Here is a 144,179-nt window from a genome sequence, read left to right on the forward strand (position 1 = left end):
ATGTTATGAAACAATCAACAACTGTACGTTTCTGTATATTCAAATTTAATCCAATTGTTTCGTTATTACACATTGATTGTATAGATATTGTTAATACATCATTGACAGATATTAGTTTATTATGCTTTTTGCTATTGAGAAAATTAGGTACCTCCGAGTAGGGGACTTTGTATAGCATGACAATACTTCATTCACTTGTTAAGAATAAAGACTGCAGCTTATTAATATATTTTGAATAATTCAAGATGCTTGCACCTTTGAATGAAAGTACAGTTTTACTGCCACTGTCTGTACAGTATATGAGTCTGTCTGCTCAGCCTACATCTATAAAATAGGGATTCAGAGTTCCTGTGGTGAGACGGTATCCTTGACGATTTTATAAAAGAAATTGTGTATGAAAGTATTTTTCCTCCACCTTTGATTTACGTGGTGAAGTTTGCAGTTACTTGCAGAGAACAGGTTTGTACTGGTACAGAATCCATTTCTTATGCCCTTCCCTCCATCCCCCACCCCCACTTTGAAGAAGGAAGGGTATATTGTTTTGGAGATGTTGGTCAGTCTGTCGGACGGTTGGTATGTAGACCAATTAGTTTCCGGATGATAACTCAAGAACGCTTGAGCCTAGGATCAAGAAAGTTAAGAGGGAGGTTGGGCATGACCAACAGATGACACCTACTGATTTTCAGGTCAATCACACCATTAAGGTCAAGGTCACACTGGCCTTGAACAGTTAAGCGCTTCCAGATGATAAGTAATGACCGCTTTGGCATACGGTCATGAAAGTTTAAAGGGACCTTGATCATGACCAGCAAATAACCCTTCTGATTTTGAGGCTAGTAGGTCAAAGGTCACAGTGACCCAGAACAGTTAAATGGTTTCCGTATATTAACTCAAGAACGCTTGCGTTAAGGTAAATGAAAGGTGATAGGGAGGATGGTAATGACCAGTAGAAGACCCCTATTGATTTTGAGGTAAGTTCGGCAAAGGTTAAGGCCACAGTGACCTGGAACAGTTAAGACGGTTTCCGGATTATGATCATGACCCATTGATTTTGAGGCCAGTACGTCAAAGGTCAAGGTCACAGTAACCCAGAACAGTTAAATGGTTTCCATATGATAACTCAAGAACTCTTGTGCCTTGGATCTTGAAATTTGATAGGGAGGTTGGTCAGAACTAGCAGATGACTATTGATTTTGATGAAAAGGAAATAGGGGCTATAAAAGTTCCTAGTGAAATGCCAGTAAGTTGTGGTGTGCTACCCAAAACTTGGGTATATTTGGTCTTGTCGGCACAATCAATTTTGGTCTACAAAACTTACCACTTGGGGTATATAAGAATGAATACCCTGTTATTCCATTCAGAATATATTCTAGCATTGAAAAAGTATGTTACCAGCCTTTGTTCTATGTACACAAAATTCTGAAAATGAGCATATATTTTATTTACTTTGGACTTATTTTGGCTATACCACAGAAGCATATTTTTGACCGAATTACTGATGCCTTCACTGCCCACTGTTACATAACTGAATTACTGTTGAAAAATGGCCTGAAACCCAGAACAAAGTTCAGTATATTGACAGTTCCTCCATCTCCCAGTCACTGAAATCATATTCTGGATCAGAATATTCATATGAAATTGTACTGCTATTGTCAGTTAAGTTTTCATCTTCTGTGTCATTGTTATTTGACATGAACAATTTTTCCAGTGAAGTTGATGAGCATTTACCACATGTGCACGATTTCTCACAGAAATCACAGCACAGATGGTTGCCTGTTTTATTTCGTAAAATCTTTCGTTCCTTCTTTGTTAGAAATTCAGATATTGCAGACATGCGTCTGCAGCTTTTTGTTTTGAAAATCATTTTGACATCTTCATCAGCTGATCTTAAATGATATGAATTATAGGCAAGGATGGCAGTTGAATTGGAACCGTCACGACCAATGCGTCCAACTTGTTGCCAGAAATCGGTGACTGTATAGGGAGCCCCATAAATAATCACATTGTTACAGTTTACTATGTCAATGCCCATGCCCAAAGCATTTGTAGCAATTATTACAAAGTTGCTGTTGTGTTCCTTTAATCTGTCCAGTATTTCTTCTTTGTTTTTACTTGGTGTTTCAGAATGATACATGCCAATAAATGTTAAGGTGTTTATTGCTTCACTGGTAAGGTAGTTATAAATAAGTGAAACATCTTTAATTGAGGAACAGTAGATTAATGTTCTAGGCATCATGTTTTCCTGGAGAGCATCAACAACTTTTAAGAAATCATTTTCAATGCTAATGACTTTATGTACTATGATTTTAATATTTGATCTGTTAGGAGACACTTTCACAATAACTGTATCTCCTTTCATGTTTAGTGTTTTCATAACTTTTTTGTAATGTTTGTTTGTTTTGGGTTTAACGCCGTTTTTCAACAGTATTTCAGTCATGTAACGGCGGGCAGTTAACCTAACCAGTGTTCCTGGATTCTGTACCAGTACAAACCTGTTCTCCGCAAGTAACTGCCAACTTCCCCACATGAATCAGAGGTGGAGGACTAATGATATCAGACACAATGTCGTTTATCAAATAGTCACGGAGAACATACGCCCCGCCCGAGGATCGAACTCGCGACCCCGAGATCCGTAGACCAACGCTCTTACCTATTGAGCTTTTTGTAATGAGACTTTTTACATGTTGCACTAAGTGCCAATATAGAAGCTGAAGGGAAGAAAGATCTGAGCTCCCCTAAGTGACTGAACCACTTCCTGAATACTTTACCTGTGTCATCTTCACCCCTGAAAGAAACAAATAGTATTTCAAATAACAAAAATGTTTACTATATTTAACCTGAAAATGTACAGATCTGGTTAGTTATGATGATTTGTGTTGTTTATTTTTCTCTGGGGTGTATGAGGGAGTGGTTGAATTATATTTGTGTCATTATTTATTGCAGTAACTTCATGCGTATTATGTTTATGTAAAATATGGGTAACCTGCAAAGAAAACTTTAAATTATCAGTGCATTGTACTTTTTAACTGTTTGTTTACCTTAAAGATTTGCAATATTTTTTTATTGAATTGTCATTGACGTTGTATACACTGAACGAAACAGGTTACTGGAGATTTGATATTTTGCCAATATCCTAAGTATTTCTGAAAGTCTAGGTTTTATGAAATTTAGAACCGTATTGATTTTGAGGCCAGTTGGTCAAACCTGTATGTCACAGTGACCTGGAAAATTTAAACGGTTTCCAGAGGATAACTTTAGAAAGTGTATGATCACAAAAATTTATAGGAAGCATGGTCAGCAGATGTCCCTATTGATTTTGAGGTCTGTAGGCCAAAGGTCAAGGTCACAGTGACCCAAAACAGTGGAACATTTGTTCAAAATAACTAGTAAATACTTTGGTATAACATCACATTTGATATGGATGTAACATAAGACAAGTAAATGACTTGTGAGGTCTGTATAATACAATTCAATGCACAGTAACCAAATAACTTCTGTTCCATGTGCAATTAACGGATGCATTAAGGTTGGGCATTTTGTGTTTTATAAGCTTTTGTACTTGTTATTATATTGATTTGCTTTATATTTAATGTAGTTACTTCTTATTATCACCCACATCATAATACAGAAGGATATTGCACCAAGTTTCCTGAATATTCCCCCATTTTTAATTAGAATTTGGTGCACCACTTTACTTAACTAAATCTTAGTTAAATTGATTACTAAATGGATTTTATTTCAACTTAATAACAGTTTATCCATATCATTACCCAGTCTTATGATATAACAGCCATAAATCTGTCATAAAAGTTTAATTAATTAAGCCCCCATGGTACTCAGAATATAAGGTTTATTTTGAAGCATTGTAAGTTAGCTCTGTTTTTGCCTAAAAAAATTTCTTAAACATTTCAGTATTTTAAGTAATTGCTGTGCTATATCCACATCATTGCGCGTAAGTGCAATAAGTCTGTACTGAATAGTTAATGAATGAGCCCTTCCTTTTTTTAAATTTCAAATTAAAGCTTTCATGCACTTTCACTTATTCTAAGTTATTTCATTTTCATCCTCATCATAATACCAAAATGCATATATTTCATGAATTATGTATTTTGTTTTTAAATATTGATGTTCCTGAAACGTTTTTATATAAACTAATTGGCGTCATTTTTAACATATTGGCAAAAAAAGCATTTGAGATGGTTGGAGTAGTTCTTTTATTCAGTGAGTGTACAATACTAGTGCATATAAAAATACTTTGCTTACTTTACTGAATAATTGTGTTATTCATTTGTGTAAATCACTTTTTGAGCATTGTATGTTGATTATGTTGTTTCTGTTAGTAAATGCAATGTTTTGTAACAATGTATGCATGTCATGATATAATAATAAATATGTAACTGTGCCACTAGTTTGTTTCTATAGCAATGACACTTGAGGATTGGGCTTTATTTTGCTATATTTGGAAAATGGACTAGTCCATCAAATACTTTGAGCATTACAACTTACAATTTAAAGCATTAATCACTGAAAATGTACTGACTGAATACCAAAGACTGCAAACCATGAATGTGCAGGCTGATCTAGGTCTGTACTGGTTGCAAGTCAGCAAAATCTGTTTCCGCCAGAAAGATTTGCATAAAAACAAAATTTTACAAAAAATGTATTTTTATTAAAAATTACACACATTAATCATTGATATAATGTTATCCTGTATCTATAAAACATACCATGATGTGATTGTGTGAAATTCATCTACAACAATTGTAGATACGTTGAAGGTCTTTATAACATTTCTCCATGAATCATCACCAACCAGATGCTCTGGTGAACCAAACAGATAGTCAAACTTCTCCTCCTTTATCAGCAAATCACTTTCTTCACTTTCACCTTAAATAAATAAGTTTAATATTTACAGGTACATTGAAATAGTCATATACTATACAGCGTCCAAATGTATACCTCCATTCACACAAACCTACCATATTGAATTAAATTTGAGGCAATCCATGGTATTGGTTTAAACAATCCTGTTTAGCCGTTTGTGTAATTTTGTTACAAATTAAATTAATCATTTTTAAAAAATAAAAGCAATGCTTTCGTCAGGCCAGGAATCGAACCTGGGACCTCCCCATAACAAGTAGTTTAAAAACATGTCTGGGTTGCTCTACCAACTGAGCTACCTGACGGCGTTAGCATTGCCTTCATTTAAATACTTCTATATTTTTAGCAATACTTCAATTGCAATGTTCCATACTTTGAGAATGCCTCAGTGTGTACTTGTCAAAGAAAGAAAGGCTGTGTGTTACAGGGTTGTCGACTGTTTTTATAGCCGTTATTGGGCTATATTCCCAATGCCAAAAAGTATGTATTTTTTTCCCAAAATGAGTACAAAAATTCCCAATCTACATCCTGAAAAATTTTTTATCGAAATTGCACAAATTCTTACCAAATTATGGACCATATTGTAATGGAAGTATGTTAAGTATGTTAAAAAGGTTGTACAATGTGAAACAAATGTTACAGTATGAGAAAATGCTTTTAACACATCTTTTCTATATCCAATTATTTCCAAATTTGGAACATTTACACGTCAAAATTCCCAATTTTGGGGGTATAGGCTATGTTTCCAAATTAACTAGAAAAAAACCCTGGTGTAGCATTGTGAAAGTTCCTTTAGTGTAATTTTAGGCAAACCATAGTTAATGAATAAAGTACTTACATTATTGTATAAAAGCCTTATTCTTCACCCACGCTGATGTAATTTTCTGGGAGACTGAACTGTTTCACTAGCTGTATATATATATTTTTTCACCCAAAGGGCATCATGTTTTTGTGTACCATTGGCGTGAGTTTTCCACAATTTACCTCAGTAATATTTAAAATTGTGTAAGATTTATTTTGTTTGATTAATGGCACCAACAGTTGTAAATGACTATTCTGAATGAATACTAGCCAATATCCAGCACCTGAAGAACTTGCCACATTGAAACAATAACTTTACATGACTGTGTACTGTGATTTATTCTCATTATTCTGGTCCTTTAAGTTTATATGTTAACATTGCCTGGTATAAAACATCTGAACATCAAATTATTTTGATTGATGGAAGTGGCTATTCTTACGGTCACGTAGGAATAGCCTCACAGGCTATTCTTACGGCTCTCCCGTAAGAATAGTGAAAAGCCCGTCTGTGGCTATTCCTACGGCTCTTTGTAATATTTTTGTCGTTAGTGTAAAATACCTATTTAAGTGAAAATTGACAGTGTTGGTTGTATAGATGTAGATGTTAATACGTGTACATATTTTTAATATTGAAACACTAAAAATATTGACCAAGCGTTTTCAACTAAAACAGTTAGAGAATTATTCATCTATGTTTCGTTTGTATGCATGCAAATTTTTCAAAACAGCACGAATCTCTCACCACTCTAAACATGTTAATTGACCTTTATTTTATTTTTATACTTAGTTTAAACATATTTTATTTCAGTTAAACATGAAAAATTTACAGAACATTAGTTAGGATTTGGACGTTTGTCACAGATCAGCTTGACATGTTTGCAGCAATTCAAACCTGACAAAATTATTTGTAACACAATGACCAAGTGTGTTTACACGTAATTTCCGAAATCGGTTGAAAATATATCAGTTGAATGACTTCAGTACAGTACTATGTATTACAATAAAAACTGCCGTAGGAATAACAACCTGCAGGCTTTTCACTGTTCTTATGGGAGAGCCTGCGAAGCTATTCCTACGTGACCGTACGAATAGCCACTGCCTTAATTGATAAGCCACATGTATACACATTTTCATAAAACAAAAGAGAAAAAACATATATCTATTAAATAAAGGAAACAAAAGATAAAAACTAACCTAAATAAAATGCTGATACGTCAGGTATTTCTCTTAGTCGCCCGACCTGGTCCATCATTAATGAAATAAGAGGACAGCATACAATTATCTTTGGTGACGGTACTGTCCGGCTGCCATTCCACTTTCGCTCTACCAAAGATAACACTTGGTATGGCAGAGATTTCCCAAAACCTGTCGGGAGAACTCCAACACAGTCTTTACCTGACCATATCGCATCAAATATTATTCTTTGCTCTGGTTTAAACTTGTCAATTTTAAATTTTTTCAAAGTATCGTGTAACAATTCATCGATCGTCGCCATTTTGATAGTTCTGCCTAATGCTTGTTGAATGAGTCCTATGATTGGTTCAAATAAAAATAGATTTGCGAAAATAAAACTAGCAATACTGGAAATCCAAAATCTACAGAAGACGAATGTGAATGGGTCGTTCTCAGATCTTCGTTTAGAAGATCAAGTACTTTAGTCAGATTGCAACAACAACTTGACACATATTTCAAAACAAACACGAACGAGACATCTAACAAAAACCAAACAGGATCGGTAACTAGGTCACCTCCTACACCACTGGAGGATCCTCATGACAACACGAAAAAGGCGTGCAAATAACTGGTCAGTGCTAATTTACCAGTCAATCACCCAGCAGGCAATCGAATACGGACACACAAGGAACAATGATTTCATACGGATCTTTACGAAACGCTTATTTCTTGAATAAGTTATTCCAGCGTATATTAATTAAAAAAAATCAAACACATGTGTTTGTGAATAAAATGATATATACAATTACATATATTGTTAAACTGAACATGTGATATGATTTTATATATCAAGCTCAGCATTATGTATAAACCCAAAGTTACCTATACTGCATATCTATATACAAATGTGTTTATAATGAATTGTCAAGATAATAACTTGTTTAAAGGCAAAATGAAACGAAATAATTTTATACATACCGGCTTCTTTAAAATTGTGTCAATATTCATCCACCCATGTAACGAATACATAAATACTTGAGATTTGTATATTGAATACAAAATTCATAAGTTTTGATTTACATAGACATTTTCAACATTTTTGTTTCAAGCTGAAACGAATGAAATTGTGCCTATTGTACACACGTATTTTTTAGAAAGATATATAACGTGTGTATCTATACATTGGTATTTTTTAAATTCAGTGTGATGAATCTAGTAACGGTAACGAACTGCTGATCTCAGGTAAATGTAAGCATGCTAGCACGATAAATTCAATTTTGAAGCGGTTGAATACAATCTATATTTTATGTATAAATATGTACTTGTTCAAAGCGGCTTTTTTTTCGTGCCAGTTTATAGTAAAATGACGCGAACAAGCCGCAAGACAGGTGACCACGTGGTTTTAGTGTTTTTATTATCCAAGCAAGGAATTGTTAAATGTAATATACTTTGCCTTATGTATTTGCCCACTTTGAAAATTTATTTGTTCGAGTTTCCCTGTTATAAGCATTAAGTCTATGCATATTTTGGTCGCTTTATTGGAAGTTATCTAAGAACATATGCATGAAGATTGTCTTTTGTACCAGATTAATACATAAGTTCTTGTTTCCTTATGGTTTTTTTCCGGTAAGGGTCAGTTCTTTGTATTTCACACAGGAGTTGTCGAACACTTAGTTTTTGAAACATCTAGTAGCAAAATGTTTTTATTTTTTCAAATCTTGTCCACGATCCTTATGATTAACATTACATTATGAGTAAGTTTATTCATTTCTTATCCTTGAATGTTCAAGGCGTTCGGGATAAAAACAAGCGTAGTAGGCTGCTGGAATATGTTATATCGCAAAAAGTGCAAATTTTATTGTTGCAGGAAACACATTTCACAAATGACATAACAGATTTGATCTTACAAGAATTTAAAGACTGGGCCTTGTTCCATTCATTCGGTACTTCAACAAGCAGAGGATGTTCTATTCTAATAAAAAATCAGTGAGCTATGAACTAAAAAACTATTTCGTTGATGTAAACGGTCGCTATATAGAATCTACTTATTAACATTTTCATAGACAACGACACCTATACAATTCTAAACATTTACGCAAACAATGCCAAAGCTAATGTCCTAGGATATATCATAACAGGTGGTGATATGAATGATACATTGCAACTCTCTGATAGATATAACAAAAATGAAAATTCTAAATCAAAACCTGGAAAAGGTCTTACGAATTTCGTTAAATCAAACAATCTTAAAGATGTATGGAAACTTTTTAATAATAATAAAATCCAGTACACCTAGAGAAGACGAAATGGCTCTGAAAAATTAGAATCGATTATTGGCTGATTGAAGAAAATGTAATGCCTCTGATTTTAGGTGCAGATATAAGACCTGCGTGTATTAAATTTACAGATCACCAGGCTATTTCATTAAAAGTAACAAAAGCTACAAAACGTGGTAAAGGATATTGGAAACTTAATACAATGTATTTAAATGATAATAATTTCAAAACTTTAATAGAATAAACAATAAAACAAAAGTGAAACCACTTACAAAAACACTGTATCTAAAACTGATCTCTGGGAGTTTTTGCAAAACTGAAATTAAAAATACATCAATAAACTACTCGAAAATGAAAGAAAAGGAAAGAAGAGACAAAATTGATGAATTAGAGGCCAAGCTGAAATTACTACTCGAAAAAGAAGAAACGGTTGTTACAAAAATAGAAATAGAAAGTTTAGAATCTAAAATACAAGAATTATATGACATTAAAGCTAAAGGCGCACAGATTAGATCAAGAATAAAATACATTGAAGAAGGTGAAAAGAATACAAAATATTTTTTAAACCTCGAAAAATCAAAGCAAACAAAGAAATCTATACACTCGTTGAAAATCAATGGTGAAATAGTTACAGAAGAAACGTCAATTTTAAAACTGACTGTTAATTATTATAAAACATTATATTCATCAGATACAATTGACCAAGATACAATAATATCATACCTAGACAATACGCTATATGGACAAAAACACTATGAAACAGATACAGATATTTGCGAAGGTTTATTTACAACAGATGAAATTAAAAAATCAGTTTTTGAAATGAAGTCTAATAAAAGTCCCGGAATTGATGGTCTCCCAGCCGAATTTTATAAAGTGTTCTGGTATTGCATCGGAAATATTCTTACAGATTATTTTAATGACAGAATGTAAACAATTAATAGAAGCATGGAGTAAACGTAAGATGATCATTTATGGCAAAGTTCAGGTCATAAAATCTCTACTAATACCAAAATTCACGTATTTATTTCATTCTCTAGTTGTACCAAAAGAAATAATAAAAGATATAAATACATTGATATTCAAGTTTATGTGGGATAATAAAAGAGAAAAAATAAAACGAACCACACTTATTGGTGCTAAAGAATGTGGTGGAATAGATATGATAGACACTGAAACCTATATTACTGCCATAAAACTAAAATGGGTAAAAGCGCTGACAGATGATAATAATGCAAGTTGGAAAATCATTCCAAATTACTACTTAGAAGATTTTGGAAAAGACTTTCTAATTTTTCAATGTAATCTGAACAGTGTGAAAAGTATTCAACTAAACAATATTTCAGATTTTTATAAAAAACTTAATAGAACTCTGGATGAAGGTTAAAAACTTAGAAAAACATCATAAAATAAAGACATTCGTTTGGGTAAGAAGACAAATGTTATGGGGTAACAGTTTCATACACATAAATAATCAATGTTTATTTTTTTGAAAGTTGGATTAACTCAAATATTTTATTCGTGAATGATATAATTAACATAAAAGGAGAAATTGATCAAAATATTATACTGAATAAGCTGACAGACAAAAGAAACTGTTTAGCTGAATTGAATCAGATTTTCCAGGCTATACCAAAATCATGGAAGCAAAAGCTCAAATCTGAAAATTTGACTAAAACAAAAGTAAAAACTGATAGAATTTTAAAAGTTAAAGGAAAATCTTTAGAAACGCCTGATACCAAAGAAATTTACCAAATATTAGTCAAAACAATATCTACAAAACCGATTACTCATAAGTATTGGTCAACTAAAGTAAACGAAGAAATAGAATGGGACTTGTTGTTGTTGATGTTGGATTTAACGTCGCACCGACACATGATAGGTCATATGGCGACTTTCCAGCTTTAATGGTGGAGGAAGACCCCAGGTGCCCCCTCCGTGCATTATTTCATCACGAGCGGGCACCTGGATAGAACCACCGACCTTCCGTAAGCCAGCCGGATGGCTTCCTCACATGAAGAATTCAACGCCCCGAGTGAGGCTCGAACCCACATCGATGAGGGGCAAGTGATTTTAAGTTAGCGACCTTAACCACTCGGCCACGGCGGCCCCTATAAAATGGGACAGTGTATATCAGTTTATAAAAAGAATTCCAGATAACCGACATAAACAATTTAAATTTAGAGTTATAAATAAAATACTTATAAGCGGAGACGTACGATGCTCCTGGAAAATTTCTGAAACTCCTCTCTGCGTTAAATGTAGAGTCCTAGAAGATTACGAACATCTTTTCATTAAATGTTCAACAGTAGATATATTCTGGACCAAAATACAAAATCTGCTTTATAAGTGTGGAATTGAAAGAAATATGTGCAACATAAAAAGTTTAATTTTCGGATACAAACATTCTGAACCTAATTATTTTTATATTAACATATTTTAACCATAGTTGGGTTTAGCATTTATAAATCGTATTTTGCTAGGGAAAACTGGACGACGATAGAATATGATATATATAAAGTTTTTAGATCAGAATTCTAAATCATGCATCATTATTATAAGTTCAAAAATATTAATATAACTTTTTTCAGTAAGATTTGTGACACCATCTAAGTTGATATCTAGAAAATACATATTTATTTTCATTTATGTCAATGAAACTGTATTTGACTTGTGTATCATTGTTGTATGTATGTATGTATAAATAACTTATATGAATAAATAAAGCTCTGCTTCACAAAAAAATGATATAGGCAAACAAAATAGTAAATTTGCATTTTTATAATAATTTTAACATTCAGTGAGTTTGAAATTGATAACATTTGACATCATTGTCTGTTGTTAGTTTTTTCTTACTTAGTGATGTCACTTCCTGTAGTGATGATGTCAACTGAAATGTTTGATCTTGTAAGACTTTGTGATAGAAATATAATTTCACCACCATTTCATGCATTCTACTGAAGTTTGCTAGTGTCAAAGTAAATATACCGATAGCTCCAGAGTTGGCTGCCATTATTTTGTCCTTGAAATTTAGTGGCTAACCAAAGAAATTTCCTTGCAATCAAGCCCGCAATCATGTTCGCAGTTCTTTTTTTTCTTGGTGATTGAAACAACTCAGTTAGTTCTGTTATATTGAGTACTGTCAAATTTAACTATTTAAAGCCGGTACTACAGCAATTATGATCTTTCCAATTTGGCAAACAAAAAGGCTAAATGAGCAGATTTAACTATTTTATATCATTAATACTGCAATTTAATAATTGTTATACTTTAATTTAGTTCAGTTTAGTGTTTTTGGGCAATTTATATCCAAATCAATGCAGTCAATAAATGTGTGCAGTTCCTGCATAATGGCTCAAGCAGTTTTATAGTTATATTAAATTATATAGCAAACTTTGTCACCTGTACACGTCTAAAAATGTGACGTTTACACGGAGGCTAGTTTTCAACAATCTTTTCTTTTTTTAAAACCAAGCTTTAGTGTTATAGCGTTGATTATTTTATGTAATTTAAACTCTGCACATTTAAAACAAAATACCTTTTTTCATAAACTACATCTTTCACATCTTCTGATGGAACCCCCTTCGTACACACACAAAAATACTAAATTTAGATGTTGAACACTGCAATTTTACAACCCCATTACTTTTCTAAAGTCCTAATGATTTTCTAAGACCTTACCCTGTCAGCTTTGAAGACACAATATTTTTTTTGTTCAACAAATCAACTTTCTCAGAAATTTGATGAATGTCTATACACCCAGAAAATGTCCCCATGTGCACATATTCAGTAGTTAAGTGTCAGAATTTTTTTTTATTCTTTAAACAAAATGAATTTTTACTTTACTTTCTTGGAAAGGAGTTAAATTGGATACAAAAGCAGCTTACAACTTCACATAATGGACTGTTAAACATTCACAAATCCAAAAGTGATGTTCTCTGTACACCTTTTTGACATTTATCAGGTGTTACTTTGGCATTGATGTAAATTAATATAATGGTGGCAGTTCTATATTCTTAGCAATGTGTACACAAATTTTAGGCATTATGCGATAACTTAGCATTATGTTAGAAACACTGGACAATTTAAAATTCATTGGTTCCGAAGTTGCCAATTTTCAAGTTAAAAAGTGGAAACATCAATTTTATTGCTTCTTAAGCCCTAAAGTTTACCTACATCACTAGTGAATATTGTGTAGTTATACACCCCACAAACGAAGGTTGGGGAGGTATACAGGAGTGAGGCCGGTTTGTCAGTCTGTTGGTTCCTGGTTTGTAGACAATAACTCGTGAAAGGCTTGACAGACTTAAATAATTTTCAGTACACAGGTGTAACATCAAAAATACAGGTCAAGTTCGACTTTTAGGTCAAAGGTCAAGGTCACAATGACCCTGAACAGTTAAATGGTTTCCAGATGGTAAGAATGCTTGAGCCTAGGAACGTGAAGTTTGGTACACAGGTGTAGCATGGTAAAATACAGGTCAAAATTGACATTGAGTTTAGTAAATCATAGGCCAAGGTCACAATGACACGGAACAGTTAAACGGTTTCCGGATGGTAACTTGTGAATGCTTGGGCTTAGGATCATGCAAATCGATAGGGAGGTTGGACATTACCAGTAGATGACCCCTATTGATTTTGAGGTCTAAATGGTACATATTGTTTATAGATTTTGTTGCAACATTTCATGTTTGTTAATATGTTGTTCCACCTGCATTCTTCTAAAAAGACTTTTACAGCTACTTTACAATTTACTTAAATTTCAAACTGCCATATCGTTTTCAACAGTGATCCGATTTTAAAACTTCTTTCAGCGTTATGAAAGACTTGATGATGGCTTTCATATAAAATTAACTTATTGTCGGGCATTTCTTGCCCTTTTAGAACAGAAAACTAAACTAAATTATGAATGAATATTACACTAATTTTCAATATGTGTCCCCTGTGCACCAGTAAAATAACTCAATATTCAGTGGACAATTTTAGTAATTAAAAAATTACTGGTCATTCTTGAAATTTGGTATGTAATTTAAAAGCATGCAAAATGATTCTGAGAAAAAGTTGGTTTTATAATAATTTGTTATTTTTCATTCAGCAGCAATTTTTTTCAGGTAAAATTTTATTTACATGTCAGTTTTGTACAGAAAGGGTGATTTTAAACAACAATGTCCACAAACATTTGATAAAAATAAGTTTCAAACCATACACATAATTAATATACACCTATTACATATCATTATGTAGAAAAACTTACTGTTATACATAATAAATAAAAAAATATTTCCTTTTCATAAAACACTATAGCATTTATCACCCATCTTACTAGAAAATCAATCACTGAACTTCCGATTTAAACGATGAAATCTTCTGATCGGTATTTCTTAACACTTGTACAAAGTTATTTCCTTGAAACTTGAAGTATTTACTATCACATAAATAGGTGATCACCATAAGACATAGCCTATACATGTCGCACTTTTGCTTCATTATTTTGAAAACCATCCAGAAGTGTTTTTTTTTTTGTTTTTTAAATAGTGTCTTAAAAATTCTAGGTCAAAGGTTATAAAACATTTTGACATGAGTTTCTGCCTCAAGCTCAGAGTGTAGCCTATGTCATTTTTTACAGAGATTTTCACTTGCTCATCTGGTCAAAATCTCAGCTCAGGCCATCATAAGAGTAGACAAGAGCTGATTTTTATAGAGTCCAGTAGTTTATATGTTATGTCATTAAGGTCATACTAGATGCGCAATTATTAATGCTGAATGTTATGTTTGCTCAGTTATCATTTTATTTGTTTCGGTCAGCCTCAGTGAGACGATATTATGATATGAATTTTATATGAATATCTACGATAAAGTCCGAAAATCCCGCTTGTGGAGAAAAGAAACTTGATTAAAAGGTTCATGCCAAGGAATGAAATCTTTGAATCGGACCAGCAACTGTGCTTAATTATAATATGAAGACACTTTCTCAACAATAAATTCTCTGTGTCGGACCAGCTGCAATGCTTTATAGTCATCTGAAGATCTACCTTTCAGGAATAAAGTCTCTTCGCTGGACGGACTAGCTACTCCAACTAACTGTGACCTCTCTGTCTCTGTCTCTTAATCCGGTGGGTATCAAACTCTGGAGCTCTTGATCAAAAGGCGAATGCTCTACCACTGAGCTATCATGGCACACGATTCCACATTCTGTGAAGTAATTTTGTGTAATGGTAGAGCATCCACCTCTAGTGCAGAAGGTCGTAGATTCCATACCCGGTCACGTATCAAGAAATTGAAAAAATAATACTAGTTGCTCCCTTAATATGCTCAGCATAATGCGGAAAGAACAGGCTCTCCACTAAAACTCTTAATCTCGCATGAAGGATGTGGAGACTGATGTCTAAATTTGTAGAATTTGTTTCGGGATCCACCTTAAATTAATTAGTGTAAAAATAGTAATTTTGTATCAGATAGGATCCGATACACAATAAACTATTTATGTGCTGATTATACATGTGATGGGGAGAAATCGTCTGTCATTTTGTAATCGATGAGCATCGATAAATATAAGCTAAGCTTATATTTTACAATAAACTTGATTCAATGAAGCATTGTTTTATTGTAATTATTAAACAAGTTCTGTCCATTCTAGTTAACAACTTTTCTGTTGGACAGTGTATTTGTGCTATACTTATTATTGGAGGAATAAAGTATCTGTCTATCTATATTATGTTGCATTTATTTAGACTGATTGGTATTATTAGTTAGTTAACAATTTTAGTCACTGGCTTGCACTGGGTTTTTACATTTTCATGTCTTGAACATGAATAACTATAATAATTAACACCATTTGTAACTGAATGTAGTAAAGTGAAACACATTCTGCTATACAACACAGTACAGTGCAACCTCTGTAGAGCAACATCCTTTGGGAGACGCAGATATTGACCTCTGTTGAGAGGGCCGCTCTGTAGAGGTTGCACTGTATCTTTAATGATGAGATGCTCTCTGATCATACTGGTCAGGAATGTGAGTCAACTTTGAAATCTATTCATCTTATTATCTTTGCATATACAAAGCTTTATTTGGATTTTGGCTGTGCAAAAATGCATTAAGTGCACATAGCTACTTTTTGCACCCAAAATAATGATGCAAAATCCAGTTATGAGCATTTAACCTGTTTTTGCACGAAACAATTTCGGAACAAAATCCAGCTAGTATGTGCATATTTAACAAAAAACTCTTTTACAGTAATGATTTTATAAAAAATACATCTAAGGTATAAATTCATGTATTTTCAACTGTTTGAAAATTATATACATATAAAATGAACTCAAATTAAAATAGGAGAGATCAGTTTTTTGGGTCTCCTGAAAAATTATGAAAATGTCAGTTATTTAGTTTTTGCGCTCACATGACGACTTATTTTTTATTAACAAATCACGGTGAAGTTTGTTATCCATTGGACTAGTATACTCATCAATTAGCCTTTTAAGCTTTATCAGTGGCCGTAAGGGTGTTACATTATTGGTCAGCCTTCTGAATCTTTGTAAGTAAGTGTACAAAAAATTTTCAACGATTTTACCCTCATATGCACCATAAACCGTTTAAAGCTCTCCAGTGGTGTTTTTACCACTGACCGGTGCCCCGCTGTGTTCCTTTGTTTGTTCGTTTTGTCCTCATGTGTTGGCTTTGTGTACTGTTTTACAGTAATTTATGTTTTAAGTGTTTAGTTCATGCAGTTTGAAATCAGAACCTTAAGTGACAGCTACACAGATGTTGAAAGGGATCAGTTACAGGACTTTCATTAGGCTTTGCAGCAGACTGACATTTCACATCTTTTAAGTAACAGACAGGTGTGCACAGTTCACGAGAAGATGCATGTCACAGAAAGTTGTCTGGTTTTCATTTCCAAATTTGATTACTGCAGGCAAAAATAGCTTTCAAAATCCTGTTTGCAAAGAGAAATGCATTTTAAACCAGACAATGTGGGAAAATATACTGCCCAAAGAATATGTAATGTTCATATCAGATTAACAGTTTCTGAAAAAGTATCCTATATAAGGCAATATTTAAGTGAAAGGAAGACATTCGCAAACATTCATACATATTTGATAATAAATTTTGACGGAATTGTAGAAATAGGCCTGTTATAGTGAAAGAATTAAATTTGTCTTTAAATCAGCTTTTTACCGATGAATTTTGCTAAATTCCACGACCGAAAAGAAAAATTTTGAGAAAACATTTAGTTTTTTATAACCAAAACACTGAAAATCTAAATGGGAAACATTTAGTTTCCTTATAGGATTAACTATAGTAAAGCAAGCAGCTCGGGTACCATCTGGTCTAGTCGCATTTTTTAAGGTTCATTGTGGATGTATTGCTGACGTTCTAGTAGAAAACTCAAGAGTGGAGGCTGTATTAAGCGAAGTAAAGCCCAATGACAGCGATAGTAGTAATATGGATTCATGACCGGGTTTACGCTTGTGTGACCTATCTAGACGTCTGCGTTGCAAGTTTTGCTCGCCCCCGTGGAACTTGAAGTTCTCATTTGTCTGTACATGCCTTCGTTTCACAGCGCAGACCTATTTTCAGGACCTTAGTTAAATAAATGGTCAGTGATATGAGTAAAGTGTACCAATATTACCTGTATGTCCCCTGCACCTTTCTTATATATTATGCATTTGTTTTCTTTTGAATTAAAATCATAAGCACTGTTGTATTAAGTTTATATATAAAATGCATTTACATGTATTTTGGTGTTCTTCTGCTCCCACATTTTGCAGAGTTAGGCATGGCAATCATATGAAATAGCTAAAGAAAAATGATGGTCATAGAATATTGTTATACATGTAATTATATATCCTTAGGACGGCCAGCACATATTCATGCAACCTCGCCAGGTATATGTATGTTTTTGACAACACAGAAAATGACGTCACTCGACCTTCAGCTATTTCCGGAAGTAAATAACATGAAAGTAGAAATGCTAAACTTGAAAACGAAAGCCGCATTTTGATTCGTAGATAGTCAGGGGTCACGCGCAGGGGTCTACCCCGTCTAAATGTATGCGCGTGGACTTCTTTTTATTTATTTATTTTTTTTTGCTATTTGGGAGCCAATTTTCAGCACTTTATTATGAATTGAAATTACCTGGGCTTTAGTACAGCATGTCAGCTTTTAATCTATGAAAAATTATTTGAGCTCTAGATAAACACAAATCCCACAGGGGTCCGTAACGGACCAAGGGTACATTGATAATTTCGGAACTTCATCAAATCGCTCAAAATGTCATTTTTGATGTTGTCTGAGAGTGTCAGTATATGCCTCAGATGTAAGATATAATCGTATTTGAGAGCTGCAGACCTAGACATTTCAGAAATATTTTCAAAATAAGTTTCGTATAATAAATGTTGTTTCTACGGAAGCGTGAAAGGGCCATCAGACGCTAATACGTTTTAGTACGTTAAGGCTGCGGAAAGGATATTAGCATGCTTGAATTCGTTCCGTTTCTTTCCAGTAATTCAAGGAAGAGTCCTGGTATTTCAATGTGTAATATATTGACTACGGAAACACATTTCTTCCTGTCCTGGTTAAAATTGGGCAGGGGTGGGGGTTTCGTGGGCGTATTCCGTTTTAGAAATATACAATTAAACTTGTTCTTCGTAGAGGCTTGAACTGTATTGGTTAATATACATATTCGATTGTGGCATGCATCTTAATTGATATGACGGCATGTGATATAATATTTGTACATATTTGAACAAGATTTACATTGCCATTGCATTTCATGATGCCGTATTTTTTCTTTTCTATTTTCAGAATGTTAATTTGGTGATTACTGTTTTATCAGTAAGGTACTTTTGTACTCCCTAATAATTTAAGTGTATCGTTAACATTTTTCCCCTTTGCAGCCATTGTTGGTGGTAATTGTTCTTTCGCTGAATTCAAATTTTATCTTATTTATTTATCTATTTTGTTTGTTCCTTTACATATTTCGCAAGGGGGGAATGAAATTAGGTTAGTTTTAATATACATGTTTTGCTGTTTGTATAGCATGTGTATTTTAAACATTATCTCGCCAGGCCAATTGCCATGAAAAATCTTTAAATAAAGTCGCGGTCTTTTCCCACTGAACTGTGTTGTAGTTTTCATTTATACTAATAAATAAGTTGTAGTGGGTACGACAGACGTATATGGTTGAACGTAAACTCATGTGCCAACGAAATGATAATATTGTCAATAATTAATAACTTTAACTATTGTTTTCTCTAAATAATGACTAACGATTTTGCGTCTGGCTTATGACTGCTGGCATTCCCTGCAGTATGCGATAAATTAATAAAATAAATCAACACGGTTTGGTTTGGAGGAGTAAAATTTAATTAAACATTTTGAGCGTAACACTACGTTTTAAGTAATATAACTGTACTTTGCTTATCTTGTGTCGCTTTCAGATCAACATTATATGGTGGCATTTTTTTGCCAACCACATATCCACTTATTTATGTAGACAGTTTTCTCTAAAAATGTCACATATCCAGTTATTATCTGGCAAGTCGCAAAATTGCGTGTTATCCAGATAATTATGTTAACAGGACAAAGCTGCCTGTTAGTGCCCACTTCTGTCATCCATATATTCACTTAAATAAGTGGTTATTGTGAAAGTTTTCTTGACATCTAGTTAAGTTTTGTATCCAAATTGGTGAATAACGTTTAGACTGTTCGTCCCCTATACGGACTTGTCACGATATAGAACTTAAATATTGGAACGTGGAGAAAACGTATAGGCGGCCGCGTAGCTCAGTCTGTACAGCATTGGAACGGTATTCCGAGGCCCCAGGTTCGAATCCCGGTCTGGCTGCACATTTTTCTCATCCTGTGACATTTGGCGCCCAACGTGGGGCCTTGACAGCATTACACTGGTAGCATTACACTGGTTAGTCTCCGACGCCTGGAATTGCTTAATTTATGAAGTACCTGCTGAAATTCGAGGACGAATTTAAAAATGGTGCGGAAATATGTCATGGTATAGAAATTGAATATTAAAACGGGGAGAAAATGTGTAGACGGTCGGGTAACCCAGTCCGTAGACATTCGTAACGGTATTCCGAGGTCCCGGGTTCGAGTCTCGGTCTGACTTCACATTTTCTCATCCTGTGACAATGAATGAGTGTTTATCCACCTCTTCCCCTACCACCACCCCTTAATGGTTTGTGCCTATAGATGGGATTTTGGATGATAAATGCATAATTGTTATGCCCCTTTATATATTTTCATTTATTCCGTAATGATAGGGAACGATTACGGGATATTGCCAATCATAACTGACTAACTGACAAAAGTCAAAGTTAACGTAAGTGAATATGTGGATGGCAGTAGTGGGCACTATCAAACAGTTTTGTCCTGTTATGATACTTAAGTGGATAACAAGCAGTTTTGTTACTTGCCAGATAATAACTGAATAAGAGACATTTTTACGAACAATTTTGAGATAAATAAGTGGATATGTGGTTGGCAGAAATATGCCAACATAACATTATTTAGAAAATAGATTTTTCTATTTGCGTTTGGTCTCCATAGATTGCTAGCTACAGCAATGTTCAAATAACATGTTTATGTACAGGCGTTCATGCATTATCAACCTGGTTAAAACAAAATATGTGGAAATCCACAGAAACGTACTAGCTAGATCTAGAAGTATTATAAACCACACTCCTTAAAATAACATATTTTTAAGAATTCGTCAAAGTAATCGTCTTTTCGTTCTATTTAGCATTTATTTCATTGAAACGCGGAAATTTCTAATTCTGTATAGTCTTTCAACTTAATACAAATTTAATAAATATTCATTTGAGTGAATTATCGAAAATGTCAAAAGCCTTTATACTTGAATTTTGCGGACGTTGGTGAAATACATACATCTGTGTGTTTTGCTGAATTTATTAAACAATGTAATTAAAACAATTATTGGGGGCTCGTGACGTGCATTTTTATTTGAGTTTAATAGAAGTTAGAATGGACCCTCATAGCTTCTTTATAAAATAAAAGTTTATAAGTTCACAAGTTAGTCGATAAATATTGCACGACTCATAAATCATCAGTTAAAAGTATTTTACCGATCTATGGCTTGGTTGTCTATCCATAGTCGTTTGGCTAGGCAAACAGTGGCAAAATATATCTGATAAAAATATTTATGAATTACATATACTGATAATGGTATTATTTTCTTAGTTACATCATTATCTTTCCGAACAAATGAGTTTGGAAACGGAATTCGAAAACACCTCCGATCCTAAACTATCCTGGTTTGATGTTAAAAAATAAAAATTTCTGATATCATGTAAAGATTTGTTTTACTGAATTGCTTCTAGTCAATAGTCAGAACTATGCTTTGCAGCTTAAATATTTTATCATTGCATATTGATTTAAGTCTAGGAAATCTCAAGAAAAGTATTCAATTTGGCTAGATATCAAATGCTTTTATATTTAAAGCCATAAAGTTTCACACAAGTCTGACCGAGCCAAAACAGATACCCTCGAAAAATGACTTCTGATTTTATTAACATTATATATTCATTCTGTGTTCACTTATATATTTATTACACTTAACGCGTAATGCTGCAACACAAACATTTTTGCTTTAAGATTACATATTTACTGTATGGCTATTGGTCATTTTTTTACAAATTTATTTATTATATTTTTAAGTAGCAAAAGTTTATAAGCTGAGTTAGCTCTGCAATTAGTATAAAACAAAATGATACATTCATAATCAAAACTAATTTCATAAACAATCTGCTCACTTTGCTATCACTGTTTATTTTTTAATCAGATCGTTTGCATGTTCGTAAATACAGTGGTAAATTCCATGTTCCATGCTTTTCCTCAAAATAGCGTGTATCGGATACAGCAAAGCCCCAGCAACTTTTATCATCTGTGCTATACATCACTGCTTTACACTGCATTACCTGTAGGTTGATGCACGCTTGTTTACATCCTCTCAGTGACATTCTTCGACGACTGCTAATATCATACCTGTCTTCTCTTCTTATTGAACTCCATCTTGGCCACAACGTATGACCACTATCAAATGTATCGATGCACGTTGTTTGATCAATTCCTGAAGTATACATGTAAGAAATAAAAAGATTTTCAGATTGTAGAATCCATTGAAAAATCTCAATGGTTAATGAATAAATGAACATTGTCTATATTTATCAGGCACTTGCATCTGTTAAATCCTCGTGATAGGTTCAGTGTATACAAATACACAGTTTTGATGTATCACTAACGTCCCCGTCTAGGGGCATAGTTCACAAAACATATTGCCAGGCAATACAACATCTTCTTTAAGTAAAGGCAACAAATTGGCTACAAAGCATTTCTATTTAAGAAATGAAATGATTTTTTCCGGTGTTCATGCGGAATGAACGAGAAAATAGGATCGGCAAATCCATGAATCGCGTTAGCGATTCATGTTTAATTTGCCGATCCTATTCTGTCGTTCATTTCGCATGAACACCGAAAAAGATAGTTTCATTTCTTATATTTACATTATATTTCCTTTCCATTTGTAAACAAGATACTATTATAAATTGCACATATTTTGTGGCATTTAACATTAAATTCAGCTTCCCGGCCATTCTGTTCACCAAACGGAACAACTGCGCCGTCTAGGAACGTTTTCCCTGACTATACGCGGACGTCGTCAAAACAGCATTGGTTATCACTAAGCAGCGATGACGTAACTTTCGCGCCTGTCCTTTTGCTGTTCATACGAAATGAACGTCATAATTTTCAATGGAAAAGAATAGGGCGAATGTAAATATATACCATATAATTTATGAGGAGTTCTGTGTTTGAAAATGTGTGGAAATCTACCATTGGTGAATGCTTTTAATGATAATACTTGATACAGTTAAGTTTTAAATCGGTAAGAAATAAAGAAATACAACTACTGAATCATTTTATCATATCGAAGGGAAGTAATTAATAAACAATTGAAACGCACGACATTCATATAATACTAATGAAACTTGTTTTAAAATTACACACCAATGAAAGTAAATACGATTGAGAGTCACTGCGAAACTGTACTGCATAACAACCCACTGTATTGCAATTATAACAAGCAAATTCGATGAACTGGTATCCCCCGCCGAAAGGGTTTGTGGTGAGGAATGGCAAAAAATATATCCAGCAAAAAGTTGAGGATGTTACTAAGAAGCAAATAATTTCATTAGTCAAATCAATTTAAGAGAAAATGAATGTTTTAATTTTTAAGTGTACATAATAAATGTATGTTATGTTGATCCTGACCAAAAATGATTTTGAATGAAACAATTTTGTTCACTGTAATAAGTTAAGCTTTTAGAATTTAATGGAGTTATTTGAAATGTGAGCTTGAAGTGTAACTAGAATGAAATATTGTTTTGTGTAGTTTGGCACCAAGTGTTGCTATTTGACATGTACATTTGAACTTAAAAGAACAGATGTCCTTAAGAGAGCACGATCAAGTAAGATCTCTTGAACATGGATGGCGGCGGGGTGAGTGTGGATGTTGAAGGTTTAGATATTTTTTTTAAAAAGGATTGGAAAAAAATATTTGGGGTGGGGGTGGTAGAGGGGGGTGGGGCAAGGCAAGTTTAATGAAATTCTACCAATATGGCTCCGGACGTGGAATTTTCATTAAACCAAGGGCAATAACTCTAAGGAAAATTGACCAATTAAAAAGAAAAAATGACGGGCATCGAAGTATGTAGGTTCATATTTATTTCAAGTTTAATGAAATTCCACCTGCTAGTTTCTGAAAAATGACTGCGACGGACGGACGGAGCACGGACGGACAACGCCATTTCAATAACGCCCTCCCGATTTCATCGGCCGGGATAATAATACCGTATCTACCTTTATATGCAATAAAATAATAACTTATTACTGAGTTTGCATTCTAGAAAATTACAGTTTTAGTAGCTCTTTTATCTATAGATACCACTCATCTTACTTGAAACATAAGTTCATCTTTAAATTTGTGGATGAAAATGATGAAAATCACATGTGTTGCAATTTATCATCTAAAAGGGACGTAATTTCATTTAACCCCCCCCCCCCCCCCCCCACACACACACACTTTCCATCCCCTCAAAAAGAGGTTACTTCGGTGTCTTTGATCTTGATCTTTGAGAGAGGGTTTTGGTATTGCACATTACACATTGCCTTGTAATTGTGAACATTTTTGACTAGTTATTTGAATATACATCAAAGCGTAAAAAAGTTACAGACCTGTCAAAAAGACCAGGACCCGGTTGTTCAAAATGTTAACAGGAGATTAAGCTACCGGCCCATAAACTTTTAGGATTGTATTTCGACATTTTAGAAAACTTAGAAAAATAAATGTATGAGCTAATGATAATGAACACTAAAATGTCTTTACAGTAAAATAATAACATCGTACTAGTGTTTCCCACCAAGACTATTATTTTGAATAAAATATTAACAGGTGGTTAGAGTAACAGCCCGTTAAAGTTTTGAACAACTGGGCCCAGAATGTTTATAGCCAAGTTTGACATTAACCTTGATTTAGAGGTCTTGGTCTTACATGCGACAAATATGTTTAATGGCTACTGTTTGTTCATTTGGTCATTGACCAGACCATCACTACTGGATGCACATACCATTAAACATGGTTTAAAACCCTGTAAAATATCCATTGAAATAGGAAAAACCGTTAATTAACCCCATTAATTCTTGCATCACTTTATTTAACAGGTTTCACAATATTAATGGGTTACATGTTAAAATACCATTAAAACACCCATTTTTAACCATTAAAAATTTAGTTTGGTAGCTAAAATAGTTATAGGCTTTGAAAAAATAGTGAAATTCTGTATTTTCTGAATTTAACAGGATTATTCATGGCCCTTAAATTTGATTTAATACCCATTAAATGTTCAGGTTATGTACGATGTCATCAAAGAATAAACTTAATGGCCCTTAACAGCAATGTAATGCCCATTAAATCCTAAATTCTGTAAAATGTGATTCGTATATATTTTCTTGTTGGGTTTTGGCTTGCTCTCCTATTGAATGCTTATAATTCTAGTCTCATATTGTTCTAAAATGGACTTTAATCACAATAAATACATACTACGCACACATCGTCTATAATATATCATGATGTTATATTTAGTTGCATTGGAGTTATTTCCCCTTGATGCAGTTATGCCATTTTTTTTCAAATGTTTGGCAAATTGTGTTCCTACAAAAATCGGATTTATTTCAATGAAAGTCGGATGGGAACATATTAATTTATTTGATAATATCAATCTACAATATTTTGGTAAGGGTAAATACGTATTGATGCATGCCACTTTTTCTGTTCTTTGTTTTTCTTGTCCAAATAATCAGCATTTGTATAAAAACATGGGTGGGGTAAGGAATTTACATTATAAAATGTGTTCAGACTAGTTTAGATTTTCAAATTCTTGAGAAGAAACTAAGGTTTATAGAGAAGTGAACAGTACACATAATTGTGAAGATTTACAGTCTGATTTAAATTCATTTGGGGCATGGGCAGATCAATCGCTTCTTTGTTTCAATGAATCAAAGAGTGTGGTACGCTTAATTGGAGATGGGAGAAGCTACTTGTGATGCAATCCCTCAAACATTTGCTCTTAGCTGTACAGTGCATGCATGTGAGCACAAAATACTGAAGTAGAGCTAAATTGTGATTGCCCATTGTGCGCTGACATTGTCATCAACAGTTGCTTTTTTAATACACCTGATGCCTAATGTCTGTACCAATAAAAACTTGGTCAGAATATTATAATGTTGAATAGTTAAAACTACCCACATGGTCACTTAATCTATTAAACCGGTACCTGTAAACCCTTCTCAGTACAACTCAATACAATACAATATCCATTTTTTTTTTCTCATTTCATGTGAACATATGACAGAATAAGGATACAGTATAACAAATGTTTGTACGGGGCTGTTACATCATGTAACAGCCTCGTACAAACATTTGTTATATTGTATCCTTATTCTTACATGTGTTTACATAACAATATAATAAGAGAAAAAAGAAGAAACAAATATACTTCTAGCATTTTACGAAACAGTACATATGTATAGATACTATTACAGGTGTAGTAATACGTAGTTTAAATCAATACGGCAAATATTAATATGAAGTTGATTATCTCAAGATGTCTAATTCTGAAGGCAAATTTTCATGGCCCTTAATCTGATATACAATTAAAATATTATAAACCCATTAAAATTGAATCTGACATATTTAATGCGACCATTCATCGATTATTTAATAATTAACGGCCATTAATAGAGTATTAAAAATATTAATGGCCCCATTAGTTCTTACTAATTAATGGGGAATAAAGGGGTAATTTTTCAATGGCACATTAATTTCATGCCAATTAAAAATTTTCATGGAGTTTTAAGGAGCCTGTTAACTTATTTTAATGGTTTATTTTAAACAGCTTTTCATGCTCATCAAAGTCATTTTTAATGTATGGCATTAAAACTATGGTCATGAAAATCCCATTAAATAGTAAGAAGTAATGGGTGAATTTTAATGGTGACCTGTTAAAACTCTGTTAAAAACCTTTGAAAAAATTAAGGCCAATTTCATAACCCGTTTAATGGCATGTGCATCCAGTAGTGCATAAACTGATCTATCGTCTTTTGACTTCTATGTGTGACACTGACCTTTGAAACAAGGGTCTCGGACTTGCGCACGACACCTTATGGCGAACATTTCTACCAGGTGATTTTGAAATCTCTCGGGGAATGGTTGTGTTAAGGACGCAAAATCCCTGATAGGCGATATAGATATTGACTGGACACGAAATAGACCCTGTTAACATTTAACCACAGAAGTGTCTTGGATTCTTTTTAAAAAATAAGCATGTCTTTTTGTTTTGCTTGAACAAATATTCTGGCTTCAGCATATTGAAAATAAATCCGACTCCCAAAATCACTGTAAAAAATCAGGCTCAAATCTTAAAATATTTCCACTACTCTGAAAGCCACAGTGTTTGTTTCGAATCTGCTTTTATATTCAATATTTTATAATTACATACATTTTGTAATAAGGTAAGTATTTATAATCATAATAATACTTCAGCATTTCTATCAACGTGTAAATATTTGACACTGCTGATGAAGTGTGCCAGATTGATTCTATGTAGTGTATTCTGATTGTAATATGTTACACCAATTATTTTAGTTTGTCACATATCCGTTTCTTCTCCCCGCTAAGTTACAATAGAACCGGAAACGTCAATATTTTTTCCATACATTTACGCTTGAATTTCATATAAGATGCGTGACGTGATTAAATGTGCATTAAACCTTTGTATTTAATTCAGTATGTTCAGTTTTATTCAGGCTATTGAACAAATTCATGATATTTACATTATATTTATACAAACGTATCTAATAACAAGTTTTTATCTTTGCATCTGGAAAAAAGCACTCGTTTTTTAGCGAAAGAATATTTCGTCCTAAAGTCGCGCAATATATCCCCTGCAGAACTCGTGCATATTTCCCGATACAAACATGAATAGCAATCTATACCGTATACATATGTTTAAGAGCAGAGAGGTGGGGGAGGAGAGCACCATCATTTGAGTATTATATATATACTTCCTTTCTATTCATAAGACTTTACAGATAATTGTAACCTATAAGCTCACACTAGAGTTCAGTATTTGTGTGTTGGCAGTAATTGTTAAAACCCTAAGAATTCAGATTTTCAAAATTTTATGTGGAATGACACCCTCCCCCAACCAAACCTCATACAAAAGTTAAACAACACTTTCTCAAAATAAGATAACCAATTTTCTTTAAGTAGAAGCGAGAAAAGCGAAACTAAGTGATCCGAATTCCGGCAGCGCGGCGACGACGATGGTGTCAACAAATGGAAAAAACACAAAAACAGTTAAATGTATATCTTCTTAACCTTGTAGGATGATTAAAAACTATTTTTGCACCCCGATGTCGAGTCCTGGCTCCCTAGTGACATTGACCTTGAAGAAATTAGCATTTGTTAAATTTCTTCTTTGAACATCCACAAAAGTGACAATTTCTAAACAATTGTTATGCAATGTGTATATATTGCTTTGAAACTTCGTGAGGCGGCTAAAAACTCATTTTACATCTCTATTTTAAGTCCTGGTGCCCTATTGACATTGACTTTGAAGAAATTAGCTTTTTTTTAGATGTTTTTTTTTGACGTCTTTTAAAAAAATCCCCAAAATGGCAATTTCTCAAAAACATTTACACAATGTTATACTGCTTTGTATCCTTGTAGGTTGGTTTACAAAAACACTTTAAATCCCTAAAGCGAGTCCTGCCCCACCCCGACTCCCGCCCCCTTACTGGCATTGACCTCGAAGAAATCAGCATTTGCAAATTAACACAATTGACAATTTTTCAAAGAATTGTTACAGGTATAACTATGAAACTTTCAAAGTTTGCTTTAAAATTCATTTTGCTCCTATTTCATGAGTCAAAGTTCCTCGGTCGAGACACTTTCAGGCTGTGGTCTTGTTTTAAGAATAGCTATCAAACACACAGACCAAAAAAATGTAATTTTTACACTTTATAATAAATACTTCATTTCAACTTTTTTTACAGCGAAACACTAATTTTGTAAAACTTCAGTTAATCAATTTCCGAATGCACGAGTTGCTGTTTAAAATACGAAATATTCTGACTTCTATAGAAGTAAAAAAAAAAAGAAAAAAAGATTTTGCTCAAAATATCTCTCCCCCTCCCATCCCCCACACACGTCTCTTAAGAAGTTCAAATGGTTAGCCCCTTAGTTGATTAAACATTTTAAAAAGAACACTGACTTATGAAATGCAAAGTAGTAATCGAACCTTGTCTAGGCAAAAGAACATCTCTTTCCGCCTCCACCCAGTCATTATGCCTAAAGACGTAATATTCCTCCATATTCTCTACATATATTGAAACGTATTCAAGGTACCAATCAGGAACCTGCCACTACCGTCATGCCCTATCACAACACTGGTAATCTGAAAATAATCCTAAAATATAAACTGAGAATACTATGTGATATCTAAGATAAAAAATATGAAAAATCTGTTCCTTTCAACCGGCGGACTGAAAAAAAAAACAACAACAACGTCATTAATAACATAATAGACCTTTTATTGGCGGATTTATTTTTTACTCAAGGCACGCGCGGGATGGTTTTAAATCACCATTAATCATTTTGAAGCACTTAAAAGCATTGATTAAGTATACATTTTGTATGGTGATAACGACACAACACAGTGACTGTCATTTCCGACGCGGATGTCTTCACACGCGTGATTATGCTTTTGTTTTTTATGTATGTTAAACAAGTTAAAGTGACTTAAAACTGCTTGTTAAAAGCTTAAATTATTTCAGGGTTATGTCATTGAATAATGAATAATATACGATTAAATGATATGATATCCAAAATGTATTGTTGCTAAACATTTTCAAATACACTCCTTTTTCTACCAGAAGAGCAGGCTATGGTATGTTCAGAAAACACAAAATGATGGCTTTATAAAATTAGAGCGCGTTTGATTAGCTATCTGAAAGTTTTCCAGAGGTAGCAGTAGGAGATATTTTGTAAAAAGAATAACGTGATTATAAGGATCTTACATGCCTGTCTGGTTAAGACGGGGTTTTCCCTACCCGAGGGACAGTGTGGAATGGAAAACCGAGCGTTAGCGAGGTTATTTATCCATGCTGTCCCGAGAGTAGGGAAAACAGCTGTCTTACACAGGCAGACATGTTAGATATTTTTTCTTGCCTATCATGTTCAAAATAGAGCGTGGAGACAAATATGTTTGGGTATTGTCTGACATTATTTATAATGTTTATGACGTCACAATGGTACCAGTACTACCATACGCTATTTTAGACAAGGTTTTTCCCTAGGGAAAGACAGGAATATCTATCCCCGGCGCGTGCTCGAATAAATGTATACTTTCCCCGCTAGGTAGGCAAGAAAATATATTATAACTGTTGTTACAGAATAGACAATGCTTGATTGCCTTAACTGACGTGTCAAGATCTACATCCAAACTGAAACACATTGAGCTGTCGGAGAATGTATAAGTTAGATATCATTTGTTTACTTGTTTAAAAAAATGCCGGTTCTCATTTGATATACTGATTGACAAATGAAAGTTTAAAGAAGAAGTTTATTATGGCCAGAAAACTGTCGGATTTGTTTAACTATATTGTATTTATCATAGTTTCTTTATTATTATTTTTTTAAAGTTAGTATTATAATATCAGTAGCACTAAACTCTAATACGGTTGGTGTAGCGTTTTGAAAATAGTTTTATCTATTATGGATATATACCATATCACCTTCGAAAAAAGGGAGCAAAACGAATGTAACTCAATTAAAGGATAAGGCATACTTTGTAAAATATCAAAAACGCCGATATAAAAATAACACATGACAGATTAAAAGGAAATAAATAAATATATTTGTCCGTTATGTTATTAATGTCTTTTGTGTACAAGTTGGGTGAAAAGATAAAAGGAACTTTATTAATGACAGGAATATAATAACCGCATTTCAAACACAGAGTAAGCAAACCGGAAATATAAGAAGTCCGAGTAAACCAATAATGATCGTGCGTAACATATTGTCAGCCGTCATGTGCGGTTTAGTAGTATTATATATTATCCGAGCTTATTCAGAAAAGTTTTACTATATTTATATGACCGACCGATTTTCTTTGATTTAATATTAATGAAGTAGATTTACGTATTGATTTGATATAAAGAACGTACATACTAACGTACATTAAGTTGTATTGCTTTCTCTTAAAATAAAATTTAAACTTGAATAATTATTAAACATGTAAAAAGAGAAAAAAGAACTTTATTATTGTTCAGAGCAGAAAAAAAAATGGTTCTTGTGCTTTGGGGGAAAAATAAACACAATTAAATAGAAAGACGTTTTTGTATTAAAAGGCAGTCATATTAAGGGGAATTATTATCTGAACTTCCTCATCAGAAGCCGACAGGTTTATGTACAATTCTTTTGAAATATCTCTATTAGTTTAAAAGCTATTTAAGGAAAAGAATAATTTGCCAATAACATATTGAACGTACGAAAGGGGCACTAACTTTCTCAAAATAAAACACAAAGTTCATATAAAACTGACCTGAAGTGTGTGTGCTTGCATTATGATCCAACATGGTAAGAAGGTAAGAAGTTCCTTAAGTAGTTATAAAGCAAATATCACGTTACGGCTATTTTTTTTTTTTTTTTTTTTTGTTTTTTTTTGTTTTTTGGTGTAAGGAAAACAATAATTTTGCCAATACCCACCTTGAAAATTAAAATGGGGACGGGGACAAAAATTGTCATGACAAAATATAAAACAAAGTCCATAGGTAACTTGACTTGGAGTATATATTATTGCATTATGATTACATTTTGTGCGAGGATAAATAGGTTTTATTAATTGAAATAGCTCTTGTAGGACATTTTTAAACTGAAAAATAATAAGATGAAATCAATTTGATAAAATAAAATTGAAGATTGTAGAACCTTGCAAAGGAACTTGCCTTATGATCTTTACAACATGCTTTGAATTCCAATGACATACAAACATTATTTAAAGAAATCAAATAATTTCCTATAATTTAGTGTTAAAATAGAGGTAATCATTTAATTTAAAAGATAATTAAATGTTTTAGAAGTCAGTGTGTTAACAAAATATGAGAAAGCTGTTAGAAAGCTTGTCATCTTAAGCTTTCTATTTTCACAATTTTTGTCTCTTTTTTGAACGTCCACAAAATGATCATCAAACTATGTTAAAATAAGTATATAAGAAAGTATGTTTAGTTTTTATGTATTAAAATGAACTCGAAAGCAATAACGACAATAATCACTTTTACTAATATCAGATTAAATAGAAAAGGTCATAAAAATATTCATTCTGTTTAGCTATAACTGATAATTTAAATGTAAACAGGATATGTTTAATGAATCTGTTCTACAAATGAGTGAGATCAATGCAAGAACAGTTCTTCAATAAACTCCCTTTATATGGTTTTAAGAAAAGCCTAGGAGTTCTTCCGAGAACATTTAAATTTTGAATCATGAGTGAAGACACACGCATAAGGAAAGAGAATGGTGGCACTAATGTTGTATACTAGGACTGTTTCTCATTGTTAATGTTTCTATTAAGTTTCAGTAACTTTCAACTGAAAAAGTTACCAGATCTTGTAAAATGTGACGTATTTAAATGTTGAAATTTAACATAAGAAATGCTCTACAAATTGGGCTACAAAAAAATGTTATATTATTTTATAACTTGTACAAAATTGTCACAAACATTATGTTAGACAAACAAACCAACAGTTTTCGAAACGTATGAATAGCCATCGTAATGACAACAGAAATTATGATGAATGGTTTTCAAGTTACTTGTCTAATGTCGCTTTTCACTTTAATGAACATGATCATTCTCTTGGGGATTTTTCATTTATGCCGGTTCGCGTTATCCTTAATGATAAATAGAGACTGTGCAAAGAAACAGTCTGGATATACAAACTTAAAACAATTTATCCAGACGGTATGAAGCCAAAGCGAGTTACCATGCTTAACGACTATTATATAAGTTTGTAATAATAACAATGTTCTCGTTCTTAATAGTGGGGGAAAGCTAAATGTCACATATTGCTAGGTCTAGAGAATACGGGGGATGTGATAAAGTTTAAGTATATCTAGCCCAGCTAGTGTTGTCTTGGTAACGACAGACGTATGGGGTGTTGCGTTGTTATGGTGAAGATATAATTTGCTGACAAGCTCCACTATCAAGAACGACGTCGAAGACCTGCCAATGGTTGTTCCTGAGTGTATCAGGAGAATACCGACAAATTACTTCAACTGCGGTTTCAAATTTTGGGTTCACAGACACGAGAAGTGTGTGAAATATTCTGGGGGGTATTTTGAGAAAATCTGACATGTGTATTGTGTCCAACATTACGGCGTAAACTTTCTGCAATTATTTTAACATTTAGTTGCCGCGCACACGTTTACATAAAATTGTTATGGTAATTATAATTAGCGTTGTAAATTTGCCTCTAATAATGAGTAAAGGTATATGGAGTTATGTATGTTTAAAGAATTGTGTAAAAATATTTTTTTTAAAAAATAGGAATGTTCCGGCACTTGTCCCGAAATTTTCTGAACACATCTCGTATCCGTCAGTTATATACATATATATTACAGAAACTTTTCGTATCTTATTGATTTGATGTGACCGCGCTAATATTTTGAATGTCATATAAGGGCAAATAGCTGCTTCAAGATTTTCGGCTGAACACCACTAAAGCCGGCTGTTCTTTATTTCATATAAAATGATCTTTATTTTTAACGGTTTTTCGACATTTTCTAGCATATCAGATTTTCATAGACTTCCCATAAAGAACTAGATCGCTACTTTACAAAAACAAAAAGAAAAGGGTTTTTTAACTTTTTCATAAGAAAACAACATTTCGTTAGATACAACCCGCTAAATTTACTCATTTTTGCTTCTTTCAATTTCTCTTTTCGATACAATAAATTCTTACGCCGCCATTTTCATCTAGCATGCTATAGCAATTCGATAGAATGCAAAGTGATACTTGTTGAAACGCGATAGAGTAATAGTAAATACGTTGCTATTGAGATAAGGCTCTAGGAAAGGAAAAAAAAGATTAACACTATTTATATTTGGACTACTTGTGATAGACCTGTGGAAGCTTACATTTGATTTGATAGTGATCTGCCTGCAATTAGCCAAATCATGAAATGATTGCCTCCCTTGTACACGTATAGAAGTGACGTCACTATTCAATGTGTACACAGGCGATTCAGACGACAGTATGCGATAAGTGTCAGAAAGAAAAACAACATTTTTATGCACATGTACTTAATTTTGTTCGGTATAATAAAATTAATATCACATGGCATCATATTGATACCGTCAACCCACGAAATAGAATGTCACCGCTCGCCTTTCGCCTGGGTGAGATTCTGCACGCTGCCATATTATATTATTTTATATTTACTTGGTTGACCGACGATGTAAATGACACTAAAGATGTTATCTAATTATATTAACTGGATAACTGTGATTTGTTTTGTTACTAATGTATATCTTTTGTTGAAATCATCGTATTGTGGATAAAGTAAGATAGATAATACATTACAACCTCTCCAGAACGGCCCCCTTTTAAGCAAAAAAAACTCTCTATAACAACATCATCAACATTTCCCTAAGCCGAATTTACCTCTCCAGAGCAACAATCCCTACATAATGGTCAATATTTGTATCTCCCAAAGGTTGTAGCTCTACAGAGGTTGCACTGTACATACACCTTATTCCTTATTTCAAAGTTATATTTTGGCTAGGCTGCGTATTGGCTTACCACTACATACATTCACTGTTGTAAAGTTTTCTTTAGGCTTGGCTGTTGAGCGTAGCTCTTTCTATGTCATTGATTTTGAAATATCTAATAAAGAAACTTGCAATAGTTGAGTGTTTTTAATGGCATTTTGTTACATAAGTGCTATAGATATGTGTTTACAGAAAGAACCCTGCTTCCCTTTGTATTGGTTAAGTGCATTCATATGCAAGCAAGTGTATCTTATATGTCGATGTTTGTTATTAGAAAACAGAGGAGCTGGTAAAATACATAATTAAATTGCTTTCGTGTTTGTATAAACAGCAATATTGTGAGAAAAATGAAGTGATTCGGGCTCAACTTCCATTCATACTAACAATGTTACTTTGAATTACATGTAAATTACATTTTATTGATTCAAAACAATTAATTATATGTACCGGTCGGACATCTTTAGCTTTCAGTCTTGTCTCGTCCAGATTACCAGCTTCAAACGATCCTGCAAGATATATTTTCTCTGTTTTCCCACTCAATCCCTGCAGAGTAATATACACCTTAGCATCTGTCCCTTCGCCAATATTTTTCCATGCAGCAACAGTTTTCACACTTATCAGGTATACGACGGCTGTAAGAAAAGAACCTTTTGTACACTTCCAGTTATCAAAGATGTGAAAGTGTATACACTGATTAAAGTTTGAAAATAAAAGTCAATCCATCTCAGACTTCAAAATAAAAAGACTTAGTATTCAAGAAAAATGTTTAACATTTTTTGAACTCCTCAAAAGAACAAGTCAAAAAATTGAAAGAATACTCGAAAGCACAAACAGATAATATTTTTTACATGCAGAAATTTCATTTGCTATAAATAATAATGTTGCAAAATAGGAAGCGAATGTTTTCGTTGTTGGGAGCATATGATCTATTATGAATCTGACCACAAAAATAATGTATCGGTGTCTTGATTATATGGGAATCTGCTAAGCTTGTAATTTTTTATTTCAGAAAAAAAGTTTCAAGGGCGTCCAAATGTCAAATAGTCAAAAAGCAAGACACCAGCCGGTGGTTCTATCATTCAAACTGTTTCTTTAAGTAATGACAAACACATGGGATACTTTTTATACCGATTTTTGCGTCTGTATCATATTTAAACATACGTTACGATTTCCACTTCAGGAATGCATACGTATGTATTGTCAAACGTTGAAAAATATTGAAAAAATCATATTTTTTTATTGTGTGATATAATTTAATCGTCCTAAATTAGTATTTGGGATGTATACTTCAAATGTATGTGGTTTGTCGTAATAATAATGATTTTAATCGTGTACAATATTTCTTTTATATTTTTAAAAAATATCTCAATAATCTGAATATTTGAATATTTCTTTTTATTCTGCAATTTTCTATCTATGTCCTACAAATGTGTTACATAAGGAAATATATATTTGCGGTATGCCGTTTATTATTTATTCCATCCTGTAAAGTACTGTGAAATCATTTAAATTCGCTGGCATGAAATTTCGCGCAAACATGTAAAAGGACTGTTATGCGCGGGCTTTAATTCGCGCATTTTCAATTTCTAAATGAAAAAATAAAATAAAAAAATAGTAATAGCGCGGTCTTAATTTCGCGCATCGGTTCTAGCGCGAAATACGCGAAAATTCGTCCTACGCGAATAAAAATGATTTCACAGTATTCATTGTCTTATATTAATTAGATAGTTTGAATCATAGGATACTACTTAGTTCTCTTGCAGCAAAACCAACATGACTGCTTCCTTTCCGAGACTATACACGACAACCGTGACTATAACATGTCAGTAGCTTACTACGAAACTAGAGGATGTGAGTTCGAGCGCCCGCTCCTCCAACTCAACTCTGAGATAAAGTCATGTTTTACATCTGGCACGCTAAACCAAGGGAAGGTTCTCATATTGCAGCCTCCTATGTATTTATGCAATCCTCCAACTACAATTACCAACATTCTTCTAGAGGAACCGCCCGTATGGTTTAGCGGTCGCGACTATAAAGAAGATTAGATATAAAAATACACACACGTAACAAGATATTAGAGTTGACGCCCGTATCCAGTGAACTACAAACTAAGGAACACTGTTTCTACCCTTCGCTCATTAATCTATTATTATTTACACAATAATTCGGATGTGACAGTCAATCGAGTTCCCGTGTAGGGCGCTTATACACGAAAGAAAAAGGCTTAGCTTCTTGCATTCAAGCATCCTTTGAATTTTGCACTGTCCTCCGAAAACCTAAAATAATTAACCCTGAAAGTGTCTGCGATATGGGCATCCAGTGTGGACTATGAATAACCTCACATGCAAACTTAAGTAACACGGTAGAAAAGCCTTTTATATGTTGTCTTCGGTTTTGTGTTGCGAGGTGCTATGCTCAGGACAAGCATTTCCTTTTTTAAGATTAAATCATCTCAAGCGCACGACATTTTATCTCGAGCGCACGACATCTTATCTCGTGAGCACGACATCTGATCTCGAGCGATAGACATTTTATTTCGAGCGATCGACATCTTTTCGTACACACGATATCTTAGGTCGGGCGCACGACATCTTATCTTGTGTGCAAAATATGTTTTCTCAAGTGCACGACATTTTATCTCGAGTGCACGAAATCTTATCTAATGCGCATGACATCTGATTTATAATATATTGAGACTCTTTGTGTGTTTCCAGGTCATCAGTTAAAACACATGCCTCCCACCGTTTTTGTTTTTATTTCATTTATAATTATAACCGTTTTTCGTTTAAATCATAAGATAAATACACTGTATACAAGTGGTGACGCAAAAAATATATATGACAAAATAAAGATTAAGTATGAAGGCTTCGCCATCGAAGAATTTCATTGTTTCCCCTATACTCATGCATGCAATTTAATAAACTTTCTACCCTTTCTAACAGTGTGCAAATAAATATTATCAGTCGAACTGCGATTCTTTGCTGTTATAACATGAAATAAGCATCATTAATTATGTTCGTTCAATTTTAAAGATAGGATGTCCAATTATGTGCACTGCTCTCCCAAACGATGTGATAAACTTGTACTTGTGGGAAGTTTAAATAACACCTGATAAGACGGACCCTAATTAACTACTCGTCGGTATGTTTTACTGGTAATCTAAATACACACGAAGGGTCCCAAAATATATAGATAAGATGTCGTGGGCTCGAGAGTCGAGCGCACGAGAAATATTTCGAGCGCACGAGATAAGATGTCATGTGCTTGAGATAAGATGTCGTGCGCTCGAGATAAGGTATCGTGTGCACAGATAAGATTTCATGCGCACTAGAGACAATATGAGACAATATGACAAGCGCACAAGATAGGTTGTCGAGCGCACGAGATGAAATGTCGAACGCACGAGATAACATGTCAAGTGCACTAAATAAGTTGCCGAGCGCAAGAGATAAGATGTAATGCGCACGAGATGAAATGTCGAACGCACGAGATAACATGTCAAGTGCACTAAATAAGTTGCCGAGCGCAAGAGATAAGATGTAATGCGCACGAGATAAGATGTCGAGCACACAAGATAAAATAAACGGCGATTTTGAAGGCAAATGACGTTGGATTTTTCGCGAATTGAACGCAATACTGTCGTAAGTCTTTCTTCTTTTATTTAATAGGAGTTACTACAGTATTGCGTTCAGCCCTCGTTTTGTCCATGATACACCATTCCAAAGAGAAAAAACATTGTGTACGTACTTATATGTTTACGACTCATTTCATGTATAGAAGTCACATTTAATATATGATTTTGCATATAAATTACATAAAATGTTCTGGTATTCGGCCATTCCGTATCCAACTTCCGGTCAGTCGGAGAGAATGTATCGCTTAGCAATAAATTAAGAATCATTGCATCCCACAATATGTACGAACAAGGACGAGCTATTGTTCAACTCGTAAAAATGGACAGAGCGTCATTTATACTGGTCATTGTGGAACAGGAAGAACATTTTTGCTACCCGCTCCCCTGGTTTAAAACATACAGGAATTTAAAAGTATAAACTGTACTGTACTCAGTACCTGAGATATTTTAGAAGCTGAATGTCTGATTGCCGAAGTTAGCACGAATGTGTTTTTTTCACGAAATCGCCAACGACATAATCATTTCTAAAGTCCATTTATCACATTTTATCGCAACTGTCATTATAAACATGACTGCAACTATTTCCATGTACTATATATATGACGTCATTTGTTATCTACGTCAGTAATGGAATGAAACCATTGAGGCTCATCAAGTGTTTATTATTCAGTTTTGTGTATCCCATGAAAGAAAGTTGATGTTCTGGAAATTATCGTTACACAGACAGCCGGAATGCATGGAACTGAATTAGTTCTAGGATGATTTAACAAGAAAATTAAAAAAAAAACATTTAATAATTGGAGAGCATAATTATGTTAATGCCATGGTGAATAACTGCGACTCGGGCGCGTAGCTGGAACCTTTTTCATAGTACGCAGGTGTGGTTAAGTGGGTATGAGGGTATTGTCCCCCGCTATATTTTTAAAGTTAGGATGGCAAATAATGCATTTTGTCGTATATTTGAAGTAAAAGCATTGTTGAAAATATTTATTTATGTCATGAATAATTTTCATTCAAAATGTATAGTTTTACTAAATCTGCATGCGCCTGTGAAATATGCTCCACATCTGCAATTTGCGATTTTTTTATTATAGTTTTATTTTCATTTCATACAATGTCATGCTTTTCACAGAAGGTGCACACTTCGCCCCTTTTTATGCACGGAATTTCTTGCACAGTCACTAATATGATCGAGCATATACATGTACACTCTATAACACGGAGCGAATCTTTTATCCTTTAGCTATGCAAACTGATCGATCACTTGAACAAAGTCGGTGGTCTTTTTCTAAATACATTTGTTATTAAAATAATGAAGACATTTGTCATAAGTTCTAAAAGTTAACCATCAAAGATTTTCGCGAGGTATATGCTTTTAAAATTGAACAAGCATATTCAGATTAAACTGGTGTGTAAATATTATTTCAAGAGATTCTTTTGTTTATGAATGATTTTATTGATGTTTTGATGCACTTTATTGAATGATATTCGTATAATAAATGGTTTATTTAATTATTATTAGTAATGTTACCTTAAGTACTTCAAGTAAGCTTCTTCTATTACGTTTAAAGATAACGGTATAAGTATCTATATATTTATACATGTAGGAAATTCGCTCGCAAATTCCCTTACATTAACCTTTATTGCCGGAAGCGAGACTGTTTTAGAAGCAATAATGCAATTTTCCTGCAGGCAAAGCACTCCACTCTGAAAACGTATTGCTTAGACAAATGTTTCTAGCTTCAGTGGTTTCATTGAAATTCCTGTCTGTAATTATTTCATACCAGTATTGTTAATCGTTTGTCATACATTCCGCAAGTTGAAAGTAATTTCATTCCGCAATAAAAGTGAAACGAATTTTACGTAAAGTCAGTGCGGAAAGAACATGAGTTCTACAAAGAATTGAACAGGCTTTAGATTCATTGTTGTCGTATTTTCCGGTCTTTTTGGATCATGGAGGCTATTCATTGTGTGTCTGTAATATAGAGTGCTGGGGGTCGTGAGCGTTATTACATAATCATATCACCTCTCAAGTACTCACTCTGTTTGTTTCGTTATTTTCCATGCACCAGAAGGATCTTAAATGTCTATGTAAAGCAAACAGTACGAAATCTTAACAGGAACATTTTTATTTTCAGTTTACAATAACTCGGAAGAAACTAAATCTAAGTCAATGACAGAACTGGGAAAAAAGCTAACAAAAGACGAAATGGGTGTCCTTCAAATACGTCGGTGATGTATAGCTACAACTAATAGTAGTAATGAATTCGAGCGTCTTAGTGATGTACAGCATAATGGTATCTATGGCAACAAAGCAGAATTAATACAGATTGTCCTAGACTAGCTATTAGACTGATAATAGATATATTTCTACATTTTCATTTTTTTGTCGAATTCAATTCCATAGAGACAAATCCAGTCTATTGTTGAGATTTTCACAGAGGAATGATGTTGATATTGGACATAGGATATAGACTGGCTCAGTTCACTACATTCGGTCATAAAATGTAAAAAGATATATCATAGTCTTGGAGCCAGTCTAAGCTTGTCTCTAATGTTTTCAATCCTTTAAAGGAAATTTCTTTTCTACTGTGGTCAGAAGTGGTTTGACTGTTTGACTGTGCAGAAGTTATAAACATGAGGTACTTCAATGAAACTTAAATGTTCTGGAAGCTTAAATATCGATTATTTGGTGGACGTTTTTCTTATACTTTATGGGAGGAAAGAAGGCACATGACTAAAGCCATATAAGCGGTATTACTTCCTTCTGTGATTAATTTTGCCATGCACGATCAGGTTTTGCGTGATTTTAATCCGCACGCCGTACAAGGAGAAAAAAGACGAGAATTTATACGGATAATAAATGGTCAATTTTCCTTGTTAATGATTTAATATAACATTTGATATATCGCACATAAGTAGTTAGCTGTCTATCATCATTAATAGAATTTTTTATCATCAGTATTATAAAAACACTGAAACACTGACATAGGCAACATCAGCAAACTTTACATGGAAATCATATTACGGAGCAAAAAACATTATCAACATCATCATCATCATCACCAATATCAATAGCTGCGCCATTTCCAACAAATCCACTTGTCTTCTTTATGACCTTCATTATGTAATCAATATATTTGATTTTAAATCTAAAACCTCACCCCAACCTTTCACCCCAAAGTCACTCCAAAATCTCACTCCAGACTCCACTCCATGACTTTATCTCAAACCTCCACTAAATATTTTGTCGTAAGCCATAACGTTATTAGTACACTGAAAATTGAAAATTAATACTGACAGACCGGCTGAACAAGAATATCTGAATTATTCAAAAAGTATTCTAAAATAATGTGTAAGTACTATAGATACTGATAATTTTTCTCGATTTAATGCCACTCGTCATCTAAACACACTTCACCTGTCAAGACTAGAATATAAAGAGACCTGATCAAATGTCACAAACAGACATTCGCCACAGAAAATTCATAATTCATTGTTTAAAAGCAAAGGTGAGCTTATAAAAACTGTTTAAATGCCTCTAAATTATTGCCGATACAAATTTGCAATTCATCCCTCCACGATACTTCGGAAGTTGCACAGTGTTCGTTATAAACAAAATGCTTAAAAGGCTGATCAGGTTTTTTATATATATATTACACCGGTACAAAGAAGAACTTAATCACTGTTTGTTGTTTACGACACTGTAACCATTATCACGGAAGTATTACACTGAGCATACACTGCACATTCACAATTATAAACAATTATTCAGCACATAACTTTCTAAGATATCCTGATAAAAATCAAATGTCATTTGCTTGATTATTAATAGTCGAAAGACGCTGATCTGAGTAACTTTACCACCGTGCTCTTGCGGTCGTACTGACAAAACTGTAAATAAATCGAATTCAGTCGTGGCTGATGCAAACAAAAATGCTGTTTTTGTTTGTTAATTTGTTCTTCAAGGACAAATGCGTTGTCAGGCCAAAAGTGTGCTGAAAATAATTATACGATTTGACTGTCTTTTTATATCGTTTAAATCACGACTGCTTTTTAAATACATTTTAGTTTTATAGGTATTGTAGACAATTGCAACATAACCAGATCGGTGGTTCTATTCAGGTGCCCGCTCGCGACGAAATAATACACGGAGGGGCACCTGGTAACATCCTCCGCCATCAAAGCTGGAAAGTCGCCATATGGCCTATGATTGTGTCGGTGCGACTTTAAACCCAACAAAATAAATAAATAAACTGTTCATTTCATTACCTCTCATGAACAGACTCAATCAAACCGAGTCTGCTATTATTCTTCTTGGTTGCATTATTTGCTTCCAACGGATCTTTTTACAGACTTTATTGATTCTCTTTTGACTACCAAGTAATATTTCATCCATATTCCTATGAAGCCGAAAATAAACATTTAGAGGAGAAGAGTTTCAAAGAATTCCATAAAGTAATAAAGGAAGACTACCTTAGCCTACTGGTATACTCTTTTGACGGCTTGGGAACAAGAAAGTACAACAAAATCAAAATTAAGTCGAACATTTTATATTTGTTTTAACTTTGGGAGTGTTCTCAACTCCTTCACATCATTTTTTAATTCTTTTGTCACAAAAACTTTCGAATTGAGTGTGAAAATAAGGAATAAAAAGGGATTTTAACAACGCTGTTATTTATTTGGCTAGTTGGTTTGGATAGCCGGCTTATGTCAACGCTCTGGTTTCGATATCTCGCTCGGGATATTATACAATTATTGCCTTTTGGTGTGGCCGATATGTGGATCTATCGACCTGATAAAAGTGATATCGACCGAGGGCGTATCTCGAGATTGATATCACTTTTATCAGGTCGATAAATCCACTTATCGACCGGATCTAAAAGGCAACAATTGTTTTATATTAAATCTAGCCTATTTTAATAAGTTTTAAAATTGAATACAAATAGCTGCAGCCTTTGGTCAATTTTCGTACTATATTGTGTACGACCTCGCATTGTTTTGACGTTAAACCGTCACAGTTTTTGGATATATATATAAAGACTAATCTCATGACAGAAAACAATCTAGCTGATTTACGAAAAGAAAGTGGTCCTTTCAAGGTACCTTAAAACATTTATACCAGATAACATTAGTGGTGTTTTGCTTAAGTTTCCAGTTTTTTAAGATCATTGTTTTTTTTTTCATTATGGCAGTTTTTAAGCCATTAAAGAACCAAGTTTAATGACAGCTTCTCGGTTTTTACACGATGCATTTTTTAACCTGACTTCTCTAGAACTAGGTGTTATGTATAAATTGAAACTGTAATATTTAATAATTCAAATTTGAACGGACATATACTAATTTTATTTATTAAGTGTAATTTTATACCTGTGATATTGTACATGAATAAGACGTAAATATTGTACATGAATAAGACGTAAATAAAGATTCAACATATATTACCAATTTATTACATTTGTCATGTAAGTTTAGATAATAAGTGATAATAAGTGATTGTTCCAGAACATGAAACGAGTGAATAATTTTATGAGGTCTGTTATGTATACAAACGCTTATCCCTATAGTATGATTGACGTCGTTCTCAATTTCAAGGAGCAAAAAATTAACTACGTATTTTATAAATCTAATTAAGATTTTAAATTCTTTTGTTCATTTGTTTTTAATACATCAAAACTAACAACGAAATGTATTTATTTTTTTATTTGGGTTTTACTGCGCACCAACACAGTATAGGTTATATGGCGCCAAACAGGACTACAAATTTTGGTTCCACATCTCATTTACATCGAAATAAAAACATGAGGTATGGAATCAAATTTGCATACCTGCTGGAATCACAGAGTCACTGCTAAACCAAGTGTTAAGAGCCTATTAGTCGCCTCTTAAGATCATGCAAGGGTAAGGCAGTGGTTCCAATTCTTTTTATACACATATCGTCCCAGAACCACATTGGACAGAAACAACGAAATGTATGACCGTTACCAAATTATTCTACCAAATAATTTGCTAGTCAATAAACAGGAAATATCTAAAAAAAAACTACTGATGAAATAATGCACGGAGGGGCACCTGTTATCTTCCTCCACCATTAAAACGGGAAAGTCGCCATCTGACCTATAAGTGTGTCGATGCGATGTTAAACCCAACCAAAAATGTATTCAAAAGCTTAGTTATTAATAAATATATATTTTGTACAGTTGCCAGTAGCATGAAGCGACGCTCTGCACTGGTAACACATGGGCAAAGTATAATCCCTTTAAGTGTATTTGGTTCATGATTTTAATCTTTAAGCCATTTTCTATTAGCTTTTTTATTCCTTTGTCGTTCAATTGAAAACATTAAATACAGGTTCAAATGCTCCGACTTATCGTAAACGTTATGTATCAACACGTATGTTCAAGTGCTGATACCTTTGGGCAAATACTATATTTTGCGAATTCTGACATTGGTTGTTATCTCATTTGTTTGGCTATGTTTCAAATACAGAAACTGTTTAGTGTATTTAAATAAGAATTCAAGATCCAAAATTTCTTTTACGACGCATAGAGTTTAAGATATTCGTAAAATATCTAAGTCTCGTTAAGTGTGTATTGTGGATTTATTAGAACACACCAGTCGAGAACTGATCATTTTGATCAGATATTTTCTTATTCTACTAATATTTTGACAGATCTTTATGTAAAGAAGAAAAACAACTTAATCATAACCTGTTTTCTCTCATAATAATTTTAATAAGAAGTTATATAACTTTTACATTTATGATATACACACGTTAATTATCATTCTGTAATTATTGTAAATAATCACTGTTCGTTCAGCTTCTTATTATTATTGATATCCATGTGCGAGTGTTACGAGATAAAATAAACAAGAGTTCGTAGAACACGAAATGCTCCCCTTGATGCATTCAGTAATTGCACAAGGAACAGAAATTATTTGGTCATCGTATACAAAAGTTCTACTGTTCTTAATAAATGTGACATTGACCTTTGACCTATTGATCTAAAAATAAATAGATTTCATCTGCTGGTCATGATCCTATTAAGTTTCATGATGGTAGGCCAAAGCGTTCTAGAGTTATCATCCAGAAACCGTCTAACTGTTCTGGGTCACTGTGACCTTGACCTTAGACCTACTGAACTCAACATCAATAGGGGTCATCTGCCGATCATGATCAACCTCTCTATCAATTTTCATTATCCTAGGCCCAAGCATTCTCATGTTATCGTCCGGAAACCATAATTGCTCTGGGTCACTGTGACCTTGACCTTTGACCTACTGACCTTAAAATCAATAGAGGTCATCTGCTGATCATGATCAACCTCCCCATCCCATCAATTTTCATTATCCTAGGCTCAAGCATTCTCAAGATATCGTCCGGAAACCATAACTGTTCTGGGTCACTGTGACAATGACCTCTGACCTACTGACCTAAAAATCAATAAGGGTCATCTGCTGGACATGACCCTAGAAATTTTGCTAAGTTTATTTGTTCTCGACGTATTATGTTTCCATTTAAACTTTAATTATTTTGTTGATAAAATATTTCATTCTGATTTATTAAAACCATTAGACATTACAGACCAAACTCTACTGAACAAAGACGTTTACGAACTCACATTTACATAGTTCATTAATCTCATTTTTTAAGAAAGTATTATTGCATATTTACTTAACCAATTGAACAGGCTTCTGACTGAAACTACCAGTTTAATTTTTCGGCCGCGCACACAGAAAATATCGTCCTGAAAATACGCATATCGCCTAGTGTTGTACGTTTCCACTCTTTCCCCTGGGCGTCAAAGCACAAGACTGCACATGCAACTTTTTACAATAATACTTTTTCCTGTTAACTTCAAATATTTGCATAGTTCTATTACGCTCCTCTCTGCCAAAGACAAGAAACTGTACTTATGTTATGTAAAATGTGATGTTTAATTATTTATTTAAGAAAATGTCTTCTTTATTCTTCAGCATTTCTAATAAAACTACCTTTAATGCATGTAACAATTTCAGACCATGTTCCGCCATCCAGACACGTCATTCCCTTTTGCGATGAAAGAACATAACCACGGTCACATGCAAAGTTGTTTAACGTCGTTCCAGGGCTAACAATTTTTTGGTCTCCGTATTTTGCAGTATGTTTTGTCAGTATGCAACCTTCTGTTGGAATAAATAATAACAAGAATACACATTATTTTTATCTTGTTGTTTAAGAAGCAAAACAACACAATCAAAATGCTACTGTTTCACAGTCCTGTTCTTTGTAGACTGCTGTACGTTTAATTGTAAAATTTAGAACAGGAGATTAAATCACTCTGCTGGGCTAAGACATCATCTCTCAAAAAAGAATCATATCATTTTGATATAAAATAACATAATATTTAGGTATTTCACATTTTTATACGTTAATGATAAACAGCTTTGCCCGACAAAAATTCTGATCTGTATAATTCTAAACACTAATTTATTGTTGTAATATATGTTTCTTATACATATAGACGCAAGAGAGCTATAAATAACAAAATATAATAGGTAAACAGACTAGAGAAAAAAACAAGTAGTTTCGGCAGCGTATATAATAGAATGTGATAAACATGTAGCAATTAAGAACCATTTCATTACAAAGTGAAAAACATGAAGTGTTAGCCACTAATATCTTTATTATGAATACTCTTTATGCAAGCTTCGCTGGATAATGGAGACGGTGCTTTACTTAATTTCTAATTAATTCATCAAGCTGACACTATTTGTATTATGCTGTAATGATAAAACATGATGGATTGTGTGCAGCTTCATTCACCAGAAGATGAAGTCGCCTGAGCGCGACATTTTTTTTTGTATTTCCATTATAAACATTTACCAATGATCAAACATTTGCGTTGTTTACCGTCTGAGTTACCACGGTTTAAAGTTCAAATTGCCAGAACTTGAATTACGTTGGCTTTCGCACGGATGGTTAAATACCGAAGCATGTGCACGATGATTGTGCTTATGACGATAAACACTTATTAAGTCTTTCTTATTATTATTTTAAATTGATCAGGAAAGCATGATGACAACAGACAACTAATGAAAGTTGTAATACTAGTAGAAACTGTTAAAAAGTGGCTATGTCCGACCGCTTTGTGACATGTTTTAAAACACATATTACCAGTTTATGCAACATTTTCTTCAAAGCCAATATAATACACTATAATTGATGAAAACTTAAAAACATTAATATATGTGCTTAAACGATCTAAAGTGATTTTCCTTTTTAATTCGTAATAAAAAATAAATGAAAAATGTAGTAATGTATTTTATCAGATAAAAGGGAAGTAATTTATAGATACATGACATGCATGACTTTGGGGGAAAACATTAATATGACACTAATAAAACTTTTTCTTTTTTTTAAACTACACGGCTGTGAAAGTTAATATCAGAGCATGTCAATGCATCTTTGCAAAAGGGAGGGGAAGTAACATATATTTAATTGTTTTATGTTGACTTATTTTGCAGATACTTGTAAGGAAATAGCACCGTTTTGTTTTTCATTAAAAGCAATGTTTTTAAGATCTTTTTTTCTCGGTGTGTTGAATAACTTACTTTGTTCACAGTTTAAACCAAAACGTTCTGCAGGACAAGAACATCTACCAGGCCCGACACATTTCCCTCCATTCTCAAAGCAAGTGTCGTGACAAATAACTAGAAATATGGAAATATTTGTATTAAATTAAGCGTACATACATGTATTAACATATTATAGCTAACTCCTACAAGAACCTACGTCTTAAAACTCATACGTAGAACGTACTAACTCCGAGGTAAGACATAATAACTCCCAGATAGGACTCACTCACTCCTGTGTAAGGTACAATAAATCCTACGCAAAACTCCTGCGTGTAACATTGAACATACTTACTCCTATGCACGACATAGTAAATCCTACATAGTATATACTTACTCTTACGTTCGATAAAAATAATGCTACATAGTACTTACTTACTCCTACGTACGGCAAAATCACTCCTATGCAAGGCACAATAATTCCTACGTACGATATAGAATATGTTTTACCATGATTACAAAATTGTAACACAGTCTAGTTAGTTATTATTTTCGTACCATTAAGCGACTGCATATAATCTTATTTTCTAGATTGTTTTATTCTTAGGCAGGCTGTTTTACTTTTAGATTATGCACGTTTCATAAGAGAGCTGGCATTATACCAAATCACCTTGGCATTATACCAGGCTAATTACATTTTAGAAATGTTTCTTTCGTAAAAGCGTTGGATTAATTCCAGGTCATTGACGTAAACAGTGTTTATTATTATATATAGTTTTCATGCTCCAACGCAGTTGATTTATATTCACAAGTTACGTAAGATGTGCGTCAATGTGACGTTAATCGGATTACGAAATCTATTCGAAAATATGGATTGCAGTGTATCAAGTGGTTACCGTGATAGTTATCAATGAATTTACGTCATGATCAGAGTATTTCTTAATTGCCTAATAAACTTGTTCTTGCTTATGCTATTAGGTTACTCTCACTTACGTGTGTAGGGTTGTGTCTACGTCAATGTTATGAACGTGCTTACGTAAATATGACTCATCGGTATTGCACAATATCTTATAGATATTTCATGAGACAGAGCTAAGTACAGTTTGTATGAATAAAGCCTCCTCTTTGTGTGTTCGGGTAACTGATAGAGTAAGCGGCAGAGAGCTGTAAAGCTGTATGAAATAGGGTACCTAGCGGTATCCTGTACCCTTTGGTACGAAGCGTGAAATAACGTATTTTAAACATTTGGATTTATTTTTTATTTTACGTTTATTTCGGGTGGGATTGAAAACAAACTGGAAAATATTTGTAATGAAAATAAATAGCAATACGACATTCTTGCTTAGGCAGCTATGCTACAAAAGTTCGTTTATTGCCAGGAAACCACTTACAAGTTTGACTTCACTGAGAAAGATTAATACCTTAAATAGATATAAAGCAAAATATTTCATCAATCTTCTTTTATAGGTTGTCAATCATATTTTATCAATATTTTATGGATTTTTGCTCTTTCGAACTTATCAAGGAATAAAACATAGAAATGTACGTTTTGTTCTTTTTTATGATAGAAATATGTCAATACCGCCCCCTCTCCTTTAACATCTATATACCTTACGAGTATTCCGATTTAATGTAATTTCAAGGTTTACATTTGGATTTGATACATTTGGAATATTTCAACAATCTGAACCAGAAAACAACTTTTAAAACCACTTGATATCGCAACAGAGGTACAATGTTATAATGCTATTACAAACTTGCATCTCTAATATTCGGCTAAATTCACTATTGTCAATAAAAATGTTTTTACAAATGTAGTACAAGAGTTGTTTTATTTATATCTTTTATTAGACTTGATATATTGAACAAATTTACAATTACACTAAAATAACTCGCAATTCAAATTAGCTCCAGTGAAAATGTAACATAAACGTAGCACTTAGGGAACATAATTAAGTGTAAATGATTAATTGTTAATGTTTCAAACATATCAATTACTAGACCAAAAGCTGATTAAACACAGTGGTTTGCACACTGGCCTTCCAATCCTGAGGTCGGGGGTTCGATCCCCGGCAGCTACTCGGGAATTTTCAGAAACGCTTTTCAGTGTTTCCCACCTAACTAGAGGTGTACTGGTCAGGAACCCAGGCAATCCTTGCGTGTATCAGTGCTATACACTGGGCACGTTAAAGAACCAGGCTGTCTATTCGCAACGAGCTAGGCTAAGTTAGCCGGACAAGCCTGTATCTGATTTCTGATCTCTCTGTCGTGGGGGCTTTGTCTCACTCTGTCCCTCTAGTCAGATCGCTCTGTGTCTGTACTAGTAAAGGATGAATTATGCGCCCTGTGTGGCTGCATTTGAACTATGTAAAGCGCCTTTGAACGTGAAATTGATCATGAAAAGGGCGCTATATAAATCTGGTATAATAATAACACCTGTAAGGAAAGTAATTTTTCCATAACTGTTCCCCCTAAAACTGAAGTTCGGATGCACTTGACTTGACCTGAAATCATGTAAGTTGTTGAAAGAATTCAAAAAGATGATTTAAGATTAATGATATTTACTACAAGATATTTTGTAGTAAAATATATCTTTCAACGAACCTATTTTATAATGTGGTTAAGTACAATTTTACCAAAGGTCTTTTAAAGCTAATAGGAGAAACATCTTTGATACTCACACTTTCACATCGTTTTCCCTCTGTTAGATGTTTACATCGACAGTTGTCGTCCTTGAAACAAACACCGCCATTTGTACAGTTTGGTTCGCATACGGCTAGAACACAGACACATTCTTTGAAAAGGGATCTATCATGCACAACAACTCTGCTTATCTCAACTACAACAAAATGATCGGAGTACCACTCTGAATGGAAAATATCTGTGGTATAATTGCTATTTATGTGCATATCGCAATAGAAAATATCATGATATTATCAGTTACATGGACTAAATACCATTTAGTTATATATTTAGCAATACATTGTGCGGCGTTGACAGAACTATTACCACACAAATATGCTTGATTCTATATAAAAGAAACTATGCAGAAGGCAGAAATATTGTGATAAAATACTTCTTCAAAGTTAGAATGAAATCCACTTCAGAATACTGGTTACAAACATATGACGCAAACATGAAAATACAATAGTTCAACCAGTTTATATCTAGTAACCTTGATTTTTGTAAATATATGCAAAAACCCTTTATAGATTATAAATCTACCGCGTCTTTAAATTTTGTTCAAAGCAATATGTTTCAGTTTAAACTAAAGTAAAGTGCACCCTTCTACCCACCTTTCACCTCAACGATATCAGATAGAAGGAAAATGCATATCCCTTTTATCGCAATGTTACTAATCATGAATTTTATTAGATTAAGGTGAAAGTGAGGATTAGATCCTTCCGAAATGTCATGTTAATTTCGCGGCAGTACCCGTACGTTGTTCCTTATATGTTTGGTTTTTCCGTATTTTCTAATTTCTATACTTTGTCTATTTTTATGTAAATATAAATTATTTACACACCCTTACATATACTGCTATAAGGATTAAATGTGAATAAAATATAGCGAATGTATATAATGTAATAATACAATTATCCTAGAACATTTCACAATTACCGACATTACAGACCGACTGCCCTCATCCTATTAAAATATTCACTGCAATAGAGCGAATATACCATAAATAGTATAGATAAAATCTTTGAATGATTTAAAGCGATCTTTGTGTTAAAGTAATTCATACCTTTACAGTGACACCATATAAAAAGCCTTAAAGTTTACAAACTCTTCCTGCAAGCTGATTTTATCACGTTATCAAATGCTTAGTACAGCTAACAGAACTGATGCAAAACGTGATTAAAATTGGAAATAGACCACCACAGATTTACCTCTTCTGCAAGCCGGAAATTCACCATCATATCCTAACTTCCAGTTGCGATCTGTTTCAGCTTCTTTCCAGAGGCCGTTCACACATTGGAATCGTCTGTTCAAAGGTTCATATTTCAATATACCGGGTTTTGAACAATTAAAATAAACAAAGTCTCCAACCTCAACAACGGAACCTCCAGAAAGACTGACACGCCTTGTGTCTGTCACAGATAAACGTACGTCAAATACATAGGGCACCACACATTTCTCTGTTGATAAAAGACTTAAATGAGTTATCATACAACATATATTATAATGTCAATAAAACGTGTTTCATAATGGTCCAGTGTTAGGTCTATTCTGGTATTGGTTTGAGTATTGAATGTCAGAATTTCCATTTTAATCTTGTAAAGAACACCGGAGGCAAGTAACGCTTTTCAAGCTTAATTGAAGATTGTTCATTTATCCGTCTTGAACATTTGTGCACTGATACATTTTGAAAATAGTACTAAACAGCGGAATGCAGATAGCCGGTTTGACATCTTGTATAGGTTAATATAGATTAATATCTTTTCACCGCAAACGCCGTGCCGTGTAAAGGAATGCTTTTAATTTCTACATCCAAAGCATATATATCCCCGTCTTACAATATACCTGAGATATACATATATGATGTTAAGAATGTCGAAAAAGAAAGGTATAAACGAAGGAAGGCATATATACCTGGTATACAAGCCGGTGTTTGGCCTCCAAATACACTTTTAAGCTGGTTATTTTCACATGTACACTGAGGTCTTTCTGGTACTATCAAATCTAACGAATACCCTTTATCACACGAAACAATGAAGTATCCATTCTGTACGTTGACACTGCCATGCTGCAATTCCATGCATGTGTTTGGTATCACTTAAATACAATAGGTTATGCCAGTAAATTACATTTGGACATTTCCGAAAGAAACTTTAACATAGTAGTGTACTGTAACTATTGTATCAGTATCACTGACGTGTTTAACAAATGGATATCATGTATTGAAAAAAAAAGATTTTATACTGCGAACAGTACACATGTCAACTTTTCCCATTAACGATATCTTTACTATATTCTTTGGGCATGGGTATTTATGTTTAATTCATGACAACATATCTGCCCTAATAAAACAGTGCTTACCTTCAGGACAATCTAGTTCAAGTTGAGATAAAGTATTGTTCATGCAGGTTATTGTTGATGTTGAATTGTTATCATAATCGGAATCATAACTCGCGTAAAACTCATATAGATCCAGTGTTGTACATGCCACTGTCAATATAGTTCCATCAGAAATCTGTGGGATTAACAAATAATTGTACATGTGTCATGCTAATGTCAAAAGTAGTTTCAATGTAGTTCCATAAAAAATATGTTAGGTCGGATGTGGCATAAAACTAAAACCAGATAAAAACCTCCAGTATCATTCATATTTCATTTGAACAAGTAAAAATTGTAGGATGATTTCGGAAGTTAAAACACGTAAAATATAGGTTCGAAATCACGTTGAAAACGTTCGATCAACAACATCATATATTATGCATAATCCGATTACATCAAATTGAGTAGATCATTTTGCAATAATTCGTTATTCAGAATTCATCAATACTCTTGCCAATGACGATATAGATAAACATGTAAACAATTTGGGATTGAAAGCTTTAAGAGATTCATCTTGGAAAATTTTGAAAATCATGAAAACAATTGGTGCTAGTAGGTTTTGAACCTTGTATGCCACATATATGTATTCCACAATTGTTTGTAATGCATTAACTTAGAGTGCATATTGGAGGTGACGCATGTGTAATTGTGACGAAAAACGGTTCTTGAGAAATGAAATTGATTTAATCATGCAACCAGCTAATTTTTGTAGTCACTAAACACATGCACGAGCACGAAGGTAACATGTATAATGAATAGTTATATGTAATGAACCAAAAGATCTGTATACATATCACAAACCTAATAAATGAGTCAATTTTTTAAATTTACATTTGCTATGTGACACGACAGTTAAGAACAGAAACAAGACAGATTTTTATCCACTGCATGCAACTTGTTTATTTGTTTCCCAAGGCGAAAGGCAACCAGCCGGTGGACAATCAGTGCGCTCAAATGAGAATTATATGAGCAAAGTTTCAGGATTTTATGATAGATAGCTGATCAAACTGCATTTAGATTATACCTTAGTAGATGTTGCTGACATTCCACACTTACGTAAATAGCATTCTACATTTTGCGTTATGAAAGTAAAATAATATTCCTGAAACAGATACAAATGTAAGACTAAATGAAATTAAATCATACAGCAACTTTAGAGTACTAAAAGTACAAAGTACATACTAATGAACCTGGATCTTTGTAAAAGCCATAAAAGTCCATGTAAGTATATCGTGGATCACCAGGAAGTGTACAACCTGTAGATATCAATGAATGACGTTAGATAATGCCAAAAGTCTTCTTTTTCATAAATGCTTGGCACACTAGACGACAATATACTGAACAAGAGCACCGCCTAGCTAGCGTAGACGCTCATCTGATTTTGTTGTCTCTGTATAATAGGTTTTCTAAGTCCAAAAGGGGCCATCATTCTTGCAAAGAGCAAGCAAAGTAGTTGTGATTCTTGCTGTACAGAGTCAGGTTTTGATAGTGAACAAGCGCTGCAAGTTTTAAAGCAACAGCTTTTATAGTATATGAGAAACGCTGACCTAAACACATAACTTAATCAAGAAATTTGATTTTCTAAGTCCAAAAGGGGCCATAATTCTTGCAAAAAGCATTGTAGAGTTACGGTACTTGCTCTGCAGGTTCAGCTTTTAATGGCAAATAAATTTAATAATAGGCATTTGTCATTATCACTCGTTAATTGAATTCAGTTCCGCTTCATTTTTTGTTCTTGTCTGTCGAACTGTTTTATCAACAGGTTAATGTATTCTGAAAGAAGCATCACCTTCATTCCGTGTATTTTGGATCTGGTTCTTGTCAGGAAGGACATCTTTACTACGACGTTTGTCTGCTTCACTAATTGTTGTAGGATCTGAATGAATCGATATATCGAGAGAAAACATATGAAATTCTATTCGTATTTTAAAGACAGTCAAGACTGGTCCTAACTTGTGGAACCATTGGAAAAGACGTGGGAAATGTCAGTGCAAGAAGGATAAAAAAACTTAAGAAATCGGCCAAAGCTTGAATCAGAATAACATTCAGTTATTTAAAGAATATTTACATTATTGAATGAACATACAATTTCTACATGTTCCGCCAGTGTGAACCAACCGAGCTCGCGCAAGATAAAAAGCGTTCTCACATGGCTGTTAACTAACTTCATATGACTAAATGTTTCTAGTTGAAATCCATCCGTTTATAAATATATTTCCACTGGTAGTGTGGTTGAAATGGTACCAATGTAATAAGACAGAGGTGGGAGCCGGGTGACGGAATACAGACTCGAGAGGGTTGTGCAATTGCGCTAAATAGCTTCTTTTCCAGGGAGTTGAACAATATCATGTAGTTTAAATTCATTTTGGCTTATTTCAATATCCTTCAATCTTAAAACCAATACATATGAACTTCATTTTCATTAATATATGCAAAGTGATTTTAAAACTGGCAAAATTTAAGACACATTAGAGATGTAAAATAGTACAATTTGCAAATTTCTTAAATTACATATTTGTTTAATCATATCAAATTATTTCCAATTCAAATACTAATTCAAGGAATGGCAACCTTATTTCAACAAGTTCTTGAATTCATGATTTATTCAACAAGTGTTAAAGAAATAAAGAAAAGGGTCACAAGATTTATATTTATAAAAATATGTTTGAAATTATAATTGCAAAAGCTGCCTGTAAAATTTGATGTTTTCTATAAAATCTATACATTTGCTAAACAAAGTTTATTAAGCAATATCAAATGTTAATCATGATCAAATCTTGAAACATTTACACTTTCTGAATTAACCCTAGTATTTAACACTGAGTGTGAGATTTTCAGGCTCTTTAATACGATACATCAGCATGTTGCATACAAATAGTGTAAACATATAATTAGATCCACTTAAACATCATAAGTTTTTGCAGTTTTTCGGTTGTGGGTCGGCTTTCTTCTAAATCTGTCATTTTTTATTTAAATTAAGAGGGACATTCTAAAAATAATGACAATCGCGCGGCGCTTCCATGTTTGATAAGCAAAAATCTTGGGTTTCAGAAGGATGATACATGAGCGAGCCTTTTGTAATAACTTATACACCTATCCGAGCGGCTCGGAAGTAGACGGATTATGCTTCATACTGAGATTTCAGCTATATTGTTTTATCTTTGTTGCATCGTACTAATATATTTTCCTTGAAAGTTTGGAAACAACGCACGTTTAACTTTTTTGTTGTGTATATGTACTTAATTTACATAGAAAAGTAAACTAATATGTCTTATACATATTGCCCATCACCATTAAGTTTACTATTGAAGTGTTCCATTTCCTGGTGATAAGCAATTAATGTTACTGTTATATTCACATAGGAACATAAATTAAATAATCCCGAATGACGTCACAATTTGTGTTTGCGTGCTCTGGAGTTAAAGAGCTCGTCAAGACAATCAAAGTGAAATAAAGAAAACATTTAGAGCACTATACAAATCAGACGTCCCTATGTGTATTCTGTTTATCTACCGTAGTATGAGGATTAAATTCGATGAAATTCCAGGCGTTGAAACCATTTGATTCATTGTCTCAGAATTAATGAATTCTATTTAATGCACGTTTGCTTAGAATAAAACAGTTTCTGCTATTCTTACCGTCACACGTTGGTTGTTTGCCACTCCATGTTCTATCTGCTTGACACTGTCTGTTATATACTTTGATGCTCCTGTTGCCATTCAAAGAGTAACCTTAAAACGGTGTACATTGTTTAGTACTTCAGAGTAATAGAGACATGCAGTTTCTTGTATTAAAGTTATATTTTAAACTCTTAGATTTCAGATATCTCTTCATTACGTCTATATTCGTAGCCTTATTAAGGATAATAAACTATACTTATGGTCTGCGAGACCAATCGTCTAAAACGACTTACATGTAGCAAACCAGCGCCATTTATTGTTACGGGGAGGTCTAATAAGCCGTCCAGGCGGACATGTACACTTGTACTAATATGTCGGCGGGTCTACTCAACGGTCGATTCAACAATGCTACTACCTTCCAAAAATATTAAACCAGTCACAGCCTTAGCTTCTGGCGTGACATAAAATCTATCACATGGTCTTATCATTTAAGGGTCAAAATTAGAATTAGTTTATTTGTCCAGACAATGTTGTTGGTAATAAATGTCACCTCAAACTTTAGAAAGTATCAGTTTAAAAAAATTAGTATCAGTTTGTTATATCACAAGGTATAAAATCATTTAATTCATATTAAAGCCTGTATTGTATATGATAGAATCGGCATGGAAATAAAAATAAACAAAGCAATGAAAAAGATCTGAAGTATGTACTGCAAAGTCTACATTTTTTAAGTATTTATGAACATGCATTTTAAACGTTCAATACAAAATAGAGTTATATTATTTTTGTAACTAAATACGTCTTATTTTCAAAATACCGTTGTTTACTATATAATGTTAATTAATACTATTCTTCATTTGGGTCTTCCTTAACCTAAAATTACTTAAAAACAAAGTCTGTAACAATAATAGTTGATAAACAATTATAGCTTGGGGTTACATAAAATATATTCTGAAAGAAAATTTGTAAAGTTAGCAATATAAAGTTAACAAAGATATTTGGTTATTACATATTAACGGTTTGAAGAAATGTTGCTGCGTAACATATATTTGAACTGAAAATATATCAATAGTTTATTGTCTTCCTAAATATTGAGATCAATATGAACACGTCAAAAATGTGATCTTTCTTTGGACATTCATGATGAAAAACTCTTTGAGCTCTATATTTTCTCAAGTTTAGACAAACAGATTATAAGACATTACGTAGAAATATTCAGATAGATTGTTGCCAACTTACCAATATTACATGTGTATTCGGCCACACTTCCATAAATATTTCGAACTCCTTCATTTGTATTCTGGAATATTTCTCCATTCCTAATACTTGGCAACTCTGGACATTTGTTTGCTGTTGAAAGACAAAAATGATATTGACATTGATTTCAAAAATGAAAATAGGTATCACATTAAGACAAATTCTTACATAACTTAAAAGAAGTCATAAATGATAAAATTTATGAACGCTAGGTTTTCTTTTCATGCAACTTTACACAAAATATACCAACCAATAATTTAAAATACAATATTTTGTGCATTTTTCTTATGTGCAATTGACATGTCTAAATTTTCTATATTTCGACAATCGTCATACAGCTAGATAAAACACCTCTTAATGAAAAACGGAGATTATAAGGATCTCAATGTCTGCCTGTGTAAGACGGGGAATTCCTTACCCGAGGGACATTGTGAAATGGAAAACCGAGCGCTAGCGAGGTTTTTTTTTTTTAATCCAAGCTGTCCCGAGGGTTGGGAAAACAGCCATTCTACATAGGCAGACATATTGCATCATTTTTATTTCTTATCACGTTTACGTTTTGGGTATTTGTTGACATTATTTTTATGTTTGTGACGTCATAATAGAGTCAGTTCTATGTAACGTCACCTAAGTGCACACTATTTTAGACAAGGTTTTTTCCTAGAGAAAAACATGAATATCTCTTTATGGCGCGTGCTTGGAAAAATATATACTTTCCCCGATAGGTAGGCTTTTTGAGATAGCAAGTTTATGTTTCGCTTTTTAAGAATTTTATTGTCAACGGTCATTCGTATAGCGGTCATCATAAATTTCAAAGTGACTGCCATATTCAAATAGGTTATATATTCGATATGATCTTCAAATAAAATTATGTTCTTGGTACGACACATTAGTAGACTTGTCTAAATGGTGAAGACTTCTATTCATAATGTTTTATAGTCTTAGTTACGTCTTGAAATTAACACCTACAAAATATAACTTTCAAATACAATTTCGGTTGGAAATCTTCTTGGTATAGATTAAGGTAGCTCTGCACTTTTGATAAACCGGAAGTGATGGTGTAACGACAATTATCCGGAAAGCGTAGAATAAAGCCTGGACTCGGCGTAAGGAAATGAAAATAATTTTATGATTTAATCCAAACCTATGAGTAAATTTATTACAATGGCACTATTTCTGTATTTCAAAATATGATATTAAAACATATGGCACGTAAAAAAGTCAAACAGATGTCTTAAAATTAGCATGAAATGTCCGGTTCGCTTTAATCTTGGTCAAATATCTCAAAAATAAGCACACGGACCTATACAGTTTATTTCACCAAATTATAGAACATGTGTTTATTTAAAACTGTGAGAAGTTTCATGAAAATCTACATTGTAGAAAAGTTTCTATTCTCGAAAATGTTATGAAAGTTATGATTTTCCCATAGACGACTCCCATTATGAAATATTGCGTGAGGTTCAAATTTTTCAAACCAGTATAGCAAAAAATCAAGCGCACGACCCTATTTTTTTTATTTGCTGAATTTTCTATGTATATTCTTAAGTTTTGAAAAATCAGAGTTTAATCAAATTCTTCATTGTAGAAAAAATTCGATCCAAACGTGCAGAACTACCCTAATTTAATAAATGGTAAAATCGGGTCATTCTTTTGATATAATGCGAAATAGTAATTACTACTTATATAGATATTTGCAGAATCTACCCTTACGGAATTTATGCATTATTTCATATTTTATATACTTTTCAACGTCATTAACGTTATCCTGAAGATTTAATTAATGGTGAAACCGTTAGAGATTTTTAACTTGTAATTTTAAAAAGTTAAACAACAATATATATTTATGATAACATGACTGTTTGTTTAAAATACTTATCTTAAACAAAATATCGTTTATTTAATAAATTATGAATAACAGTGTGTGGCAAAAGTCCCGGATGTAAAGAAATGTCGATTTCGATTACAATTGGGTGTAATAGGTACATGGAACGTTATCAGTTTGTTGCCCTCCTTCTACTCATCATCACTTAAAGAAGAAAACTTTTTATGAGGCCAGATTTTGTTTCCATGATATAACTTACACAGAAAAGCAGGTACATACATGATTAAAATATCACAGCTGTAACAACAATATGAGAAATGGCGATACTATTGGATAAAATGATAGATTTGTCCCAAATAAGGGCAGCATTGATTTACATTTATTTGATTTGGATGGTTATTTCTTGATAAATAAAGGAGAAAGGAATTCAATAAACTCCATGTAGGATTACACATTGTCAAGCTGTCACTGTTAAAAGCCAAACTGTAATGTAAATGTTTCTGCAGAAGCATCTAATACCGCCATGCAAACCTGTGTTCTTCCCAGTCATGAATTTTGTTTTGAACTAAATTCAATATGCACGAGGGAAGTCTGCAATACAAAAATCAGAAAATATACTTTGGTGTCATCGCTATGTTGACCACTTGTGGTGCCAAGAAATGGTAAGCGGAAGGACTAGGTGAAACATTAGCACTGATGAAAACATTTTGAAAAATAGGACTACAAACAAAAATACCTAACAATTTGAATAACATCTGCGTCATTTTGGGCACAGTGATGTCATAATTCTTACTTTACATGGCCATTACCGTGAATTGTATGTCAGAGAGCAACGACTAAGCGAATTGTATTCACAGGATATAATATAATATGACTCTTAGTTTAACTGAAAAAGTTTTTATCTGATATTTTAGTTCCATTTCGTAGTCCTGCTTCGGAGGTTCCTTTAATTTATACTCATGGAAAGCGCCTTTATAGAACCCCATTGTTAGAGACACAAAGTGGGAACATCTTGTTCTAGTTAAAGTTCCACTCAGCATTAATTTTACAGTTCAAAAGGATTCAAGTATCCTACAGACTTGAATCCAAGGTTATATTAATTTCGCACAATCATATATGTTCTACAAGCCGGGAACCATATAACAAGAATAGAAAGGGAAATATAATAGCAAACAGTTCTTCTCTGACAGAACTCTTTCGACGGTGTCGATCGAAAATCCCGAGAAATGAAAAGGTGGTTTTCAGGAGAGGCAAAAACTGAAAATATTTTTTAGTGTTTTTCCCGCCTTTTCTAAATCAAAAATAAAATACCGAATAATTAATTTTTCAGATAAATTTCTGAAAAGAGTAAACAACACAGAACATCCATACTTGCAATGCTAATTGGTATATGGATGAGCTACATGCTTGAGTATTGAAAAGTATTGAAAAGACACTTGTAACTTCAGAAAATGTTGAAATTCACTATTCGGCTTTTTTTCAAATAAGCGAAATCAATCGGCATTTTCTATTTTTCTTATTATTCGGTATTTTATTTATTCACGTTTCACCCCTTTTCCATTGGCTAATTGACCCCAGATTTGAAGAAAATGTGCGCGGGAAAATGCTGAACATTATTCGGCAAAGAAAAAAATAGGCATTTTCGTTTTCGGGATTTTCGATCGTCACCGTCGTCTTATTTCTAAATAATGACTTGCGTTAAGCTTGTTCAATATAACATTATATGGCATAGAAATGTAAAGAAATGTAAATTGCATGCCCCTAGTTAATGTTGGTCCAACCCCTATTCAGAAAGGCAATGGTTAAACCCAGATATCCAGATGCCCTTTATTGAATAATATCCGCCCGGAGTATCACTTTAGGTTTTCCTTCACATTTTAAACCGGAATGTCCCTATTAGTATACGATTTGTACAGTGTCAGTATGAATTATTATGCTTAGCATACAGAAATAAAGTATATAAGTCTTCAAGAACTATTTTAATGGTTTTAATTCACACCGACACAATTTACGAATATGGAAATAATCAAGTTTTAAATGGATAACCATAAAAGTACAACACGCCAAAATGTATGATGATAGAGATTAATATAGCTGTAGCTACACTTTTACTTGTAACACCAGTTTATATATACAATGTACATTACTTCGTAGTATTTTCTATTAATTTCAGTCAATTAAAATATTTTTGCCTATTAATTTCAGTCAATTTGAATATTTTTTAAATAAAACAATGTATGATCCACAGCAGCATTTGATTTATTAGCTTCACAATAGAGTAAGAATGTCTTAAATGTCAGGATATTACTACCGCTTTTATTATTTATCAACAACCAAATAGGTTATAACTATCGATAATTTCACATAAATACGATATTGCTTTTTTCGAAAAAAAAAAAGTAGTAGTATACAATAATTAGAAACTCACTATTTACGAAATTTATATATCGAAAAGTGAAAAATTCAAATGTTACGTTTTTCCTTACTTTATATTTTATTTATCATTTATAAAAATTGGTGATAAAGATATATTATTTGAAAATAATGGTGGCTTTAGATTAAGTTTCTTTAAAATAATCTTTTTTGTCTAGAAGTAGCAAGAGATACATTTCTCTTTTATCATATATATATCTTTGTCTAAAATTCAGAGGATACTACGTTTTATTTGAACTTGTTTAACATGAGCATTAATGTAACCAAACAAATTACATACGCTACATTTTAGCAAGAAATAGGAGAATACTATAATTTACGACGGCCAGGTTCAAGTCAAGGTCTCCGCCAAAATAATGGTGATAAAACATGTTGCCAATGGATTTTGGTTACTGGATTAATAGACTTTAAAAACACAACTTAGTAAACTATAGCAAAACAAAATTCTAACAAATTCATTTTTGGAATATTCGCCACAGACTGTAATCTGTTCGCGTTATGCACACATATCGCCTCCTTAAATGTCACTGATGCATCTCTCTCGAAGATACACCTTTATCGTTGATTTTGTAATCATAAATGGAAATTAAAAGGCTCACCTTTTAAGGAAATAAGTGATAGTTTCTCCAATCTCTTTATATCAGCTTTCATCGTCATGACATCCTGATCAATCGTAGAAAGGCCTGTCTCAAACGCTGTAACATTCTTACCAATTAATACATTTACTTGGTACTGTTTCTTCACCTTTGTTTGCATTGTCTTGATCTTGTTTTTAACATTTAAGAAGCCATCAGACATCCGCTGTTCAATTTCCGCTATGTCCGTTGCAACGCTTTTGTTCATTGCAACAAGGTCGAGCCCTAGTTCTGATATATCTTTGTCACTTAATGCATTACTTTGACTTTGCAGTTCTGAAATATTTGATTGAAGATATCTGATGTCGTTTTTAACTTGATCAAGACCATCGTACATCTTTTGTTCCACCTTTTCTATGCCATTAACAATGTACGTTAGGTTGGAGTTCAGCACGAAATCAACTTTAATCTTCAAGTCACTAATACTTTGATTGAAGAATTCCATGTGCTTCCTCGTATTTGATTCTGCTTGAATCCTTTTTTCTTTCTCTGATCGAAGAGCTTTAGCAATAAAGCTGTGCAGTTTTAATGTATTAGTAGGGACCTTAATGGTATGTTGTCTGTTTGATTCAATCGAAGACAGTCTGTTTTCAAACCCTTCAAACCGTGCTGTGTCTGAAAATTTAGAGAGCCGCATTTATCATTACAGTAACCTTTTTCTTTTTGTGACAGCTATGTTATAGAACGTCAGTGAACATAGACTTGAAAGATGCACCTAGCGACGTTTAATACGAGTACTTTAACAAAAGCGTTTCAGCCGCATTGTGGACACCGCGTTCAACAAATGACAATGTCAAACGGTATAGGGCGAAACATGTAATACCGATCTGCATTTATTTCAATGGCAGATTTCCATGCTTGGTAAATTATCAATTAATTATTCATTAAAAGATATAGATATGAATACAAATTGCGCAGATACGTATCTATGTCGTTAATATAAACTATTGAATACTTATGAGAGCAATCGACATACGCCCATATTTTCAAAGTAAAATAATTTGATTGGTAATCTAATCAAAATGATTATCTTTCCTTAATCCAACCACAGAGTATCATATTTTGCCAAAATTTGTATAGCTTTATGTGTATTAAGAAGAAGTGCTACATGACATGATTATATCAAAGTGTTGCCATTATAAATATGACTCATTAAGTATAAATTTCCGGCTGTTTGTTTGTTTGACACTAAAACATATTATTTGTTGATACTTACGGACGCGTAATTCCGTATTGAAAAGATTGGCGTGTTTAAAAGAATATGTGAACTGTGTATATTATTCGCAACCATATATCTCATAACCATTTCAATATTACTTAAAATAAGAAAAGTGGAAACTTCACAGGTCGCTCAACACGACAAAAACGAAAATGTTGCAGGCTCGGTTTGATTGAGCCTGTTCATGGACGGTAATGGAAATGCATGCTACCGTCCACGCCCTCTAGCCCGGGTTGAGTAGAACTCAACATTTACACATGCTAAAAGTACAAAAAGCAATTTAGAGACATCCGCAGATGTATTCAAACGGCGGTGAACATGGAACCTTCAATGATACACGTGTTTGAGGCGTGTAATTCCACGATGAGCGGCGTTTGGTCCCCAGATAAAATAATGGGTTTGCCCCAAACGAAAAAACAATGGGCAGAACTAAACAAACTGGAATTTAGGAAGGGGATCTGAGGTTATGGAGCCTGCGTATCACAGGAACTAACAAAAGACAAAATTAAAAAGCAGGCACCATATCCAAGCGGTGATTATACAATACCCAAGGCTATGAGAGCGGGAGTATTGGAACCACCCAGGCCGAAATGGTCATGTTGAGAAACTAAACAGTACCAATAACACGACATAAAAGTCGTGCTGAATGATCTGAGAAGATCGAAATATAACAGCCCTGATTAAACCACTATTATCATCTTATGTTTGCATCTCTCTCTCTCTCTCTCTCTCTCTCTCTCTCTCTCTCTCTCTCCTTCTCTCTCTCTATTGTTTTATAATAAGCTAAAGTTCTAGAACGTTAGCTACGTACAGTCAACAATCTAGAGAGAGAGCGCGCACGAGAGAGAGGACGGATGCAAGATTTGAACCATCAAAATTATCATTCCAAAATAATTACTTGTCCATCCACACAACCTACTGCGCCATTAAGCAAAATGTTGATCTTACTTCCAATATGGTTTGTATAAAAGGTGGTCAATCGCATATGAGCAACATATTATGGCATTTTTTAGTCTACATATATTCTGTTACATATTTATTTGAGGAACAAAAACGTAGATTACGCAGATTTAGATCCCTATTGGAAATGTGTTTTTATTACTTTATATGAAATTATGTAATTGTCTCCATTTAATAGAAAAGTTTTCAAAAAGTGAAGTATTTCTTTAGATTCCGATACTTTGTTAACTTTTACATTTGTATTGATGAATATTTGAATATTTCAATAACCTGGTAAGTTTTAAAATTCATCTATTTTAATATACCTTTGTTGCACAACCAAGATAGACAAGGGTAGGTAATAATAATTCAATGAACTAGCATTTCTTATTTATTTTTGCAAAATATGTTCTTGTCAATACAACTTTTTATCAACTGAAGTACAAGAGTGCTTATATTCATATCATTTATCAGGCCAAACATGTTTATCTAAATTATACTGCAGTGACTTTTTTTTAATTTTTCATGAAAATGCTCCATTGGTAAAACATACATATCATCTAAAAATACATCATTCCAAATAATTTTAGCCAGAAATCATGGATTTGCAATTTTTTAGTTTTAAAACTGGATAGTTTTCAAACACATTCAACACATATTAGACCGAAGGGATACCATTTTACATGGAAAATACACCACGGAATTCCGGATACATATTTAACCAATCAGAGGATCTGTAAGATGCTTGACTTTGACCTTATGTCCCATCCTTCACTACTGGATGCACATACCATTAAACATGGTTTAAAAAATCCTGTAAAATACCCATTAAAATAGGAAAAACCGTTAATTAACCCCATTAATATTTGCATCACTTTATTTAACAGATTTTACAATATTAATGGGTTACATGTTAAAATACCATGAAAACACCCTTTTTTGACCATGAATCAAGCCATTAAAAATAGAGTTAAGTAGCTAAAAAATTTAATGGCTTTGAAAAAATAGTGAAATTCTGTATATTTTGAATTTAACAGGATTATTCATGGCCCTTAAATTTGATTTAATGCCCATTAAATGTTCAGGTTCTGTACGATTTCATTTAAGAGTAAACTTAATGGCCCTTAACAGCAATGTGATGCCCATTAAATCCTTTGTAAAATGCGATTCGTATATTTTCTTTTTTGGGGTTGTTTACTTGCATTCCCATTGAATGCTTATAATTCCAGTACCATATTGTTCTAAAATGGACTTTAATCACAATAAATACATACTACGCACACACCGTCTATAATATATCATGATGTTATATTTAGTTTCATTAAAGTTATTTCCCCTTGATGCAGTTACGCCATTTTTTTCAAATGCTTGCCAAACTGTGTTCCTAGAAAAAATCGGATTTATTTCAATGAAAGTCGGATGAAAACGTATTGATTTATTTGATAACACCAATCTACATTATTTTGGTAAGGGTAAATACGTATTGATGCATTCCGCTTTTCTGTTTTTTGTTTTGTTTTTTTTCCTGTCCAAATAATCAGCATTTGTATAAGAAAATGGGTGTACCAATAAAAACTTGGTCAGAAGGTTTGTCAATATTATAATGTTGAACAGTTAAAACTACCCACATGGTCACTTGATCCGTTAAACCGGTACCTGTAAACCCTTCTCAGTACAACACAATATAATACAATATCCATTTATTTTCTCATTTCATATGAACATATGACAAAATAAGACAAATGTTTGTACGAGTCTGTTACATGTGTTTACATTACAAAATAATGAGAGAAAAAAGAAGAAACAAATATTCTTCTAGCATTTTACAAAACAGTACATATGTATATATACTATTACATGTGTAGTAATACGTAGTTTAAATCAATACGGAAAATATAAATATGAAGTTGATTATCTTAAGATGTCTAATTCTGATGGCAAATTTTCATGGCCCTTAATTTGATATACCCTTAAAATATTACGAACCCATTAAAATTGAATCTGACATATTTAATGAGACCATTAATCATTTTTTTAAATAATTAACGGCCATTAACAGAGTATTAAAACAATTAATGGCCCCATTAGTTCTTACTAATTAATGTAATATTAAGGGGTACTTTTTAATGGTACATTAATTTCATGCCAATTAAAAATTTTCATGGAGTTTTAAGGGGCCTGTTAATTTATTTTAATGGTTTATTTTAAGCAGCTTTTCATGGCCATCAAAGTCATTTTAACAAGGTATATTTTACCAGTGTTTCAATATACTTATTTCATGGCTTTTTAATGCATGGCATTAAAACTATGGTCATGAACATCTCATTAAATAGTAAGAAGTATTGGATGAATTTTAATGGTGACCTGTTAAAACTCTGTTAAAAACCTTTGAAAAAATTAAGCCCAATTTCATGGCCCTTTTAATGGCATGTGCATCCAGTAGTGCTTTCGAAAATCATCAGATTTCATAACATAAGAAATGTCTTGAAACTTTCATCCCGTTTTCTATTCATAAATACCTTAAATCCTTTGCTTTACGATGGCTTTATTCGAAATAAGATTTTAACTATGGTGACTGTGGTCGTGTCTCCCATACAGAATTATTGTTCTTCTATTTCCTCTTTCTAGGACTAACTTCACGAACCTTAACTATGTAGGAGAATGTAAACGGCAATAAAACACTAAACTTACGCTCGGAAACGATATTAATAGCTAGGGGTAATAATCTTGTTTGATTCAATTCCGCCTGCAATGTGGCAGCAAGCCATTATTCATATCAGAAAATTCTTAGCATGATATCGAATAAATCGTGTCTGCACGTGAAGTCGATTGACCAAGGCGAGCCCAACTCATATCCACTGCGTTATTTATTCATGGCACCAAAACTGATATGTTCAAAACAATGTAAAAAATATTTTAAGGATGCACATGTGTTCTATCATTTTAGTTTTTATATCCATTACGTAATGAACTATTGGGAACCATTTATAGATATAATTCCTACACGAATGTTTGTTTATGTTAAATTCAATTATATATGTAGGTTTGAATGCATAGCATAAAACTATTTACCCAAACCCCGAGCCGATGTTGACGAAGACTTTTCTTGAAGCATCGACTCCATTTTATCCATCCTCGCTTGAAGCATAGTGTTCTCCATCTTCAAATCAAATAATTCCCTCGACATTGTACTCTTAAAAACATTGACTAATCCCTCACACTTGCAGTCCTCCCCAAAAACAAACGGCTGTTTTAGAAACAACATTACCGCTATGAAACAATACTGGCTTTTATTATCCATATTTTACGTCGGATTAATAACACAGCTCATTCAAAACTGTAACTTGTGTATAAAGGACCGATACGTGCATGTTAATCAAGTGGGCGGATGAAACAGTTAAACACTTATACATAATGATTAACTTTTATTTCAGTTTATAAGGAAAACTAGATTATAAAAAAATAATGTAATGAGTGCCTTATCTTTAAAGATGTTTTAGATTTACTGTGGTGACAACATACTTAGCCGTATGTGTGTGCGTGTGCGTGTGCGTGTGTGTGTGTGTGTGCATGTTTGCGTACGTATGTGCATGTGTGCAAGAGCAAGTGTGTGCGTTTGTGTGTGCGTGTGTGCGTTGTGTGTGTTTAGCGTCTTTTCAACATTTTGAAGTCATATAAACGACGGTGTTTATTTGTGACATTGAGTACAATACCCAACTTTATAGTGCTGCCTCACTGGAATCTCACGCGAGACACGTGACTGATACTCAACAGTACATTTACTGCCAGATGCTCCTCTAAAGCAGGGCCCTTATACAAAGGGCAAGTACTGAGTCCTCTTTAATAGACAGAGGCTGTCGAAATCCCACAAACCTCCGCAATCCATTTTCACCCCACCCCCGCACCGAAACGGGCTCTCTACCACTAGTATGGAACGGTACTGAGGCAAAAATTGCATAATGATTTATGATAAATGCAAGTCTCTATCAGACAAACTGACAGCAACATTTAGAAAATTAAAAATGCATCTTACATTTTAGCATGCCCATGTCTATATATGATATCAATATGGTTACATAGTTCTTTGTTGATTTACTTACGATATGTATGTTGCTTCTCATATGTTTATTTCACACCGTCTTCATTAGTCATATTTGTCTTGCGTTAGTCCATGCTGCAATGTGACATGCTATATTTGGTATTGGCGTGTTGTGAACTTACATCGTTCCTTCTCAATATGTTTATGTTGTACTTTAAACAATATCTATTTTTGAAATAAAAAACCTTTTCTTTAGAACACTTTTCACAAGACTGACTTTATTTCAATATGGAAATTACCTTGCCGTCGCTATGAATTTGAATCAAACATTAACCTGTATGCTTTTTTGTATCATTTAGCTATACAGGTTTATACAGGTAAATCGTTTAGTTTTGCGATTGCAATAATATATTGTGTATATGTACATTATTTAACTGCAACATAAAGTGTGTATTTTTCCTATTCAACATCTAACATTTCGATAAACAAATGCCATACAGTTGAACCATTTTTCTTATTGTATATGACAAGAGTCATACATTGATTTGGAGATTTACAAATATTCAAAATGACATTTGTGTCAGGTATGTATTGTCAAGTATACACCGAATACATGTATACACAAGACTATGAGATTTAAGGTGTACCTGGCAAACAAGGCGAGGGCATCCCCTCCTACCTTTTAAAATTGCACCACAAAAATTCTTGGTTTCTCCCCTGGCAGTTCAATTCTACGGTTCCGCCCGCTTACCTCAGTCTAAACAGCGCTGATGGATCCCCTGGCTAGCCGTACGATGCATACAGTATATATCATTAACATAAAATCATCCAAACATTTATTCATGGTGAAAATATGAGAGACTGTTATTTAAATGTTCCATGTTTAAAACTCCTTATATATCCTTTATAACATAAAAGCAGGTATGGCAGACGTATTATAAACATCTTAATTGACATATTTAAAGTTATTAAAGATTTTATAACTTTATCAAACAGGTACAACCTTTTACGATCAATAGTTTCCACTTATAAATGCACTCAATGCAGATGACTATTGTTGATATAATTGTAAATGAGAGTCCCCTACGTTTTTTTAAGTTGTTTATTACTAAACAGTTTAAGTTGTAAATCGACGTAAATATTTTAAGTTATCCGCTTACATTGTTTGCAACAATAAATAAAACGTGTTTTTATTTGTTTTGTTTTAAAGTGAAAAACGGCATATTACGTATTTTCCATAAGCTTTTCACGGAAAGCAATGTTCATGTAAACCTATCAGCGGTGGCGCAGGGCGCAGGGAAAAATGTTCTTGTAGCCAAGCTAAACTATAAATATCACACTGAAATTGCAGAGTATCATTACGTATCTACTACCATAAAATGCTAAAATTACATATGACGACAAGGACCCTTTGTGAAACATTATTTGCAGCAAAGTTCTACTGAACAGTCAGAGAAATGCTTCTTAATAAGTAAATCATGTGAATTTGAGATACGCTTTCAAAATGATTAACTAAAATGATGTAACTTCTTTTATTTCTCATTGTGGGATATTCATTTTACATTTCAATCAATATGTGTGTAAACAAAGTTGTCGTCATTGAGTACAAAACATATCTTAAGCTAAAAGCCAAAACTTAACGCGGCATGCCTCCAGATCGTTTCGACAACAAAAAAGAAAAACACTATTTTTTTAGATATCTTGAAATAAATGCTACATTTCTTAAGAAGACTTGAAATCTTAATTACTGACAAACTTTATGTTACGGAAACACATGAGAATTTGCTGTTTTTACTACTTTTTACGATGAAAAACGAAAAGCGATTGTCACGCTTTTACTTCAGGTAAACTGTCTCGCGTATAAATATCTATATTTCGAAGTCATTATTTACCACATCAGCTATAACGCTATTGGTTACGACGACGAAAAATGTCTTTATTGACGCGGCAGTCCGGGGTTCGATTCCCGACGCGGTCATATTTTCTTCTTGATTTGGAATTTTTAATTAGTTTAGAAACAAAAATTCATCTTCTAATGTTCATAATATGACCAAAACATCAATTTGAAAGAAAAAATGTTCTTTAGTCAAATCTGAAGGCATGCTGATTTAAAAATCTGACGTAACGTATTTCAAGTCGTAAAATTTTCTTGAATTATTTATTTTTATTTTGATGCACTACTAAAGGTTCAAACAGGGCCTCAGCACAAATATCTCCATTTCTTAAACTGCAACTAACATTTTTCTCGCCTAAAAGCAGCAAATGACAAAATACGTCCACCCTCTACACCCCTCCCTGCATAGTTGGTAGAAGCATTTTGAGCCTGCCCGCTTAGCTCAGTAGGTAAGAGCGTTGGTCTACGGATCGCGTGGTCGTGAGTTCGATCCTCGGGCGGGGCGTATGTTCTCCGTGACTATTTGATAAACGACATTGTGTCTGAAATCATTAGTCCTACACCTCTGATTCATGTGGGGAAGTTGGCAGTTACTTGCGGAGAACAGGTTTGTATTGGTACAGAATCCAGGAACACTGGTTAGATTAAATGCTCGCCGTTACATGACTGAAATACTGTTGAAAAACGGCGTTAAACCCGAAAAACAAAAGAAGCATTTTGATAAGCCGCGGACAACTTACTGATAAGAAGAGTGATAGCTTAAGGTACAAAGGAAATCTGAATGTTACATACGAAAAGTACATGTAGCTGTGAGGTAACGTGCATAGATATAAAAACTTGTTGTTTTATTCAAGCGCAGGCTCGAGTCCCGCATCAGCAATGCCTTTTTTTCCATTAAACTGAATTCAATTAAGTACTATTTCTATCAAAACTATTGACTTACACAGAAAAGTTGCCATTGACAAATACCAACTTAGCATTAAATTTTAATGACAAATGTTATCCAACGGACTCGTACTATCTAAATGGAAGGTCTGGTAACTGTGCCCTGTTTGTTACTTATTCACATGTATATACGAATCAGACCGTCTTGAAGTTTAATCAATATACTTTCAAATTGATAATATCATTACTTTGACATAAAAATCTATGACTCTTTTACAAGATATATAAAACAAAGATAAAGATTTTCTCGAAAGTCTGTTCTGTTAAATAACAATAAAATCTGTAATAAGATATTTTGGAAGCAAAGAATGCAACCAAGAATAATAATACCAGAACTTGAGGAATCGATTTGCAACTGCAGAGACAACGTAAAAGAAATTTTGCGAAATGTCGAGGTATGTCATAAGAAATTACTTTACAATTGATCTAAAAGAAACATATGGCCGATGTGTGACTGGAACCCATACTTTATAAAATGATCACCGTAGCATCATTTTATTTTTCTACGTCACCACTGCGTTTTTTTTCTCATTCAGAATTTAAGTGGTATTTGTATATCTGTTTATTTCATTTCAACAACTTGTCTAAGGATATCTAAAACCCTTCTCATCCTCATATATCGACTTAGCTGATATTTGATCAGGCAGACTGGTTTGTTACTATCATCTTTTTTCATGAGTCACCTAGATACATTTCTTTGTAACAAAGTCGTATAAGAAAGAAGTCATAAATTGTGGTTTGCATTTCACAAATATATTTCTGTTATATAAGAAGTGATGTTAAAAGTATTGTTGTGGCTGTTGAATGTGATATTTGGATTTTTTGTTGGGTAATTTTGATGTTATTCTATATCTTTTACTTTTCAGTATTCCAAAACAAGTATGTATTTATCTTTTTGATACAATGAAGATGTTCTCATTTCGTTATCTTACCATTTTAATAATTTAATTATGCCCCTTATTAGTAATAACAACGCAGTAGTGTAACATTGTTACTATTTCAAAGATTTTTAAGCATTCAGAGCTACTCGTTTACCGATGAAAAGGATACTTTTTAACAAAGTCTTAATTAGATTCTATAAGAGATCCTTTGGAAGAATGAAAAACTAATTCTTGCAAGCTAAAATCTGTTCACGAGAAATAATTATATGTGTGACACCTCTAATGCCTTGCAGCACTGTAATAAGCAGATCTCCATCATAAAGTATCATTGAATCTCAATGGGTAGAAAACAACAATAGCCACCTAGTCTAGAGCACACTTGACACACTGGAGTCCAAGTTTGGATCGACTTTACGGCCGCAACAAGGTACTTTAAGACTGCTTTTGCAACGTTTTCCCAAATCTATAAAGCTGAGCACATACTCTACCAAACATACAGCAGACTCTGTTTAATTAAATCTTCTTATGAAAGATTGTGTGATGTGGAACATCCCTCAATCCCCATTATGCTGGCTCAGGCTGAAATCTTTTAAAAACTTGGTTGAATGGATTCTGTTATCCAAAAAGGACCAGCAGTAACATCAACGTAGACCAAAGTACGGGGCTAGATTTTATGGCAACAACAGGGCACTTTGCTCTATATAACTGTTATACTTTGTCGAAATATGTTTTTGTAAATGTCACGTTTTTACACACCCGCAGATTCACTACAATAGGGTTTTCGCTTTGGGAGCGGTGTTGTTTTCTTTTTTCTTGCCTTTATTACACATTTGTTACATTATATAACATAATGCATGTATGCACTGTCGCCGTAAGAGGCAGACGTGTTTTGTTTTTCGCTCTTGAATATTATCATAATAACTCTGTTATTTGTGTTGAGGTTGTGCTCAAAATTGGATATAATGGATACGAATGTTCGTTGTATCTGTGTGTGCTTCTATGTTGCTGTATCTTCAGTGATTGTGTGGCCTGCATCCAGTGAAAGTTAAGATAATTTTCTTTATAAATTTACATCAGACAATACCTGTCATTCACCTGTAAACTATACCTACACAAGAGATCAATTATTGGATATCGGATCTACGGTATCGAACAATAGCGGATTAGGAAAATTAGACCCTGCGGCATATAGGATTCTAAGCTTACACAATAAAGCCTGTAAAAAGAAAACGCATAGACGTAAACGAGGTGGTACAATTAAAGCAATTCCTACACAAAATGGTGTGAACTTTAAACTTGATATACCCTAAGAAATGCAATCAGTACAAAAACATACGCGAACATGTATCATGCATTACCCTGAACAGTAGATCTGTTGTGAACAAAGATGATTTTGTAGGCAAATACCTCAGAGATTAGAGAATTGATTTCGCTCTTTTGACTGAAACTTGGTACTCGGACTAGAAACAACATCAGTTTGAAACTTCTGATTTGAACCAGAATGGTATTTTGAAACTCGTGTTCAAAAATTTGACAATATACGTAGTGGGTGTATATAGGCTCCCGCCTCTATTGACTGATAACCAGTTCGTTGTTGAATTCTTTGATTTCACCGAAAACATTTAACAACATTATGACAATTTTTCTTAAAATGGGTGATTTCAATTTGCATATTAACGGTGACAACGGTTCTATTACAAACTTCAAGGACTCCCTAGTAGCAATATGCCTGGAACAACATGTTGATTTCAGTACTCATACAGGAGGATATAGCTTGGATTTAGTCATAACGGAGTCACTTTATGGTGTTTGTTCAAGTAGAAAACTGTGAGCATGGACCATTTTTTATTTGATCACTGTGTTGTTAAGATGCTCTTAGATGTTAAAAAGAGACTATTACTAGTAAGAGCGTATCATTTAAAAACTTCCAAAATTGGAATGAATCGGAATTTTCCAGCGACCTAAGTGCAATAAACGTTGATTCGCAGAATAACAACAAGTATGAGTTTGAATCGGAAATAGAGGGTGTCCTGAATAAGCACACTCCCATAAAAGAGACAATTATAATTCAGAAAGCACCCAAACCATGGTTCATTAAAACTTTGCAACATCTAAAACAACAAGTAAGAAAGTCCGAGCGTACATAGAGGTGTTACGTTAAAACAGCATTATTATTATGCATTATTACTCTTCTTTCTTTATGAGAAACATTTATAAAGAGGAAAACTTTATGGTACCCCTACGTTCTTCTCGACCAGTAGCACGATTAAATCCTTGGACTTTGATTCAAACATACTATAATTATGACTTCAATAGTCGGGTCGTTAAAATGTAAAGAGTAACAAAGAAAAAGAGGTTATACAAGTCCTAAATCTGACTTTTTAAATAACATTTTAGCTTGACAAAATGCATTTGTACGACGCACGGAAAAAATAGCAACTAGCTACTGTTTAGACAATAAGTGTCGATTGCCTTGTTTGTGTTTTCCATTGAGCTGCCTTCAAAGTTAATAAGACTTTTTGATGATCATATACTACCAAATAACTGTATGTGATACTTACTTAAATAGCGGATAAAGAAACGAATATGCGTCACATTTCCCTGTATAAGTAACTAAAACCCTAACATTAAACGTATGCATGCCTTGTGTTCAGGTGTATTTTGTTATAATATATCAACGTTTGCCTTATTCTTTTCAATGTGAAATCGTTCATTTTGTACGAACTGCAAATGAAAAGGCGCCAAAGTTACCACACTGCTGCTTAGTAAAGGGCCGCTGTTTTAACGACGTCTACATATAGTCAGGGACAGTGTTTTTAGATAACATTGTTAACAAATGGAAAGGAAATATAGATCTAATGTAAATACAAGAATATAAGGATATTACATGCCTGTCTGTGTAAGACGGAGTATTCCATACCCGAGCGACATTGTGGAATGAAAAACCGAGGTGACAAATAGATTTTGATATTTCCGGATATTATTTTTTTATAGTTTATGACGTCATAATAGAGCCTGTATTCACGATTTTTTTTGTATTTATTTATTTTTTTTATTTATTTATTTATTTTGTTGCTGTTGTTTTATTCTATTTTTGCTAAACATCTGTAGAATATATGTCAGAAAGGTAAACTGTGGTATGATTGTGTTATATTTATCTTTTGATAAGAAATGATATATCCCGAACCATGATCTGTCGTTGAATGGAATCATTGTTTGGAATTCAGATGCAAAATAATAGTATCGTGAGGACTCAGCCAAAGTGACACAATAGAGCCGTATACGTATCTAAACCACAAACAACGATAACAGATTTAAGAGCAATTTACTACAATACAGTTTTGTATTGTATATGAACTAACCACCTAAAGAATCTACAATGTTAATTTTGAATTATAATTGCTCTCATTTAAAATTGAACAGATTTCCTTTAACTACACGACATTTTCAACTTTTAGTTTTAAGTATAAATTTAAAACGTTTTCCTGTAAGACCAGTAGGCTGAATAGCATAACTCGATCACACCAATGTTTTCATTACATCTGCTCCAGTCTGTCGCTAAATGTGTATGTGTTCTGAAGTATTTGAAATAAAAAGAGTTCATTCCTGTATTTTCTAAAGTTATACAACAAGACATTTTGTTTCTTAGATGATTGTCCTTCAATATCCAAAGTTTGAAGGAATTCTGTTACTGGAAAAAAATTCGTCCATCTCATATACAGAAACTCAAGCGTACGTCTTTAAGTTTCAAAACATTCTTACAAAATAAACCAATAATTTCCAGATATTCAAAATAAAATCTTCTTGTTTAACTGGAGGCCAGTGCCTTTAACAAAGTATGAACATATTAAACATTTATCTTCTATACAAGAACCGTTTGACCTTAGTTGATAACGCACACTTTGTAGTGTAAATGACATACCAATGAGAAGTATAGCTGGTTAATTAGATATGCATCTGTACATATTCTAGTACATATATAATGTACATGACATACTATGTTAATTATGAGGAACAATAGTGACAATTATAAACAAGTTTATAAAATACGTCTGTTAATCTGAAAGCCAGATAGCAGACTTCCTTAGTTGATACCTCCAACTACATACTTTCTAAAAATTATAGTGTAGGAAAAATCTTATGGTTTGAATATTCAAATGTAATAATAATTTGATAGCAATATGTCGCCTACGTACACCTGGTAGTGTAAATTTCAAACTAGCACGTTCTTTTGTGACTGAATATGCATTTGTATATTTTCCCTGTATACATGACATATTGTGTTATTTGTGTTAATGAAGAACATAAGTGACAGTATTTTTCGTGGACCTAATAAAGGTAACGTATTTATAAATTGTAACGGACAAAGAACCTGACCGCTAGATGGTTGAATTCCTGGGGTGAATCCTATAGCTACGTACTTACAGCAAATAAAAGCGTTTAAAAATTTCCTAAGAGGAGGGAGGAGGGTTAATTGACAGCTCAATGTATACTAGCTACTTCTGTAGCTTTGTTTTATCAAACTTCAAATACATCGATCTTTTACAAAGATCCGTTGCCATAATATTAGTTTTGGCACATTTATAACGTGTTTGACATGTGCTTTACATTCAGTGAACGTTCCCTATATCGCAGTTTTACACTATCTTAATTAATTTCTTACAGGGGGCTGTATGCTGGTTTCTGCACACAAACATATACATGTACAGGGACATGTTACAAAAGCCAAGTCTACTACAGAAGCTGTGGGTTTTTTGGGTGGTCAAGATGCGCTAGTTACAGGTAACAAGTTATTTCAACAATATAAATTCAGGTATGTATGAATAGTTACAGCACTAGGTGAGGTATCATTATTTCAACAATATGAACTTAGGTATGTGTAAACAGTTATGTAGCAAGTCGTGTCATTTCAACAATCTGAACCTAAGGTATGTATAAACAGTTAAAGCATTAGATAAGGTAGCAAGTCATTTCAGCAATATGAGCTGCAGGTATGTATAAACAATAGCTCATGTTTTAAGTTGACATATCCTATGTACAAAAGTTGTATATAAAGCCAATTTTAACGAAAATATAAATTATTTATGATGTTTGTGAAAATAAACGTTTAAAGGTGCAAAATAAAGACAAATGAATAGAAATAAACAAGACTACACATTTTGAAATATACCACTAAACATTACGATAGTCGTGCAATATTCTCTTGAAATCAACACATGTACAGAGAAACAAATGATTGTTTTTGTAAATTCTTAGACTGAAATGGATGGTCATTTTGTCCTACTTTCGTGTTTATCGCTTTTCCGTAATCGATCGGAAACTCTTCGGGATCACGTGATTTTAAAATTAATTCAAACGAATATCCGATTAAAGACAAAATAACTGTATTTCCATGATGGTAGTTATACACGATTTACATGAAAAATATGAGATGTCTAAAATTTTATTGAATTAATGTAGCCACAAGTACATAAATCAGTGTATTTAGGTAAATTTCACATTTTGTTCCCATCTACAGTATAAGATAGTTATTCATTTATTTTCTTAAAACTATGCTGAATAGAGAGTAACTGAAAAAGTTTGCAGACGAAGTTGTGAAAATACTTTTATTCGGGAAGGGCCTAAATTGTCCTCCCGAAAACTTGTAGTATAGCTGTATATTACCTGTATCATATGAATGTTAGTGAAACTGTTCTTCTGTACCTTATAAGTCAACAGCTGAATTGGTGTCTGATTTTATGTTGGTTTCACCTGTTTAGTGTTGCATTCGCGCAAAGCAATGTACCAGTGCGTGTTCATAAATATCAAAGAAGCTCTATAATATGAAATAAGGCAAATCAGGTTTAACTTTAAAAAATATTACAAAGAAACTATTCACTCCTCAAATGTGAAAATCTTCGAGAAGAAAGTGTAAATTCTCGTGAAAACAAATTTATATTTATTGTCATCATACCTATCGTAGTGAATATCATACTTGGCTAATTTTCCGGTGGCCGGTGTGATGTCATTTCCCCGCTTTCTTGTATTGGCTTTAAGATTATTTGTGACAATAATTTACAATTTCTTTCTAAAGGAAAATAATCATTTTTCAACAAACTAGAAATCTTTCTTGCATGATTTATTGGTGAAAAATAATTTTCATCAACCGAATGAAGTTCTGTAATCTCTGCGGAGAGAAGTGCTTACTGTCTGCTAGGTGCGCCTTGTTAACTTCCGGCGAAACCTCCTAAATACACCACCAAATGTGAATGTATACTTGCGCTTTCGTAAAGCTCGGTTCCCAAGCAGGCCCTTCACCTTTGGACCATAATATATGTTAACCCATAGATATTAAAAGAATTTAGGTCGTCAGATAAATGACATTACATCACTGAAGCATTTGAAAGTTTAGCTAACAACATATTTTTTCTAAACGTCTAAGACATTTCACATTTCAATAATGTACTATTAACAATATGGCTATTAAAGAGGACATTAGAATTTCGATAAACGAGCGAAACAAGACGCACACTACTACGTTGCAGAATTACTGTAACATGATATTGTTTTATAAATTTATTGAATATTTATGCAGATCATTCGTTGATGAAAGAATACTTATTTATGTCTTCTTGACGTTATGATAAATGTATCTAATGTACCATTTTATTTTAATGGACAAGTGGAAAAAATATATGCTTGAAAATTTTAGTCTTATAACTTGTAACTTAACAGAGGTCTTAATTTTAACAGATTAAAACAAAATATATCTTTACTTCAATATTCAAATGAAATTGTACACCGAGATCAGACTATAAAGTATTAAAGATATCATATAATAGATAGCCTTGAACTACATGGAGAAATCAGAGAAGATTTAAGATATAAACAAGGATTGTGTTGCAACTGTTATTATTTAAATGGACTCTCAAATTTACTTGCAACACCGAGACATTGTTATTCGTGTTTTTCTTTTATATCTTACACCGGCGATATTTATATCTATTTGTTAACATTTGTAATTGAAATGACTAAACTTTTAAATCAAGTATTTAATTACTTTTACTTAAAGCTGTAATAAAAACGATTTTTGTCAAATCCATTCATTATCTAAATTCTAGAAAGATAAGTCGTTGCTGATTCGGTTTAACTTTTCTACTACCCCAATATTCACGTGCTGACTAAGTCGTTGTAAATATATACAAGAAATTTTAACTCAGAGGTTCAGTCACAACTGAACAGTTGAAAAACACTGGCTATATGATTTTGTCCATTTACATGATTTAATTCAAGCCCAGCCTTCACATGATATCTTAAACACTGTATAGACCGTTTTAGAAGCAGGATTGTACTTTAATGAAGAGATGTTTTTGTAAAAATGAACGAGTGACAAGTTATGAGGATAAAACTGTCAAACATACAAACTTGATTGAAGATAAAATGGTACGTTAGAAATCATCACCGCACCAAGAGATAAATATGTATCTCTCTTTCAACAACGAATGATCTGTGTAAATATTTAAAAGATATGAAAACAATAACAAGTTACAGTAAATTTCAGCATTTTCAGTATAAGCCGTGTTTCAATTGAGTTAAACTATACATTTATCGAAATTCTAACGCCTTTTTAAATATTTACGGCCATTTATATAGTTAAAAGTACATATATGAAATTTGTTAGACGTTAAGAAAATCATGTTGTGCATGGCATATTTAAATTGTAACAAAGTCAAATCATGCTTTAATGTTATTTAATTCATTTGACGGCCAAAACACTTCAAATGGGTTTTGAGTTTTATGGTTTGAATGCTTATACAGATTCATTGATATTCATGAACACATATACTGGTAATGCATTACAGACCAAGCTCTTATTCCTGCAACCAGACGTGTTATAGGCAATCGTGTTGTACTGGGTATACAGGAAGTAGTTGTAATACACGTAAGTAGTTCATTGTTATTTTTAGACTGGAACGTTTATTGGATAGAATATTTCTGTTGAGTTTAACGACGCACCAAAACAAGTATAGGTCATATTGCGCCTTTTCAGCATTGATGGTGGAGGAAGACCGCAGGAGCCCCTCCGTGCATTATTTGCGAGCGGGCACTTTGTTAGAACTACCGACCTTCAGTAAGCCAGGTGGGTGACTTCCTTACATGACGAATTCACCGCCATGAGTTAGGCTCGAACCAACATTCGTGAGGGGCAAGTGATTTTCAGTGAGAGAGAAAACACTTGGCCACGGAGGCCCTTGGAAAGTATATGTTTTATTCTGTATTAATATTTCGAACTTCTAAGGTGTAATGATTCAGAATTCCAGTCATACAGGTTAAAACTCGTATCGTCCAACAACCTGGATCCTGTCGATTATATTTCAAGAGGGAATTGCGTATTCACCGCACCGTATCATTTATCGCATTTTTAATACATTACATTTTCTTTGTAACACCAAAAAAACAAAGACAAATATCAAACAGGGAATGCCACGTACCAAAATCGCAGCCTCCCCAAAACGAAACCTACAGCACGCAGACGTGCACACCACAAACACACACACATACACGTGTACACACACAAAGCTAACACACGAGGACAAAACGAACAAACAAAGAAACACACACACATTCACGCGCACACACACAAAGCCTACACAAGAGGACAAAACGAACAAACATAGGAACACAGTGGGGCACCGCCTTGGAACGGTCAGTGGCAAAAACACCACTGGGGAGCTTAAACCGGTTTATGGTGCGCACCCAACCTCACTCTTACCCCCACCATGTTCCAAAGACACGGGACAGTGTAAATAAAAGTAATCCCCTCCAGGTGAATACACTTTTTGCAATATCACAGCTCGGCTAATCCGCAAACGGGAATATATGAGCATGTCGGCTTTTTCTCATGTATGCAGCCCGTGGTGTGGTAGCCCGTTATTGTACAAAAAGAATGGGAAAATGATTTTTTCTTATACATGCACCATTATTGGTATATAATATGACAGGATAAAATTAAATTATTGTGTTTTCAATTTCACTAATATGTTGCATAACATGTACCTTTTTCATGCTTTATTTTATAAGGATGAAATGCACATTGGGTCAAAAGACTTTTACATCGAATATTCAGAAAGCAGTAAAATAAACTTAAGATGAGTGAATGTCACATTTTACCTAAACTATCAAATTTGAATGTGTGCACATCTCCAGACAGAACTTAAAAAAGTAAAAGCAAAACTTCTTTTTCTTTCTAAAGGCATGGTAAAATTTGTAATATATTCCAGAATAAGTTTCTTATTATTGAACAACGATCATTTGTCCTTTAAGAAAGAAATGCCAAAAAGAAGATATATTTTTGTAAAGTTATCACATGATATTAAATGAAAGTTTGATAATAAAATCTCACTTATTGAAAACTGACTTTCCAGTAAAATATGACCCCTGTTTATTGGAATCACACCGTGAAAGTCATTAGCCCCCAACTGTGCTGATAAAGACGAAAATTCCTTAGCCAACTGCCACGATCTAGGCCTTTTAAGCCGGTGCTAGTGGGCGTGAGAGGTGTTGCTTCATAAAAACGACTTTCATTTTGTTCCCAAAGCATATTCTTATAGAGTTTACGGACGCCTCCGTGGCCTGGTGGTTAAGGTCGGTGGGGGTCCTCCGTGGCAGAGCGATTACGGTTGCTGAGGGGCCTCCGCGGCCGGTTAAGGTCACTTAGGGGCCTACGTTGCAGAGTGGTTAAGGTCGCAGAGGGGCTTCAGTTGACGAGTGGTTAAGGTCACTTAGGGGCCTATGTGGTCGATTGGTTAAGGTCGCTGCCCTTAACTGAGGGACCTCCGTGGCCGAGTGGTTGAGGTCGCTGACTTCCAATCACATGCCCTTCATTGATATGGATTCGAGCCTCACTCGGGGCGTTAAATTCGTCAATGTGAGGAAGGCATCAAGGTGGCTTACTGAAGGTCGAAGGTTCTATCCAGGGGTCCGCCCGTGATAAAATAATGCACGGCGGGCGGGGCACCTGAGATCTTCCTCCATCATCAAACCTGAAAATTCGCTATATTACCTACAATAGTGTCGGTGCAGCTTTTAACACAAACACAATAAATAAATGAATACAAATTTTACTGTTATTGTTATGGAAAGGAAACTATACAGCAGCGGTTTTGTAATCTAGTATTGTATATGAGAAAACGAATGTGAAACTCTTTGTGATCAATTATCCTAACGTCTAGATTAAAACCATGTTTATAAGACAGAAAGCAATAAAAGACAAACTTTCGTACATTGAGTGTCGGGCAAGGTCTGCCCTTTATGATAAATGCTTGAATACACGAGCTTGTTTGCTGTTTTTTGTGTATACAGGTGACCTTCAATTCTTTCCAAAGTGCCGAAATCTCTCATATTTGGAAGCATACTTTATTGGCAATTTGGCGTATTTGACAATGTCAGCTACAAGGTTCATCAGTACCACGCATAAACGACACACTGCTTGTTTATGGTGCCGATACAAAACAAAATTGAGAAGTACTTGTGCCAAATTGTCAAGCGAAGTTGAACTATTTACACTGTACGAAGCATTCATATCATGAAAGCATTTTCACTAGTGAGAAAAGCGAAAAATAAAAACAACCTCATTTTCAACGGCACAACTGCATTCATCATAAAATTTAATATACTTTTTAAATAGATTTTCTCAATTCTTTGTGATACGTTTCAGTTCTTTAGGTGCCCAGCAAGTTTTAACTGCTGAATGAAATATTATGTATCTTCCCTGTAATATTCCATACTTTGTAATTTAAAAGATTGATAGATTTCTCCTAATATAGCTCTCTGTAACGGTATGACGTACTGTCCGAACGGCGGCACCTGTCAATCTCCAGATGAATGTTCATGTCCAACTGGATTTTCTGCTCCCCTTTGTAATGGTTAGTATAAGTTATATAATAATTGTATTATCAGAACATAAACAGTCATATTATGGACGCTGTGATCTCTTATATATAACTGACATCAAAAAAGATCATTTTGCTTTAACGTACTGTTGTTTCCTTTAAAAAAATTCCTGCGTGTGTTCTTTACGTGTACTGTCAGAAGATTCGTCTCCCTCATATAGCAAGTACGTGCCGACGCGAAAAAAATGTATATTATTTTAATTTTAAATGAAGAATCAGTTACGTTTATATTGATTTAGATTGAACAATAAAAACGGTTAACATGTATTTCAATGATATTTCAAAGCCATGTGTCATTATTCTCTTTAAACAATACTTGTTCCATACATATCAAAGGCTGGGGTGTTACTGCAAATACATCTGGATTGTTTTATTTCTCCCCTCATTATATAGCACGTACATTTACTGGACTGTAATTGTTCCAAATGCAATTTTTATTTATTGACATATAACTCTAAATTACATGCGCCAGTAAGTTAGAGTTAAACAGTAAACCGGCATAAAAGATATGAAACCATACTTTGTGGAAGTACCTGTCGTGTGGCAAGCGTTACACAGCACATAACCTTAGCTAATACTTTAACGTCAATACAATTAGTCATTTACACTTTACTAGACACAGACGAGTGTTCAAAAGCTTCACACGGGTGTCAACATGACTGCAGAAACACAGCTGGATCTTACCATTGTACATGTCGGGCTGGATATGGACTGAGCAATGACCTCATGACATGCCTTGGTATGTGCATTGTATAATCCTTGTACACATATCAAACAATCAAACATGATAAAATGTTTCTGGTGTTCGATGTAAACGTGAGAAGTGAAATTTTCAATAGTTAAAAATCATTTTCTTAATTGTATTTTATTCTTTAAAGAAATACGTAGGAAGGACTTTTAAGCTTAATTAATAAAATTAAGTTAAAATGATAGTTTATAAAATAACAGGGGACTACTTATACTGAATATAAATCTTTGGCATTCATATCATTTAATTTATTAGAAGGTTACAATTATCAAAATAAAAGCAAATGTTTTAATCAGTGGACTGTGGTCATCCTGGCGATATCGATAACGGCACAGTGTCCGTTTCGTCAACATTATCCGGCGCTATGGTTACTTATACATGTAACACTGACTACAATATGACGAGTGGAGACAGAGTACGACAGTGCCAGAACGACTTCACGTGGAGCGGCACTAAACCAGCTTGCATCTGTAAGTTATCCAATATTTTTATTTGATCCGACAGAAAACCTTTCGAAAGCATGAATTGTAGTCCTGTTGATCTGTACAAACATCTGGCAATTACACAGACTGCTGACTTTGATACACTTTGGCATGACTAAGGCCAATTTGAATGGCAACGTAGTTCCATTTAGTACTACGTCATGTTGAATACTAAAGATGGTTACAAACCCTTATATTTCTATTCAGTTTCCAACCACTGTAAAAGTTCCCCATGTAAAAATGGAGCAACATGTGTTAATGCTATTGGTGGCTTCCTGTGTACCTGTAGTCAATGGTGGAGCGGACAGATTTGCGAAACTGGTAAATGATGTTATAACAGATATATCAACAAAACATTAGAACACAGTACGAATAACCGTATGTCGTATATCTACAGTAACAACAACCATTTATCTTATATCAACTGTAACAACACCAGTTATCATATATCAATAGTAACAACAGCCATATGTCATGTATCAACAGTAACATCAACTATTATTCATATATCAACTGTAACAAAACCATTTATCATATATCAACAGTTTTAATATCACATGTCAAACGTAACAACCACCATTTATCAGACATCAGCAGTACCCCGTACGTTTGTGACCCTCGAAATTCGGTCCATTTTGAAATTCTCTAGGTCACCACAAAACTACCGAAAAACATGTGCTTTCCGTAGGAAACAAAAGTACAGAAGTAGGTCACACCTGTCAAATCTTGTTGTTTTTCTTTTCGCAAAATGCGTTTAATGTAATCGCATGCATAACGAATGTCAAAAGTATATCGCATGCATAACATTTACATAGCTGAGTTATTCCTAAAATTACCAAATTTTAAAATCAACCCAATATTTTTCAAAATCAACACAGTATTTATCATATCCCCACGTCGTCCGCGATGTCCATTTTGTGTTGCTTGAGGTCAAAATCATTTTGTGCTTTGAAGGCTAAACACATTTTTTTCAAGTTAGTACTACCCTTTATAAATTGCATTTTATGTTTTAGTTTGTAATAGAGTTTGATTAACCATAATTATTTTCCCAGAACGTCAAACATATAATGGAAAACTTGAACGTAAATTGGTTTATACGAATTTTATGATTAATTATCCTTCACACCCTTACGTCTGAGTTTCAGTTGCTTTGACGTTTTAACGGTTAGACTGAATCATCACTAGGCCCATACCTCTTGTACCAATAGTATTCTTTCTCGCTTTTTACTTTTGATTCCAGGTTAAACTCTTGATGCACTTTTAGTCCATCTCGTCATTACCGAATGGCTTTAAGTAGTTGTTCCGCATCATCACCTATTATATGAACAAGAGCGCCAACATTTCTTGAGTGCTGTTAAAGTTTGCTGCACTTTCACTCTGTCTCAGCTATAACTTTAATATACTAAACAAGTTGTTCCACATCATCACCTATTATATGAACAAGAGCGCCAACATTTCTTGAGTGCTGTTAAAGTTTGCTGCACTTTCACTCTGTCTCAGCTATAACTTTAATATACTAAACAAGTTGTTCCACATCATCACCTATTATATGAACAAGAGCGCCAACATTTCTTGAGTGCTGTTAAAGTTTGCTGCACTTTCACTCTGTCTCAGCTATAACTTTAATATACTAAACAAGTTGTTCCACATCATCACCTATTATATGAACACGAGCACCAATATTTCGTGAGTGCTGTTAAAGTTTGCTGCACTTTCACTCTGTCTCAGCTATAACTTTAATATACTAAACAAGTTGTTCCACATCATCACCCACATCATATAACACGAGGTCGATTAACTCTGGTACCAGTAATACATGTATTATGTTGTTTTTGTTTTTTGTTGTTTTTTTACTTAGAAATTAATTTTTGATATCCTGATGTATTTTGTTTCAGTCGAAGAGTTGCCATTTTTTTATATTTGCATATATAATATTTTACCATTTAACGATAACAGGGGGAATACGTCAATAGCTTGCTAGCCTATACAATGATTTATATTACTTAAGAAGACAGAGTGCTATTTAAAATGAGTTCATGATATAAGTTTGCATGTTGCGAGTTGGTCAAATCAAAATATCTTTTGCAGATATTCAGCCACCATTGCTGACAGGATGCAGCGATGATGTCTATTTAAATGCTACAGACCACACTGTACAATACAGTTGGATAAAGCCAACATTTACAGACCCTAGGGGCTCTGACTTAGAAATTGTCTCTAACTACCCAAGTCCAGAATTTACCTTTCCTTGGGGAGATTACACAATACAATATGTAGCAACAAAGACGTCTAATGGATTACAAACTGAATGCTCATTCCAGATCAAAGTGAGGCGTAAGTACATGTAAGGTTACTTAATAAGTAAAATGTTCAAAAAACTGAAAAGTTCAAACAACTAAAGTACGTGTGCAGCTTAATATTTCTTTGTCAATAAAATGCCTTACTGTATATTCTGTTAAGGCATGTTTTTAAGAAACAACCCTTATGTGCATATTTTGTCAATATTTTACAGCAACACCATGTGAGGAGCTCAATGTCCCTGTTAATGGAGCACGGTTATGTAACGGCTGGAGGACGGATTATGGCAGGTTCTGTTTAATTATGTGTCAGCAAAACTACACAATTGGGCCTACTCATAATTATTACACATGGCACGTGTGTGGCGCGTCTGGCAATTGGATCGCCGCAAGTCCAGTTCCTGATTGTGAAGGTAATTTATCAATTATAAAAGGAAACAACAGATATTATATACATGTAAGTGTCCAATTTGTACATTTTCATTGATTTCTTTTAAACATAGAGATACGAAGGTTGATCAAGAATTAGTGCCAATGGTGTCGTCAGCTTTTATAATAAAAAGAAAATAGCAAAGGTTCCTACCCAGTTACCATGATATTATCGATATTAAAAAAAAATATCGTAAAAATATAGTGCATATTTCTTGAGATATTGACATTCACGGAAAGCATGGTAACGACGACTGCCGTACGTCACTGACGTCATTAACGCCAGAAATAGGCAGCTTTTCACTGAGTGGTAACAAGTGATAGCATTACAAAGTGAACTTACCCTGGGAAGTTAATGCGCTATAGACTTTGTGACAGTACTTCTGGATCAACAACCCTCGTGATACTCGTTTTGTGCATGAAGACTGAAATTTCCGCTTTTTATACTGACCATCAAACTTCGTCTTAAGCGAGTTAGCAAGTCCATGAAATATTGCAAGAATGAGCTTTATAAAGAAAGAAATTGCATGGTTTATTTTACTTTGCTTATCAATAAGAAAGAAAGTATGTGTCTGTAATAACCTTCTTTTTACCGTTTTTAGTATAATTTAGAAACTTGTATCTGTTACAGGCATTTTCTAAATTTAGGCATTTTGTATAATGTCCGAAAATTAAGGCATTTTACAAAATGACTAAAGTAGTTGGTCATTATGTAAATTGCCTAAAAAATGTAAGGTATTTTGTATAATGCCTAGACAAACACTGACCATTTTAAGATATTGCCTGATAATACTCCGGCAATTTCTTAAATTGTTAGATTGACTGTCATTATAGTAAGGCCTTAATGGCCTTTGTATACCTGCTGGTCATTGAGCGAGATGCTTTCAGGGCAGATTTCCCCTTACATGTGCATAATGAAAAATCACATTTACTGTTAAATAATAAATTATACTGTAGTTTCTCATTCTCCTATTCACAAAATGGCACAGGCACAGATTGGCATGTCTAATGAACAAAGGTTTACAATTTATTTAAAAACAGAGCAAAACAACAACAAGAGTCTTGTATGGCCTAGGCCGAAATATGAGAAAATCAAAGTAAGTCCTGGACTATTGGATTGAAGTTTGTTCAGTTTATGAAAAACAACAGTTATCATTCCGGAATTAAACGCAGTCCATACAACGCTATGTTTAGTTGTGATGCTAAAATGGGTTTAACCACGTCGTTCCTTCTGAATGATATTATATTCTGTCTTCACTGGAAAGCAAAGACGATCTTCAGGCACAGCTTGACGAATCTCAGACAGAGTCTTGCACTAGCTGCTCTCAGACAGAATCGGAGTGTGAAGGAGAAACTGAGTTGCATACAACTGATGATGACGCACAAATCGAAATTCATGCAGAGGATGAATTTGTATGTGCGTATGCAATAAGTCAGGTGATGGTGCGCATAAGTGTTCGATGTGTCACAATACTGTTCATGCTATTTGTGGAACCATAAACGGAGACGAAGGCTACGGTTCTTCAGTTGTTTGTCAACTTTACGTTGCTGAACATACTATTATTCTGAAAGATCAGTAGCTGCAAATTCACTTGAACAGCAGTCTAATAGAATGATTAAAATGTCAGAAAAAAATCTTATCAGACGTTGAAATTGGTACAAATGTTCTGATTCCAATACCTTCAGTCGATCGCGGTAAGGGTGATCCAAAGAATGTGATGGCTATAATTCTGTCAAAATCTGAAACAAGTTATATACTTGGAACGAAAGAAGGTCAATTGATTGGAAAGTATACTAGGAATCAATTTAATGTCGCTGACAGTGTGTTTTTGACGCCTACATCTGAGAATATGCACAATGAAATTTCTATAAACACCCATGCTTAATAAGCTGTTATTTTTATTTTATCTCAATTAGGCAATTTACAAAATGCCTACAACTATTTTCAGGTATTCTACAAAATGCCTTGAAAATTCAGTCATTTTGTAAAATGACTAAAACACACAGTCATTTTACAAAATGCCTAAAAGTTTCAGGCATTATACAAAAAGCCTAAATTCAGAAAATGCCTGTAACATATCTAAGGGTGACGCACTTTATCCAAAAAGTTACCTTCCGTAATAAATATCCCCTACTTGAGGGTACCGGATCACAGAATTCAGATATCTGTCTTAAAATACATTATAATTATGCCTTTATATGTGCAGTGAAGTAAAATGGGTTTATCATGTCAGAAAATTGAAAAAAGTCATTTTCTGTAGTATCTACTCTATCAGATGCAGTTATAACTTTGGGTATAGGGAGCACTGTATATTAAAAAAACCTTTGAATCAAACCGTAGCTCTTTATTTATCTATTTATAGTTCCAGTGGTGTCTGAGTATGAAGGAGAATATTATCACCCGGAATATGCTAGCTATGTCTTTTCGTCTTCGTGTGAAGATGACGTCACGAGGAACACACTGCAGACACTGTACATTGAATATCTGAAAGGAACAGACGGATTTTCTTCCTTCTGCTCAACCTTTGAAAGTGAATGTATGAAAGAAAATGTTGATGTCAAGTGTAATACATAATTTTTCCCATATATTTAGGGAGCTTAACCTGTAAGCATGTGGCACCAAAGTGTTTAGTCATGTGAAACAAAATACATTTAGAAGAATCAAGAATTAACATGATCCCAGCTTATGATTCATACATCTATTCAACTATGTATATAAAATTATAATTGTACATCAGTGCTTCCTAGCAAAAGACTTTGCCTTCGTCACTAATTAGAATGATTGTATAAACCATGTTTGCACTCTATCGCCTTTATTTCTTCACCAGTCTTAAGCGTACTGTGACAGAATATGTATGATTTAAAGATCGCGGCTAAGTTCGATTATGGGTAAAACTGGATCAGTCTGTAAATGCCGTATTTTAGCAAGTACACACTATTACGTTCATTTGCTAGAATGTGTTCGTTCATGTTCAATTTTGTAAATTATCGGAGTTGTAGGTATAGATTTATTTGCCCTTGACATGTCATTTTCGCTTTGTTTACACTCTAACACTAGTTCGTTTTCAATACTAATAGTATTTTAACATAATACCCGAAAGATCTCGAGCAAGTTTGATTATGTTCCCTTGACTTATCAAAAAATGTGTATTTCACCATATGTGCGCTAATCCTTTCGACTACTACAAGGCAGGCTGCGAATGACAAGTTTAAATCTACACATCAAAACAACATTCATTGATCATATACTTACCAGCTTTCGGCGCAGCTATATTAAGCTCGCTTTTACCGGAAGTCGACAAGAGCTCTCGACAGCTGGTAAAGACGTTGTTTGAATGAACTATTAGACGTGAAAACCTAACTTTGTAAGGCATCTTTTGATTGGATGCTATCGCATAAAATGATTCGTGAGATACTGTTCTGTTTTCAGCCTTTCGTGAAAATTGCTATTTTTATATTACATAAACAGTTCAGCTGAACATCAAAACAATTGTTTTTGACTCAAAGCTAATATCATCGATGTGTATAGCAATTACGCCTTTTCTATCGATGAAACACTTGTTACTTTTTCTGGTAGCATTGTACACCATCATTAATTTAATTTGCCTGACTGCACATGGAATAACTGTATTCGTTGGAATATTACTTTCTTTTATTTAGTTTATACTAATTTATTTTAGGTCGATTGTGAAGCAAGTTCTTCAACTTATATTAATCACTCATTCCTGATGGAATTCATCGCCACGAGGGTATGAGAGAAGAGGCCAGTTTCCCTTTTAATGCTGAGCGCCAAACATGGAAGCTACGGTTCCATTTTTCACGTCTTTGGTATGACGTGGCCGGGGATCGAACCCACGACCTCCCGCACTCGAAGCGGACGCTCTACCACTCGGCTATCGAGGTAGTTGAAAAGATTACTGAAAATAATAAATATATAATGGATCCTAATGAATAAGAATGTTTACTTTTTGATGGGTAAAGAAAGGCATTAGGTTGAAACATCATATTATTCGTTTGAGAGTTTTGTTTCTTTTGTCATTCAAGCTGAAATTGCTAGTGTCTAAAAACAAAGAACGAATAGTCGAAATCCATCCCTGCGGCTAACACAGAAGTCACTGTGACGCTATTAACTGTGCAATGGCAGCCCTAACCCCTCCAAAACATGATCATGCATATAACTTATGTCTGAGTAACAGGTTTGTTGTAACCGTTCTATGCACAGCTCGTTTTAGTGTGGGGTTATAGCATGTTTAGCTTCACAAATATTTCAGCGCTAGATGCCGTCGCCACAAGAGTCTATGTTTGAATCTAACATAGTCTCTACGATCGGTTCATAACGCACAGTTGGTGCTGATTTATGAACATAACACTGACGAGAGCTTATAATGTAATGAACTGTAAACAGTGGTGTTATCTCATTCATGAAAAGTACCCTATATGGGGCATAAGATGGAGTATAGTTGGATTTTGAGGTCAGCAATGTTTTTGTACCTTTAATAATGGAACGGTCCGTTATTTAGGTAATGTTATTCAGTTATTCAGTACGATAGTGGTTCTTACCTTCAAAAGGCAAAGTAAACCATGCTGGTTTCCCTAATCAGCAGACGAGTCTATAAATTGAACTCTCAAATGTCAAAATCAAACTATAACAGGGATACTTATTTGTTTTTGTATTTTGCTGTCAAACTTGGTGGATTCATTTGAGTTTTATATACAATTACATAATAACCTATTTCATTTGTCTGAAAATTATTTAGTCTGGATTTAGCACCGTTTTTCAGAAGTATTTCAGAAATGTAAAGCACATGTATCATAGTAGTATAATGTTTTATTTTATCAATTTGATATAGAAAACTAATTGGCTATTTACAATTGATCAGCGTCTTTCCATTTTGTTTCATTAATACATTTTAACATTTTAGGGTTTTATCCTTTTCGTGTAGAAAAATATTCAAATGATATTTTTATTCCCGATTTTTTTTCAGACGCTTAAATTCAGTTATTCAAAGAACTATAAGAATGTCTCATTTTATTCAGAGGATTAAAGTTTTTATAGTGAAAAGCAAACTGGTTTGGATGCCTTCTTTATTTCTTAACTGTTTCAAGAAAGTAAATCCTTTTTTGTCTGCAACCGCTCGGTCGCGGAAAATAATGAGTAATAAAATCTGTAAAAAGGTCAAAACCTGTAAATTACAGGTTTTAACAACGAGTCATATTAAGTATTGGCGATTTCTGACCAATGTCGAACTCTTTCTCTTCAGTGCACGTTGTCCTTCATTCTTGTCCTAAAACGTCTGTCCGAAAACGTTTATCCGAAAGCGTATATAGAGCTAGTGCCAAATTCGAACGTATATGTGGCACAAAAACACAGTTAGTTGCCCTTGTTTTACCATATAAAGGAAGTGGTTACGCTGAAAATAGTTCCACTGTTTGATGGTGAATATTGTTGAAACCTGCACTTAATGTCATAACTGAATAGAGGAGATATGAAATAGCAGGTACATACGGAATCCTGATTCCGCCATCGACTTTTCGACTAGACAGATACGCGAAAACTTGAAATTAAGCATCTAATTTCACCTTTTCGCGTTAAAAATTTACCGCGAAAAGTCGAAAACTTGAAGTTTTTAACACGGCAATTGTCGTGCAAACGTCAACTTCTCGATCTAGAATCAAGCGCGAAAAGTAGAAATTTAAAAGCCTTAACTTCAACTTCTCGCGCAAAGATGTCCCACGAAAAGTAGAAATCTTGAAGTTTTTGACCCGAAAATTGTCGTGCAAACAGCAACTAGTCGACCCATAATCTAGCGCGAAATGTTGAAATTAAGTGGCCTATCTTCTACTTTTCGTGCCAGTTCTTTGGCCGATAATTTCGCGATATTATCGCGTAAATTTCGACTTTTCGTTCTGGGACTAACTAACTAACCCTAATCCTAACCCTACAACGAAAAGTCGAAATTTAAGCGATAATATCGCGAAATTATCGACCAAAGAACTGGCACGAAAAGTAGAAGTTAAGACTTAAATTTATACTTTTCGCCCTACGAATTCAGTCGATAAGTTGACATTTGCACAACAATTGTCGCGTTACAAACTTCGACTTTTCAACTTTTCGAGGAAATATCTTAGCACGAGAAGTTGAAATTAGCTCTCTTAATTTCTACTTTTCGCGCTTGATTCTAGGTCGAAAAGTTGACGTTTGTACGACAATTGTCGGGTCAAAAACTACAAGATTTCGACTTTTCGCTTTCCTTCTCCCAGTCAGAAAAAAAAAGTGATTGTGGGAATTACTTTAACTTCAGCAGTTAAATTGAAATACGTAAAATGATATATTAAAAAACAGTTTATGAAAGTTCTGCTAATTCGCCAATTTAAATGCATTTTTGTTAGCCGATTATTTGTTGGGAGTTTTTCTTTGTTTCAGTTTACAGAAAAACAAAGAACGCACCAGTGTGGTCTCTCTAACATTAATAGTTCACATTTTGATGAAGTGATATTTAACAATTATGTATCAGAAAATGGTATCGTCTGTTTATCTTTTTAACTGAATAAAAAGTCTGCAAATTTATTTCATTGATTTTTTTTTTTTTTTTGGTTTGATTCTTTGTTGTTGTTTTGTGTTTTATTTATTTATTTTTTAATGCACAACTACACACTTTGGTTGCATGTTTATAAAACATTTTTCATGATAAACTTAGTTTCGGGCTCTGCATTTATGGTTTCGTTGTGGTCGTGGTCGTCGTCATCATCATCAATATCATCATCATCATCTAACAATAATAATTAAAATGATTATCTTCTTCTTCTACTCCTCCCTGTTAAGTACTGAGCCGTGAAAATATACAATATTTAAAAAAAAATAAGTATACATTTGTTAATGCTACTTGACGCAGGTATTGTCTATTGTCCGTAAGTATTGACCTGGCACTCATTAGTCTTCGCCAGTATATTCGGGTTTTCCATTATTTAAAGAAATATGTGTATCATAAAATAACCAACATAAATAACCAACGGCACGGGGGCATAGTGGTAGCTGTCTGACTGCCACGCACGATACCACGAGTTCAAAATCACCTCGGACCATTTTTTTTTAATTCAATGTAATGTTTTTATCGATATTACTTTCACTCTTACAATATCTGCGTAACATATTTTACGAAATCTGATTGTTTTCTCTTGTAGATCTAGTATTCAATTTCAGGAAACGCTGGTGAGAAATACTTTGTCTTTTTTATCTAACTAAGATACTTTTAAGTATGTTTAATTCAACATTTTCCATAACGTTTTATAGACCACAAGGTTTGATCAGGTAATAATGGCAATATTTCTACCGATAAAATTTGAGGAGAAAAATGGTCCGTACGCAGGAGTTGAATACAGTTTATATACATATTTATATCGCTATTTAACTTCAGACACCGAGAATTAATTTACGAAAAATATTCGGAAGTGTAAGGCCAATACTTACGGACAATAACATGGTATTAAATAATTATTACAGTTTGAACTCATTTAACATTATTTTCACGGGCGCAGGTATGGTGTGATACCTGTGCACGTGCGCAGGTATGGTATGTAGGTATTCATTTTGGTTATCAACCTGCAGAGAACAATAGAACAGTTGTGTAAATCTATATGTCGTCTGCTAAGTACCTACGTATCGGTCTACAGATAACCGATATTATTTTAAACAAATACCCTCTCCTTCATTGAGTTCCACCGCGCACGTGCATTACGTGCTTTTCATGTTTAAATATCAACCGGTCGCTCCACACGGTCGAAAATATGTGTATATAAAATCTGTGTGATCAGTCCACAGTGAAAAACATTAAAGATTCCTGTTTCCAAAAGAATGCGCCGGATGACGTTAGATGAGAAAGGGTGCGCTGTCGGAATGGTCCAGAGTGGCATATCAAACCGAGAGGTACACGCTTAAACACCATGTTTTATATGAAATAGTATTCGAAAACTAGTTGAAACGAAAACAACATTCGTGTGCTACCGTGGTGTTCAAAGTATCCTGACTTGAACACCTATGGGATGAACTTTGGCGAAGAGTCAGGAGTCTGAGACATGTTCCTCGCAATTTCCATGAACTACAAAATGCTGCTGTAAGAACATGGAATGCTATTTCACAGGGGCGTATCCGACTGTTCATTCGATTCTTGTTATGTTGAATATTAATACAAACATAATAAACTGTTTTGTTTAAATATCCATGCAAGAATAAAAAAGTTATAGACTGGACAAGAAAAGTGACCTGAAATATTTAACAGACCGGGCAGGAAAAAATGTTGACGTTTTACCTCCAAGTGTGACCTTGACATTTGAGCTTTGGAACTGGATGTTTAGCATGACACATTGCCTCATAATGGGGAAAATTTGTGCCAAGTAATATTAAAATCTCTTAATGGATGACAAAGGTATGGATAGGACAGAAACATATTGACCTTTGACCTCAAATATACGACCTTGAACCTTAGGCCAGGAGTCTGAATGTTGCACTTGACATGTCGTCTGATTATGGGGAACATTTATGCCAAGTAATATTAAAATCCTTTAACTGATGACATAGTTATGCATCGAACAGGAAAAAAACCCATTGAAGTTTGACCTCTAAGTGTTACTTTGACCTTTAAGCTAGGGCTTTGGGTGTTGTTTATTAACATGTTGTCTGATTATTGGGGACATGCCAAGTAATATTATAATCCCTCGAAGGATACAGAGTTCTTGATCGGACATGAAACATACCCTGTAAATATCACCTTCAAATGTGGCCTTGGCCTTTAGACTGGAGGTTTGCAAGTTGTTTATGACACACTGACTTATTATTGGCAACATTTTCACGGTTCAAATTAACTTACCTAGTCCCTTGATGGATGGTCCAGTTATAGACTGGACAGGAAAAAAACCCATCTAGATGGCTTACTCACATGACCACCCAAACAGGACTCGAATACAGGGACAAGTGATTCAAAGTCTGCGACCGTAACCACACCGCCACGGTGGCCTTTCGTAAATATGTTACTAGTATGTAAGTAACGTAAATTACATTCAAGTCAAGTCAAATATCTTATTGGCATAAACATATATGTTATATCCATTGCCAAATGCCTTTGTGGCGGTTTATCTACAATACTACAACTCAGAAAAAATGTGGTATTAACAATTTTCATGTTAATATTACTCTATGATAAAAATTTGACATACATAATCAAAACTAATTAAACAAATAGTTTAACTAATATCATTTCTTTTTTGAGTCGCCTTGTATATAAACTTCATTATTGATTTGAATTTGTTGATATTAGGCCAAGTACAATAATATTTAGGTAAACATGTTTTTCTCAAGTCTTTATAAAATGGGCACACTAATAGAAAATGATATTCAGTTTCAACTTGGTTCATATTACATTTAGTACAAAAACGTTGACTCCTTTCAGTATTTCTAAATCTACTCTCATTCTAATTATATATTTGTAACTGAGACTAGAATACATTAAACGTACTAATAGTAACATTTGAATTATACTTAATCCTTTTAAACTCATTGATCAATGAAATGCTGTTTAAAAGAATGCATTCAATCTCAGAGAATAATTGGCTTGTTCTGCAATATTGAGTTTGAAATCAATCTCAGAGAATAATTGGCTTGTTCTGCAATATTGAGTTTGAAATAAGACACACGACATTTAGATTTATTTGCAATAATTGTAAAAATCTTGTATAATCCTGAATTGGCGGGAAAATGACACATTCGCTAAACGGCAGACCAGTTGCAAAAGCTTTCATATAAAATACTCTATTCCCTAATGCTTTATTGTTTTCCAAACTGTTTAATTACTCAGCACGTTGACCACAGATACACTTTAAGAGATATATCGCGTAGCTATGTGAAAGTGTTTATTGCATTTTCTCTCTTCCACCTTCTTTCATCAAGAGTCACTTTAAGCCCATATATTTGCAAAATTGAGGTTAGGGGTATTTCTTGTATGAAAATGTGAATATTTTTACTACATTTTGCTTCTTCCATCGTCTTTTATCGAGATACACTGGGCACTTATACCTTTTGCAGTACTGAGGTTCTCATATTATTCTGCTATTGAATACTTGCAGTATCAGTGAATCTAGCTAAAATGACACGAGATAAGTTTTCAAGTCGGCAAGACAAACACTGTTTCATTTTATTATTAACACTACCAACACTCGTTTGGAATCTATTGAAATGCGTTTTGGTGATATTCAAGATCAAATAGAGAAATTCGAGAAAGACCTGTGGAAAAAAATGGAAACATTTACATTATGGTATTTTCTGTACATACTGGATGATGCATAATCTTACGGTAATGTATGTACAGATGGAATTAATAAAAGAGATGAGCTATGTAAAACATATAGATATGTGGAAGCATTGGTATGTACAGAGCTACGAGATATTTACGTCCTATAACCCCACTTTATTTTATAAATTGATGTTTGTACACAACTGATTACGCAATTATAAATTACCACGCCGCATACATTCCTGAGCTAAACTGACGTTTAAGAAAACTGCTGTTGGTGACTGAAGTTATTTGGAAGAAAGGCGGCTGGTGCAAGTTTAATTGTCACGACCATTTTCAAAAACACCTAGCTGTTTGATTCGTAATTCCTATTTTCTTACCCCCCTTTATTGATAAATTGATGTTTGTTTACGCAAAAATGTCCATATTACATTAAAAAGATGCAATATCGTATAAAAATTAATTCTTCCATGGAAATAACCTACGTGAACTATATATCTAACTTTAAAATTCAAAGTCTTTGATACTGGCCTATAAACGAAGTACACAGTATGTTTCCGACATGCATTTATTAAATTATCTCATGCGCACGACATCTTATCTTGTGATTACGACATCTTATTACGAGCGCACGAAATCTTATCTCGAGTGCACGGCATCTTATTTCGGGTTCACACATGTTATCTCGAGCGCACGACATAATATTTCAAGTGCATGATATTTTAGCATTTGGAAATTAGCATGTCGCACCGGCCTCCAAAAGCACGACTACTAAACCCTAACACCCACCACCAAAATAACCATAATTGTATTAGATAATTGGAGATAAGGTGGTAATAATAATGAAAAGTTATGATGATATAGTTTTCAGTCTCCAACGAGGTGTTATTACTTTCATCCCACTTCCCTGGTCCCCATCTCCCATCCATCAATAAGTCCATTAGTGACACGATGTGTAACTTTTAGATAACAAGCTTTTTTATGTCATATACGTAAAGGGCAATATGCTTGTGTGCGCGCGTGCGTTCGCGCATCCATCCGTTCTTCTAGCTATTTTTGTGCAGATTATAACTTTGCCGTACATTTGGAAAATACTTCAAGCTTTACTCAGTGAGATGGATTCTCGCGAGCAAACAGAAGATCTTTATCTGAAAGGTCAATATCACACTTGGCTGAAGGGTTTGGGCAAGGGTCGTACTCATAAAAATCCACCTCACTAAGACAAGTATGTATTGTTTTCCAAATATACGACAACAAAAATTAAACGGACGGATGGACGGGCATACGCACGCACACACGCATATTGACCTCTGTCTATGTATGTGTCATAAAAAGCCTTGTAATTTATAAATTCACTGATAGACTTACTAGATGATTGAAGATTGTGGTTGGGGAAAGGGTTGGGAGTAAGTGTGAGAAAATGTCTCTGGTAACACTTCATTAGTGACTAACAAATATATAATAACTACTATATCTTACTTCTCCAATGTAATTATTACTATGTAATTCCGGAAGGCGAAAAATATACAATGTCGTGCGCACGAGATAAAATGTTGTGCGCACCAAATAAGGATGTCGTGCGATCGAAATTAGATGTCATGACCACGACATAAGAAGTCGTCCGCTCGAGATAAGATGTCGTGCGATCAATATAAAATATCGTGCGGTCGAGTAAATTTAATCTTAACAAATAAGTGCATGCCCTAAACATACCACCGTAAAAACGGAGATATTTCCAGCGTTTCGTTCTTTAATATAACCAAGCAATGATTAAAAAAGCAATTTTCTGTTTGCTGCATCTAATCTGAAATAATAAATTATCCTCTTTGTTCCTGCTACTAAACCGTTTTACAAGCGACTCAAATGGCAACCATGATGGCAATTCAACAAGAAACACATATATTAGCGTGCGCGTGTGTGTTCTTATTCATAGTCGTCACCTGTAAACCATAAAGGCGACTCATCCGAAAGACTTTAAGTGGGAGAATACAGAAGATGCACCAATTGCAGAAGGATCTTGATTCTTTAGTGTCACCCAAATATTAGCTTTTGCGGAGTTTTTTCTTGACAAGAAATATTAGGGAAAGTTTGAGCTCAGGTTTTGACACTGAACTTTAATCTGCCCGGTTCATTTGATTTGCATATTGTTTCATCGTCACCTAGCTATAAGCTAAGTTTGAAATCAGTACCTTTTATGATTATCATGTTATGCTCCGGATTTGACAGCTGATCTCGATTTGTAAACTTGATCTTTGATCTACCGACCTGATTCATGCGCTCTATACATCCACATAACTATTTATCTCTATTCCAAGTTCAAAGTCAGTACCTTGAATGGTTACTACGTTATGTTCAGAACACGAAATGTGACGGACAGACAGGCGGACATACACACACGCACTCACATTAATACGTCCTTGTTTCGAAAGTAAAATGACTCGATAAGTATTCCAATACTTCCGTCAATATCATATATCTTGTGTTGTTATTTCTGTTTGCATGTCTATGATTGTATCTTGTGTAACATTTGCAATAAAATATTCTTAAACTTGCTAAATTCAAATGCCAAATTACCTGTAGAAAGCTTGTGACCATAGCTTCCGACGTCCAAAATAATAAATCTCTCCTCCGTAAAACTCGGAGATTTCCTTGCATTTTGGGACTGAAATAAAAAAAAATGAAAACAAGCCAACTATACACATAACTTCACTAGACTACAGAGGCCAAACAGTGAACCCATGGTACAACTAAAGTCACAAATAATAACAAGCTCTTAGAATGTAAGAAAAGGATATTACTATAATAAATATTTTTTATTAGTTTAGGTAGACATTTAAACAAACATGTTTAGCATCATACATCTTGTTTACAAAAAATAAAAAATATAATAATAAAGTTATCTCAGTGTATGGAAGGCGTCCAAGTAAAATTAAAAACAGTAGTCTCGGTGTGATAGCCTTTTAATGGGACGTTATGAAATATAAAAATACCCTTACATCCCTAGTAGCGACATAAAAGAAATTTCTAAAACACAAATTAAAAACCGCCTCTCTAGCCTAGTTTCGAGTGCGGGAGTACTAACTTAAAAGGAACAATGAATAACTGTTCAGTTAAAAACTTAGTGATAAGTCATTTCCATGTAATGTCAATATTCATAATAAATTCTAAAGAGTTGTTTTCTTTTTGTATTTTATATATTATGTGTGATATGGTACTAATAATATTGTATATATATTTCAGCTTTAATAGTGGATTTTATTAGACTTAAAACATTTACTGATACAATACAATATGCATGTATTTGATAACTTTATTGTTTTGAGATAAGTTCTTCTTGCAATAATCCAGATGGGGATTAAATCGTTATCGATGGCGTGCGAGGTGGGACTATCTGCAAGAGCAGCGACATTAATTGAGTTAATCACAGCCTGATTAAAGACTATTTTTATGAAGACCCATTTCAAGTACTAAAATATAGTTTAAATTATTACATATTTACCTTTTAAAATTGTTACTGCATATTTACATTTTAAAACTGGCTCCATTTATAACATTAATATTGATGCGTAAATCAGTATGACAAGAAATAATGATTGTGTTTTGCATCCGTTCTCCCGCGGTTCTAAGAACTCACGAGTGCAAATGTAAATAAAAGTCATATAGCAAGTATTGGTATAGTTTCTTACCTATTAGCATAAGTATTTTGAAATATGTGTTAAAATAAGTTGTTCTTTCAAATTTTTAGTGAGTTCGCAATAATCACTGGACATCTCTCTTTTTATCGAAAAATGATTATATTTATATAACAAAAAAATCACCTTTTTAAATATTTGTTTTAGGAAGATGTTCGCTATTTTCTAAAGGAAAAATCAATAGATAAACAGATATGTGAGAATAATAACATGACGGAAAACTACCATGCAAACATCCCTAACAAGAACAGTTTGAAGTCGAAAATTTAGCTTCAAAATTTGAATGAAGAAAGAATATCTTAAAACAAGTGTATTATTTATTTGTTACCTGCTTTTTTCCTGTCATTCCGTCTGCTTGAAATACCAGAGTAAATCAGAATAAGCACGAAGCACACTTTATAGAAACTCATATCTAATGTATTTTTTAAAGCTTAGCAAACTTCTTTGTTTCGTCTTCGTAATTCAACTAGCCTCGTATAAATACTGTGAACTAACTGGTACGTAGCAATTAGAGAAACCGGATCTCATAATTGAAAACACGCAAGTGGCCCATCTAAAGTGCGCGCATACAAATATCCTGAGAAAAGCCACTTTTCACATTCATCAGGCTTATATAAATGTTACTGTAGAGGTTTAAACTTTCTCTGTAGCATATTTGTACATTTTAGTAAGACTTAAACCAATATTTATCAATATTTGATTAGGTTACTTAATTATACATCGGGAATAAATATCATAAAGCTTGCATATTCGGAATTATAAATCAGCGAATAAATACGAATATGTCTGGTTTGTTTGTTTGTTTGTTTATTTGTTTATTATTAATTTAGCGCCGTTTTTCAACAGTATCTCAATCATGTAACGGCGGGCAGTTAACCTAGCCAGTGTTCCTGATTCTGTAAGAGTACAAACCTGTTCTCCGCACGTAACTGCCGACTTCCCCTCATGAATCAGAGGTGGAGGACTAATGATTTTCGACACAATGTCGTTTATCAAATAGTCACGGGAGAACATACGCCCCGCCAGAGGATCGAACTCACGACCCCGCAATCCGTAGACCAATGCTCTACCTACTGAGCATAGCGGGCAGGCTACAAATATGTCTGAAATTCATCTAATATATTCAATTGAACTGGTCAGAAACAAATCAGGTTCTTGCCGCTTTAATACACATAGAAAGGTTTACTGAAAACGTCTGCATATCTAGGAAGATCATGTAATTATATGTTGCTTAAAGATATTTTAGCTTAATTAAGCTTTAATGTATATCCACTCTTCTTGATTCGCAGTCATATCATTTTGTTATTTCATGATTTAATGCTACTTTTCATGTGTTTAGCCTGGGTATAAACAAAACTTGGTCTTCCTGCAAACCTATATTTTAAACTATCCGCTTAAACGCATAAGAATTATATTTTTCTTCACGAGTACTATTATAAGGCAATCTTAATACATTTATTGTAATATGTCTATCGTTATAGTTTCTGGATGGAACAGCAAAAATACTTCCCACGCTGAACTGTAATTCGTCTTCAAATAAAAACTCAAAGCCTGATTCTAATGCAAACTAATTATGTCACCTAGCGATCATTACCGTCAGAAAAAAAAAGAGTTTTAGCTTTAACTGAATGAAGATCTAATTTTTAAGTTTTCGTTTTCGATTTTGAATAGACTTATTTATATTTCTTTAAGTCGAGCAATGCAATCTCGCGGAAAGGGTCGCCATAGATTAATTTGCATCAGTTGATATGTTCTCAACGCTTCATTGGCAATACGTAACCGACAGCACAGCTTGCACTTCACATCAATTAATGTTCGACATGGTCAGGTCTTGGGATAGCAGCCGCACGAATGAATATTTCTGACGAATCTCCGTATTGGATTCCTGAGCAAAAAGTGTTGAAGACTTCAGGACAAATTCAATGTTATTTGCCGTTATAGGATTCACAGGGTTGATATGTTTGCTCGATAATAACTTTATGTTTGACAATATAGTGTTATTTTGCCTCCTTCAAATGGATATATTATGTAAATAGAATAATAAACCTAATGTCACTTTGTCTGTTATATGTTTTAGGTTTTATGAGCCATTTTTCACGGATATCTATCTACAGAGTAACAGCTTTGCTAAGCTCAGCCTAGGGCAAGAAATCGTTGACGTTAGCACGCATTTCCAATTACATCCATGAACAGGCTCAATCAAACCGAGTCGGAAACATTTTTTATTTGTGCAGCACTTTGACTTGATGGTACCCGAGACAAACTTTACCCAACGAATCAATGCCGTTGGTTGACAATTTTCTTCCTTCAAAGATCTATATTTTAAAAGATATGCATTATAAAATTGTGTATATGAAATACATCTATATATATTATAAATTGTACCCATGAATCAATTTACTTTTTAATATGCCGTTAACGTTGTATTTAATTGCCAACAGCTCAACAGCTCTCATATCCGCAAAGAAATCACCACACGTATATGATTCAACGTGTTTATCATGAAAATTGTTTTCATTACGGATGATTGCAAACATTCTATTTTCAGAAATTGAATAATTACACTTTCAGCTTGAAATTAGATAATAATGTATGGCTATTAAGTTTATCCATCTGTTTACTGTTAGCAGTTGGAAAGTTTAAACTTTATCAAACAACTGATGCTCAAATGTTGATCAATATAAACCCAGAAAAAATAACTACTTCTGAATGAGAGACATGTGTTTTACACTCTTTTTTCAATTCTTTAAATTTACCCATGCCGGTGTACGGGTAGTGATGTCAGCTCATAATAAGGAAGAATAGTATACCTTAAGAAGATATTACACTTAATATATATGTTATGTTAATACTGTCCGACTCTAACAATGATGTTTTCGGCACTCAGTCGTAGCGAACACATATTAACATAACACCGGCTAATTAAGCTGACAACTCTGACAAAAATGATATAAAAAATTTCAATTTCTCAAACAGACAACATTCTGAAAATGAAATCAAAGTCTTATTAAAGGGTTTCGAACTTACACCTTCAACAGAAACAAAAAATACCCAGGAACTAATCACAGATGTTAATGAATTTAATAGAAAATTAGGACTAAAGGATTTTTTTTCATGATAAGGACCTAGTACAAGATGATTCATTAGTAAGAAACAAAAGTAATTTTGAACCCCCAAAAGGTAAAAATCAAATGTGTTTGAACAGTATGTCTCTATAACTAATTCTTTTTTTTTCCAAATAACAAAACTAATGTTGTACGTCATAACATCTGTTTAAAAGAACGCAAAGCATTAAAACTATTAACAGAGGTAAAATCTATAATTAAAGATGTTGATAAAGGCGGTGGCATAGTTATTATGAACACAGATTGTTTTATAAAGATAAGATCTTAGAAATGTTAAATGATGAAGTAATGACTGATAAATGCACACAGGATGCAATGAGAACGATAAAAAGCTAATCGCTTCAAATAGCAATGTCATTACCAAAAACGAAATAACTACTTTCTGGACTTTGAATATAAATCTAGTTACTTTTACGGCCTACCCAAGCTTCACAAACGTAAGCTAGTAAATGACAAATATAAGGAAACGAAAGGTGAGTACTTAGAATTATTTAATCCATTAGATTTAAAATTAAGACCTATTGCAGGTCCAGCTTGTGAAACACAGCAGCTCAGTACTTTAATCGACATTCTGTTAAAATAATTCATTTCTAAAGTAAATAATTATGTAAGAGATGACCTAGATTTCTTGAATTATATTCCAAAAAAAGTTAATAAAGACACATTGATAGTCTCTACACAAATATTACGTACACATTAGGCATTAAAAGCAATCAAATACTGGCTAAACAAACACCACGAATTCATTCATGAACGGTTCACTAAAGACTTTATTCTAGAGGCAATCAAAACTATATTTGAAAACAATAACTTAATGCTATTTTTACAATCAATTAAAGAGTACGGCTATTGGCACAAAATTTGCACCAAATTTGCACCAACATATGCTATTTTAGTTTACCTTTTTTCAGAAGAAAATTTATATACTAAATTAAAACAGATATATGACAAAAAAATTTGCATTATATACAAGAAAACTGGAAAAGATACCTTGATAATTGCTTAATACTCTGGAATAAAACAAAGAAGAAGTCAAACGATTTCATATAATTCGAAATGATCTTCATGAAGACATTAGTTTTACCATAGATCAAGTAACCAAATATTATCATTTCTTGACATATTGATCGTTAAACACGATGCTGACATTAGTGCAGATATATATTTCAAAGATACTTATACTAAACAATACTTAAACTTTCATTCGTGCCACCCAAAACACACAAAAGGAAACATCCCTTATAATTTAGCAAAAAAATAATAGGTAATGGTAGATTTCTCGGAAGCACAGAACACCAAAACCACAGCCTCAGAGCCTTGCATTCACAAAGCATGCCCACAACAAAAAGAGGCTGCAACGGAAAAATTTACCGACGGATTGCTTCAAAAATCTAACAAGTACATATAAATTTATGCCAAATATAGATAGAGGGGGAGGAAGGGGATGGGGGAGGAGGTTGAAGGGGAAAGTAGAACAGGATGAATATACAAAGGGAAATGCTACGTTTCTTAATCATAGTTACACTATAACGTAAACCACAACAGCGCAGACATTCATGTACCAAAGATAAACACACTACCACACCTAACTAACTAACAAAAAGAACAGACAAGTAAGATACAAGAACACTGTAGGGTACCGCTTTAAACACACACGCACGCAAACGCACACCTATAAGCAGGAAAAAATCATGTACGGCCTTCGGATTCCTGCAACCAAAATAAAGGGGGGGGGGGGGGGGGGGGGGGGGGGGGGGTTGGGGGCGCGAAAACTAACTCATAGTAACGGGGGAGGGGATGCCAAAAAAAAAACGGGGAAACGCAAATGCAGGGGGGTGGGGGCGAGGAGAAGGAGAAAAAGAAAACGCAACAGATATACAGAATAAAGATTTGTTTAACGTTCTTAGAAGTAATATATCATTTTTAGGGACAAATTCAATTAATAGTATGAACGAATTATTAAGAGCCAATACCATCATTAGAAGCAAAAGACAGCCACAAAACTTGAAGAAAATTTGATATTTTCGGTTTTGGGCAACGTGATTTAAGTGAATGTTGGAAAAAAAAAGCTTCGCGTTACTGAAAATAAATTGCTATGGTTCGTTCTTTACTGAGAACATATATGTCTTATACTTTAGAACTCTGAACTGGGTATCTGTATGTAAAGAGGTGGAACAGATTTCATACTGTCATGTCACGGCTCGGCTCCTGATTATTTGAATCCTAGGCTCTCGTCATAAGTAAATAACAATATCTAGTGAAGGATCTTATTCTTTCTAAGGTGAAAGGTGTTTGTTAGAAGTCGTTGTCTTTTTTAGGAGTTTCGGAAATACAATACATTTATACGTAAGAAAAGGTTTCTAAATTTGCAGGATTCTAAAAAGACCTTATGTTGAAACCTTAATTGTAATGCTATTATATTTGAATGCTAATAGTTTATGATTTCACCTTTCCACCGCCAGGAACATGTTCTGTTGTACTGCCAGAAGTATTTTAGTAATTCATTATTGTTATCTCTTTTGTTTATTGCAGCTGTCTTTAGTTAATGTTTTATATTTCAGTATCTTTGTATTTAAATTTGTCTCATAAAACAATAATATACAATCTGTGAACTTGTCATTCTTCGTGCCTTCTTTAACAGACCGTCATTTAACAAGTATCATTTTGGAAATAAGGAATATTTACCTTTTTGTGTTATCCCTGTTGTTGATGTGATTGACGAAGATTACTAGACAGGTACATATTCTCTTAAAATATTATGTACCTCTTACAAAAATAAGTATAAAACTAAGATATGTAACAGGTTTTACCATGCTAAGTCTGAAAGGTTTTCCTCACATTTTGAGCCCGGTCTTACCCTATACCTACTTGTAGTTATAGGCCAGTAGTTTAATGAGTAACATGGTAACAGAGTATTGTTCAAAATTATAATAACGATTTTCGACCTGGGTGAAGCCCCAGCGATTGTGAAATATACATATCGAACTTTCTGTACTAAACGCGACTGCTGATAAGCCTTATTTAAAAACAAAACGATCGTCTTGTAGCTTTGATCGTTATCTTCCATAAATTTACGTCCATCTCCGAAATTTAGCGGGGCCCATAAACAATGTTTTCAATAAAAATCGATATCTGAATTGCCTTATGCTATATCTAATTAACGGCTCAAAGGACAATCTTGTTTTACTATGAAGTGCTTATGGTGGTAGGAAAACGTCAGTAAATATCAAAAAGGTCTATAATTATGTACAATTTTTTTTTCAAGATTAATTTGCAGTGAACATATTTGTGTTTGATTAATTCAATGCCAAAGCATATTAAGTCATTGTTTTTATATGTTAAATTTAGAAAAAATATTGGGTCGATTTACTGAGGCCATGTGATTTTTTTTGGTATAATTAAAGTAACTACTAGATATTCTGGTCCTTTAGGATCATGGAGTCTTTTCAACATTTGTGTAAAAGAGTTCAGCTTAAGCCGGTGGTAGTGGGCGTGAGAGGTGTTGCACATTTCATTACCTCTCATGAACAGATTCAGTCAAACCGAGTCTGCTATTATTATTCTTGGTTGCATTCTATGCTTCGAAAGGATCTTTGAACAGTTATATTTTAACGTTTATTATTGTTTCTTCTTCAAAATGCTTTAATATGTCCAAAAAATAATAAATAAAATAGAACGATAATGAAAAATTGAAAGTTCAATATGCCCGTTTTTAACCTGAATCTACAGGTAGATGTCCTAGAAAACCTTGAGTAGCTACAGAGGGTTGTGTAGGTCATTTATGGATTAACCAGTATGTGCAGAGTCTATGTTACGCTTTGACTATTGTTCAAGTCCTGAGGTGCTGGATGTATAGCTAGATATATATGCTTTACATTTGTCACTCTAAAAGACAATGAATTACTTCTACACCTACGGTGTTAATGAGATATCACCAAAAATATCACCGAACATTGACAGACGGACGAACATGTGTGCATAAGCAGGCAGACTATTAAGTTGAAATTTCAATGTAATTAGTCGAAATTTTGAGTTACATACGAAACTCGAAAATTTTAAAATAAAAATCAAATGTCACCTTTGTGTAAATATACTCGGCAAAAGTTTTGACTCCATACCAACAATTTTGGATATATCTCGCTAACCTTTGGACAAATTTCAACAAACTTTGGATACTATATAGATCAAATATTCAATAAAAGTAATTTATGAAACAATTGCGTAAAATGGCAAATTCATTGAAGCGTGAACAATTTGAATAGTACAACCCCCTAAATGAAAAGTCAACACAATCCGGGTTCTTAGTATTTCGTGTGCCCTCCGACAACATTAACAATGGCTGTACAGCTGGTACGCATGAATCGAATGAACGATTGAAATCACCTCTGAGGATAGCTCATGTTCATCCCTCAGGTGTTCAATGGGGTTCAAGTCAGGAGACTTTGAACACCACGGTAGCACACGAATGTTTTTTTTCGTTTCAACTAGTTTTCGAATACTATTTAATATGAATCATGTTTTTAAGCGTGTACCTTTCGGTTTGATATGCCACTCTGGACCATTCCGACGGCGCACCCTCTCTTATGTAACGTCATCCGGCGCATACTTGTGGAAACAGGAAAGTTTTACGTTTGTCACTGTGAACTGATCACACAGATTTCATATACATATATTTTGGACCGTGTACAGCGACCTTTAGATATTTAAACATGAAAAGCATGTAATGCACGTGCGCGGTGGAAATCGATGAAGGAGAGTGTATCTGTTTAAAATAATATCGGTTATCTGTACGATACATAGGTACTTAGCAGACGACATATAAACATATTACCGGCTATAGCAAGAAAAATATCCATACGTCAGAAGTGTGGAGTTAGGACTTTTGCTGAGTGTATGACCATATTTATAAGTCGCTTTCAAATCCCGATCTTTTGTAGCGGGATATAAAACATTTCAAATTATTCTGGCGTTTCGAAGTATTGGTTTTCATTTCTCTGAAAGCGAGAATCTGGCGTATCTGCTGAATTACTGCTGAATTATTACAGATGTTTGTAGTCACATTTCCTAGAAAACGTATTTATCTCACAGAACACAAAGCAATCGAGACAGTTTATTCACTGTAGCTCGGATAGACTGCATACATTCGCCGTTTCAAAGTGAAAATAAACTATCGAATAAATATTTTGTCCCATTTCATTCTTTTAGTTTTACAATAAATATTTCAAAAGATAGAAAACATATATATATATATATTAAAGCATTAAAAATTATTTCTGTATTGCAATAAATATTTTAAGACACTGAATAAATATATAAAAATTTAGAAAACAATTATAGAAGATATAATATTACAACACATTGCCACAGCTTCTTTTCTTTTTAATGAAATAATTCTAAATTATTCTATTGCACCAAATGACTGGTTGTTCTTAATGTTTCTCGTGAAATACATTATATTCATTAATTTAATCAACATATATTCGTTCTTAAACCCAGGACAGATTTTCACAGTTGTTATGATATAAACGTGTAGTATTTTTATTCAGCGACCTTAACAACAGACATAGAAATGTAATCTGTAAATGTCACGTGCTCAGGTAAATAGTGATGTTGCAGGCAGTCATTGGACAAGATTTAATTAAATTAATGTAGGCTATGACACTATTAAAGACTGAAAAGAATTTATGAAAGTGGGTGCATTTTATTAACGAATGACTTGCGCATATATGATGTTGTATTTTTGCACCTCGTTATTAAGTTCAAGATGTGTAATTGTAGACATGCAATTAGGTTAACACTTGCGCAGCGAATTATCAGAACAAGGACGGCAAATGATTGCTGGAGCTTATCTGATTGGCACTCTCCCAACCAAATTAGATATCGCTAAATATAAATATATTTTCGTGGAAACTCCAATCAGCGCTTTCTCAAAACTCTCTCTAGTTCCAAGAAAAGTACATAACTTAATCCGTCAAAAACAGGATGTTGCTATAAATGCCAATTACATGACCTCAATAAAGCCGGATCTTTGTAAACAAAACTGCTGAACTTGCTGAACATTTACTTTTTTGTTTACCAGGTTTTTGAAAACAGACGAAAATTAATTTTTTGATGCCTTTTGGAACTTGCATCGTGTGAACTTTTGGACGTGCTTTGAACAGGAGTTTATTTGTGCATATTTTTCATTTTTTCATACTAATCTGTGTTCAAAAGATATTCAATTATCACTGTATATCTAATAAAGTTAAATAAACCGCTGCGAATTTAAGCATCTCTTGGTTCGCTCCAATTGTTTCAAGGTGATCAATCACACCAAAGTAACATTCTTGACAGTTTTCAGTTTTAGTATATTCCCTTAAGGGTTAAATTTAAGGGTTTTATATAAAACGGCCCATTTCATAGAGTTAGATCCCTTTTGGAAATGTTTATAATATAACATTTTTATGAATTTCCTTTGATATAAAAGTGTATAAAAACTGTTATATTTCTTTTTATTTCAATATAAGCTCTAGTTTTTTTATTTGCATTTGACAAATGATGGGATAATTCGATAAACTGAAACAAACGACAAGTTTGAAAACAGAGTGCAACTCTGTAATTTCTCTATTTTCATTCTATCTTTGTTGCGCAACTGGGATAGGCACAGGGAGGTAATAATAATTTTATAAACTTGCATTTCTAATGAATTTTGGCAAAATATGTACTTGTCAATGCAAATCTTTGACAACTTTGATAAGATAGTACTTATATTCATATTTTTCCTTAGGCTAAATATGTCATTTTACAATATAGCATACCTTATTTGTAGAATAAACACCCCCATGTACGAGGTAACCCGCACAGACCTGTATGCTCAAACTGTGTTTCGTGTACCAGTGCACCAAGAGCTGTAACTCTACTGTAATGTGAATATTATGATATTAATGCTCGATGTTAAAACAGAAGTAAAAGGCATTTTGTAGACCGGCGATTACAGAACTTTATGCGGATTCCAGAATGACAAACAAAACGCGTACAATGAACGAATACCACAATATCAACCGAAACAGGAGCAATACCAATCCATCGATATAATGTAATAACATCATTTCTCATTGTACCCCCCGACAACAAAGTTGTAAGGGGTGGTATACTGGTTTCAGGTTGTCTGTCCGTCCGTCCGTCTGTCTGTCCGTAGACACAATCTTGTGCGCACCATCTCTCCTCATCCCCTTGACACAATTTAATGAAACTTCACACAAGTGATCAGTAACAACAGTAGTTGTGCATGGGGCATGTTAGGTTCTTTCAACAACAAACATTGCAGAGTTATGGGACTTTGTTTCTTGTTAACATACTATGTACATACAGTCAGCATATGCGATCTTGTGCGCGCCTAATCTTCCGAACCCTTGCACAGAATTAAATGAAACTTCACACAAGTGATCAGTACCAACCCTAGTTGTGCATGGTGCATGTTACGTTCTTTTAGATAAATATTCTGCGTAGTTATGGGACTTTGTTTTTTGTTACTATACTGTATACATACAGTCTATATATATACAGTGAAACATAATTATGCAATCGTGTGTGTGTCAAATTGCAATGTACTGTGTCAGTGCATGCGGGGGGTACATTCATCACCTTTAGTGATAGCTCTAGTTTTCTTAAGTTTCTTCCTGACAGATTATACATAATGGAAACAAATGAGAATATCTGTCTGTCTGTCTGTCTGTCTGTCTAACTATCTACCGGTATAATATAATATAAATGTATAAATGTAATGTAATGTAGGCCATTCCATGAGAAAATCTATAGTAGTGGCATGATATAAATTTTGCATTATAAATAGTTTAAAATATTGGTATTATAAAATAGATGTTTTGGCTGTTTTCATGCAGAAACTAGGAACAAGTGTATGGTAATATCAGCGACCTTAACCACTTCAAAACAGAGCTGTATATACGAAGGATATTTACTTGTTTCAGTGTAGGATGGAAACATATTTCAACAAATGAACACCATATATAACATAGCGAATGATGTTTTTATTGTATATATAAAATAAAAAGTATCCCTTTAGTTCATGAGTTGTCAATTGTTTTAAACGTTACCTAAAGCTGAGCCATTTTATAGTTACGAAAAACGGCTTGATATTTTTACACCATGAATTTTATGGATAATGTCACCGCTATAATTAAAACAAATCACTGAAAATCTTGTAGCATGAATATAGTATGCATCAAACATTCCTAATATTCAATATATCTTTTTGACCCTTTCAGTATCCACTCCAGTACGGTACGGACACCCATCTGTATGCAGCTATCCATTAGAATGTCAAGTAAGCTGTACTAACGGCTTGGCTAGACTAAACATCTATCATCTTCATTACCTTCTTTGAATGGAATATTTACATATTCAGTCAGACATTCCTTTTACAAGCACTTGTACATCGCTTTCGATTTATCCCAAATGTGACATGGCAACACATGTATAATTATCAAACTTTTGAACATCAGTCAAATTTAGTACATTCCTCTCATATAGGCGAGCATGTTTTTAGTTCAGCACCTGCGATCCTTGTCGCCAAAGTACGACTGTCACAGGTTCTCCTGTACCTACACATTCTACGATAACAGTACCAGTAGGCCACGCTTCAATGGCATCTCTGGCGGCACAAGGGTGAAATAAGGACGAACCCTGCGCACTGAAAAAAGTGTCATATTAATACAGGTGAATTATCACGCAATTGCTGACTCGCAGTGCATTATCGAGAAAAGAGATGTTGTTTCTACCCTAAGACACTTTAAAGTTTAAATACGAGTTCAATGTAGAAATGAATATCACTATATTTTATCAACCATGTGGTTACGGCCTACATTGTAAACTAGCAGTCTATTGAAATAATGGTTCAGGACTATTAACTAATTTGCAATACGTTATAAGAATGCAGGTCATACATGGTGGACTGAATTAATTGCAATGGAAACTATTTAGAATTGGAAAAATGAATTTTAGCAAAGTCATACATGTGGTAATTTACTTAATAGTAATAAATAAAAAAAAAACTCATTTTTGAATGCGTATTATCAAGTCGATTTAATTCATCAAAATATATCTGACACGAACTGCAAAAATCAAACAGTACGGTGATATTAAAATACGTACAAGTTAACTCTAAGATTACTTCTAGCATAAAGCATTACACACAGAGACGAATGATGCAAGTTTACTTTCGAGTTAACTGTAACAAGTGAGTAGGCATACAAGCCGTGGTTCACTTAACAGAAAGCATTTCCCACAGAGATTAAGAATACAACACTACTATCGAGTCACCTTTAACATAAACAAATGAACGTTGAGAATAAAAATACAAGTGTTCTATCGGCTTATACATTGTGTGCAAAGAGTAAATATATAAATTTCATTTGTGCGCAGCGAGTAATAATACAAGTTTGCTTTCAGGTATCTTTAACATAAAGCATTGCGTGTAAAGAGTAAAAATACAATTGTACTCCCTGGGTACCTTTAACGCAGAGAGAAAGAACAGATGTTTACTCCCATGGTATCTTTAGTACAATGGCATTGCGATGGAAGGTGTAAAAGTACATGCTATCATCGGGTTTTAGCTCATTCCCAAGTTCATGTAACCATCAGTGCTGTACAAGCAGTGTTACCGGCGCCGTGATGAAAACCAACAGAGGGGCACCAGCAGGTTCCTCACCAGCCTGGAAGTCGCCATTGATCAGATATTTGTCGCTGTTCGACGTTACAACCAACTATAAAGAAAGAGATCTGTACAAGCATTGCGTGCAGGTGAAGTCAGCTATCTGGGATCTTTGGCTTGCCAAATACGTTAACTTTAAGTTATTCTGCACGCAAATAAAGATGAAAGTATGGTATTGGTTATCAGTTACATAAAGCATTGTGCGCAGAAAATAAGAAGTCTGCTAGCATATATCTTTAACATAACATAGAAAAAGTAAAACCCACAGATCGCCAAAGAGGACACAAATGAAAATGTAGCAGGCTTGTTTACTCCGTTTGAGCCTCACTCGCGACATTGAATTCTTCAAGCGAGGAACCCATCCAGCTGGTTTACGAAAAGTCGGTGGTTCTATCCAGGTGACTGCTCGTGATGAAATAATGCACGGAGTGGCACCTGGGGTTTTCCTCTACCATTAAAGCTGCTTGAAATTAGCCATTCAACATATAAATTAATCCGGCGCACCTATTAACCTAACAATGAAACATAGAAAAAAAAAAAGTTCAAGTTTATCTTTCAAATTAAATTTATCATTAAAGATTGTGCGGGAGTATAATAAAGTTTGCTTTCGGGTATCTTTAACACAAACATTGGTAAAATTTATTGTGATCGGATTACTTTAACATAAAGGCATCAGAGAAGAGAATGAGAATCCAAATCCTTAAATACAAGATACGTCGACAAAGGGAGCACTCCTGCCGCATTTCGGCTAACTTCATATTGCCCTATCGATTGGTTCACTCATTCGACTGTGAATTTGTAAGATCACCTGGTAGAAGGTCGGTTTTCGGAAATGCCGTGTGCTGAAAAAAGAAAACAAGGGCACTTCTCTCCTAACTGGTAAGTGCATATGACATTATTGTGATCGTGCCTTAAACCAACAATTGATTAATTGTAAGCATTGCGTAAGGTGTAACAGTACAAGACTAATTGGGATATTTGTTAGCTATATGCCGGTACGTACAATTTAGTATTTGCACAGAAATAAACGAAATTTGGTATATGGCTATCAGTACAGCGTGGCACGGAAATTAGAGCGTATATCTTGCATAAAGAAAACGTAACACGTGCAATGGGACAATGTTGCATGGCTTGGTTTACACGTTGACATACTTGCGACTTGTTCTTCAAGCGGGAACCGGACAATTGGTGAAAGTGGTGTTCTATCAGGTGAGCTCGTGTAACACGGACAACTTGGGCGATTTTTCTATAAAGCTTGCTTGAAATTTGCTTTAAATATAAGGCGTGGTAACACCGGACTTTTGGACAAACAACAAAGTTTGTTTCGAATATACATTAATCATTCCGGACAGGGATATGATTGCTAAAAGCGGGTATTACACAACATATCTTTGTGATCGGTTATGTTGTTAAATAAGCGTAAGAGATGACAATTCGATATGTACTTAAAATAAAGGTAACCGGACAAATTGGTGCAATCTGATTGCTAATAATCGACGCTGGTTCCTCGGACATTTGTGAATTGTTAGCTGTTAATATTCGGAAAATGACAATGATGAATTGTGCTGTAAAGAGCGAACAGGACTTTCCTATGGTTGTCATTTATGTGTACATTGTCGTTGCTAACAACGACAATTGGTTATATTGTTGCTATAAGTAAGCGGGTAACACGGACAATTTGGTGATATTGTTGCTATAAGTAAGCGGGTAACACGGACAATTTGGTGATATTGTTGCTATAAGTAAGCGGGTAACACGGACAATTTGGCGATATTGTTGCTATAAGAAAGCGGGTAACACGGACAATTTGGTGATCTTGTTGCTATAAGTAAGCGGGTAACACGGATACTTTTGTGATATTGTTGTTATAAGTAAGCGGGTAAGACGAACAATGGCCACTTATTGTTGCGTATAAGTGCAGGGATAGACCCAGTGGTGAGGCAGTCCTTAAAGACAGCGCTCGTCCTACCTGGCTCAAAACAACATTAATATCAAAGAACATTGCTGCTGTAAGAGGTCCGATTGATGAAGATGCCAGATATACGGTGTCCGAAATAGCGTTTTTTCTTGGCAATCAACGGAGAGAACTCACGAGATTCTCAACAAGCACTTGGTTAAAGAAAGGTTTGTGACCGAGTGATGCCTCACATGTTAACAGAAAAACGAAGGCGAATAGGGTAAAACGTGCTAAAGAAACACCAGAGATGTTCTCAAATTTAGACAGTCGCACAATCTTGCGACTCCTAACAGGAGATGAGACCTTGATATACTTTGATGAGCCACAGTGTGGCGTTGACATCAGACTGTAGCTACGAAAAGGTGACCATAGACCTGTAACTGCAACAAAAATTATAAAGGTGTAAAAAGGTTTTGTATTCCATCTCAGGGGTTACTGTTGTACAATTTCCTACTCCGTCAGGAAAGTCTGTCACTGGAAAGTTTTTAAGCGACAAAGTACTGAAAGTTGTTTAACGAACAGACCAAAAATACATCAAATGACTGTCTTCGGATAAACCATGAACACGCTGCGGCACACAAAAGAGCCATTGTTCAAACGTTTCTGAGAGATGAAAAAGTGGTACAAATCAATCATCCCGCTTATTCACCAGATGAAAGTCCTTGGGACTTTCTCCTCTTTCGAATGCCGAAAAAGATGCTGGTTGGTTGCAAATATTTATCGAATAAGCCCTTAAGAGTGGTATTTTTTCAGTTACTTAATACCAACCCGTTTGGCAACTACTCTGCAGCGTCCATTGTTTTGGATTTCTCGCACAAGAGTGCGTTTCAGACGGGGGCAAATACTTTGAAAGAATTGACTTAATATTTGTTAATAGACTTCGTACCATTTTCCACCGTGAGTGTCATTATTTTTATTTATTGATAAATTTTGTCATATGACGACTGTCCATTTTTGATGGTAGAGGAAGACCCCAAATTCCCACTTGTAATGAAATAATGCACGGAAGGGAGCCACTAATGAAATAATGCACGGACGGGAGCCACTAACTTTCATATTAAGCCAGCTGGATGGCGTACACACATGAAGAATTCAACGCCCAGAGTGAGGCTCGAACCAAATCGATAAGGGGCAAGTGATTTGAAGTCGGCAACCTTAGCCACTTGGCCACGGAGGCACTATATTATTTTTAGAATGACCCTCGTAACACTACCTATAACTGGTGCATGGCAGTTATTTTGAAACACGATTGAAAAACACTAGCTGGGGCCTTGGTTATATCCATATTCTACCGTTTAGTGGGTACAAGAAAGATACAGCAATACTATCACTTGACAGAAAATTCGCGGTTAAAAATATTCATAGTTATAGCACAGATATTTAACTGTCAGTCAGGTCGTTATTTGGAAACACAAGACTCTCGCTGATGTGGGTTCAAAACCTTGCTAGGGTTGCAAAATTATTCCTGTGAGGAAGCCATCCGATTGGCTTACGGGAGATCGTTGGAAAAAATGCACAGAGAGGCGCCTTTTCCACCTCTGTCAAAAGATTGAGAAGTCATATTTCATGTACCTAAATTGTGTCGATATATGACACAATAACAAGAGCCCGATATGAGCCCAATTCGCTCACCAGAGTAAGTCATGGACCTCGAATTGCTCCTAAAATCATTAAAAACTGATTAAAGTTGTTTTGGCTAATTACAGGTATTACTGGGGCGGCCTTAGAATGCAAAACCGTAAGGGCAAAAAAATAGACAAGAGGCAAAACTAAGAATGCTTATTATACCATTTATGCTTTTAAAAGACCAAGTTTATAGCACATCTTTCAAGTGGTTCATGAGATGAGATTTAAGATTTTTCTTATTTATCTGCAATAAGCGGAACAATTTGAAAAAATAAAATGCAGTTACATGTAACCGTTTGAGCACACTTTATGGAGCCCAACCAAGTGGCTACAGACTAAATTTGATGAATTCCATCAAGTGGCTCATGAGAACAAGCTGCTTAAAAGTGTTTTGTTATATAAAGCTCTGGCGGTCCATAAAAGGGAATAAGTAGAAAATTTATAACACAATCGAGAGAGATTCACGTAAGGATGCTATAGGCCAAGTTTTATGTAGTTCTACTGAGACGTTCATTACAAGTCATTAAGTTGTTTTTACCGGTATTTCTAGTTCTGGTGTTCCATGCATGGATGGTACTGACCAAGTTTGAATTTATTCTGACCTGAAATATCAGAGAAGTAGCTTTTAAATAAAAGAAAAAAATCATACATGATATAAGGGCGATAGATGCTGTCCCATCCACCTATACCAATAGCTCACCCTAAAAAAGTTCAGGGGAGCAAAAACAACGATTTAAATATCATTGTTATACACCACGTTGGGCCTAGGTTTAAGTGAATTCTTGTAAAAGAGGATAAAAACATGAACATTAAACCTGCTGTTGTGACAGTAAATTGTCAGTTGACACGGGTAAGATTATTGTGCTTAGAATAAAAATATTTAATACGAAAATGATATATCAGACTGTCTATATTTTAAAGAACCGTCAAAAGAAATTTGAATTCTTTTGACGAAAGCCGTTGTTTTATACAAAATGTCATTTGAGCAAGCTATATTTAATTGCAATACATTTTGATTTTTCATGCATTATCATTATTTAAAACATTTATCTCCTGTATGTCTTCTCATATGTCTCTTCAAATCATAATTTAGATAGCATACATAATCACAAACATCACATTTTATACATTTCTTTTCTGTATGCATTTTCATATGTCACTTCAGATTATCACTTTGATTACATGCAAAATCACAAACATCACATTTAAAGGGGATTTCTCCAGTATGTATTCTCATATGCCTCTTCAGATAATTATTTTGATTGCATGTAAATTCACAAACGTCACATTTAATGCTTTTTTTCTCCTGTATTTTCTTTCATATGTCTCTTCAGATCACTAAGTCTAATGCATCCAAAGTCACAAACATCACATTTTAAACATTTCTCTCCTGTATGTATTTGCATGTTTTTTCAGATCACTACCTTGAGCACACGTACAGCCACAAACATCACATGTAAAGCGTTTGTTTCCTGTATGTATACTCATATGTATTTCCAGACTACTCCTTACATTACATGCATAATCACAAAGTTCACATTTAAATGGTTTTTCTTCTGTTTGTATTCTCATATGCCTTTTCAGACCACTGAACCTATTGCATGCAAAATCACAAACATCACATCTTACGCATTTCTCTCCTGTATCATGTGTATGTATGCTCATATGTCCCTTCAGATCACCCTTTTAAAAAACAAGCATGCGTTTACATTTTTCATGCATTATTATTATTTAAAACATGTCTCTCCTGTATGTCTTTTTATATGTTTCTTCAGATCACAGCTTTGATTACATATATAATCATAAACATCACATTTTATGCATTTTTTCCTTTATGTATTTTCATATATCTCTTCAGACTATTACTTTGTCTACAAGCATACTGCATACATACTCACAAAAATCACATTTAAATGGGGTTTATCCTGTATGTATTCTCATATGCCTCTTCAAATAAAAGGTTTGATTGCATACATAATCACAAACATCACATTTTATGCATTTCTTTCCTGAATGCATTTTATATGTCTCTTCAGATTATTACTTTGATTACATGCATAATCACAAAAATCACATTTAAAAGGTGTTTCTCCTGTATGTATTCTCATATGCCTAATCAGATCACTATTAGTATTTCGATTGCATGCAAATTCACAAACATCACATTTTATGCATTTTTCTCCTGTATGTATTTTCATATGTGTCTTCAGATTATGAATTACTTTAAATGCACATTCACAAACCTCACATTTAAAACATTTCTCTTCTGAATGTACACTCATGTGTGTTTTTAGAGTACTTCTTTGATTACATGTATAAACACAGAGATCACATTTAAATGGCCTTTCTCCTGTATGTGTTCTCATATGTCTCTTCAGACTACTACTTTGATTACATGCATAATCACAAACATCACATTTAAAACATTTCTCTCCTTTATGTATTCGCATATGTTTTTTCAGATCATTACCTTGAACACACGCAAAATCATAAACATCACATGCAAAGCGTTTCTCTCCTGTATGTCTGCTCAAATGTCTATTCAGATCACCACTTTGACAACAAGCATAATCACAAATATCACATTTAAAGCATTTTTCCCCTGTATGTATTCTCATATGTACCTTTAAATTGTAGCTTCGACTAAATTCCTTGTCACAAATACCACATGTAAACCGTTTCTCTCCTGTATATATTGTTACATGCCTCTTCACAGCATTGCTTTGAGTAAATACACAATTGCAAACACCGAATTTACAGCATTTCTCTTCCATATTACTTATTTTCTTGTGTCTCTTCACACAAATGTTTTGCTCACGTTAGTAGTAGCCACAAACATCATATCAAAAGTAAATCTCTCCTGTATATTTTGTTACATGTTTCTTCAGATCAAGCCCCTACTATTTGTGTAACTACAACCACTATATTGAAAGTTGTGTGTTTTATTCTGTTCATTTGGTGTTTAACAGTTCTGTTGCAGTCAGTGGTATTGTACAATTTCTGACTGTCACTCTGAAACAATTTCTATATGTCCTCATATACAATTTCTAAATGTCCATCTTCTGCAGCTTCTTTTCTGTGGTCTCTAGTATAGTTAGATTTTGACTTTTAGTATCTGTACTTGTTTCCGCACTTTGTGCTAACTTTTCCTGAAGCTGCCTGATACAGATGATGGTATCTACAAATGACTTGTTTTGCTGACATCTTCATATTCCTACAATATATAATATTGTATGGAAATTTACATAAATTTACATAAATAAAACAAGTATTAATTGAACATCAGAAAAAAACACAGACTGTCATATAGGGATATAGCAGAAAATAAACCAACTTCTAAATTATTTTGGTCAAAACCACGAACTTTCGTGTCGACAATTCTCTTTTTGCTACCATCTACGATTGTAGGAATTGTGAAATAAACGTTTATAATCGATATCATGAGACTGATATCTCATTAAATAGAGCTAAATGTTGCTTAAACATTAATTATGATTATTAATCAATTCACAAGTAGATGGATGTATACATCATTTATATCAAACAGCATAAATTTTCAGTCAAAATAGAAACCTTTCTTATGCCAAAACTTCTTTAATCTGAATATATTGTCTGGTTTGAACATGCTCTGATTAGAGATATTCTACTGTATCACACTTTTTAAAAAATACCTCTGTGTCATAAAAATGAATGGTTATCTCTTTGCATTCCTTATATAGTTCTATGTCGTTTTCTAGAAATTTTGTGTAAATCTACTTATTCCGATGCCATTTATTTTCAGAAATCAAAATCACTAAAATGCTTCAGTTGGAAAACTTCAAAAAATGCTATATGAGTACAATACAAGAGAATGTGATTTGCAATTTAAAGGCTCTATAACTGATAGTGAAAATAAAAGAACATGTAATATTGATTTATCAACTAGAAGATGCTTTTGTAGAAAAGCGAATGTCTCCACCAATGCAAAACCGTATAAGCAAGAAGTCAACAGGGGATAGGAGCGGACGTCAAACAGACACTGATGGTTTGCTACAAGAGGGATCATCTACTAGGCATGTCCAAGCATCCTAGTAGGTTTCAACATTCTGGGACTGATGGTTCTTAATTATGAACTGGAAACTATTTTCTATGTTCAGTCACTGTGACCTTGTCCTTTGATTGAGTGACCACAAAATCAGCAGGGGGTCATCTACTCTATATGTCTAATCATCCTATTAAAAGTCAACATTCTGGGTCAAGTAGTTCTCACTAACTGACAGTCAGACTGGAATGTGTTTTCGATGTTCAGCCCACAGTGACCTTGACCTTTCATGACCCCAAAAATAGAAAGGATCATCTACTCTGTAAGGCCTATCACTCTATGAAGTTTGGAGGTCCTAGGTCAAATGATTCTCAAGTTACTGACCGGCAACGGATTTCTATGTTCTGTCCGCTACTGAGTCAGGTGGTTCTCAAGTCACTGACCAGAAGTGGTTTCCATGTTCGTGCCCCTGTGACTTTGACCTTTAAAATCAATAGGGGTTATCTACTTTGCAAATTATGATGTTTCAACAGTGTGGGGTTGTTATCAAGTTATTGATCAGAAATGTTTTTCCATATTCAAGCCCCTGTTACTTGACCTTTAACAGAGCGACCCTAAAATCAATAGGAGTCATTTACTCTGCATGATAAACCAAATTATTAAGTTTCATCATTCTGGGTCAAATTGTTATTAAATTATTGATAGGAAATGGTTTTCCGTATTCAAGCCCCTGTGACCTTGACCTTGAACAGAGGACCCTGAAATTAATAGCGTCATTTACTCTGAATAATCAATCATCCTATGAAGTTTCAACATCCTTGGTCAGGTTTTCTTTTTTGTTTGGAGATTAACGCCGTTTTTCAACAGTAATTCAGTCATGTAACGGCGGATAGTTAATCTAACCAGTGTTCCTAGAATCTGTACCAGTACAAACCTGTTCTTCGCAAGTAACTGCCAATTTCCCCACATGAATTATCAGAGGTGGAGGACGGATGATTTCAGGCACAATGTCTTTTATCAAATCGTCATGGAGAACATACGCCCCATCCGGGGATCGAACTCGCGACCCTGCGATCTTTGGACCAACGCTCTTCCTACTGAGCTAAGCGGGCGGGCGCTGGGTCAGGTGGCTCTCATGTTACTAACTGGTAATGGTTTTCCATGTTCGGGAACCTGTGACCTTCACCTTTGATCCAGTGACCTAGGTCGGTCAGTCGGTTAATTTCTTTTTTTTTTTCAAACTTGATCAAGTTAAAGAATCTTCATCATCAACCTATTGCTGTTTAAACATTAACATCCTTTCTTTTTGGAAACTGAACACATCAATAAAGTACTAAATACTAGAATGAAAAATATATTCAACACAACCCATTTCAGAGACGATTACTGGCCTACAGAAACAAATTAAAGGCGCTCGCGATAGTTTTTCCGGACGGGTCGATATTTACCCCAACCCCGTGCCAATTTGGTTCGGTGTAGCTCATTGCAGAGCTGGAGCGGTCTTCTGCGCATGCCCGGAAGTGATTATCTTATGCGCAAATTATTGCATGTTCGCACGCATTTAGTGTATAATATGTATGATATACTGACTAGAGGTTAGGGTTAGTATCACCATGGTTACAAAATATATACATTTAAAGTACTTTTAGCTCAAATTGCGTCAATCCGGCATATACCGGAGTCTGTAATTTATACCAGCGCTCGAACTCTGCATTGAGTCAAAACCGTTTCTAATCCCGTACCGTACCCATACCGTAAATCCGTATTCGTAAACTATAGGTTTTGTTTGGAGAAAGGCGAAAACTTACATCGTTCTATGACATCAAAATACTGCAGAAACACGTTAAAATCCGCTTATTAAAAATTCTGCCGTTTGATAATTTGATATATCTCTGAGTCAAACACTGAAAGAGTTTCCGTGGAATTTGTCGAGAAGCCTTTAACCTGTACTCTTCAAACTTAGTGGGATGACTGGCTAAATGGAATGGAAAACACCTATTGCTTTTAAGACCAATATTTTCAAGGTAAAGGATGCGGCAGCCGAAATGATGAAATGATTTCTTCCTATAGGAATCCAGAAAAAAAGTTTCTACAATCACACTTTCAGCGAGTTTATTCCAAATGTTCCTAAGGTGAGCGACTTTGGGCCATTTGATCCTCATGTTAAATATCTCTGCTTTAAGCTGTGGACAAATACTGAATACTGTCAATAGTTTGGCTGAATATATGCCCTTGCTGGAAATAAAAACTGATTACGTCTTCCGTTGTATAAATGTCCACCACACCCCACCTCGTTGTTATTTGATTTAAGCGAAATCTAATATGGTGACCTATCAATTTTCTTTTTGTTTTAGACTAGACATAATCAAAGGTATGTGCAGAGTTTGATTTAATTCTATTATGTGAAACTCGATAAAATAGCAAAGTACCAATACTGTAACAATTAAAAAAAATAAATGTTCAAGCAAAAATAGCCCTTAAGGTTACTGCTGTAACAATCTTTCCTTTCTTTAACAACTGCACATGGACCAAAACACTTCCTGTAAACTTTGTTGACTCCAGGTCAAATAATTTTTAGAAGCTACGCGCGACAAACATTCAACATGACGCAATTTTTTAACTAATCCAGGGGCCATAACTCCTACAAACTGAATGAATCCGACGCGAAACCCCAGGTGCACAACTGCACAGGCTGACCAACATTCCTGTAAACTTTGGTGACTCTACGTCAAATACTTTAGGAGCTACGCGCGACACATTAAAATGACCAATTTTTTACTAAGTCAGGGGCCATAACTCCTACAATAATGAACAAATCCGGACGCGAAACCCCAGGTGCACAACTACACAAGCTGACCAACATTCCTGTAAAGTTTTGTCACTGTACTTCAAATACTTTTGGCTACGCGCGACACAAATTTCGAAGACGGACGACAAAGAAATCTATAGCCACCCACATCAATGAAAAATCAGCATATATCAGTGAGCAAATAAATTGAAACATAAGCTGTGACCTAGTATTTTTTATTCATTTTTTACATACAAACATAACATGATTTTAAATATAGACATTCATCAAATCTATTAATGGGAAAAAATACGAAACTATAAGCGAGCTCTTTAAATTCAAAGCTCTGGCAGCATGCACTTTCATTGGTCACGAGATCAATTTTGCTCCATTCATTAAATGTAACAATAATGCTGACACAAAATATACATCAAACTAAATTTAGCAAAAAAAGTGACTAACAAAATGGTTCTCAATTCAGGCATTTTTTTTCGAGCTTTGTTTTTCATTTTTGGAACTCTCGTTAACTGCAGTGCATTCTATTTCTTTTTGCGGTTTAGTTTAGGCACGTATGCAAAACGGCCATTACAAGTATATGCATTTTGGTCATAAAATGTTGACATTTTGTAGAACGATATTGTGAGAAATATCATCCTAAAACGAGAAGAAGTGCACTGTGTATAGATTAATTATGTTTAATTATACATGATTTGTTCGGTTTTTTCAATATATCATTTTTAGATGCGTCACCAAAAGTTAAAAGCAGAAACATACAGAATATTTCTGATTTCTAGTCATATGCATGCATTATAAGGCCATTTTACAGTTGACATTCATGGCGGGAAAATGAAGGAATCACATCGGTCTCAACGTTTTATCGAATCTACTGAAGACAATTGGGATACAGTGAATAATCGGCGGCACGATTCCATTACATCAGAACATTCTTTCGGTGATCAACGACGCTGTCAATGAAACTTAAAGCATGATCCTGACACTGCAAATTCAATGAAAAGATACATGACAAAAAGAAAATTTAATGAACAGAAACAAAAAAAAAAGATCATATATTGGGTCAATTTTTTTTTTCCACTGGCGCAATTCTGGTGGGTCGGGTGGAAGCGGCAAACAAATAAAATAATTTAGGCCTATCTCCTAGGATCGCGTCAAAGTGGTTGGACTAAAAGAAAAGGAAAACAATCGGATGAACGTTGGTGTCTTAGTCAAACTAATTTGACGCGATCCTAGGAAATATTGCATACGACAAAATATGGAGTGGAGTCATGGAGTGAAATTTTAGAGTGACCTTGGACAGAAACAATGGAGTGAGATCTTGGGTTAAAATCATGTTTCGTTTTTTTATCAGATATATTGATTACATGATGAAGGTCATAAAGAAGGAAAGTGGTGGAACGAGAATGTTGTTGGAAATAGCTAAGCTATTGATGATGATGAATAATTATGATAGTTTTTGTACCATTTTTGATGATGACGTTTATGCGAAGTATGCTGAAATTATCTTTGTCAATGTTTTGATAATGCTGATGATGAAAATGCAGTTGGTGATGTTAATAGCTCTGATGATGATAATGTTTTTTTAATAAAAAAAGGGAGGGAAAAGAATGGCATGTAGTTATGCCGCTTCTTTATGATGATTTTGTTTTGATTTTTATTGCTGCTTGCTGCTGTCGATGATGATAATGATGGTGATGATGATGATTTTTATGACAGGATGTTTTTGACGATGATGTTGATACTGATGAAGATATTTTAATTATTATGTTGTCAATATATGTTGAAATAAGAATGACATGAACATGTGATGAAAGTCTTATTAAAACATTTGTTTTGAAGTGTTACTTTCAATTAAATGTAATAATTGTGTATCATTTTTTAAATCACCATCATCATTTACATCAGCATCAGAAAAATCCTCATGGTATCTTACAAATATTGAACTGGAACTCTCATGACTGGAACTTTTTAAATTTTTTCTAATTTTTTTTATATCAGATTTGAATTTCTCTGCATATTTGTACGTTTGAAAACATTAACCTTGCTATATCATAAATCAAACACACTGGGCTTATCAATGCAAGTCAAAGCATTATTCCACTGCTGCTTTATCTCAAGTCTAACTACCATGTATTCTGATCATAAAAATATATAAACTTTGCCATTGCTATGGAAAAGAGACCATTAGAAGGTTTTAAGGTCAATTATTTTGTCATTCCCACACATTTCAGTCGTTACACCTGCAAATTGTTTCTTTATTTTTAAGCTTTATAAAATACATTCAATATGTAATTCTTTATGCTTTGACACATAGAAGTGTCGTAGAAACCTGAAAAAATTGTTTTAATTAATGTCATCATCATCATCAGCAGCAGCAGCATCACCACCACTACTATCATCACAACCGCCACAACAATCATTATCTACATTTTTATCACCGCCACCACTATCATTAACATCACCACTATCATCACAACCATAACGACAATCATCATCATTACAAACACTATCATCACTAACAGCAACATTATCTTCAAGATCATCATCACCACCATCATCATCAACATTATCATCTTCATAACAACTACAGTGGTCACCATTATCATCAGCAACACTAAGAATACCAGGTAATTATCGTTTCCATTACCATAGTTATCATTAACATCATCATCATCATTGTCATCAATATCATTATAATCGTCATCATCTGTCAAGATCATTATCACCACCATCGTCATCAATAGTATTATCTTCATCACTACCAACGTGGTCACCATCATCATCACCACCAAAAACAACACCCGGTAATAATCGTTATCATTTACATCATCATCAATCACCACTGTAATCATCACCACTGTCATCAATATCATCATTTTACTCATCATCATCTGTCAAGATCATCATCAATATTATTATCTTCATCACTACCACCGTGGTCACCTTCATCGTCACCAACACCATCAATACCAGGTAATCATCGTTATCAATACCATTGTTATCATCATGAACATCATCATCACAATCACCACTGTCATCAATATCAGCATTATCATCATTCATTCTACTGATGTTTTGCTGATGAACAAGATGAAAAACGGATGTGGTCGGAAGATAACGGTTTGTTGTTGTTATTGTTGTTGATGATGACTATAGTGATGGAAGTGTTTGTATTGTTGTTAATAATAATGGCGGTGATTGAAATTTGAACAATTCTTTTCCTTTAGGGTGTTTTATTATTTTGTCTATCAAGGGTGATAAAATGGTTTTCAGGATATCAATGATGACAATAATGAAGACAGTCACATAATTGGTGATATACATTTTCATCCTAAAGCCACGAATAACAATCAATAGTTTTTGTTGTAAACATAATTATATAAAACAAATCATCATCATTCCCATATTCAAAACTATAACTACCAGTCTCACTTTATATTAAATTTGATTCTCCAAACGAACAATCACCATTCTTACCACAGTTTGCAACAGCAACAGCAACATATGTGGCAGGAATGACTTTTTCTAGCCTTATCTTACACATATATCCTAATATATACTGTTTAAAACAACAATTAAAGTTTGTTGTATAGCTAGCAGTCGGTATTCTGAACCTTGTAATAGTCTTAATATTATTGAAACACTGTTAAGTTAAATAAGCTTGTGCACTTTCAAATGTAATTTTGCTTATAACTTTATTATAGATATTAGTGCATTTTGCTAATTACAGTATTCGTTCTACTTAAATTTATACAACCTTATTTTGGGTAATAGGTTTACACTATCATGTACATGCTATACTTATCATATTGAAATCACTCAGGTGTAACTTTAGCATACAGTCATGTAAGGGTTGATACAAATGTTTACATAAGCTTGACCATTCTTTTGTATTGTTAATGCAACAGGTAATAATTTCACTTTTATGAATTTATTGAACACTGCAATTTTTCTGCATGGGTTTTTCATGCGTTTTATCAATGCGAGGGTATATAAGCCCTAATTTTGGCAGTCTCTGTGCTAGTGTTCACAGACTCTCGACAGGTAACTTCTACCTTTAGTCAGAGCCTAGCCATTTCCCCCTTACTGTCTTTGGGTATATTTTTTCCTTTTGGACCGGGATCTAAACTTAAAGACAAAATTATTTAAAATTACGTTAGCTACGTTAGGTATAGGACTTTAATTTCTGTAGGTTGTAATTATGGCTTAGTTGTTTTGAACATTGTGAACTGAAAATGTATAAACTGTTACTGATGTATTTTGTCTATGATGTGAAACGAGCCATGTGAAAATAATAAAATACATCTTGAACCCGGTAAACCGCTTTTGTGTTCCTTGTAGTTTAGTGAACTTTAAAATCTAACAGAGTAACCTGGGCATAGTAGTAAATACTGCTACACATACATTTATCATTACTGTATTTCGTCTTATGAAATTTCACCAGTAATACCACTGCTTAATCTTAATAACTTTTCAAACTTTGAATAAAAATCGTATTCAATTTGACTTCAAAACCTCACTCCAAAATTAGTCTCCAAGGTCACTCCAAAAAAACCTACTCCATGACTCCACTCCAAGACTCCACTCCATATTTTGCTGTATGCCAGGAAATATTGAGATAATAATTATATTCCCCACTCGCGTCAATAACTCGAAAGACCAAAATAGTTGAAGCAATTTCCAATGAAATTTTCATCGCTGCCGACTTTTTACATGCTTTAGGTTTAAATACTGATAATTTCACGCATTGGCCATAAATTAAAAAACAAGAGGGTCATGATGATTGATGACCCTGGATCGCTCACCTGAGTAATATGAGCTACATGTTTCAAATGTCAAACTGATGATTTTTAGAACTTTTTTGGAAAATTTTCCGATGTACAATCAAGTAACCCCTGGGGCTGGGTCAATTTGACCCTGGGGGGTCAAGATTTAAACAAATTCTGTAGAGGTTCACTAGGCAATGCTACATGTCAAATATATAAGCTCTAGGCCTTCTGGTTTATTTTTAGAAAATTTTGAAAATTTTCCGATGTACTATCAAGTAACCCCTGGGGCTGGGTCAATTTGACCCTGGGTGGTCAAAATTTGAACAAATTTTGTAGAGGTCCACTAGGCAATGCTACATGTGAAATATCTAAGCTCTAGGCCCTTGGTTTATTTTTAGAAAATTTTTGAAGATTTTCCTATGTAAAATAAAGTGACCCCTGGAGCAGGGTCAATTTTGATCCCAGGGGTCACGATTTGAATAAATTTTGTAGAGGTCCATGAGGCAATGCTACATGTGAAATATCTAAGCCCTAGGCCTTCTGGTTTATTTTTAGATTTTTTTTGAAGATTTTCCTATGTAAAATCAAGTGACCCTTGGGGCGGGGTCATGATTTGAACAATTTTAGTAGAGGTCCACTAGGCAATGCTACATGTCAAATATCTAAGCTCTAGGGCTTCTGGTTTTTGAGAAGAAGATTTTTTAAGATTTTCCTATGAAAAAATCAAGTGACCCCTGGGGCGGGGTCAATTTTGACCCCAGGGTCATGATTTATATAAATTTGATTAGGCAATGCTTCAAACCAAATATCTAAGCTCTACGGCTTCTGGTTTTTGAGAAGAAGATTTTTAAAGTTTTTCCTTTCGGTTGCCATGGCAACCAGAGTTCTGCATGGAATTTAATTCTTTGAACACTTTGACAGGGGGCCACCCAAGGATCATTCCTCTGAAGTTTGGTGTAATTATGCCCAGTGGTTTTCAAGAAGAAGATTTTTTTTAGAAAATGTTGATGGACACACGACGCACGACTGACGACGGACGACGGACATTGAGCGGTCACAATAGCTCACCATGAGCCTTTGGCTCAGGTGAGCTAAAAATTACATGTATCGAAAGGGGATTCAATAGGAGAGATCGTGTTTGTATACAAATAAATGGTATTTTCTATTTCTAGAACTGATAAGACAAATATCAAGTGGGCAGACGCCGAGCGTCCATGTTTTTTTGTAAACAGTGATGTTTTTCTAAGGGCTTAAACTTTCTTAAGTCACAAATGATATCAGTATTTTTTGATCAATGGAAAGGATATAAAACAAGTAATCTACTGATTACTTTTAAGTACGATTTCGAAGTAAAATGGGTTAATCATGAACGCTTAACTTACAGTGTTTCTTCTAAAAGTTTGGAGCATCGCTAAGCCGCTATTAAAATCGCATGTCATTTAAAATGGTTAGTCATTAGCAGCTATTAAAATCGTATGTCATTTAAAATGGTTAGTCATTTTAAAAAGATCTTTGAATAAGAAGATATGAAAATCGCAAGCATTTTAGAACTTTTTGAATTTTTAAAATCTATAAACACACTGGCCATAGCTTTCGCAGAAGCGGTGGTTCCAACGCCGTGGCGGTGGAGGATTCGTCGCAGAAGCGGTGGAGAAAAATGGCCGACTGACTAAATTTATGCTGTCATCGGTAAGTTTTCTAATGTTGAGTTTTTCACGTTTGACTGAAAACAACCAGTGAGACAGGAGCCCACATGTGTACTGTTCCAACCACAAACACTTGCTCAGTGCAATTCTTTGTCATTAATGTAAACACTTCTGTGCAGTTTGACGAGGGACAGCCGTTTTTGTAGATTTCCCATTAAAAATGGTAAAATCTTGTACAAGACGACCCCTGAGCACGTTTGCAGCAAATCGTAATTATGGCACTGTCAAGCAAAACTTTCTTTGTAATAGGTGAAATTTCATTACAGGCATATGAAAAAAATCGACTAAAAATGATGCCAACGCAGTGTGCGGTGGGTACAATTGCAACGCACTACGGTGGATCTTGTTTCGTTATGGACTTTTAAGGTAGTTCTGCACGTTTGGATCGATTTTTTTCTACAATGTAGAATTTAATTAAACTCTGATTTTTCAAAACTTTAGAGTATACGTAGAAAATTCAGCAAATAAAAAGGATAAGGTCGTGTGCTTGATTTTTCGTTAGACTGATTTGAAAAATTTGGACTTCACGCAATATTTCATAATGGGAGTCTTTGGAAAAATCATTACTTTCATAACATTTACACGAATAGAAATTTTTCTACAATGTAGATTTTGATGAAATTTCTTACAGCTGTAAATAAACACATGGCCTATAATTTGGTGAAATAAAATGTACAGGTCCGTGTGCTTCTTTTTGAGATATTTGACCATGATTAAAGTGAACCGGACATTTCACGCCTAATTTTAAGACATTATTTTGATTATTTTAATGTGTAATATGTTTTAATATCATATTTTGACTAGAAATATAGCAGCAGTGTTATTGTAATAAATTTACTCACATGTTTCAAATAATTCATAAAATGATTTTCATTTCCGTACGCCGAATCCAGGCATTATTCTACGTTTTTCGGATAAATGACGTTACGACATCACTTCCGGTTTATCAAACGTGCAGAACTACCTTAACTTAAGTAAACAGCATTTTCCTGGGATTTTGATTGGGGAAGGTCCATGAAATCACACTGACATCAGACAGCAATAAAAACTTAAAGTTTAGTAATAATATATTATTGATTTGCTCTTCCGTTCTGTAGAATGCACACACGAAAAGCTTTATGTTAAACCGTAACTATTTTACTAAATCAACTGCCAAATAATAACGCCAAATTCTTTCGTACTAAATGCACCTCAAGTATGATTATTCATATTAACACTTGAAGGTTTTCTTCATTTTCCTTTTCCCTTATTATATACAAAATATCAACTGACAATATCGATTGTTTGATTAAATGCTTACCACATGCGACTTTTACATCAAAGAACAGACCAACTTATCTAATATACAAACTGACAGGGTTTCTGCTGTCCCTTATTTTTGTTCGGCCACATAATATCGAAGTCGGTACGCATTGGGATGGGGGCAGGGGAGTATTCTCCAACACACTGCACATGCTGCAACCATTTGTCATTTTTATAGGTTTTTAATCATGTTTTAGCATATTTAAGTATGTTCTCAGCTGTAATTTCTCTTCAGTTGTTATAATAAGAATAACTGAAATGAGTTGATTCTTTGCCATCCTCTTGGCACTAGAACAGGGAGTTAAAGGTCTCTTAATATGTTTGACTGGCGCTGTGACAGTTTTCAGAGGAGAATTAAGTTTTTGTCTTTCATTTATTGTAACATTTCTTTCTGCTTGTCTGTTGTAAGTTGTTTGTACTGTGTTTCTCCGTTTATCTTTCAATGTTAAACTTAGCCTTAAATCATCCAGATAAACATTACTGAAGATAAGGCCATGAATGTGGCGTACAGTGTTAACAAGCTTTTTCTTTGATTTGACCTGGTGACCTAGTTTTTGACCCCACATGACAAAGTTTCGAATTTGACCTAGCGATTATTAAGATAAAAATTCCATGCACAGTGTGCCTAATCACGTGACCGCGATACGTCATTTTGAGCTCGAAAGGTAAACAAAAATTGAAAATCAGGGCGTAAGTTTTTTCATCTATATATGGTGTTTATATCATGCATATGATTCTAAACCTATTTTAAAGTGCTATCCCCGGTACTACGATTCCCCATCAAAAGCTTTTCGTTTTAATGCTCTTCCTGTTCAACTGACTTGCACATTGAGCGCATACTGTCGAAAAAGGTTGAACAGGAATAGCGTTTAAACGAGAAGGTTTTGGCGGAAAAATTGTAGTACCGGGGGTAGCACTTTCAAATAGGTTTCGAATGATGTACATGATATTAACACAATATATTGAATAAAACACTTACGCCCGGATTTATAAGTTTCCACTTTCACTTTCGAGCTCAAAATGATGTAGCGCGATCATGTGATTGGGCATACATATGCAAGTTTGTATCAAATCCAAGCGTAAATGAAACCTAATATGGGTGAGAGGGCCAAAATAGAAAATTTGCACCTTTCAGGTGTAGTATCTCTTGAACATATGGCTGGTTTTCTAGCTGGTTTTCAATAGGAACCGAGAACTTAGGCCAAAATAAAAAATATGTGTGGTTCAGGTAACCCGACCGACCCTATTTTTTACCGCCAACCGTAAGACTTTTTATCGCTTTTTGGAACGAAGATTGGTTGTGGTTACGAATTTGCATGGGACGAAAAATATCGAGTACGAATTGAAACGCTTTGAAGAAAGCTTCTATCGATAGATAATCCGATATTTAGTAATACACAAAGATAATACGCGAAGACAATATGCCAACGTGTCAATATCGAATTACACCTCGGGCTTAATTTAAAACTTCGCGGAGAGCTGCTAGAGTGTTCCTTTAAGCAAGAACGATTATCAGTTAACCTGATGCGCCAAACTTCGCCCCGCCTACTTGTATGAAAGCAAATGGAACGAAATATCTGCTGCGCGCTTCGTCTAAAGCTCCGCCCAATTTCTTGATGCATTATGCGCTTCGTCGGTAATGGTCGGTCAGGAGAACGTAAAAAAAATCTGGAAATATTGATAAGTCGAAGCGCTCATGAAGAATTAAAAATGCGCGATCGTAAAATGTGTTAAATAAATCTACGCGTTCCGTGAAATGTGTTAAATAAATCTACGCGTTCGTAACATTTCAGTCGTGTTCCATTTCAGTCGTCGCATTCGTAAAATTTCAGTGAAGAATCTTTGAGATACAAATGAACTAAAGCAGTTTGTTTGGTTCTTTCACGTGCCCAATGTAAATCACTGATACACGGGGATGAATTTTTAAAAGCCCCACCCAAGAGCTTCAAAACAAAGTGCTAGTCATACCTTTAGGTGGTATTTTCGCTATACTACGGAACAGAAATTGAAATATATATATAATAAACTTTTAAGCATTTAAAAAGTTTTTTAAAAGTCATAAAATAAAATTAAAACTATTTTTGATTCAATATGATATTAGGATGTACATGTTCAAGAGCAAATTGAATGGTTAAAGTATCAAATGAAAAAGAGTTTTAAAAAAACAAGAGATCACAGAGTGATCTTGGCGCCCACCATTGAGCAATTTTTGAGTGTTCCAATTTCAAGACTAGCTCAATATCAAAATCAAGGTCAAATTTCATTTCGGTACATAACACTGTGCATGTGGTCCATACATGTGGTCCAAATTTGAAAGCTGTAGCTTGAGAAATGTGAAAGTAGATCACAAGATCAATTTCAAGGTCAAAGTTCATTTCAGTAAACAAAACTATGCATGTGCTTCAAATCTGGAGGCTGCAGCTTGAGAAATGTGAAAGTAGGTACTAGGTAAAAATCAATGTCAAATTTCAATTCAGAACACAAAAATACGCATGTGCTCCAAATTTGAAGCCTGTAGCTTCAGAAATGTGAAAGTAGGTCACTAGGTCATTCTCAAGATCAAAGTTCATTTCGGTACACAAAACTATGCATGTGGTCCTTTGAAGGCTGTAGTTTGAGAAATGTGAAAGTAGGTCAACAGGTCAAAATCAAGGTCAAATTTCATTTCAAAACACAAAACTATGCATGTGGTCCAAATTTGAAGCCTGTATGTTCAAAAATGTGAAAGTAGGTCACTTGGTCAATGTAAAGGTCAAAGTTTTTTTCAGTACACAAAACTATGCACATGGTCCAAATTTGAAGGCTGTAGCTTGAGAAATGTGAAAGTAGGTCACTAGGTCAAAATCAATGTCAAATTTCATTTCGGAACACGAAACTATGCATGTGGTCCAAATTTGAAGCCTGTACCTTCAAAAATGTGAAAGTAGGTCACTAGGTCAATGTCAAGGTCAAAGTTTTTTCCTGTGCACAAAACTATGCATGCGGTCCAAATTTGAAGGCTGCAGCTACAGAAATGTGAAAGTAGGTCACTAGGTCAAAATCAAGGTCAACTTAAGTCAAGGTTCATCTTGCCACTCAAAACTATACATGTGGTCCAAATTTGAATATTTTAGGTTATTGACAAGAAGATTTTAAAAGCTTTTCCCTATAGAAGTCTATATGAACCATGTGACCCTAGGGGGATAATTTGAACAAACTTGGTAGAGAACCACTAGTTGATGCTACATTACAAATATCAACGCCTTAGGCCTTGTGGTTTGGACAAGAAGATTTTCCCAATATAAGTTACCATATGACCCCAAGGGCGGGGCCATATTTGACCCTAGGGGGGTAATTTGAACAATCTTAGTAGAAGACCACTAGATGATGTCACATACAAAATATCAAAGCCCTTGGCCCTGTGGTCTTGGACAAGAGGTTTTTCAAAGTTTTTCCCTATATAAGTCTGTATAAACCACGTGACCCCCAGGGCGGAGCCATATTTGACCCCAGGGAAATAATTTGAATCATCTTGGTAGAGGACCACTAGATGATGCTTCATACCAAATATCAAAGCCCTAGGCTCTGTGGTTTTGGACAGTAAGATTTTCAGTTTTTCCCTATATAAATCTATGTAAATTACAGAAATAAACAAAGGGCCACTCAAAAATTGTTGAACCAGTCTGATATTCAGGGGGACACAACTAGGGTACCAATACACCATTCTGACAAAGTTTGGTCAAAATCCCCCCAGTAGTTTCTGAGGAGATGCGATAACGAGAAATTGTTAACGGACGGACTGATGGACCACTGACGCAGAGTGATCTGAATAGCCCACCATCATTCTGATGATGGTGGGCTAATAATGGCTACTAATTCTGGCACTCTTGGCTATAAAATGTTTTTGCAATTGGTTAAAGTCATGGCTACAAGCAGGGAGGCTTCAAATGACATCTCTTAAACTAGCCTAACTCATCTGGCTTATTGGAATGACTTTACAATGTATTTTATGATCTGATATTTTATAGTTGTCATCCCTGTGACAGAGACAGCGACAGTCAAAAGTTATCATGCTGTCCCGAAACGTCCTATTATTTGGACTACTCTTAACCACTTGGCCGATTTGATCAAACTTCAAAGGAAGTTTCTTGAATAGTCCCCTTTCAGAATTGCTCAAAAAGCCTACCTACCTACCCTATTTTTTTACCAATGTAAGCTGAACCACACTTAAGTTTTAGCCTCATACATGGCTTTTCTAAAAAAAAAAAAATAAATAAATAAAAAATTCCTACCTACCTACTCTATTTTTTTGGCAATGTTACCTGAACCACACATATTTTTTTTGGCCTTATTGTGACTTAATTTGTGGGTAAGTGTGGTAAAAGTCGAAAGTAAAATGTCACTGCTATCATGTAACATGTTCATAAGGTGAATATTTTGAATCCTTCAGGGATTAAAATCTGTAGAAAAATGAGGTCTCTATCGTGTTCACAAGAAGTTGTGGACGGACGACGGACGGACAAATGACGGACGAAGGACAATCAAATAATCTCATCTTGTCACTATGAAAAAATCTAAACTTTTTCCTTGATATTTTGAGATTCTGTGGTAAACGTCTGAAAATAAAAGGATATTGTTGAAGAAGAGGTAAATTAGCCTACTTGTAAAAAGTCTTAATTCCTATAACACAGCTGCTTTTGTTATGGTATGCTACGTATTAGTAATTGTATTGTACTTTAGACAAGTTGGGTTATCATATGATGCAGAAGTCACATGTGGTCAGAATTTAATCAGAAAATCAATATTGTCACTTGATATTTTGCATTTGCGATTTCAAATCAATACCATATTAATTCTAAACTTTCAGTTTCTGTTGCTATCTAATGTCAAGGGGATTTCATGGCCCTAATTAATCAAAATTCTGGGAAAATGCTGTTTACTCCAATTTAAAGTCAATAGCGAACATTAAAGAAACAAGATCCACTGTAATGCGTTGCAATTGTGCCCACCGCACACTGCGTTGGAATCATTTTTGGCCGATCATTTTGTATGCTTGCAATGAAAAATCACTGATTACAGAGAAAAAGTTTTTGCTTGACAGTATCAGACTTACATTTTGATGCAAACGTGCTCAGGGGTCGTTTTGTACAAGATTTTACCATTTCTGATAGAAATTCTACAAAAACGGCAGTCCCTCGTCAAACTGTACAGAAGTGTTTACATTTATGACAAAGAATTGTACTGAACAAGTGTTTGTGGCTCGAAGAGTACACATGTGGGCTCCTGTCTCACTGGTTGTTTTCAGTCAAACGTGAAACACTCTTTAGAAAAAGTACCGATGAGAGCGAAAATATAGACAGTCGGCCATATTTCTCCACCGCTTCTGCGATGAATCCTCCACCGCCGCGGCGTTGGAACCACCGCTTCTGCGAAAGCTATGGCCAGGGTGATAAATGGGCGAAAAAGTTATTATTAAAAATTCCAATCCCATATGCAAATGATATATAAATATTTGTTTTGCCCACCACCAGATAAACAGGTGTTAATGCGTGACATCACGGCGATCTCTCCTCATCGATTTATGCAAAAATTATCAAACAATATCCAAAAATTACGAATTTAAATGATTTAAACCTATGTATGTTCTGTACATAATTTACGTTTACCCCTTTACAGCGTGTCTACACGCAAATATGAGCAAGCGATAAAACAAATAACTTTATATGACTGTGCATTGTGATTTATCCTCAGTTATTTTGCTCCTTCAAAGTTTTGACGTTTAGATTCCCTGTTACAAATATAAAACAATCTGATTTAGACTAGTTGGTGTCTGTGAACCATTTTGATTCAAGTTTTTTGAGAGAACACTTGTTATTTCCTGATGTCTTTCAGCAAAATTTAAGATATAAATAACCATAAATATATAGAAAAAGGAGGTACGTACCCATATAACTTGTCTAGAGAATCAAAGGGAAGTGTCTTGCGTGTTATTGTATGAAAAGTAGAGTACATGTACTCTAATTCTACCACTTAGAATGTACTATGTTTATGTTGTAGTAACTTGTCATGCAAATGGCGTAGTTATAACAAAGGGGAATTATACATCTTACATGTCACAATAGCGATTACCTCCCCTTACGGGTCATCAGAACCGAACAGAACAGAAACTTTTTTTAAATTGCATTATTCGCATCTAGATGGACATTGGTAAGGAGTATATAATTGTTAAAATAACAAAGTTTTGTGATTTTTGTCAAAAAGATTAGACAAGTAAATAATTTGCTGGTAAATTCGGACCGACAATAATTCGGACCATAGTTCCTGGTGTGGAAAAATCAATGCATAACATCGCTTATCAACAAACATGGACATCGACAGTCTAATATTAAACGTTGTTAGTCATTTGATGCTAACCGAAACCAAAGAAGTAAAAATACATTAATTATATAGCTCTTTGCCTACACAAATGGAGTGTCTTGATGTGAGCAGAAGAAATACGAGCTATTTTTGCTAGCGGCATGCAGTTGCTTGATTTAAGATACAATTCTTCTTCTTCGTATAAGTTTATTTATACTCGCTGCCGGGAGACCCATATGAGCGAGAATATCTGCGCCATCGTCTTCATCGTAGAGTGTTGACGGGCGTCTTTTCATGCTGATCGGTCGTAATCCTCTCGGAGTACCATGTTCTGCGTTCGTAGACAACTCTGAACTGAGGAAGGTAAACCACCCTTCTTAGGACCACTGCTCCCGCCCTTCGTTGCAACTCCAACAGCTGACCTCAATATATTTATGACGACTTCCGGTGGAGCTGCATGCCTTCTCCGCGATGTGCGCGCGGCGGGAGCTCAGGAGAAGTCTTAAGATACAAGATAGACACATTTTTATTTATAGTCGGGTTTCAAACATAATAACACTAGCTATGAATAGCTATTGGCCGACTTAATTTACCAAGTTTTGCCACGACTTGAGCTTTTTCGAAGATTTGAAACCTTTGCTACTTCGTAGATAAATATCTTACGCATCCATAAATGCTAGCATGGCTCTATGGTAACAAATAGCTTTTCAGGTTTTAGTGTCCATTAGTAAGCATTTATTACTACATTAAATCTAAAATGTAAATAAAAAGATTGAAAGCTATTTGGGTATCAGATCATCAAAGAATCTGTAACTGAATACAATGTATATAAAAAGAAAGAAAATATACGCAATTATAAACGTCTCAAACATACATTTTTATGTCACAGAAATAATTGGATCACTCAAACTGAAGTGAAAACTGAATGTTTCGACATGCAATGAAATCTTTATTTTAAAAATGAATTTATACTAATAGCATTATTCGTGTCCAACGAGGTAAGGGTTAAAACGAATGGGAACGGCTGAACATTGATATTAAAGTTTGTTCTTTACTATAAGAGAACAGCAACCCAACTGCTTGAAGTCTTTTCCCCGCTAATGTCAGTGTCGCTGCTCAAAATGAACAATAACAACATGTTAATATTAAGCTTAGAAAGTTGGAACAATTCACTACTTCTCTTTCATCATTGCCATGATACCATTTTTTATTTATGGCGAAAAGGCACCGTTTTCTGATGAACAAGACTTTAGTTTTTTAGTTAACTTCCATTTTTGGTTGCGGGATTTATCCCGCTACCAAAGTTATGTGTATTTCTGACAATCATGTAGTATCTTTATTTGATTCCAAATCACATCCAAAGGAAGGATGTTCATGTGCTACACAAAGTAGTCCCATTCATGGACAATGCGGATGAATTATCAATGATCAAGTAGTTCTTATTCATCCTCTATCCATTCACACTGGCCATTTAGATTATGTAAGATCTGTATTAGGTATTCCAGCCCATGGTTACATCTCTGACTTCCAGCTGTTCATGTAAGGTCAGGCAGAGTTTATCTTAGATATGAGGCACATTAGTATTTGTTTCTTATACATGTATATTTATAGATTTGCATTTTAAATGAAAATAATTATAGCAAAACCCGCAACCACCAGACATCTCAAGGCTTTGATTCACAATAGCGTTGTATATTATTCATTGATGCTTGTGCACCTTTGACAGTATCCGACAAAATGACAGCGTCGTAGGTGAAAATGTTTAGATTTCAAGATAGATGGTCCAAATGTATACAGACATTTAAAATTTGATGATAGAACCATCCCTAGATAAATTATATACAATGAAAATAAGAAAGGTGAACATATCTCAAATTGAAATAAAAACGATGTCATTAAGGGTTAAAAACGAACGGTTTTATTTGTTTTACTCTAAATTAAAAGATATTTGTGCTCTGTGATTTTGTAACCTTGCTTTGGAATAATATCTATTTCCCTTCTATAATGCCTTTGGTTATGCGAAGTCTTAAAATCATAGAACTGGCTCTCGTTCAGGTTACTTATCAATAGCTCTTTTTTAAAGATAAATGCTTTCTTTGACACATTCTTTAAGTCAGATTCATCTGAAAACATTCTGTATCCCAAACATGACAATACATTGCCACAAACGCTATGAATAATGTTTAATGTCCTTAGATTTAATTGAAATCTCCACCAGTTTGTGTAATCCCCCTGTGTCCTGTTCACCTTATGGTCCATCTGTAGCATATCTTTAATATTTTTTAATTTTGATTTCACGACTGACTTGTCAATGCCAAAATATGAATGTAACATTTCTATTTTAGAATTAAGATCAGTTTTCAAATCTTCATACATCACAAACGCAAATCTTTGAGGATATTTTTGCTTTAACTTTTCCCCTTTGATTAAGTCATATTTAATCCTACTGCATAGCTCACGTGCCTCACTTTTAACTGTTTGTTCCGAATCACTTAAATTATACCACTTTGTGGCGATTCTTGAATTAATGATTGCACGTGGATCTCGAATAAGATGAATAGCCTTTAAGTTCGGTCGATTCTCTAGAACATATTCCAAGTTATCGACTGTTAATCGAACAATTTTAGTTGCCCGGTGTTTTGATCGTTTGCAGACATCTTCCATTACTGTCAGACAAAATGACACTGACTGGTTCTTGCCAAGGCAGTTCAAGTAAGGTTTCCAGTTCACACCTGCAATATATACATTTGATTATCTGATTTATGACAAAAAGAAACGTCAGCTACCCGAAGACTACATATTTCTGACGGGTGGGAAAGAAGATTGTCGAGAACTGTTAAGTGCTCGACTTGGAAAAGTATGCATGTTTTATGCTAGGACGTAAATATCTGTCAGTTCTCATCCTTCCTTTGAGCGGATGATTGTGAGAAATACACAGAGAAATGATCTTGAATCTTGATCTAGTACAGCCACCATATTATTTCAGTTAAGATAATTCAGAGTGAGTGACACTGCAATACTAAACTGTTTCTTAACCCTGTTATAATATTTCCTCAATTGTTTTAGAAAGACCATTGCTCTTAGGAATGGCTCACCACTGTAAAGAATGTTTATTTTGCAAAAATTAGCAAATTATTTTCATGTGATACAATATTTTCAGTATTTGTAAACATGTTGACATATCATGAGGTCCATTAGGTCGGATTTCGTGTTGAACTGATTTTTATTAATATTATTTGAGGAACGTTTTGCACATGTCACTATAACAAAACTGATTTACTTACTTATAAAAATGTTACAAAATATGGAACGTAGGTAACACGGAAAAATAAACATGTCTGGCTCAGATCGGACCATTTTAGATATTAAAAATATATGAGCCGCGCCATGAGAAAACCAACATAGTGGCTTTGCGACCAGCATGGATCCAGACCAGCCTGCGCATCCGCGCAGTCTGGTCAGGCTCCATGCTGTTCGCTTTTAAAGCCTATTGGAATTGGAGAAACCGTTAGCGAACAGCATGGATCCTGACCAGACTGCGCGGATGCGCAGGCTGGTCTGGATCCATGCTGGTCGCAAAGCCACTATGTTGGTTTTCTCATGGCGCGGCTCATATGGAGCTATCGTTATTCTACTTGACGTAATACAAAACGCTTTTATTTCATTCTCAAGGAATTGCTAAAAAAAGATAATAGAAATACGAAGATTATACGATGGTTAGAGATAATGTATCATACTAACCGAGGAGCATATGACAGAGTGTAACAAGCCTTCTGAATTTTATACAACGCAAGTGGTTTGCCATTTTCAAGCTTGTTTATTTCATAAAATAAAACATTGGTGATTCATGTGTGATGTCCAGATATGAAAAAAATATCTCTTTGATATATAGATTTGATGGTTTCAAAAGGATTCAATACCATAAACATTTTAAATCAGCATAAAATCTCGGTCCGGGACATTTCTGTTTCATGGTTTGGCTTTAATCATAAATGCAAACGCTTGTTTATTGTGTACGAAACAACACAAAAGCAAGAATTCAGGATTAGAAGTTGAGTATATAATTAAACTAATTCCTAGGTTCGACGTTATTAAATGACATATTTATCTCAAACAAATAAACACACAAATGCAGTCTAACTTAATGGGAGGGTATCTGACTAGAGTTGAAGGTTCAGAATGTCTCACAGGGGCCCTGTGCCCAACACTGAGGTTACCCTTTGCTTTGATCGCATCAAAGTCTTTGACGTGTGTTTAAGGAATGATATTCCTATATTAATGCAAACCGTTTACATGTATTACCCGGCCGAAGTTTAGATGATACCAACACTTTTAAAAATGACATTTTTCATAGTACAGTCGAACCTGTCTATAAAGATCACATTTGGGAAAGCCAAATTGTGGTCTTTGTTGGGAGGTGGTCTTTATTCACAGGTTAAAATACACTGTAAATGTTAAAATGGGAAACAAAACATGTGATCGTTAGAGCCAGGTGTCTCTGTTAAGAGGTGGTCTTTAACACAGGTTTGACTGTAGTGTTAATGATTAATATGTAAGCGGTATTTGCGTACTGGATAGCGGCGTAAAATTTGAACAATGCATGCGCAGATATTTTTTTCATTTTTTAAACTTACACACTTGTGTAGGATTAAAAAGTTTACCGGGAAAACAACAACTGAATCCTTACAATTTCAAGTAATATGTTTCCGCGCATATATTTTTAATTTTTAATAAGTTTAATTTTGAAAGCAACATTTCAATTAATTTAAAAAGGGAAACAATGCTAATCAAGTAGGATTATCTAAGGCAATGTGTACTCACGCACGCTTATATGTTTCAATCAGAAATAAATAAAGGACGTTATTGCCGCATTTCAAATATTAGGCTGTAATAAATTAATCCCTACGTTGACCCGTAAAAAAACAGTATCATATATAGATTTAAGAGAATAGAACATGCATGAATCTCCTGTTATGATTATGTTTAACTTCCTTGCTTAAGTAGTCCAAGTTACAAAAAAAAGTTGTATCTAATTTGAAAATCGCGCAAATATTTAGTCTAGGCATCTTTTTACATTAGTTTCAACCGCTAGGATTTCGTACCTTGAGACCAACATCATTATCCTAATAAGTATGTACCAAATTCAAAAGAAATATATACAGGGCGAAGAAACAATACAATCACACGATCCTAATAGTCGTATATTTTACTTCATTATATCGGTATATTATGATTCGCAAAGGTAAACGAAGTAAAATATTCTGAAATGAAAAACCACATACCTGAATGATACGGGGAAACACTGTTAGTTAAGGCTGCTTTTGTCGAGCCAAGATTGCACGAGTATATGTTGTACAGCTGGTTATTAACGAGTTCAATTTTCTCGTTTCCAAAGTCCCTGAAAAGACAATAAGAAGCTTTTTGTCGCTCAAGTTATACTCGATTGCTGTATTGCACGCTATATAGTATAT

General features: G+C 34.1%; 4 protein-coding genes and 1 non-coding gene across 14 annotated transcripts in view; 1 reads left to right on the forward strand and 4 right to left on the reverse strand.

Moving 5' to 3' along the window:
• Positions 1–1,402: 1,402 nt before the first annotated feature.
• Positions 1,403–7,177, reverse strand: LOC128548721 (bifunctional 3'-5' exonuclease/ATP-dependent helicase WRN-like). The gene is made up of 4 exons (XM_053524103.1): positions 6,877–7,177; positions 4,772–4,887; positions 2,651–2,820; positions 1,403–2,387 (listed from the first exon to the last, which is right to left on the reverse strand). The coding sequence occupies exons 1-4, from the start codon at positions 7,175–7,177 to the stop codon at positions 1,568–1,570; spliced, it is 1,407 nt and encodes a 468-aa protein (XP_053380078.1). The 3' UTR covers positions 1,403–1,567.
• Trnam-cau (transfer RNA methionine (anticodon CAU)) lies at positions 5,097–5,186 on the reverse strand. The gene is given in 2 exon segments: positions 5,097–5,132; positions 5,150–5,186. It is a non-coding gene; the product is annotated as a tRNA-Met (tRNA).
• A 14,278-nt stretch (positions 7,178–21,455) lies between the features above and the next one.
• LOC123529008 (uncharacterized) lies at positions 21,456–101,852 on the reverse strand. Of its 7 annotated transcripts, XR_008367360.1 has the most exons (14): positions 67,806–68,081; positions 62,540–63,190; positions 57,665–57,775; positions 56,444–56,536; positions 54,595–54,681; positions 53,988–54,061; positions 52,788–52,941; positions 52,341–52,523; positions 51,638–51,886; positions 47,784–50,610; positions 46,185–46,355; positions 35,003–35,187; positions 29,027–29,182; positions 21,456–22,239 (listed from the first exon to the last, which is right to left on the reverse strand). XR_008367360.1 is itself a non-coding variant. In XM_053524706.1 (11 exons), the coding sequence occupies exons 1-11, from the start codon at positions 101,698–101,700 to the stop codon at positions 50,354–50,356; spliced, it is 1,965 nt and encodes a 654-aa protein (XP_053380681.1). In that variant the 5' UTR covers positions 101,701–101,852; the 3' UTR covers positions 50,214–50,353. The 7 variants fall into 7 exon arrangements, 5 of the variants coding, with proteins under 5 accessions (XP_053380681.1, XP_053380682.1, XP_053380679.1 ...); XR_008367361.1 differs by lacking the exons at positions 29,027–29,182; positions 35,003–35,187; XM_053524706.1 differs by lacking the exons at positions 21,456–22,239; positions 29,027–29,182; positions 35,003–35,187; positions 46,185–46,355; positions 67,806–68,081 and adding exons at positions 100,237–100,324; positions 101,683–101,852 and having other exon boundaries at positions 50,214–50,610.
• On the forward strand, positions 72,286–93,947 carry LOC123548774 (neurogenic locus notch homolog protein 1-like). Of its 4 annotated transcripts, XM_053524713.1 has the most exons (10): positions 72,286–72,440; positions 77,158–77,274; positions 80,334–80,413; positions 83,298–83,396; positions 84,040–84,162; positions 84,468–84,641; positions 84,861–84,974; positions 86,742–86,987; positions 87,166–87,363; positions 89,743–93,947. In XM_053524713.1, exons 1-10 carry the CDS (start codon positions 72,388–72,390, stop codon positions 89,952–89,954), a joined length of 1,416 nt encoding a protein of 471 aa, XP_053380688.1. In that variant the 5' UTR covers positions 72,286–72,387; the 3' UTR covers positions 89,955–93,947. The 4 variants fall into 4 exon arrangements, with proteins under 4 accessions (XP_053380688.1, XP_053380690.1, XP_053380691.1 ...); XM_053524715.1 differs by lacking the exon at positions 80,334–80,413; XM_053524716.1 differs by lacking the exons at positions 72,286–72,440; positions 80,334–80,413 and adding an exon at positions 72,810–72,919.
• Positions 101,853–140,378: 38,526 nt separating the features above from the next.
• LOC128548679 (carbohydrate sulfotransferase 1-like) overlaps positions 140,379–144,179 on the reverse strand; it is a 6,441-nt gene continuing 2,640 nt past the window's right edge. The window contains exons 2-3 of the mRNA XM_053524036.1: positions 143,991–144,106; positions 140,379–141,440 (exon numbers count right to left, since the gene is read on the reverse strand). Of these exons, the coding sequence (XP_053380011.1) occupies positions 140,641–141,440; positions 143,991–144,106 (916 nt within the window). The 3' untranslated portion in view covers positions 140,379–140,640. The remainder of the gene's footprint in view (positions 141,441–143,990; positions 144,107–144,179) is intronic.

This window comes from Mercenaria mercenaria, chromosome 15 (assembly GCF_021730395.1).
Source record: "Mercenaria mercenaria strain notata chromosome 15, MADL_Memer_1, whole genome shotgun sequence".
Lineage (NCBI taxonomy): Eukaryota > Metazoa > Mollusca > Bivalvia > Venerida > Veneridae > Mercenaria > Mercenaria mercenaria.

Coding starts and splice junctions, on each gene's coding strand:
- LOC123529008 (XM_053524703.1), bottom strand. CDS start 68,034: ATGGATAATAAAAGCCAGTATTGTTTCATAGCGGTAATGTTGTTTCTA. Junction 57,776..62,539: donor ATCACTTATTTCCTTAAAAG/GTGAGCCTTTTA, acceptor GTCTTTCAACAG/CAAACAAATGTCCAGAGTTG. Junction 51,887..52,340: donor AACACCGGCTTGTATACCAG/GTATATATGCCT, acceptor TTTTATCAACAG/AGAAATGTGTGGTGCCCTAT.
- LOC128548721 (XM_053524103.1), bottom strand. CDS start 7,177: ATGGCGACGATCGATGAATTGTTACACGATACTTTGAAAAAATTTAAA. Junction 4,888..6,876: donor CGTATCAGCATTTTATTTAG/GTTAGTTTTTAT, acceptor TATTTATTTAAG/GTGAAAGTGAAGAAAGTGAT. Junction 2,821..4,771: donor ATGTTATAAAGACCTTCAAC/GTATCTACAATT, acceptor ATATAGTAAACA/TTTTTGTTATTTGAAATACT.
- LOC123548774 (XM_053524713.1), top strand. CDS start 72,388: ATGTTAAAAGTATTGTTGTGGCTGTTGAATGTGATATTTGGATTTTTT. Junction 84,163..84,467: donor TGACCTCATGACATGCCTTG/GTATGTGCATTG, acceptor TGTTTTAATCAG/TGGACTGTGGTCATCCTGGC. Junction 86,988..87,165: donor ATTCCAGATCAAAGTGAGGC/GTAAGTACATGT, acceptor AATATTTTACAG/CAACACCATGTGAGGAGCTC.